Raw genomic sequence first — 144179 nt, 5'->3', positions numbered from 1 at the left:
ATTGGGAGGAGAGTATAGAAGGAAGGGGATGCAGACCAGGCTGGGAGATAGGACAGTCAAATGAATATTCAGGAGGAGATGACCAAGAAGGCCATTGGGATTTGACCGGAAAGGTTAGGGCTGGAAATACACAAATGTGGGAGTCTTCAGCATATTTACAGTGTACTGCATATCTTTGTAGCCTTCCTTATTCTCACTCCATGCCTCTCCACTCTGCTCTTTACCTTCACACAGCCTGACCTGTATGGATTAAGTCAATGGACTTCAACCCCTGGTTTCCAGCTGGAGTCAGCCAGTCCTGTGGCAGATCAGAAAAAAAGAGCAAGTGAGGTGGTATATTCCCCCAGCTCCTTTCCTGAAGATTGCTTGAGTCCCTTGATCAAAGCCACAGCTCCCGTCACACAGGCCTCCCCACAGCTGTTCCTCTCTAGGTGCAGTCACTGCTCCTGATTGAATGAAGTTGGATGAGATCATTTAGGGAGTGTGAATAGATAGAAGAGAAGAGCTTTGAGGACTGCCTCTTAGGACACTCCAATATTTAGAGGCCAGAAAGAAGAGGTGGGCTCTGCCAAGGGGGAGTCTGTGTGGCAGAAGAAAAACAGGAACACGTGGTGTCTGATGTCTAGGTAGAGGCTCAGTGAAGGTAGAGTTCTTCAAGAGACAGGTCTCCTGGCCGCACACAGTGGCTCATACCTGTAATCTCATCACTTTGGGAGGCTGAGGTGGTTGGATCACTTGAGGTCAGGAGTTTGAGACCAGCCTAGCCAACATGGGGAAACGCTGTCTCTACTAAAAATATAAAATTAGCTGGGCGTGGTGGCACACACCTGTAATCCCAGCTACTCGGGAGGCTGAGACAGGAGAATCGCTTGAACCCATGAGGCAAAGGTTGCAGTGAGCTGAGATGGCACCACTGTATTCCAGCCTGGGCAACAGAGGGAAACTGTCTCAACAAACAAACAAACAAACAAGAACAGTTCTCCTAAAGTGTCCTAAGCTACCATTTTCCTTAAACTCTCAGGACCCTTTCTTGTTCCCCCTCATCATTCTTGACCTTTTCTTTTCTCAGGGTTGTTGAACTTGCTTTGCAATTAAGCTTTAGACACTCTGGATATGCTGATATGTTGTGTCAGACCCCAAGGGAGGTGATGGTTTGAGCTCTGGTCAGAGGCTCTCAGCAGCTGTGCACATCTACAGATGCATCAGGTATGGGAAGAAGAGGGAAAAGGAAACAGGGAGAAACTACCAAGAAATATTCACAGACAATTTTTTTTTTTTTTTTTTTTTTTTTTTTTTTTTTTTTTTTTTGCAATGGAGTCTCACTCTGTCACCCAGCTGGAGTGCAGTGGCATGATCTTGGCTCACTGCAACCTCCACCTCCCGGGTTCAAGCGATTCTCCTGCCTCAGCCTCCCGAGTAGCTGGGACTACAGGTACATACCACCACGCCCAGCTAATTTTTGTATTTTTAATAGAGACGGGGTTTCACCATGTTGACCAGGCTGGTCTCGAACTTCTGACCTCAGGTGATCCACCCACCTCGACCTCCCAAAGTGCTGGGATTACAGGCATGAGCCACCGCGCCCGGTCAGACAATTATTTTTAAATATCTCTTGGGTACTACCCTGTGAATATGGTCAAAGCAGGAATTATTTCATATTCACCATCGATGTTCAGAACCTAACACCCACTTGACCATTGCAGCTCGATAAGATTTTTTACAATAAATAAACACTTTAAAAAATTGACATACCCCGTCTCTACTAAAAATACAAAAAGTTAGCCGGGCGTGGTGGCGGGCGCCTGTAGTCCCAGCTACTCAGGAGGCTGAGGCAGAAGAATGGCGTGAACCCGGGAGGTTTGCAGTGAGCCGAGATCGTGCCACTGCACTCCAGCCTGGGGGACAGAGCGAGACTGTCTCAAAAAAAAAAAATTGACATGTTGTAATATAAGTATACTATGCTTTCAGTGCTTGAAGTCACCCTTACAGACTTGACAACTAGTTCCTTAAATTGCCCTAGTATTATACATCTCTGAGTATGCTTTCAAATGTTACAAATTACTTGGGTGTGAATGCACTTTAAAAAAAAAAAAAAAAAAAAACAGAATTGTATTGAGAAGATGGTAACATAAACTGCAGAAACAAAGGCTGTGGATTTAGGTCATTTGGACTATGGGGCCATCAGATAAATATATTAGTACTGCACTAGCAGTTTTTGTTTTAAAATGTGACACTGTTATTCCCTAATATCTTGGTGCCATTCCCAGAAAGCATGCTTTGTGTAATTGGCAAGCTTTTGCAAAGACTGTTCTTTATTTGCAGGCTCCATGTTAATGTGTTTGACGGATTTCCTCAACTCTCTGGATCTTTTCCTGACTTAGTTTAACTGACAAAAATCTGTCTCTTCTACAGAATTCCTAGAAAATATATATATTGATTTATTCATTTATAAAATGAAATTTCATATTCAGCACAACACTGTTGGGTTTTGGGGGTTTTGTTTGTTTTAGGGGAAGAAGGAAGATAGGGGGCGTAACCATTCCATTCAAGTAGCTGTGGTATTCCTCATTTAACCGGTGGACCATGGATAAATATGGGTCTCAGCATCTCAGCTTTGGCTGTATTGGGTTCTGGGTGAGGGGACAAAGTGGTTGCTGAACTTCCCCGTAGACAGGAAGTGTTGTACTAAACAGGACTCTTTTGGTTGCAGATGACAGAAATAAAGCCAAAATAGAATAAGCAAAAGGGAGTTTTTGGCTCTGATAAACTGAGGAAAGGGCAGGGCACAAAGGGGCTTCCAGGGGTGCCTGGAAGCAGGAAGTCAAATGCCATTAGGATTCCCTGTCCCTGCCCCTTTCTCAGACTGCACAGTGATGGAGAGGCCTGAAGCTCCTTCCAGGCTCACCATTCCAGCTTCATCACACATGAGACAGTCCCTGATGTTTTTATTCCAATTTTTAAACTCCCGAATGAGGACTTTGAAGATCCATGCTTGGGTCACTTGCCTAGCCCTGAGATCAGTATTTGCTAGAACCAACTAGTTGGAGTAAGGACAGGAGCTGTTCTTCAGGAGGAGAGGAGGGAAGTGCTGGGCAGACAGTAGCAGGTGACCTCCACAAAGCTCAAACTCGTGACTTGGAAACAGCCAGCCTCCTTGAATTGCCCTGATTTATAAGTTGTCTTGGCTGAGAACTGACCCCTATTCTCAGTTGCTCAAAAATGCCTTCCCTACTCACAATTCTCTCAAATGGATTATTATTGGCATTTGAGGGGTTTTGAGGGATGGGAAAAGAGATGCCAAGAGAGTTTACTGAGGCATTTGCTTTTCGGTGTTGGAGTTGTTAAACTTTTCTAAAGCACCATGGGCATTTTTCAATGATTTTCATCAAAATAGAGAATGTGGACACATGACTAGAAAAGCAGAAGGAAGTCTGTAGGAAAATTATTTATAATTAAAATGCTGCTGCCAGGCTACAGAGAAAGACTCCGACTTAAGTTCAAGGCAGAGGCAGGGTAGGGGTGCTGGGGAGGGAAAAGTACCTAAACTTTCCCTTCCCGAGGAAACGTGTTTTTGGTCAAGATAAGCAGATCTATCCCAGTCCACCTCTCCTTGTCTGTTGTTTTTAGACACTGAGCAAATGCAAAACCCATACCAAAAGAGCCCCAGAAAATTTTTTTCCTGCTCCTGGGGCTCTGATGCTGTGATCTCTGCTCTTGCCTGCCTTTGTGATACTGTAGCAAAGGCCAATGCTGGGTTACAAATGGGACTGTAGGCTGCTAACCTAGTTGTCTTGGTAGGAAAGAGCTGGATGGAAGAAGGGAGGAAATGGAAAGGCTCCCTGCAGGCATGGGAAACTGGAAGAATGCGTGAGAAAGTGCTGAAGGGTGCAAACAGGATGGGTAACATGGGTTTGGGAGGTGTCATGAGTTGAGTGATATCACTCCCAAATAGATACAGTAAGGTTGTAACCCCTACTGCCTGTGTCCGTTAGGCACAGCAATATTCTTGCGCTGCAATAAAGAAATATTTGAGACTGGGTAATTTATAAGGAAAGAGGTTTAACTGGTTCACAGTTCTGTAGGCTGTCCAGGAAGCATAGCAGCATCTGCTTCTTGGGAGCCCTCAGGAAACTACCAGTCATGGCAGAAGGCAAAGGGGGAGCAGGCTTATCACAGGGTAAGAATGGGAGCAAGAGCAAGAGAATGGGTGGGCAAGGTGCCACACACTTTTAAATGACCAGATCTTGTGAGATCTTACTCACTGTCTTGAAGATAGCACCAAGCTATGAGGGATCCGCCATCATCCAAATACCTCCCATCAGGCCTCACTTCCAGCATTGGGGATTAGAATTCAACATGAGATTTGGGCGGGGACAAATATCTAAATTATATCACTGTGAATGTGTCCTTATTTGGAAATAGGGTGTTTGCAGATGTATTCGAGTTAAGATGAGGTCATTACGGTGAACCCTAATTCAATTAATTCAACATGACTGGTATCCTTATTAGAGAGCAACATTTGGACATAGAGACAGACTCTCACAGAGGGAAAGCAGTGTAGACATGGAAGAATACAGCCGTATGAGGGGCCATGTGGTGACGGGATGGAGGCAGAGAGATTGGAGTTGTGTTGTCACAAGCCAGGGAACATCTGAGGCTGCCAGAAGCTGGAAGAGGAAAGGAAAGATCTTCCTCTGAGGCTTCCGAGGGAGCATGGTCCTGCCAACACCTTGATCTTGAACTTCTAGCCTCCAGAGCTGTGAGACAATGAATTCCTCACAGTTGTTTGAAGCCACTCCCTTTGTGATATTTTGTTGTGACAGCCCTAGGAAACGGATATAGGGGGTGACGTGGGGTTTAGGGAACCAACACCAAAAAAAAAAAAAGAAAAACATTAAAAGACTTCATTGGAAAACCCAGTATGTATAATGTGATAGCATTTATTCATCTATGTAAAATTATAACATATGTATAAAGAAATTCAAATTAAAAATAAAAAATGAAGAAGAAAAATATCTTCCTCATGTTTTCAGCCAAGTAGAGATTCATTCATTTGGATTCACAGGCATCTATTTTAAAACACAAACATCCCTTGAGATTGTTAACTGGAAGAGTTCATTACATTTCATGTAAAGTTTTGTAATTAGCTAATCAAAATACTTTGCTCTTAATGCTCAGCAGAAACCAGTATAGAGGGCCTTCAAATTTTTGCGTAGGAAGAATGGAAGGAAGGAATGGAAGGACTGGTAGTATCTCAGTATGATTAACTTAACCAGGAGTTCAATATTTTTTTTAGGACTAATTCTATTTTGAAACTTTACCTCACTATTTGACTTGTTAACGTGACCTGATTTTTGTTTGAAGCATGTAAAGTTTGGAGAACTCTGGGTAGAATGAAAACCTGGCGGCCGGGCACGGTGGCTCAAGCCTGTAATCCCAGCACTTTGGGAGGCCGAGGCAGGTGGATCACGAGGTCAGGAGATCGAGACCATCCTGGCTAACATGGTGAAACCCCGTCTCTACTAAAAAATACAAAAAACTAGCCAGACGAGGTGGCGGGCGCCTGTAGTCCCAGCTACTCGGGAGGCTGAGGCAGGAGAATGGCATAAACCCGGGAGGCGGAGCTTGCAGTGAGCTGAGATCCGGTCACTGCACTCCAGCCTGGGCCACAGAGCGAGACTCCATCTCAAAAAAAAAAAAAAAAGAAAAAGAAAACCTGGCCAGGCACAGCGGCTCATGCCTGTAATCCCAGCGCTTTGGGAGAATTGCTTGAGGCCAGGAGTTCAAGACCAACCTGGGCAACATAATGAGACCCTATCTCTACCTACCCCCAATTTTTTTTAATAAGTCAGGCATGGTGACTCACACGTATAGTCCTAGCTATTTGAGAGGCTGAAGCTGGAGGATCACTTGGTCCTATACATTTCAAGTTGCAGTGAGCTATGATCATGCCACTGCATTCTACCTGGGATGACAGAGTGAGAGTCTATCTCTGAAAAGAGAAAAGAAAGGAAGAAAGAAAGAAAGAGAGAGAGAGACAGAGAGGGAGAGAGGGAGGGAGGGAGGGAGGGAAAGAGGGAGGGAGGGAGGGAAAGAAAGAGAAAACCTAAATAGTGTTCCTCAGTAAGAGTGCTTTAGACAACAAAGGGACAGGCGAAGGCCAAGTGTCATCTATGGGAGGGTGGCAGTGTTTACTGCTGTGGGAAAAGAGAAAATAAAGTGAGAGAAAAATTTTGCTGAGTTTCATCATTATGAAAACTGCTTCTTGATAACCTTTAATGTCATTTGGCTATTACCTTTTTGACTTGCCAGTATCTGTATTGCTAGTTAACAAACTGTTGCAAAAATGCAACTGCTGATGTAACGGATGCTGCATCCTAATTCTCTGACCCCAAATTTAGTTTGGTCCCATGCTTCGGTAGGTTGTACTCTCTTTTTTCGTTTATTTGACTAGTAACAATTTTGGAATCTTTACGTCAAAGCACCTTCCTTTCACTTCTCCTCAAACTAGAGATGTGCATGGATGTGTGTCCAGCATGAGGGGTGAGGCAATGGTCACTGAGGAGAAAGTTTGAAATGGCCTGCAGCAAGTAAAAAGTTTGGGTTTTTTCCAAAAATTATTTAAATCTTACATTCTACTCAGTGCTTTATCAGTGTTTAACGTTAAAATGTTTTGGCCGGGTGCGGTGGCTCACACCTGTAAGACCAGCACTTTGGGATGCTGAGGCAGGCAGATCACCTGAGGTTGGGAGTTCGAGACCAGCCTGACCAACATGGAGAAACCCCATCTCTACTAAAAATACAAAATTAGCCGGGTATGGTGGCAAATGCCTATAATCCCAGCTACTTGGGAGGCTGAGGCAGGAGAATCACTTGAACCGGGGAGGTGGAGGTTGTGGTGAGCCGAGATCGCACCATTGCACTCCAGCCTGGGCAACAGGAACAAAACTCCATCTCAAAAAAAAAAAAAAAGGGTTTCCATATTTTAACCCACACGTGGGTTAAATAATGTTTTCATTGACTTTCCTATTAGGTTAATTCCCTTTCTCCATATGCCCCCTCTTCTGTCTTTGAGCAAAAAAGAGGCTATAGAGCCTCTTACCACATCTTAACAAGATGTGCCATGTTACGTGCTGTAACACGTAAAGAGAGGACCTCCTCTCTTTGGCCACCTCCTTTATTGTATTCCAGGAGTACATACACTCCAGCTTGAGGGGCATAAAGCTGGCACTGGACACAGGAGCTCAAACCCCAGGAGTGACTTAAGGAACACAGGCAATGGGAGTGAGGAAGTCAGTACAGAGCACATTCCAGCCATCTGCTGCTGATGGTCAGCTCTCTTAAGGCCTCTTAAGGAACTCTCAGAAGTGCTGCAAGCTCATAAGGCCTGTGCTCACAGCTGAGGTCATCTTAGCTTCTAGCCTAATCAAGATGTAGGATTGGTCTTTGGCAAAACTTTGAAGGAGGCAAAGTGTAGCTTCCTCTTGTTGATTCTGCTTTTCAATTGTTGTATAAGATTGCTCTTCCCCAAAGTGCTCATTCTTCAGATATTTGTCCTTGTCTCAGTGTCTTAGTCTATTTTGTGCTGCTATAAAGGAATAGCTAAACTCAGGTAATTTATTTAAAAAAAAAAAAAAAGGTTCACGGTTTTTTGTTTGTTTGCTTGTTTGTTTGTTTGAGACAGAGTCTCGCTTATCGCCCAGGCTGGAGAGCAGTGGCGTGATCTCGGCTCACTGCAAGCTCCGTCTCCCAGGTTCACGCCATTCTCCTGCCTCAGCCTCCTGAGTAGCTGGGAATACAGGTGCCCACCACTATGCCCGGCTAATTTTTTGTATTTTTAGTAGAGATGGGGTTTCACCGTGTTAGCCAGGATGGTCTTGATCTCCTGACCTCGTGATCCGCCCACCTCGGACTCCCAAAGTGCTAGGCGTGAAGGTTCACGGTTTTTTTTTTTTATTATTATACTTTACGTTCTAGGGTACATGTGCATAGCGTGCAGGTTTGTTACATATGTATACTTGAGCCATGTTGGTGTGCTGCACCCATCAACTCGTCAGCACCCATCAATTCGTCATTTATATCAGGTATAACTCCCAATGCAATCCCTCCCCCATCCCCCATCCCCATGATAGGCCCCGATGTGTGATGTTCCCCTTCCCAAGTCTAAGTGATCTCATTGTTCAGTTCCCACCTATGAGTGAGAACATGCGGTGTTTGGTTTTCTGTTCTTGTGATAGTTTGCTAAGAATGATGGTTTCCAGCTGCATCCATGTCCCTACAAAGGACACAAACTCATCCTTTTTTATGGCTGCATAGTATTCCATGGTGTATATGTGCCACATTTTCTTAATCCAGTCTGTCACAGATGGACATTTGGGTTGATTCCAAGTCTTTGCTATTGTGAATAGTGCCGCAATAAACATACGTGTGCATGTGTCTTTATAGCAGCATGATTTATAATCCTTTGGGTATATACCCAGTAGTGGGATGGCTGGGTCATATGGTACATCTAGTTCTAGATCCTTGAGGAATTGCCATATTGTTTTCCATAATGGCTGAACTAGTTTACAATCCCACCAACAGTGTAAAAGTGTTCCTATTTCTCCACATCCTCTCCAACACCTGTTGTTTCCTGACTTTTTAATGATTGCCATTCTAACTGGTGTGAGATGGTATCTCATTGTGGTTTTGATTTGCATGCTCTCTGACGGCCAGTGATGATGAACATTTTTTCATGTGTCTGTTGGCTGTATGAATGTCTTCTTTTGAGAAATGTCTGTTCATATCCTTTGCCCACTTTTTGATGGGGTTGTTTGTTTTTTTCTTGTAAATTTGTTTGAGTTCTTTGTATATTCTGGATATTAGCCCTTTGTCGGATGAGTAGATTGCAAAAATTTTCTCCCATTCTGTAGGTTGCCTGTTCACTCTGATGGTAGTTTCTTTTGCTGTGCAGAAGCTCTTTAGTTTAATTAAATCCCATTTGTCAATTTTGGCTTTTTCTGCCATTGCTTTTGGTGTTTTAGACATGAAGTCCTTGCCCATGCCTATGTCCTGAATGGTACTACCTAGGTTTTCTTCTAGGATTTTTATGGTATTAGGTCTAACATTTAAGTCTCTAATCCATTTGAATTAATTTTCATATAAGGAGTAAGGAAAGGATCCAGTTTCAGCTTTCTACTTATGGCTAGCCAATTTTCCCAGCACCATTATTAAATAGGGAATCCTTTCCCCATTTCTTGTTTCTCTCAGGTTTGTCAAAGATCAGATGGCTGTAGATGTGTGATATTATTTCTGAGGACTCTGTTCTGTTCCATTGGTCTATATCTCTGTTTTGGTACCAGTACCATGCTGTTTTGGATACTGTAGCCTTGTAGTATAGTTTGAAGTCAGGTAGCGTTATGCCTCCAGCTTTGTTCTTTTGACTTAGGATTGTCTTGGCAATGCAGGCTCTTTTTTGGTCCCATATGAACTTTAAAGCAGTTTTTTCCAATTCTGTGAAGAAACTCATTGGTAGCTTGATGGGGATGGCATTGAATCTATAAATAACCTTGGGCAGTATGGCCATTTTCATGATATTGATTCTTCCTATCCATGAGCATGGTATGTTCTTCCATTTGTTTGTGTCCTCTTTTATTTCACTGAGCAGTGGTTTGTAGTTCTCCTTGAAGAGGTCCTTTACATCCCTTGTAAGTTGGATTCCTAGGTATTTTATTCTCTTTGAAGCAATTGTGAATGGAAGTTCCTTCATGATTTGGCTCTCTATTTGTCTATTACTGGTGTATAAGAATGCTTGTGATTTTTGCACATTAATTTTGTATCCTGAGACATTGCTGAAGTTGCTTATCAGCTTAAGGAGATTTTGGGCTGAGATAATGGGGTTTTCTAAATATACAATCATGTCATCTGCAAACAGGGACAATTTGACTTTTTCTTTTCCTAACTGAATACCCTTGATTTCTTTCTCTTGCCTGATTGCCCTAGCCAGAACTTCCAACACTATGTTGAATAGGAGTGGTGAGAGAGGGCATCCCTGTCTTGTGCCAGTTTTCAAAGGGAATTTTTCCAGGTTTTGCCCATTCAGTATGATATTGGCTATGGGTTTGTCATAAATAGCTCTTATTATTTTGAGGTGCGTTCCATCAATACCAAATTTATTGAGAGTTTAGAATGAAGGGCTGTTGAATTTTGTCAAAAGCCTTTTCTGCATCTATTGAGATAATCATGTGGTTCTTGTCTTTGGTTCTGTTTATATGCTGGATTACGTTTATTGATTTGGGAATGTTGAACCAGCCTTGCATCCCAGGGATGAAGCCCACTTGATCGTGGTGGATAAGCTTTTTGATGTGCTGCTGAATCTGGTTTGCCAGTATTTTATTGAGGATTTTTGCATCGATATTCATCAGGGATATTGGTCTAAAATTCTTTTTTTGTTGTGTCTCTGTCAGGCTTTGGTATCAGGATGATGTTGGCCTCATAAAATGAGTTAGGGAGGATTCCCTCTTTTTCTATTGATTGGAATAGTTTCAGAAGGAATGGTACCAGCTCCTCCTTGTACCTCTGGTAGAATTCAGCTGTGAATCCATCTGGTCCTGGACTTTTTTTGGTTGGTAGGCTATTAATTATTGCCTCAATTTCAGAGCCTGCTATTGGTCTATTCAGGGATTCAACTTCTTCCTGGTTTAGTCTTGGAAGAGTGTAAGTGTCCAGGAAATTATCCATTTCTTCTAGATTTTCTAGTTGATTTGCGTAGAGGTATTTATAGTATTCTCTGATGGTAGTTTGTATTTCTGTGGGGTCGGTGGTGATATCCCCTTTATCATTTTTTATTGCTTCTATTTGATTCTTCTCTCTTTTCTTCTTTATTAGTCTTGCTAGCGGTCTATCAATTTTGTTGATCTTTTCAAAAAAACAACTTCTGGATTCATTGATTTTTTGGAGGGTTTTTTGTGTCTCTATCTCCTTCAGTTCTGCTCTGATCTTAGTTATTTCTTGCCTTCTGCTAGCTTTTGAATGTGTTTGCTCTTGCCTCTCTAGTTCTTTTAATTGTGATGTTAGAGTGTCAATTTTAGATCTTTCCTGCTTTCTCTTGTGGGCATTTAGTGCTATAAATTTCCCTCTACACACTGCTTTAAATGTGTCCCAGAGATTCTGGTATGTTGTATCTTTGTTCTCATTGGTTTCAAAGAACATCTTTATTTCTGCCTTCATTTCATTATGTACCCAGTAGTCATTCAGGAGCAGGTTGTTCAGTTTCCATGTAGTTGAGCGGTTTTGATTGAGTTTCTTAGTCCTGAGTTCTAGTTTGATTGCACTGTGGTCTGAGAGACAGTTTGTTATAATTTCTGTTCTTTTACATTTGCTGAGGAGTGCTTTACTTCTAATTTGTGGTCAGTTTTGGAATACGTGCGATGTGGTGCTGAGAAGAATGTATATTCTGTTGATTTGGGGTGGAGAGTTCTATAGATGTCTATTAGGTCTGCTTGCTGCAGAGATGAGTTCAATTCCTGGATATCCTTGTTAACTTTCTGTCTCGTTGATCTGTCTAATGTTGACAGTGGAGTGTTGAAGTCTCCCATTATTATTGTATGGGAGTCTAAGTCTCTTTGTAAGTCTCTAAGGATTTGCTTTATGAATCTGGGTGCTCTTGTATTGGGTGCATATATATTTAGGATAGTTAGCTCTTCCTGTTGAATTGATCCCTTTACCATTATGTAATGGCCTTCTTTGTCTCTTTTGATCTTTGATGGTTTAAAGTCTATTTTATCAGAGACTAGGATTGCAACCCCTGCTTTTTTTTGTTCTCCATTTGCTTGGTAGATCTTCCTCCATCCCTTTATTTTGAGCCTATGTATGTCTCTGCATGTGAGATGGGTCTCCTGAATACAGCAGACTGATGAGTCTTGACTCTTTATCCAATTTGCCAGTCTGTGTCTTTTAATTGGAGCATTTAGTCCATTTACATTTAAGGTTAATATTGTTATGTGTGAACTTGATCCTGCCATTATGATATTAACTGGTTATTTTGCTCATTAGTTGATGCAGTTTCTTCCTAGCCTCGATGGTCTTTACATTTTGGCATGTTTTTGCAATGGCTGATACCGGTTGTTCCTTTCCATGTTTAGGGCTTCCTTCAGGGTCTCTTGTAAGGCAGGCCTGGTGGTGACAAAATCTCTAAGCATTTGCTTATCTGTAAAGGATTTTATTTCTCCTTCACTTATGAAACTTAGTTTGGCTGGATATGAAATTCTGGGTTTAAAATTCTTTTCTTTAAGAATGTTGAATATTGGCCCCCACTCTCTTCTGGCTTGTAGAGTTTCTGCCGAGAGATCTGCTGTTAGTCTGATGGGCTTCCCTTTGTGGGTAACCCGACCTTTCTCTCTGGCTGCCCTTAAGATTTTTTCCTTCATTTCAACTTTGGTGAATCTGGCAATTATGTGTCTTGGAGTTGCTCTTCTCGAGGAGTATCTTTGTGGCGTTCTCTGTATTTCCTGAATTTGAATGTTGGCCTGCCCTACTAGGTTGGGGAAGTTCTCCTGGATGATATCCTGAAGAGTGTTTTCCAAGTTGGTTCCATTTTCTCCCTCACTTTCAGGCACCCCAATCAGATGTAGATTTGGTCTTTTTACATAATCCCATACTTCTTGCAGGCTTTGTTCATTTCTTTTTCTTCTTTTTTCTTTTGGTTTCTCTTCTTGCTTCATTTCATTCATTTGATCCTCAATCGCTGATACTCTTTTTTCCAGTTGATCGAGTCGGTTACTGAAGCTTGTGCATTTGTCACATACTTCTCGTGTCATGGTTTTCATCTCTGTCATTTCATTTATGACCTTCTCTGCATTAATTATTCTAGCTATCAATTCTTTCACTCTTTTTTCAAGATTTTTAGTTTCTTTGCACTGGGTACGTAATTTCTCCTTTAGCTCTGAGAAGTTTGATGGACTGAAGCCTTCTTCTCTCATCTCGTCAAAGTCATTCTCTGACCAGCTTTGATCCGTTGCTGGCGATGAGCTGCGCTCCTTTGCAGGGGGAGATGCGCTCTTATTTTTTGAATTTCCAGCTTTTCTGCCCTGCTTTTTCCCCATCTTTGTGGTTTTATCTGCCTCTGGTCCTTGATGATAGTGACGTACTGATGGGGTTTTGGTATAGGTGTCCTTCCTGTTTGATAGTTTTCCTTCTAACAGTCAGGACCCTCAGCTGTAGGTCTGTTGGAAATTGCTTGAGGTCCACTCCAGACCCTGTTTGCCTGGGTATCAACAGCAGAGGTTGCAGAAGACAGAATATTGCTGAACAGCGAGTGTACCTGTCTGATTCTTACTTTGGAAGCTTCCTCTCAGGGGTGTACTCCACCCTGTGAGGTGTGGGGTGTCAGACTGCCCCTAGTGGGGGATGTCTCCCAGTTAGGCTACTCCGGGGTCAGGGACCCACTTGAGCAGGCAGTCTGTCCCTTCTCAGATCTCATCTCCGTGTTGGGAGATCCACTGCTCTCTTCAAAGCTGTCAGACAGAGTCATTTGCATCTGCAGAGGTTTCTGCTGCTTTTGTTGTTGTTGTTGTTTAGCTGTGCCCTGTCCCCAGAGGTGGAGTCTACAGAGACAGGCAGGTTTCCTTGAGCTGCTGTGAGCTCCACCCAGTTTGAGCTTCCCAGTGGCTTTGTTTACCTACTTAAGCCTCAGCAATGGTGGGCGCCCCTCCCCCAGCCTCGCTGCTGCCTTGCGGTTAGATCGCAGACTGCTGTGCTAGCAATGAGGGAGGCTCCGTGGGCGTGGGACCCTCCCGGCCAGGTGTGGGATATAATCTCCTGGTGTGCCCGTTTGCTTAAAGCGCAGTATTGGGGAGGGAGTTACCCGATTTTCCAGGTGTTGTGTGTCTCAGTTCCCCTGGCTAGGAAAAAGGATTCCCCTCCCCCTTGTGCTTCCCAGGTGAGGCGATGCCTCGCCCTGCTTCAGCTCTCGCTGGTCGGGCTGCAGCAGCTGACCAGCACTGATTGTCTGGCACTCCCAAGTAAGACGACCCCAGTACCTCAGTTGAAAATGCAGAAATCACCGGTCTTCTGTTTCGCTCGTGCTGGGAGTTGGAGACTGGAGCTGTTCCTATTCGGCCATCTTGCTCCACCTGTCAGGTTCACGGTTTCACAGGCTTACAAAAGGCATGGCACCAGCAACCGCTTGGCTTCTGGTGAGGGTATCAGGCTGTTTCCACTCATGGCAGAAGGTGAAGGAGAGTCTGTGCAGAGATCATATGGAAAGAGAGTAGGAAAGGTGTGGGGGTTGGGAGTGGGAGGTGTCAGGCTCTTTTTAACAACAATCTGCTGTGGGAACTAAGAAAGTGAGAACTCACTCACAGCCTCCCACTCCCAAGGAGGGCATTAATCTATTCATGAAGGATCTGCCACCATAACCCAACCACCTCCCATTAGGCCCCAACTGCAACATTGGGAATCCAATCTCAACATGAGGTTTGAAGGGAACAAATACCCAAACCATAGTGACTAGTTCCTAATACCACTCAACTCTTACCATAGACATTTGCCTCTCCTCTTTACCATTTCCAGGCAATGCCTGCTGAGATAGGCTTTTAAATAGTAGGATTTTAGAAGAGATTTCATTTAAGCATTATGTAGATGGATGAATGTGTTATCCTGTTTGTGTTGCTATAATGGAATACATGGCTGGGTGCGGTAGCTCACACCTGCAATTCTAGCACTTTGGGAGGCTGAGGTAGGAGGATCTCTTGAGCCCAAGAGTTTGAGACGAGCCCTGGCAACATAGCAAGACTTTGTCTCCACAAAAAAATTAAAAATTAGCTGGGTGTGGTGGTGTGCACCTGTTGTCCCAGCTACTCAGGAGGCTGAGATGGGAGGATCTCTTCAGCCTGGAAAGTTGAGGCTGCTGTGAGCCATGGTCACACCATTGCACTCCAGCCAAGGCAATAGAGTGAGATCCTGTTGAAAGAAAGAAAAGAAGGAAGGAAGGAAGGAAGGAAGGAGGAAGGAAGGAAGGAAGGAAGGAAGGAAGGAAGAGAGGGAGGGAGGAAGAGAGGGAGGGAGGGAGGGAGGAAAAGCAAAGAAAAGAAAGGAAAGGAAAAGAAAAGAAAGAGAGGAAGGAAGGAAGGAGAGAGAGGGAGGGAGGAAGGAAGGAGAAAGAGAGAAAGAAAGGAAGAAAGAAAGAAAGAAAGAAGAGAGAAGGAAAGAAAGAAAGAAAAGAAAGAAAGAAGGAAAAGAAAGAAAGGGAGAGAGAGAAAGAAAGAAAGAAAGAAAGAAAGAAAGAAAGAAAGAAAGAAAGAAAGAAAGAAAAAGAAAGAAAGAAAGGAAGGAAGGAAGGAAGGAAAGAAAGAGGGAGGAGGGGAGGGGAAGGAGGAAAAGAAAGGAAAAGGAAGGAAGGAAGGTAAGGAAGGTAAGGGAAGGTAAGGTAGGAAAGGAAGGAAGGAAGGAAGGAAGGAACCTGAGGTTGGGTAATTTATAAATAAAATATATTTAATTAGCTCACAGCTCTGCAGGCTGTAAGGAAGCATGGCATCAGCATCCCTTGTGAGGCCTTAAGAACCTTACAATTATGGAAGAAGGTAGCAGGAGCATCACATGGCAAGAGCAAGAGCAAGTAATGTGGGAGATGGCACACTCCTAAAAATAAATAAATAAATAAATAAAAACAGATCTTGCATGAACACAGAATGAGAATTCTCACCACCGAGAGGGTAGCGCTAAGCCATTCATGAGGGACCAGTCTTCATGATCCAAACACTTCCTGCCAGGCCCCACCTCCAAAATGGAATCACATTTCCATATGAGATTTGGAGGGCACAAATATCCAAATCATATTAATAAAGGATACATTTAGAGACAAGCAAGCTTTCAGAATCCTTCAAATTGTACTGGGAAAGCAGTTTATCTTCATTACCTCCCCTCTACCCTTCCCAACCTCTGGTAACCATCATCTACTCTCTACCTCCATGAGATCAACTTTTTAAGCTCCCACATATCAGTGAGAATATGTGATTTTTGTCTTTCTGTGCCTGGCTTATTGCACTCAACATAATGACCTCCAGTTCCATCTATGTTGTTATAAATGACAGAATTTCATCTTTTTTTTTTGAGACGGAGTTTTGCCCTTGTTGCCCAGGCGAGAGTGCAATGGCGCGATCTCAGCTCACTGCAACCTCTGCCTCCCAGGTTCAAGCAATTCTCCTGCCTCAGCCTTCCCGAGTAGCTGGGATTACAGGCATGTGCCACTATGCCTAGCTAATTTTGTATTTTTAGTAGAGACAGGGTTTCTCCATGTTGGTCAGGCTGGTCTCAAACTCCCGACCTCAGGTGATCTGCGCACCTCGGCCTCCCAGAGTACTAGGATTACAGGCATGAGCCACTGCACCCGGCCTAGAATTTCATCTTTTTAATATCTGAATAGTATTCCATTGTGTATATATATCACATTTTCTGTATCCATTTATCCGTTGATGGACACTTAGTTTGATTCTATAGTTTGACTCTTGTGAATAGTGCTGCAAAAGAAATGGGAGTGCAGATAAGTGTTAGATAAACTTTGTTCAGGCATGAGGTATAGTGCTGTCAGGTATGAGTTCAATGTTAATGAATCAACAATACTTATGCTATGATTATTCTGCTATGGTTTGAATGTTTGTCCCCTCCAAAACTCATGTTGAAACTTAATCCCCAATGTGATAGTATTGAGAGGTAGGACCTTAAGAGGTGAATGAGGCTGGGCGTAATGGCTCATGTCTGTAATCCCAGAACTTTGGGAGGCCAAGGCAGGAAGATTGCTTCAGGCCAGGAGTTTGAGACCAGCCTGGGCAACACAGTGAGAATCTGTCTCTACTGAAAATACAAAAATTAGCTGGGCATGGTGGCATATGTAGTCCTAGCTACTTGGGAGGCTGAGCTGGATCTCTTGAGGCCCAGAGCTTGAGGGTGCAGTGAGCCAAGATCACATCACTGTACTTGCAGTCTGGGTGATGGAGCAAGACCTTGTCTTGAAAAGCAAAAAAAAAAAAAAAAAAAAAAAAAAAAAAAAAATGACATAATTGGGACATGAAGGCTCTGTCCTTATGAATTAATCCATTTATGGATTAATGGGTTAATGGATTAATTAGTTGTCACAGAGTGGGACTGGTGGATTTAAAGGAAGAAGAAGGGAGATCTGAACTAGCCCACTCAGTCCCCTCGCCATGTGATGCCCTGTGCCACCTTGGTACTCTATAGAGAGTCCCCACCAGGAAGAAGGCCCTCACCATATGTGGCCTCTTGACCTTGGACTTGTCAGTCTCCATCAATTATAAGAAATAAACTCCTGGTGTGGTGGTTCATGCCTGTAATCCCAGCACTTTTGGAGGCCAAGGCGGGTGGATCACCTGAGGTCAGGAGTTCGAGATCAGCCTGACCAATATGGTGAAACCCTGTCTCTACTAAAAATACAAAAATTAGCTGGGCGTGGTAGTGTGCACCTGTAGTCCCAGCTACTGGGAGGCTGAGACAGGAGAATCTCTTGAACCCGGGAGATGGAGGTTGCAATGAGCTGAGACTGCGCCACTGCACTCCAGCCTGGGTGATAGAGCGAGACTCTGTCTTAAAAAAAAAAAAAAAAAAAATTTAAATAAGTTTTCCAATTTTAGAATTCTGTTATAAGCACAGAAAATGAACTAAGACAATGTCATTAAACAAAAACAAACATAAAACAATATTATGTACTGATCGGTTGATGAACATATTGTGACCAGAGGCTTACAGGAACCTAACCCTTTGTTGTCCCTAGGTTCAGTGTTGTGAACTAAACAATACTGAACAATGATTCAGTACTCACTGAGTCAGTGTTCATGGTGATTTTCTAGTTACCATGAATAATGAGAATCAACTGTGCCTCTTTTTCAAGAGCTCTGTGAAGATTCAATGTGAGCATTTAATGTGAGGATTTAGATTTTCTTTTTCTCCCACACTCCTGTGAGTCAGACACATCCATAATGATGAGAGCCTTTTGTAATGTGACTTAAGACTGGGAAGAATATAAACACTCTCTTTTAGTATTAACAAAGAGAGTATTGACTGTTAAAATATAAAGAGTCTGATTGCCTGCAGATGTGCCAACCTGTGACCAGACCGCCACAAAGACTTACTGATACTTGTCTCCTCCCCCATCTTCCTTCTAGCAGTGGAACCAGAAAGAATGCCTGGCTCCTAGGCTGGTGGATGGACAGCAGAGTAGGTGAGTGAAGAACTCAGGAGCGAAGAGATAACAGGAGCGGACATGGCCCAAATGTGGACAGCACCCTGGGAGCTACTCTTAGCCAGCCATGGAGGTGACCGTGTAATATGATCCCACTGTCCAGGATAAAAGGTCCCATGAACAGAACTAGAGATAAGTTGAAAGGACTAGAGAAGCTACTTCCAAGTTTCTGATACCTCTGCACTCATTTCTTATTTCTATGGACTCTGTGAGAGTTAGAATATAATACTTGAACTTAAGTAGAAGTCCTAAATTAGTATTTCTCAGAATTTCATGGGTGTGGTTTATAGGCTAAGAGTAAAATCATTTTGAAATGGACTTATTCCTCCACAGTAAGTGTCTTAATACTGGAGTTACATATATAGAACACAGAATAGTATACCTGGCATATAACAAGTTTTCAGAATATGAAAAAATATTGAGAAAGGTAGAGAGCAAAATGGACAAACAGAACCCTTCACTGATTATCCTCCCTGCAGGAACACCAAATTGAACAATTATCTACACAAAAAAAGCACCTTCATAAGAATCAAAAATCATGTGAGCACTCACAGTACCTGGTTTTAACTTCATATCACTGAAAGAGTTACTGAAGAGGGTAGGAAAGAGTCTTGAATTGCTGACACCATGCCTCCCTCATCCTAGCCCCTGGATAACATTTCTAGACACATGTTGGGCCAGAAGGGAACCCATTGTCTTGAAGGGAAGGACTCACTCCTGGCAGGATTTATCACCTGCAGACTAAAGAGTCTCTGGGCCCCAAATAATTAGCAGCATTAACCAGGTAGTACACACTATGGGCCTTGGGTGAGACTCTGAGATGTACTGGCTTCAGATGTGAGCCAACATATTCACAGCTATGGTGGCAACGAGGATAGACTCCTTCTGCTTGAGAAAAGAAGAAGGAAGAAAAAGGGAACTTTGTCTTGAAGCTTAGGAACCAACTTGGCCACATTGAGGAAAAGCACCAAACAGGCTCTCATGGTCCCCAGTTCTAGCCCTTGGTTTTTGGGTGGCATTTCTGTACCTACTCTGGGCCAAAGGAGAGCCCACTGTCCAGAACGGTGAGTCCCAAGCCTGGCAGCATCCACCACAAGCTAACTGAAGAGCTCTTGGGCCTTAAGTGAATATCAGCTACACCCTGGAAGTACTTACTGTGGGTCTGTGGTGGTGTTGGACATGGGGAGAAATTCCTCCACATGGGGAAAGAGGAGGGAAGAATAGGAAGGACTTTGTCTTGTGGTTTCTGTACCAGCTCAGCTGCAGTAGAAGAGAGCACCAGGTAGAGTTCTAAGATTTCTGGCTCTAGGCCCTGGCTCCTGGACAACATCTCTGGACCTGCCCAGGGCCCAGGGGAACTTGCTGCCCTTAAGGGATGGACACAAGTCTGGCTAGCTTTGCCATCTGCTGATTGCAGAGACTTAGGGCCTTGAGCAAACAGGGTAGACAGGTAGTGGTTACAGCAGGCCTTGGGTGAAGCCTGTGCTTGTCAGCTTCAGGTCTGACTCAGCATAGTCCCAGTGCTGGTGGCCACAGGTGTCCTTGTGTCACCCCTCCCCCAGCTCCAGGCAGCTCTGCACAGACAGCAGCTCCACTTGTTGGGAGAAAGTAAGGGAAGAGAACAAGTCTCTGTCTGGTAATCCAGACGATTCTTGCAGGTCTTATCAAAGATCATGAAGGCAGTACCTCTACTCTTTAAGAACCACAGCATTAATGGCCTTGAAGCCCCCGAATGCAGATATAGCTGCGGTAACCAAAAACTTAGATCACAACACCCAAGTCTCTTTGAATACCTGGAATACCTTCCCAAGAAGGAGGAATACAAACAAGCCCAGACTGCAAAGACTACCATAAATATCTAACTCTTCAATGCCCAGACACCAATGAATATCCACAAGCATTTGGACTATCCAGGAAAACATGACCTCACCAAACAAACTAAATAAGGCACCAGGGGCCAAGCTTGAAGAGACAGAGACATGTGACCTTTCAGACAGATAATTCAAAATAGCTGTTTTGAGGAAACTCAAAGAAATTCCAGATAACACATAGAAGGAATTCAGAATCCTGTCAGATAAATTTAACAGAGATTGAAATAATTAAAAAGAATCAAAGCCAGGCATGCTGGCTCACATCTGTAATCCCAGCACTTTGGGAGGCCAAGATGAGTGGATCTCGCTTGAGCTCAGGAGTTTAAGACCAGCCCGGGCAACATGGTGAAACCCCATCTTCACAAAAAATACAAAAATTAGCTGGGCATAGTGGTGCACTACAGTGACCTGTAGTCCCAGCTACTTGGGAGGCTGAGGTGGGAGGATTGCTTGAGCCCAGGAGGTCAAGGCTGCAATGAGCCATGATCATGCCACTGTACTCCAGAGTGAGATCCTGTCACACACACACACACAAAAAGAATCAAGCAGAAGATCTGGGGTTGAAAAAATGCAATTGACATACTGAAGAATGCATCAGATTCTCTTAGTAGCAGAATCAATCAAGCAGAGGAAATAATTAGTGAGCTTGAAGACAGGCTATTTGAACATATATAGTCAGAGAAGACAAAAGAAAAAAGAATAAAAAGAGTGAAGCTTGCCTACAACAGCTAGAAAATAACCTCAAAAGGGCAACTGTAAGAGTTATTGGCCTTAAAGAGAAAATATAGAGAGAGATAGGGGTAGAAAGTTTATTCAAAGGGATAATAGCAGAGGATATCCCAAACCTAGAGAAAGATATCAGTATTTAAGTACAAGAAGATTGTAGAACACCAAGAAGATTTAACACAAAGAAGACTACGTCAAGGCATTTAATAATCAAACTCCCAAAGGTCAAGGATAAAGAAAGGATCCTAAAAGCAGCAAGTGAAAAGAAACAAATAGCATACAATGGAGCTCCAATACGTCTGACTTTTCAGTGGAAACCTTATAGGCCAGGAAGAGTGACATGACATATTTAACATGCTGAAGGAAAAAAACTTTTACCCTAGAATAGTAGATCAGGTGAAAATAGCTTTCAGACATGAAAGAGAAATAAAGACTCTTTCAGACAAACAAAAGCTGAGGGATTTCATCAACACCAGACCTGTCCTATAAGAAAGGCTAAAGGGAGTTCTTCAATCTGAAAGAAAATGATGTTAATGAACAATAAGAAATCATCTGAAGATACAAAACTCATTGGTAATTGTAAGTACACAGAAAAAACACAGAATATAACACTGTAATTGTGATGTGTAAACTACTCATATCTTAAGTAGAAAGACTAGAAGGTGAAATCACCAAAAATAACTGCAACAACTTTACGAGACATAGATAGTATAATAAAATATAAACAGAAACAACAAAAAGTTAAAAAGTGGGGAGATAAAGTTAAACTACAGAGTTTTTATTAATTTTATTTTTGCTCATTAGTTAATTTGTTTATGACATCAGTGTTAAGTTGTCATGAGTTTAAAGCAATGGGTTGTAAGATACTATTTACAAGCCTAATGGTAACCTCAATGAACGTATAAAAATAAAAAGCAAAAAAAATTAAAATACGTCATCAGAGAAAATCACTTTCACTAAAAGGAAAACAGGAAGGAAAAAAAGAAGGAAGAGTAGCTACAAAACAACCAGAAAACAAATAAAAAATTATAGGAGTAAGTCCTTACTTATCAGTAATAACTGAATGTAAATGGAATAAGCTCTCCAATCAAAAGACATAGAGTGACTGAATGGATTTTTCTAAAAAAAGCAAGACCCCATGATCTGTTGCTTATATGAAACACACTTCACCTATAAAGATGCACATAGACTGGAAATAAAGGGATGGAAAAAAATATTCCATGAAAATGGAAACCAAAAGAAGAGCAAGAATCGCTGTATCAGACAAAATAGATTTCAAGACAAAAACTATAAAAAGAGACAAAGAAAGTCATCATATAATTATAAAGGAGTTAATTAAGCGAGAGGAGATAACAGATGTAAATATATATGCACCCAACAGTGGAGCACCCAGATTATGTAAAGCAAATATTATTAGAGCAAAAGAGATAGACCCCAACAGAATAATAGCTGGAGACTTCAGAACCTCTCTTGCATCATTGGACAGAGTATCCGGACAGAAAATCAACAAAGAAACATTGGACAAGAGAAAGAAATTAAAGGCATCCAAATGGGAATGAAAGAAGTCAAATTATCCTTGTTTACAGATGATATAATCTTATATTTGGAAAATCTAAAGACTCCACCAAAAAACTATGTAAACTGATAACCAAATTCAGTAAAGTTTCAGGATACAAAATCAACATATAAAAATCATAGCATTTCTATATGCCAACAGCAAATGATCTGAAAAAGAAATTAAAAAGTAATCCCATCTACAATAGCTACAAATAAAATTAAATACCTAGGAGTTAACCAAAATGAAAGATTTCTACCATGAAAACTATAAAATGTTTATGCAAGAAATTGAAGAGGACACAAAATATAGAAAGATATTCCATGTTCATGAATTGGAAGAATCAGTATTGCTGAAATTCCATTCTACCCAAAGCAATCTACAGAATCAATGCAATCCCTATCAAAATACAAACAATATTCTTCACAGACATAGAAAAGACAATCCTGGTCGGGCATGGTGGCTCATGCCTGTAATCCCAGCACTTTGGGAGGCCGAGGCAGGCAGATAACCTGAGGTCAGGAGTTCGAGACCTGCCTGACTAACATGGAGAAACCCCATCTCTACTAAACATACAAAATGAGGCAGGCATGGTGGTCCATGCCTGTAATCCCAGCTACTCAGGAGGCTGAGGCAGGAGAATTGCTTGAACCCAGGAGGCAGAGATTGCGGTGAGCCGAGATCGCGCCATTGCACTCCAGCCTGGGCAACAAGAGTGAAACTCCATCTCAAAAAAAAGAAAAAAGAGGCCAGGTGTGGTGGCTCAAGCCTGTAATCCCAGCACTTTGGGAGGCGGAGACGGGCGGATCACGAGGTCAGGAGATCGAGACCATCCTGGCTAACACGGTGAAACCCCATCTCTACTAAAAAATACAAAAAAACTAGCTGGGCGAGGTGGCAGGTGCCTGTGGTCCCAGCTACTCCAGAGGCTGAGCCAGGAGAATGGCGGGAACCCGGGAGGCGGAGCTTGCAGTGAGCTGAGATCGGGCCACTGCACTCCAGCCTGGGTGACAGAGCGAGACTCCATCTCAAAAAAAAAAAAAAAAAAAAAAAAAAAAAGAAAAAAGAAAAAAAGAAAAGAAAAGACAATCTTAAAATTTATATGAACCACAAAAGACCAAAAAGAGCCAAATCTATCCTGAGCAAAAAGAACAAAACTAGAGGAGTCACATTAGCTGGCTTTGAATTATACCTCAGAGCTTATTGTAACCCAAACAACACGGTACTGGCATAAAATAGACACATAGATCAATGGAACAGAATAGAGAATCCAGAAATAAATCCATACAGCTATGGTGAACTCATTTTCACCAAAGGTGCCAAGAACATATATTGAGGAAAAGACAGTTTCTTCAATAAATGGTGCTGGAAAAACTGGATATCCATATATAGAAAAATGAAACTAGACCCGTATCCTCGCCATATACAAAAATCAAATCCAAATAAGGCAGGGACACAGGTAGAGCCGTGGGTAGGCTGTGTGGGGAGAGCCAGGCCAGGCAGGACCCCAGGCAGGGTCCTCTAGTGTGCTAGTCAGCATGAGGAGATGGCAGGGCATGGTAGTTGATGCCTGTAATCCTAGCACTTTGGGAAGCCAAGGGAGGAGGATTGCTTGAGCCCAGGAGTTTGAGACCAACCCAGGCAATATATAGAGATCCTGTCTCTACAACAACAACAATAACAAATTAGCGGGGCGTGGTGGTGGTGGTGGTGCATGCCTATAGTTCCAGCTACTGAGGTGGGAGGATGGATTGAACCCCGGAGTCTGAGGCTGCAGTGAGCTGTGACAGCGTTCAAGGCCCCAGTGTTGCAGGGAGCTGCGATCATGCCACTGCACTCCAGTCTGGGTGAAAGAGCGAGACCCTCAGTTAAAAATAAATAAATAAATAAATAAATAAATAAAATAAAGAAGAAGAATGTGAAACAAATAAGGAGATAAAAGAATTCAACCCAGAGCCTGAGAAGATCAACTCAGTCCCAGGCAGCTGGAGCACACCAGAGTAAGGGGACCAAGTCCCAGGCAGCAGCTACCTGCCACTGTACTTTGGTTTTGAGCAGTTTTCCTGATATAGATGGAAAAAGAACAAGCAGGCCCATCCAAGGACTAGAGAAGTCAGAAGAAGATTAGGTTTTCGGAAAGAAAAAAAAACAAAAACAAAAAAACAGTTCCTATGAGTTCTGGGGTTGACTATTTTAACAAAAGTGAGCCATTCTTTTTTTTTTTTTTTTTTTTTTTTTTTTTTGAGATGGAGCCTCCCTCTGTCGCCCAGGGTGGAGTACAGAAGTTGAATTACTTGATATGTACCAGAGATTGAGGCCTGCAGCTGCAGTTACCCGCTATTTCAGGCATACAATTCATCTTGTAAACAGATGACATAAATCCATAGTGCCTATAAATACATTTACAGTACTGTAAACGTATTTTCTCTTCCTTAAGATTTTCTTAATTACATTTTCTTTTCTCTAGCTTACTTTATTGTAAGAATACAGTACAAGCATACAAAATATGTCAACCAACTATTTACATTATCCATAAATAGTCATCAGAAAGCTATTAGTAGTTAACTTAGGCTAACCCTAACCCCTGCATTGTTCGAGGGTCAACTGTAGTTCTTACAGATATTAAAAGCATCAGAGTCATTCCCATTGTGCCAATTGGGCCGTAGTAAGAAACAGAGAGTAGCAATGCTCCTGGAATTTTTTTGGTGTCTGTCTCCTGGGACATGTGAACAAAGATATTCTGAAAGATTACACGCAATAGCCCATCTGAAAGGTTCTTGAGTAACACTTGAGAGTAACATTTTGAGTGTGTTGGTTTTCCCCAAGAAGGCTTATTTTTAGAAATTTTACCTAAACTTGCTCTATTTCACATTATTACCACTATGATTATAATCACAAATTTTATCTAATTTTTTTTTTTTTTTTTTTTTTTTTTTTTTTTTTAGATGGAGTCTTGCTCTGTCACCCAGGCTGGAGTGCAATGGTGCAATCTCAGCTCACTGCAACCTCTGCCTCCCAGGTCCAAGAGATTCTCCTACCTTAGCTTCCCGAGTAGCTGGGATTACAGGCGCCCGCCACCCCGCAAGGCTGATTTTTGTATTCTTAGTAGAGACAGGGTTTCACCATGTTGGTCAGGCTGCTCTCGAACTCCTAACCTCAGGCGATCACCCACCCACCTCAGCCTCTGAAAGTGCTGGGATTACAGGCATTAGACACTGCGCCTGGCCTAATATTTTTTAAACTGTGATTTATTGCAAGCTGCTGACCCTGAGCACACAATAGGAATAAAGCAAAGAAAACTAGGAAAATATGTAAACTTTGACAAGCATAAAGTGCAGACAAGCATTGAAAAGAAAAGAGACAAAAGTGATTGTACATAACTAGTAATGTGTACATTTTAAAAATGTTTCATTTTGTGTCATAAATTTGTTTTAAGATTATTGTTTTTTAAAAAACATTTAGGCCAGGCACGGGGGCCCACGCCTGTAATCTCAGCACTTTGGGAGGCTGAGGTGAGATCACCTGAGGTCAGGAGTTCAAGACCAGCCTGGCCAACATGGTGAAATGCTGTCTCTACTAAAAATACAAAAATGAGCCAGGAATGGTGGCGGGCGCCGGTAGTCCCAGCTACTCAGAAGGCGAAGGCAGAAGAATCACTTGAACCCAGGAGGCAGAGGTTGCAGTGAGCCGGGATCACGCCACTGCACTCCAGCCTGGGTGACAGAGCGAGACTGTCTGAAAAAAAAAATTTAAACTTTTATCTAAGAAAAGCTTTCTACAATCCCAAATTGAGGTTTTAGTCACCAGGTTAACATTTTGGTGCATATTACATCAGGCTTTTTTCCTTTGCTTATATTACCTGCTTATCTATATAAAGATATAATTTTATATATAGACATATATAACTATATATTAATATATAATTACATGTAGTTACACACATAATATATAATAATTATATATAATTATGTAGTTACAGTTTTATTTATATAATTTTTATGTATAACTTTTAATAAAATAACAACATACCCTATAAATATACAATCTATTTTTTTTTTTTGAGACAGTCTCGTTCTGTCGCCCAGACTGGAGTGCAGTGGTACGATCTCAGCTCAGTGCAACCTCCACCTCACGGATTCAAGCGATTCTCCTGCCTCAGCCTCCCGAGTAGCTGGGACTACAGGTGCCCGCCACCACGCTCGGCTTATTTTTCTTGTTTTTTGTATTTTTAGTAGAGACAGGGTTTCACTATGTTGGCCAGGCTGATCTTGAACTCCTGACCTCGTGATCCACCTGCCTCGGCCTCCCAAAGTGCCGGGATTACAGGTGTGAGCCACCGCACCCACCCTACACAATCCATTTTGAAACATACATTTTTTAAAAATATAATTTGAAAAGTTTTCACATTATTTATGGATTTACCTAATTTTTTAAAAAAATGTTTAGAAGAGGGGTCAGTAAACTACAACCTGCGGGCCAGCCATCTTATTTTTGTAAAGAAAGTCTTGTTTCTTGTAATATCATGACTTTTCTCTGCTTCTTGGGAGCACTTAAAGCATGACCAGTGGCATTTCATATGAGTCCCATGGTGTTATTCAAGGTTTATGGTTTGCACTAAACAACATAAAAAATATTTAAGAACCATGAGAGATCACTTTTTACTGCAATACGCAATTTAATGGAGAGACGACCTGCTCACACGAAGACGAATAGTACCATGCCGTGTTTCAATCAAATACTTGCAACACTTGAGCTCACAGATATAGAAACAGGAGATGATCACAGAATTATTACAGTAGTGCAGTATGTACTACATTTAATTTTATGCAGCCATGTTTTAATAATGCTTTTTTTTTTGAGATGGAGTCTCGCTCTGTCATGTGCAATCTCGGTTCACTGCAACCTCCACCTCCCAGGTTCAAGCAATTCTCCTGCCTCAGCCTCCCGAGTAGCTGGGACTACAGGCACACGCCTCCACGCCAGCTAACTTTTTGTATTTTAGTAGAGATGGTTTCACCTTGTTACCCAGGCTGGTCGCCAACTCCTGAGCTCAGGCAATCTGCCCACCTCAGCCTCCCAAAGTACTGGGATTATAGGCATGAGACACTTTGCCCAGCCTAATACTGCATTTTTACATTTATTTCTCTTGACTGTGAACGGGGCTCATTTAATATCTGTGTTTATGTGTATAGTAAGTTCTTATAAATTTTAACCTTTTATAATAGATTTGTGTATTATGTTAGTGAATGATAAAATATCTGGTATCTGCTATATCTTATGCATTGATGACATGCCTTTTTCTTAACTTTTTGGATATGTCTAGACTATGCAGTTCATTCGTCAGTCTTTTGTAACTGTCACAGATCTCCAAAACATTTTCCAATATATTTATTGAAAAAAATTCATGGCCAGGTGTGGTGGCTCATGCCTGTAATCTCAGCACATTGGAAGGCGGAGGCAGGTGGATCACTTCAGGCCAGGAGTTCAAGACCAGCCTGGTCAACATAGCAAAAATCTGTCCCTACTAAAAATACAAAAAAAAAAAAAAAAAACATTAGCTGCATGTGAGGGCACAAGCCTGTAATCCCAGCTACTTGGGAGGCTGAGGTAGGAGAATCACTTGAACTCGGGAGGCAGAGGTTGTAGTGAGCGGAGACTGCGCCACTGCACTCCAGCCTAGACAACAGAGTGAGACCCTGTCTCAAAAATTAAAAAAAAAAAAAAAAAAAAATTAAAAAAAATCACGTATTTTGAACCTGCACAGTTCAAACCCATGTTGTTCAAGGGTCAAGTGTATATGGAATGATCACAGGTTCTATTTGCAAATTATTGTGCTTGCTTTTGTCATCCAGAGTCTAGAGTCCCCATGTGCTTCTGGATCTGGTGTACCACAGACAGTGCAAACAGAGGCTTTTAAATCCCTGTGGGAGTTTATCAAAGTCTGATAGTTGATAACCAAGGTGAGTGATCCTAGAGTATCATAATGTGATTCTCTAGGTTATATGAGGTAAGGGGAGGAGTGGCAAGGAGAGTGTGTACTCAACAATGCTAACCTCATAATATCAGGTAGGCACAGTAGGCTGATTATGGCCTAATTTAATGCTCAAATTCTTCAATAATTTAGTTTTTCCTTCTGGTTATGACCATTTGGGGAGCAGGTTTTATTAGAAATCAACAAACACAATGGTAAACTTAAATATAGGATTTCTTCCAAGTCAGTTTAGGTAGAGCTGGTAACTGGCAGTTACTTGAATAATTTTACAAAGACCAATGATTTTGGTAACTAATAATCCCTTCTCATTTGTATAGTGGTTAGTAAGAGGGGGAAAATAAAAATAATAATTTCCCTGCTTCTCATAGATTTTTCCTAAAAAGAAAAAAGCAAACTTTCCCACCTCCCTCCACACTCCTCCCCCTGCAAAAAAACCAAAAAACAAAAAACAGAACAAAAGAAATGCCTTTTTCCTTCATTCCAACAAAACAAAACAAACTCTATGACCAATCCCTGGTTAGAAATGTAGTACACACTACAATTAAAATGTGAATACTGGCCGGGTGCTGTGGCTCAAGCCTGTAATCCCAGCACTTTGGGAGGCCCAGACGGGCGGATCACGAGGTCAGGAGATGGGACCATCCTGGCTAACCCGGTGAAACCCTGTCTCTACTAAAAAATACAAAAAACTAGCCGGGCGAGGTGGCGGGCGCCTGTAGTCCCAGCTACTCGGGAGGCTGAGGCAGGAGAATGGCGTAAACCTGGGTGGGCAGAGCTTGCAGTGAGCTGAGATCCGGCCACTGCACTCCAGCCTGGGCAACAGAGCGAAACTCTGTCTCAAAAAAAAAAAAACAACAACAAAAAAAAGTGAATACTACATATTATGTGTGGCAAATGCCTTTTCTTTTGTTTGCAATTGTTTTAATCATGTGCCAGGGTGGAAGAGAAACAACTTTAAATGGAGGAAGGAATTGTGCAGTCACCACCCACATCTTCTCAAGCATTGGTGGAAACCTCAGCCGAAGTGGATATTTGGGATCTACTCTCCAAGTAGCAACTGGAATGTGCTATCAACCACTTTCACATTAATGGGAGAACTGTTACAGCCCTTGAGTGAAAGAATGGCTCATTTCTCCTAGTATCCCTGGGGCCAGGCTTAGAGCAGGAGTTCAAAAAGTTAGCAGATTAGAAGTTTTGCTTGTAAATTATTCCGCTTCTTTTTTCATTGAAAGTCTTAGAGCCCCCAAAATGCACTCTTGGATCTGGTGCACTGTTGTTGGTACAAACAGTAAATCACAGGCTCTACCTAAACAGCTAATGAATGAACAAAACATCTTATATAAAAGCTCCATCTTAACAGAAGTTTTAAAAAGTCCTGTGTTAGTGAGGGTTGGAGGAAAACAGTGTACTCCCAAACATATCATTGGGGAAATGTAAATTGTTTAAGTCCTGTGTAATTTGGCAATGACCATTACAATTAAAAATGTATATGCCCTGTGACCCAGCAATGTCACTTCTGCTATTTCATCCTGCACAAAAACTCTCATATATGCACACAGAAAAGAATAGTCATTACAGCATTCTTTGTAATAGTAAAATACTAGAAACAAATCTCTTCAACAGAGAACTGGTGAAATAAATTATGGCATATACATGTAATGGAATTCTGTACTGATGTTAAAAAGGAATAAGAATTATGCATGTTGACATGGACTGACCTCCAAGATAATACTGTTAAGTAAACAAAGTCAAGTACAAAATCACCTGTTCAGTATGTTACAGCTTGTGTAAATAACAATAATGGGGGGAAGGAATATAAATATATGTTTCTATTTGAAAAGACTATCTCTGGAAGGTTACATAAGAAACTGCTAGCAGTTGTTCAATTTGGGGAAAGGAACTGAGGAATTGGGAGGATTGAAAGAGAAGGAAGGGAGCTTTGTTTTTCACTGTTGTGTCATTTCAGTTTCTAGCCATGTGTAGACCATTTAAAATTATTAAAATAAAAATGTCCAAAGTAAATATTTTAAAATTGATTTCTAAAGAGAATAATGCTTTTTTTTGTTTTGTTTTGTTTTTTGTTTTTTGAGACAGCGTTTCTTTCTGTATCCCAGGCTGGAGTGCAGTAATGTAATCATGGCTTACTGCACCCTGGACCTCGGAGGTTCAAGTGATCCTCACACCTCAGCCTCCTGAATAGCTGGGACTACATGCACACACCACCAGCCTGCCTAATTTTTTTAAATTACTTTTTGTAGAGAACGGGGTCTCACTGTGCTGCCCAGGCTGGCCTTGAACTCCTGGGCTCAAGCCGTTCTTCCACCAGAGCCTTCCAAAGTGCTGGGATTACAGGTGTGAGTCATTGTGCCCAGCCAAGAATGCTTCTTAAAGATCACTAGTGTATTGTGACTTACATTTGGATCAGAAAAAATAGAGAAGGGGGAATATATCTACATAATCAGTTGTATAAGCATAGAACCACCCTAAAGGGGAGATAGCTAGGGATACAGGTAAAAGGGAAGACTTAGTTCTCTGTATCTTTTTGTACCTTTAGATTTACATACATATCTGTGTATATACATACATAATATGTGTAGATTATATTATTATATATTATATATAATTGAAATTATTGTTTTTAACATTTACTGGAAGCATGGAAGTGGAAAGAAAAAAATAATCTTGAAGTAGAAACAGCATACTTAGTAGGTTCAGACAACCCTAGTTTCAAATCCTGAATCTCAATAGCTTTGTGATGTTGGGCAAACTGGTAAATCTCTGGGCCTCTTCTGCCAAAACCCTCAGAAGGATAAGTCGATTAAATGGAAAATATTATATATAAAGCATCTTTCCTATGATAGCACATAAAGTTCAGTAATTTGTAGTCATTATTATCATATGGCCAATGAAATCCTTTCTATTCCAAAACAGTTTCAAGTGTTCCAAAGAAGCCATCCATAGCAAGAAGCCATCCATAGCAAGAACCTTGGACTCAGGAGAGTGCTGCTCCTTGAGCTGTGTAACAACAGCTTACAACATGGTGTTTCTACTGACCTACATCAATGAGAAGCCCCGATTTGCCCAAAAGTGGCCCCAAGTGACACAGTGTCACTTTACAGCACCAATTGATTAAATGTTGGCATTGCTTACGCACATTGTGATTTTCCCCAAAAGCTCTATCAAATGAACAAAGAAGAGGGGTTTTTTTTTTTTAAAGATAATAAAATAACAATACAGATTCGTAAAATTCACTGAGCATTTAGCACTTCATCTTTTTTTCTTTCCTTTCTTGTCTCTTCAGGACCATTGTTAATACTATAGCAAACCTATTAGTGTGTTATAAAGTTACCAGCTGTGACCAAACATACTTTTATTTGCTTCTTTGTATATCTAGGTTATATTATTGAAATGGATAGATCTCGTACTATTCTGATGGCAAACATGTATGAATCTGACCAATCATATTTCTATTGTTGAAAAACCCTATATATCATACCAGGTATTTATCTTTTATCTCAGTAGTGCTCGGATGAGTGTTACACATTTGGAACTTCAGTACACAAAGGATGGTGCTTACAATGACTCCTCATACACATACAAAATGTCTATATTGAAAATTGCTTTTTACTATTGCCAACTCTATACATTTTGCAGCATGAAACAAAATAATTCTAAATGTACATAAGTTTCTGTGTCATTCCTTCCCGACAGACGGATGATAATTTTCTGAATTTGTTTCCTAGCTTGCATCAACAGCAGTTGCATGTTTTTCAATGCTGAACTTAATAAAAGCTCAGACAGAGGACAAGATATGTAACATTTCATAATAACTGCTGAAATTCTATAACTTGAGTGCAGACAGGGCTGGTGAAGAAAGGAGAGAGGATCCAGCATCACAAGTCCTGGTGCAGCATTCCAAGAATGGAGGACCAGCGACCCAATGTGGCAAAGCCAATTGTTGCACCCGGGGCCACAGAGGAAATTCTGGATGCTTGGCTATTACAAAGGATTTTTGAAAGGCTCTTTATTTTTGTAAACTGGATTCAGAATCAACCACTGAGCACCTACTGTGGTCTAGATAAATTTATATACCTGTTACTTCAACATCTTTTGTTTTTAGGTTGACATATCTGATATATTGGTTCAGGGGAAAATTTGCAGCATTGATAGTTTTGATATGCTGTGCCCTTGAGAACTGAAATAACAGACAATAACCTTGAGTTGTTGTTGCTGTTTAATCTGACTAGTTATTGATAACATTAATATAGGCTGAGCCAACACTTTAAACATTTTAGACAACAGGGGAGAAATATCACTACTCTAAAAACCCCAACCTTCATATATTTTATATTTCATAAAGCAGATTTTGCTGGGTTAGTACTTTTGTCTTAATGTACTTTCAACTAGTTTTCCTAAGAATGGAAGATTGGGAGGCCGAGGCAGGCAGATCTTTTGAGGCCAGGAGTTCGAGACCAGCCTGGCCAACATGGTGAAACTCCTTCTCTACTAAAAATACAAAAATTAGCTGGGTGTGGTGGCACATGCCTGTAATCCCAACTACTGGGGAGACTGAGGCAGGAGAATCACTTGAACCTGGGAGATGGAGGTTGCAGTGAGCCGAGACCATGCCACTGCACTCTAGCCTGGGCGACAGAGCAAGACTCTGTTTCACAAAAAAAAAAAAAAAAAAAAAAAGAAGAAGAAGAATCAAAGAAAACAAACTGCTATGCTGTAAGTCAAAGGAAATAACGTCATTAATGTGGAGGATGCCCGTCCCCCGACATAGTTCTCTTAGAAGCCTGAATAGATGTTCTTTCTGAACAATCCCATCCTCCAGCAATTCAATACTTCAGGGCTAATAATCTTAGTGTCCTATTACATTTTTTATTGATTAAAATTTATTAAAGCCTTCACAAGTGTGCACTTCTATCTGTGTCAACATGTGATTTGTCCTGAAACATCAGATGTACTGTGAAGTTTATTTCCTTTGAAATTCATTTCAATGGCTTATTATTAAATGAAGCCATGGTTCCAATGGGACATCAAGAGACCAAGCCAACCTGAAATTACAAATGAACGAACACACGAATGACCTGTCTAGTATTTTTCCAAATTATCAAATGGTGCAAAACCTGACTTTAAGCAAAATCATCTAAGTGTGACTTTCATCTTCTTTGTGCTTATGATTCTCCTGCACAGTGTGGTTACTCCGCACACAGTTCAGGACAGTCTTAAATCTGGGGAGGAGACAGTCCCATCTCAGGCTTTCCAGAGGCTAGGGGGTGTGGTCCTCATCAACCCTCTTGAACTGTTTTGTTTTCTGATAAACGCTGAACAAGTGGAACACATATTTTACTCTCTCTTAGCCTATATAGGTATTTTACTTCTAGGACATATTATCTTCAAACATGAGAGATGTTGGAGATTGTATTGAAGAGAGATATCAATGTTCAGTGATATCAAAATCTAGTTAATTTGCTGTATAGAAATTACTTGGCATTTAAATGCTACATTGATTTAAATGCATAACTGTATATCATAAACTCACAAATAGCATCTCTTCAATATTTAATTATTAGAAAGCATCTCAATATTTTATAACTCTTCAGCTACTAGTCAAACACATCATAAAAACAGATTGGAAGAAGGAATATTTGGGGATTTGATATACGTCTACAGTGACAGCTATAATAATGGGGACAACGGTTAACATAGGGTACTTATGCATGCTATGCTGTTTATATCACATGTGTTAGCTCAGATTTGCAAACTTTTCTTGTAAAGGGTCCAGTAATAAATGTATTCTCCAGTTTAGTGGGACACATAGTCTCTGTCTCCCAACTACTCAACTCTACCCTTACAGAGCAAAAGTAGTCATAAATGGATAAGCATGGGCTGTGTCCTAATAAAACTTAGTTTAAGGTCACTGAAGTGTGAATTTCATATAGTTTTTTCTGTCTCTCTCTCTTTCTCTCTTTCTTGGACTTGCTTTGTCACCCAGGCTGGAGTGCATTGGGGAGATCACGGCTTCCTGCAGCTTTACACTCCCTGGGCTCAAGCCATCCTCTCACCCTAGTCTCCAGAGTAGCTAGGGGGCATATACCACCATACCCAGATAATTTTTAAATTCTTTTGTAAAGACAGAGAGGAGTGGGTGGTCTCCCTGTGCTGCCCAGGCTGGTCTTGAACTCCTAGCCTCAAGATCCTCCCGCTTGGACCTCCCAAAGTGCTGGGATTACAGGTGTGAGCCACCATGCCCAATCTGTCACATATTATTCTTTAAAATTTTTTAAAAAATAATTTAAAAACAGAAATAATCATTCTTAGCTCAAGGTCTTAAAAAAAAAAAAAAGGCAGTCTTCCCACCCGCTTCCCCTTTTCCCCACCTCCTCTCCCCACCACACACACAAAAGATGATTTGGCCCTAGTGCCTTAGTTTGCTGACATCTGTATTATCTCACTGGGTTAATAGGGCTTTTCAAAATGATCAGATATACTGTGATTATATTGTCAAGCGAATGGGAAAGAGTTTTCCCGCTAGCCTTGATCCACCCTACTGCCTCATCACTTTCTGCCACCCTGCTGCTACTGAGACTGATGGGGTTTTAGTCAATTGTTTCTAAGGTTAAAAGCAGGCTCTGCATGTCTAGACTCTAGACATACCAACTTAAGAACTGCTATCAATTACAAGGATAGGCAACAATCTTACAGGTTTGAGCACTGGAGTGTCCTGATTGGGTTTGGTCGTTTTTACAGATGAAGCTCTGTTGATCAAGAGTGGCAAAGAGACAGAGCAACAAGTTGCTGCAGTAATCCGGGGATAAAGGAAGGTGATCTGGACTAGGCTGGTAGAAACAGGGGACTAAGACAGGCTGTTTATAGGATGCATATTTAGGATTGGGTGCTTGCTTGAATGAAGATTGATTAGTTGTTTTAAAGACCTCTCACAGGATAAAATAAATTTATTTATTTTTATTTATTTATTTTTTGAGACAGAGTCTCGCTCTGTTGCCCAGGCTGGAGTGCAGCGGTGCAATCTCTGCTCACTGCAACCTCCAGCTCCTGGGTTCAAGCGATTCTCCTGCCTTAGCCTCCCAAGTAGCTGGGACTACATGCGCGTGCCACCACGCCCAGCTAATTTTTGTATTTTTAGTAGAGACGGGGTTTCACTGTGTTGACCAGGCTGGTCTCGAACTCCTGACGTCGTGATCTACCCGCCTCGGTCTCCCAAAGTGCTGGGATTACACGCGTGAGCCACCACACCCGGCCTGAAATTTTTTTTTTTTAATTGATTTTTTAAATCGTTTTTAAAGCGCTACCTAGGTTTAGCTGGGATAATGCATCATTTCATTCTTCTTTTACTTATTAATAACCATTTTAAAAATTGCAAGATCCTATCAATTTGTCTGATTTACTGAGTCCCCTATCCCAAAGTGGAGCGCAAAATTTTTATTTCTTCAACCTAAAAGTTAGTTTAAAATACTTTTTCTGAAGAAAAAAAGAAAGAAATCCGCATTCCCCACAGTCACTGGACAGGAATCTCAGCAGTGGAGACACACGTTCAATTTCCAGAGGTCTACCTTCCCCTACCCAGGTTCCCGCCGCTCCTCAGTGCCCCGCCTCACCTCCGAGGCCCGCCCCCAAGCTTCCCTCTAGCCTTCCTCCTTCTTCTCCCACTGCCTCCGCCCACTCTCTCGCCTACCCGGGAAGCTCCGCCCGCTTTAGCTCCGCAACCCAACTCCTTCTGTCGGGCTGTCGCTTTCCTCTTTCCCCGCCCCCATAGCTGCCTTCGACTGGCTAAACCTGCTGGGCCGCGGCGCGGATGCGGCGCAGCCGCATTCTGATTGGCTGAACGTAGGCCTGGACCCTTGTGATTGGCTAGTAAGAGGAGCCAGCAAGTGTAGCTGAGCTCCGGGGTGTGTGGACGCCGCTTTGTTGCCTGAGGGGGGTGGCGGTGGAAGTTAAGGGAGTCAGGGGCTATCGCTTCTCGGGACTCGCAGTCGCGGCCACTGCAGTCACTTCTCCAGTTAGCCCTTAGGGTAGGGGTCGCGCCGGCAGCAGCCATGAGCGGCGGCGTGTACGGGGGAGGTGAGTGAGTGCGGCCGGAGAAGAGAGCGCGCGTTTTCGGCGTGTGGGGTTTGTAACCGCCGCTCCCAGCCCTCCCCTCCCCGGCGTTCCCTTCCGGTCTCCCCCTCTCGGGACCCCGGCCTCCCCGCCCCGTCCCCGCCCCACTCTCTGCCCGCCCCCGGAGCCCACCAGGCTCGGCCAGCGCCTCGCGCGCCCTGGAGTGGCGGCTGTCTGTGGCCGGTTCCTGCCTCTGCCCCCGGAGAAGCAGGGTTTTGGGATGCACGCTCGTTTCTCTAGAGAGCCTCGGGGCTGGGCGGGAAGCTCAGTCCAGCCAGCCGCCGGGCCCCGGCTTGGGTTACCGCCCCAGGGTCGCATCTCCACGAGTGCCTCCTGGACTCGGCTGTGTCGGGGCGCGTGTGCGCGCGCTTAAACTTGGAAGGTCCCGGAGGTTTGTAAGCATGGACGGAGGGTTCCCAGAGCGTCTCATAGGTGGCAAAGCGAGCCTCAAGCCGTAGAACTGACTAGGGAAGCGGCGGCCACTTAGGGTACTGCCTCCTCCCTGTCTGTGCCCCATGCGCTAGCTGCCTCACCTTTCAGTAACTCCTGCCTGTTCGTTGGCTGGGGAGTCTCCAGAGTGACTCGTGGGCGGGTCTGTTTGAGATTAATTCAGGAGCACGTGTAATTTAAGGATGCCCAGAAAGTTCGCCGGGGGTCCTAGGCGTCTTGTTTTTTCACTTATCCTTGATGAGACTGTGGTGTGGCAGAAAGATTACCAGGTGCGGGGGGTTACAGACCTGGGTTGAAATATCCGCCTCACTCACTGTTGAGCGCTTTGGTCTTGGGCAATTTACATAACTTTCCAACTTCAGGCCTCATTTATGGAATAATTCCTAGCCGATGGGGGTGGGCGTGAAGGTTAAATGAAATAATGTTACATTTGCCACTTAAAGTCTAGTCCATGGACCAGCAGTGTCAGCATCACCTGCAAGCCTGTTAGAAATGCAGAATCTCACGCGTCATTCAAAATCTACTGATTTAGAGCCTCCATTTTTGCAAGATCTGCAGGTGAATCAAAACACTGATACATATAATTAATGTTTTGGGTTGTGTTTGATGAGTTAGAGACCCAGAAAACAAATCCAGACTATTGCTGTTGTTGCTGTGTCTAGTAGTGATGCTGTTTCTATAAAGGATGTAATTTTACAGGTAAGATACAACAAAAATAAGATTTTTCCTTCATGTTCCCCAAGAAAATCACATCACCACTAAACTTGGAAGGAGAAAAACATTTAAATCCTCAAAAAAGAAAAAAGGCCTTTTTAGTAGAATAGAGGTTCAATTCTTTTTTTTTTTTTTTTTTTTTTTTGAGACGGAGTCTCCCTCTGTCACCCGGGCTGGAGTGCAGTGGCCAGATCTCAGCCCACTGCAAGCTCCGCCTCCCGGGTTTATGCCATTCTCCTGCCTCAGCCTCCCGAGTAGCTGGGACTACAGGCGCCCGCCACCTCGCCCGGCTAGTTTTTTTGTATTTTTTAGTAGAGACGGGGTTTCACTGTGTTAGCCAGGATGGTCTCCATCTCTTGACCTCGTGATCCGCCCGTCTGGGCCTCCCAAAGTGCTGGGATTACAGGCTTGAGCCACCGCGCCCGGCCGAGGTTCAATTCTTGAGGATTTTTATACACTAGAAATTGCACCCTAGGTTTTAAACATCCAGAACTCTGTGGTTCTTTCTACTAAGCCCCCTGCCTCCCATTGCCACTCTCCTACTTAGGGTTCATGGGGCTTGATTTTTAATGAAGCAGGGTACAGGAATTAGATGTATCTCCCATCCTGAAAAAGGAACAGATGTAAAATTCTAAGAATTTAGAGTCTTAAATTAAACTTCCACCATATCCGGTTTACTAATTAGGACAGGAAAATGAGCTGATATGTTGGATTTTTTCTATTTCACAAAAATGTTTTTTGAGCACTATGTGGCAGGTATAGGCTCTTGTCATCAAGAAGTTCAGTCTTGTAGATGAGTCCGTTAGGTAAATAGACACCATATTTCACTGATTCTTAGTTGTACATTTTTCCCACATTTAAACAGCTGAAGTTGGAATATGTCTTTTTTTTTTTTTTTTTTTTTTTTTAATAGAGACGGGTCTTGAACTCCTGAGCTCAGGCAGTCTTCCCGCCTCAGCCTCCCAAACTGCTAGGATTACAGGTTTGAGCCACTGCCCCCAGCCAGAATATGTCTCAGTAGTGCTGGCCTGGCAGAGTTTTAATTGCCATATTATTTTCTTAGTGATGCCGGAAATAGTGGTGCATCATGTAGTTGATAGCATCTTATATTGATCAGAAATGGTAACTGTAATTCAATGAGAGCTGTTCATTGATAACAATATGTAGAAGGGGCCAGGTGCGGTGGCTCACACCTGTAATCCCAACAACTTGGGAGGCCGAGGCGGGCGGATCACTTGAGGCCAGGAGTTCAAGATCAGCCTGGCCAACGTGACAAAACCCTGTCTCTACTAGAAATACAAAAATTAGCCAGGCATGGTGGTGCATGCCTGGAGTCCCAGCTACTGGGGAGGCTGAGGCACAAGAATCACTTGAACCCGGAACTGCACTCCAGCCTGGGTGACAGAGCAGGACTGTATCCAAAAAAACAAAAACAAACATATATATATTTACATATGTTATATATATTTATATATAATTTCATATATATAATTTTTATATGTTATATATATTTATGTTATATATTATGTATTTATATATTTATGTTATATGTTATATATTTTTACATATGTTATATATATATAGTGCAAAGGTAGTTCAGAGAATAGAGTTATTGATTCCATGTGGTGGAGTCAAGGGACTTTACAATAGAGGTAATGGGATGATGGAGGAGGAGTGGAAAGGGACAGCATATGCAAAGGTTAGCTGAGTGACAGAGTATGTGGTGTGTTCAGGAGATGACATATTACCCAGTAAGTTAGTGTATGAGGCAGGAAGTGAGACTGCTACCAGATATTGCTACGCCTTGAATTTCAACTGGCTAGAGTGATTTAAATTTTATCAAATTCAGTGATGAGAAACCACGGAATGATTCACCCCCTTATTTTTGTTGAAGGATTTATGTACCAAAATAATGACAGTTACAATATTGAAAGATCACAGTGCAGCAGTTGGAAGGGTAGATTTAAGAGGCAAAGAGGTGGAGGCACAATATCTGTAGGGAATTGTAGTTTCCCTGTTGAGATAAGAGCTTGATTGAAGGCAGTGGCAATGGTATTTAAAAGGAGGGGATTTGAGAAATACTTAGCAGAAATATTTGGCAGAACTTGAAAGATGGAGGTGTTCACAACAACTCTCAGGTTTTTGCCAACGTGTACTGTGGTCAGCAATGTGTTAGGCAATGCTGAGATTAGCAGTGCTTCAGATGTGTTGAATTTGAGATACCCATGAGACATTAGATACAATTATGTTGATGTACAGTAAAAAGTTCAGGATATGGATCTAGACATTGGTTAGAGCTGAGAGAGAGAGAGAGAGAGAGAGAGAGAGAGTGTGTTTTGAGATTGGAATTACCAGTATTTAGGTAGAAGTTGAAGCTATAGGAATACAGTATATTACCCAGGAAAGGGTAAATTAGGGAAGGGGCTCCTAACATGGGGTTTGTGGCCTTCCCAAAGTTTCCATGGTAGAACTATATTTTATTATAATTGGTTTCTTTTATGAACATTTAAAAACATTCTAAGAAGGGATTCATAATTTCCTAAACTGTGTGTATTAGTTTGTAGGTTGCCATAATAAAGTACCACAGTCTGTGTGGCTTAAACAACAGAAATTAGTTTTCTCACAGTTGTGGAGGCTAGAGGTAGATCTTAGTGTCAGCAGAGTTGGTTTCTTCTGAGGTCTCTCTCTGTGCGTAGATGGCTATCTCCTCCCTCTGTCTTCACATGGCCTTCCCTCTGTACAAGTCCAAGTCTGAATTTTCTGTTTTTGTTGTTGTTGTTGTTGTTTGTTTTTTGAGATGGAGACTTGCTCTGTCACTCAGGCTGGAGTGCAGTGGCACAATTTCAGCTCATTGCAGCCTCCGCCTCCTGGGTTCAAGCAATTCTCCTGCCTCAGCCTCCCGAGTAGCTGGGACTACAGGTGCACACTGCCACGCCCGGCTAATTTTTTGTATTTTGGGTAGAGTTGGGGTTTCACCATGTTGGCTAGGATGGTCTTGATCTCCTGACCTCGTGTTCCGCCTGCCTCTGCCTCCCAAAGTGCTGGGATTACAGGTGTGAGCCACCACACCTGGCCCGAATTTTCTCTTAAAAACATCAGTTATACTGGATTAGGACCCAATCTAATGATTTCATTTTAACTTAATTACTTCTTCAGAGATTCTGGTTTCACTGGGCATGGTAGCTCACATCTATAATCCCAGCATTTTGGGAGGCCAAGGTGAGTGGATCACCTGAGGTGTGGAGTTTGAGGCCAGCCTGGCCAACATGGTGAAACCCAGTGTCTGCTAAAAATATAAAACCTAGCCAGGCTTGGTGGCCAGCAGATGTAATCCCAGCTACTCAGGAGGCTGAGGCAGAAGAATTGCTTGAACCCAGAGGGCGGAGGTTGCAGTTAGCGGAGATTGTACCATTGCACTCCAGCCTGGGCGGCAGGAACGAAACTCTCTCTCAAAACATTAAAAAAAAAAAAAAAAAACAGAATAAAGACTCTGGTTTCAAGTACAGTCACATTCTGAGGTACTAGGGGTTAGGATTTTGACATAGGAATTTTAGAGACACAATTCAGTCCACAACACTGTCACAAGGGTCCATAACACAGAACAGTTTAAGGGTTCCTAGTGCAGGGCAAAAGATAAATCCTTGAGGAACAGAAGTTGAAATTTTTGGTTAACTATACAATTAATTCATTTAATTAGGATATCTCTTTACCCGGCATTCTGGTTAATAAAAGTATTAAATGTTATCAACTCCTGTTCATTGCTATACTTACCATTTGTACTCAAGTTTAGGTGCTGTGGTGAAAACAAATACAGTGTTCTCCTTTTAAGGATCCCCTAGTTTCTGACAAAATAATTTGGACCAGAGAATTTTACAGGGTTGTGTTAATTATCTTGAGAAATGTAACAAATACATAAACTTTCTTTTACATTAGCAATTTAAATGTGTCTTTGTTTTATTTGAGTCAAAATGAAAGGCTGGGTGCGGTGGCTCACACCTATAATCCCAGCACTTTGAGAGGCCAAGGCAGGTGGATCATGAGGTCAGGAGTTTGAGACCAGCCTGGCCAATATGGTGAAACCCCATCTCTACTAAAAATACAAAGATTAGCTGGGCGTGGTGGTGCGCATCTGTAGTTCCAGCTGCTTGGGCGGCTGAGGCAGGAGAATCAGTTGAACCCGGGAGGTGGGGGTTGCAGTGAGCCGAGATCATACCACTGCACTCCAGTCTGGGTGATGATATCAAGACTGCGAGTCCAAAAAAAAAAAAATCATTCTGCAAAGATACTGTCTCTTAACTGATATTTGCAAAGTAATGGGTTTACTTTTAAAATTTTTAAGAAGTTTTTGAAATATTTTAAGCATACTAAAAATATATAAATATAAAAAATATATAAATATATGTTTGTATGTGATATTACGGTAATATTACTGTAAGTTTGTATGTAATACAATACTATATTCACCAGTGAGATTAAATAGATGTCATATTTTGCCATATTAATACCTCAGATATTTTAAGAATAAAAATGTTAATTGATACAGATTTCCTCTCTCTCACTTCTTCAGTTCAGGTAACCACTGAACTGAAGTTGGTATGTAACATTCCCAGACCCCATGCGTATTTTCTTTTCTTCTTCTTCTTTTTTTTTTTTTTTTTTTTTGAGGGGTGTGTGTGTGTGTGTATACATATATAGTTTTTTGGTAACTAGCTTTTAAAACTAAGCGTTCTTTTAGATTTATTGATGCTGACATATGTAGATCTAGAGTGTTCATTTGAACTGCTGTACAGGATTCCATTGTATGAATATACTATTGCTTATCTATTTCACTACTGAGAGACCGTTAGATTATTTCTGCCTTTTCCTATGGCAAGCAGTGTGTCAATTATAATAGCAGCTTACATTTAATGTGTGAGTTTTCTAAGACTTCATATACATGAAAACATTTAATACGTTTAATCATTAGAGCATCTTGTGAGGTAAGAGCTATTATGTATATTTTACATGTTAGGAAACTGAAGCAGAGAGGTTAATAAATTGCTTAGTTCTTGTAGCTATTGAACATTCTTGTACATGTCTCCTTGCAACCTGTATGAGAGAGTGTCTCCAGAATAAATAAGTGTAATTCTATGTGTGCACAATTTCAACTTTAGTAGATATAACTAAATTGCCCATAGTGGTTTTCCCACTTTGGATAATAAATTATAGAATCACCCTAGTTGATGGTGGAGGGAGGTTACTGGTATATTTATTAGCCTGGTTCATTCACCTCAGGGTGATCTATGGCTAACTGCATCCCCTCTGCTAAAAGTCACAGCTCCTATCAGGTAGCCCCCCCCATACAACTTTCTCTCCAGATTCTGATAACAGTTATTTCTTCTTGTTTCTTCAGTTTGAAGAATGGCAATGGATCCATTATTATTAGTTATCATTATAGTACTCGCGTACTGTACTGTTCCTTCTGGTTGTCCGTATTTCACCTTTATCTTTGCAAATAATTCCCTTTAATAAGTAAACTCAAATTACCCAGTTTTAGTGTACCATTTCTTAACTGATTGAACCTCTACTGAAATACGGTGTATGACTTGTTATATTTTAATTAAATGATTCTTTAAGGTGTATTTGAAACTAGGTTCAAGTGAGTAATAATATGAATATAATTGGGTTGAGTGCAGTGGCTCATGCCTGCAGCACTTGGGGGATGCTGAGGCAGAGGATTGCTTAAGCCCTGGAGTTTGAGTCCAGCCTGGGCAACATAGTGAGACCTTATCTCTACAAAAAATTTTTAAAAATTTGCTGGGCGTGCTGGCATGCATTTGTAGCCCCAGCTACTTGGAAGACTGAGGCAGGAGGATTGCTTGAGCCTAGGAGATTGAGGCTGCAGTGAGCTGTGATTTTCATGTGATACTTCTGCAAGCTGTTAATGCTAATTAACTTTTAATCTTTTCAGATGAAGTTGGAGCCCTTGTTTTTGACATTGGATCCTATACTGTGAGAGCTGGTTATGCTGGTGAGGACTGCCCCAAGGTAAGTGTAAAGTTAGAGTTAATTGGATATGTAGAGCTATTCATGTAAATTAAATTCATGCAGAAATTCTAATTTAAAACAAAATATAATAAAATACATTAGTTGGGGGAAAAATGCCTCCTTGATAAAAGGTGAAACTTGTATATCATATTTCTGACTCTTACAGGTGGATTTTCCTACAGCTATTGGTATGGTGGTAGAAAGAGACGACGGAAGCACATTAATGGAAATAGATGGTGATAAAGGCAAACAAGGCGGTCCCACCTACTACATAGATACTAATGCTCTGCGTGTTCCCAGGGAGAATATGGAGGCCATTTCACCTCTAAAAAATGGGATGGGTAAGATGTGTTCCTCATGGAATTGATTATGGAGTGTACATGTTACAGTTTAGATATAAAATAGTAGCTTCCTATAAGTTGAACATCAGCCATGGTTTTTTTTTTTTTTTTGTTTTGTTTTGTTTTTATTCCACAAACTGATTTCAGACACTGAGAATATAAAGATACATAAGAAATGTTCCTTTTCCTTAAAAGCTTAGTTAGGGGAAATAGATATATGTATATATACAAATAATGGTACACTGGGGTAAGTGCTACAATATAGGTATATGCAATGAGCAATGGGATTAGAGAGGAGAGGTATTTTACTGTAGTGTTGGGAGTCAGTGATGGTTTTCACAAAGGAGGTAACTTGTGATGAATCTTGATCAATGAATAAGAGTTAGTCTGGCTAAGCTGGGTAAAGTAGAGGGACCAGCATGTGTGAAGGGATGGAATTGTGAAAGAAGCTTATGTGCTTAAAAATGTAATACAATTAAGTATGGTTGCAGCATTGGGCTCATTAGGGTCAGTAGCAGGAAAGGTAGGCAGGGAGCAGTCATAAAAGGGCTTGTAAACTATCCCAGGGTTGTATTAAGCTAGTTACTAAAGGATAACCCCAAAGGAATTTAAACATGTGATATGCTCGTATTTGCCAGCTGGAAAGATTAATAGTAATATGTAGTCTAGATTGGAAGGAGACACTAGAGACAGAGATCAATAAGGGAGGTAAGAGTCCAGATGAGAAATGAAAAAGGTTTAAACTCTTACATAATGCTGGTAGAGATTCTGAAGGGACTTTCAGGGTAACCAGGAAACAAATGGTACTAAACGATCGAGGGAGTGAAAGCAAGAGAGAAGTTGAAAAAGTTTCCTAGATTTTTGGTTGGAGTAACTCTGAACAGAGAGTACCATGTATTGAGATAGGAATAGAAAGGGAAGAAGCAAGTTTTATGGTTTTAAAAGGCATAGTTGGCCATGCGCAGTGGCTTGCGTCTGTATAATCCCAGCACTTTGGGAGGCTGAGACTGCGGGTGGATTGCTTGGGTCTAGGAGTTCGAGACCAGCCTGGGCAACATGGTGAAACCCCATCTCTACTAAAAATACAAAAATTTGCCAGGTGTGGTGATGCATACCACCTGTAATCCCAGCTACTCAGGAGGCTGAGGCATGAGAATCACTTGAACCCAGGATGCAGAGGTTGCAACTGAGATCCCATGACTGCACTCCAACCTGGGTGACAGAGCGAAATTCTGTCTCAAAAAAAGAAAAAGAAAAAAGCGAGGTTATCAGGGATACTCCAAATCACTCTCAGGTTCAGTTACTCACCAGCAAGACTCCTCACAGGACTCAGCATATGGTTGTATTCACAGCTAAGATTTATTGTACTGAAGATTCAGATTCAAAACAAAATCGACAAAGGGAAAAGGGACAGGGGATGATGAAGTCCAGATGCAAGCTTCGGAGAGTTTTCTCGCAGTGGGAGTCACACAGGATGTGCTTAATCCCTCCAACAACAAGTTACAACCTGTGTTATCTTCCAGGAGAACTCTGAAACTCAGTACCCAAGGATTTTACAGAGGGCTGGTTATGTAGGTACCATCTACCTGGCATGTAACAAAATTTTAGATTCTCAGAAGGAAAGCAAGTGTTCAGAACCAACCACATTGTACAAACAGTGTAGGTATAGCGAGCTACTCTTACCATTTAGGGACAAGTTTTATATGAACATGGGGAACTGTTGGCCAATCGTGTTTCCAGACACCAGCTAAGAGTGAGCCTTACAAGCAGGCCTTTCTCAGGCTTGCAGTGTTAACTCTTTCATGTATAGTAAGTAAATGGGTTCACTGAGTTAAAAATGCTTAGAACATCCAGGTGACAATTCTGTAAACAGGGGAATAAAAGGTTATAAGAAAGATTTTAAGACATGGAGTTGCGTTTTATTACTCTGAAAAAATTTGGAATATGAGAAGAGAATTGAAGATGGAGTTCTTAGCAAAAAACTTGTATATTTTAACCAATAGAGAATAAAAGGTACCCTTGAAGGAGAATGAAAGGGAACAATTAGGAATGTAGGAAAAAATTCAGGGGAAGAGTAAGAAAAGAAAAAGTTTCTGGAAGCATAAAATTCCATTTATTCTCAGTGTTTTCCGCAGTGACATCGAAAGCTTTACACTGAGAAAGAAGTTAAAAAAATCCAGGTGGGCCTGTGGAAATATATAATTAATGACATTTTTTCTTTGGGCTGCGACAGGAAAGTTTGTAAACTCTTGTGAAGGCAATACTGTCATAATTTAGAGAAGACAGATGAGATTAAAAATGTTAAGTATCCATGAATTTGCCTAGTAGAAGGTCATTCGTGACTGGGGGCAGTGGCTCACACCTGTAATCCCAGCACTTTGGAGGCCGAGGTGGGCGGATCACCTGAGGTCAGGAGATGGAGACTAGCCTAGTCAACATGGTGAAACCCTGTCTCTACTAAAAATGCAAAAATTAGTTGGGCATGGTGGCGGGCACCTGTAATCCCAGCTACTTGGGAGCCTGAGACAGGAGAATTGCTTGACCCCAGGAAGCAGAGGTTGCAGTGAACCGAGATTGCGCCATAGTACTCCAGTCTGGGCGACAGAGTGAGACTCCATCTCAAAAAAAAGAAGGTCATTAATGACTTATGTCAGTAGTTTTAATGGAATGTTTAGGTGGAAGCCAAATTGAAGACGGATGTTCTTCTTTGAATTTTTAACATGTCTTTTAGTCTTTTTCCAAATAGATTGTAAGTTTTTTTGAGTGTTGGGTCTAGACCATACAAATCTTTGTATTTTTTTTTTTTTTTAAACCCAGCAGTAGTATCATTTAGAAGGCCATATAATTCTTCTGTTCTTCCTGTTACCATTCTGATCACATTCTAGGTCTCTAATGAGTATTTATTGATTTGAATAACATTTACTTGGTATTTTAGGTCTGTTAGATTAATTACATTTGGGACAGGTCTGGGGGCTGGAGGGACCAAAAAGAAGTTCTATATATCTAGAAGACAAAGGTAATCTTTATATATATATAAAGTACTGTGGTATGAAGTTGATCTGTAAAAATAGTAGGTTCTGTATAATAAGGTATTAATTGTTAAGTCACAGAAACAATTTCTCAAAATACGTTGTATTCATCTTCAACTATGCATTGTTTCCAAGTTACTAATCTTATATTCTAGTTGAAGACTGGGATAGTTTCCAGGCTATTTTGGATCATACCTACAAAATGCATGTCAAATCAGAAGCCAGCCTCCATCCTGTTCTCATGTCAGAGGCACCGGTGAGATAAAGATTTTCTTTTTCATGTTTCTGTAGTTGTTTTTTTTTTTTTTCTTTTTCTTTTTTCCTTTAGTTTTCTACTCATTTGATGAATATTTTTCTTTAAAGAGGCATAGAAATTCATATTTTGAATTTGAAAATTAGGGAAAGGGGTTAATTTTTTAATACTATTGTAACTTTCATTTTACTATTCTGATAAAATATGCAGAGAACAACAAAACACACTAATGAATTCTTGTGGTTATTTATGTATTTCTAGGGATTTAACATTTTATTTCCTAGGACTGCTTCCCATTTTGAATTACGAATCATTTCTTGTGCCCCAAGGGCAGCGTATATCTACTTTATTCAAGTTTCCAAGAGAGAATTGAGATGTTGAACAAGGGCTGGAAATTTCTGGACCAAAGTCTCTTGTGAAATACATTTGGTACATAGACAGAAAGGTCCCAGAAAGCAAGCATAATGGTCATAAATTATCAGTATCTTATTGTTGCTAACTTGTTTCTTTTATGAATACCATCTATAAGTGGGAGAATTTGGTGGTCTAAAATTCATACTTAGGATTTGGATGACCATATTTACTCTTTAGATTTAGTAATATGTTTATAAGAATCCTGATTTCCTCATATGTGGAAAAGTCTGTAATTTCTAGAATTTATAGAAGCAATTTTATTATTAAAGAATTTTAATTCCTATCTGATTGATTTATTAAATTTAATCTACATCTAAAGAAATACAGAGGTTTTGTTTTATTTTTGTGAGATATTATTATGAAAGATTATTTCCCATGGTATTTTTTGCTATTCTTAATGTTTTATTTCTTTGTTAAATTAATATAGTGCTTAGATTTTATCTGGAGATAAATCAACTTTTTAATTCTTAATAACTTGCATTTCTTTTTCCCCTCTTCTCAAGTGGAATACTAGAGCAAAGAGAGAGAAACTGACAGAGTTAATGTTTGAACACTACAACATCCCTGCATTCTTCCTTTGCAAAACTGCAGTTTTGACAGCGTATCCTTGAAAGAGTAATACCTTTCCTCTTGAAGTATATACCATACTACTGAATGTGATAACTCTGGCAGAGGACATAAGCCAATTATTGCTTGTTCAGAAGTTGTTTTTTTTTTTTCTTTTCTCTTGCTTTTTAGCTATTCATCTTTTGGTGTTTCTCATTAGAACTGATGATACACTAGAAAGTATGAGGGAAATAAAGTAACACTCAAATTCTGAGTGTTAAGACGCTTTTGTTTTTAAGAAGGTGCATGTGGATAGAAGGCAATATTTTAACCAGTTGGCTTAGATGAAATGAAAGATTGCCATTTTCTCCCTCCCTTCCAATATCACAGAAAACTGGAAATTGGCTATAAATTCATTCCCCTTCAAATTTAGTCAGTCATCAAGTCCCACCTATTCTTCCCTGCTATTTGCTTCTCTCTGTCCCACTGCCACAGCATTAGGTGGAAGCTATTTCCAGGATTACTGAAGCACATTCTCTTGTCTGCCCATTCTCTACACTGTTGCTCTAATAATCTTTCTATTTTTATTTATTTATTTATTTATTTAGTAGAGGTGGAGTTTCACCATGTTGCCCAGGCTGCTCTCTTAACTCCTGGACTCAAGCGATCTGCTTGCCTCGGTCTCCCAAAGTGCTGGGATTACAGGCATGAGCCACCATGCCCAGCCTCTAATAATCTTTCTAAAGTACTAGTCCGCTTTAAGCCAGAGTCGTCTTCTACATTTCTTCCTTTTACTTTCAGACCGTACTGAGGTGCTTGCAGTTCTCTGACCTCGCTGTGTTCTCTTGCCTCCTGGTCTTCCCACATGCTCCTACTCTTGCCCATATTCCCTTCCCCAGAATTTACAATTGGATATCCCAGGAATAGGTTTCTCTTTTACACCACCACCTTCCCTGGGACATCATGAGCTTTTCTTTTTACAGCTTTATTGATCATCTACTTCATTAAACAGGATAACCTTCAGGGAAAAGGCAGTTTTGGTGCACCATTATGTGTCTACTGTGTTAAAGGAATTTTAGTGCCAGGTGAGCAGCCTCCCTCTTTCCTCCCTCCCTCCTTGTTAAGCACCAGACTTAGTAGACACCTAATAGATGCTCAGTAAATATTTGATGAATGAGTGAATGCCCCTACTCCTAAACTTCAGTTTAGTATGTTCAGGTAGTATAGGCCTTCTGCAGCACAGAAGTGTAGAAAATGGGATCTGCCAATATTCACCAACTATGGAATTCACCTGGCATAGTTTTCCCGCCCATTGAGTTAGAGGAGATAGGAACTGCCATATGGCTTTGCCAAACTGCTGAAACAGCTCTTCTTCAATGCTATGTGAGAATGGTTATAGTCCCTAGCTCAGTTCTCACAACCTCCCACTGTTCTTACCAAGTTTCTGTACATTTTGTTAAATAAATGCATCTCAGTTTGTTGTAAGCGCTTTGATCAGTCTCCAGAGACTTTGAATGATTATGTTAATTTTGACCAGCTTAATAGTAGCTGTTTCTAGGATAAAGGTTTCCCTGAGTTCCTGATACCTCCATTCTGGAATTCCTGCCTCTTGCTATTTGTTCTTAAGCCATAAATATTATTTTATACCAATCCCTAGATTCACTGTAATACATTTTTAACTATGAGGTATATGTTTAAGAAATAGTTTCTGAAATGTAAGAGCCTGCCCTTTACAATAAACATTATTTTAGCGGCCTTGATACTTTCTTTTCCTTAATGTTTTAAACTAGATTTGCTAATGGTCGTTCTACTGGGCTGATTTTGGACAGTGGAGCCACTCATACCACTGCAATTCCAGTCCACGATGGCTATGTCCTTCAACAAGGTAAATGTATTTAACCAGGATACACTGAGATGATTTTAGATATTATGAGGATGCACATAATGAAATAAAATGATGAGTAGCACTTTTAAAGCATATCAGTTTCTGAATAAGATTTTTTTTAAATATGTTAAAAATCTTTAGTATATAATGTGTATTTAAAACTGATGTATTGCTTTATTTATGTGTTGAAGGATAGTTCATTTACCTGAAAAGTTATTCATATAAATACACCCGTAGGGGAAATTCGTTCTAGGAAGTTTGGACTTAACTGCTGTCTTAGCCTTGTCTCATCTGTTTCATAGGCATTGTGAAATCCCCTCTTGCTGGAGACTTTATTACTATGCAATGCAGAGAACTCTTCCAAGAAATGAATATTGAATTGGTTCCTCCATATATGATTGCATCAAAAGTAAGTATTGAATTTTCTTTCTAGAACTTACCTCTAGCTCCCCCACCCCTATGAAATCAACTCCGTTAACCTAGCATCTCTTGGTACTCTCAGGAAGCTGTTCGTGAAGGATCTCCAGCTAACTGGAAAAGAAAAGAGAAGTTGCCTCAGGTTACGAGGTCTTGGCACAATTATATGTGTAATGTAAGTAACCCTCATTCTCTTTACAAAAATGTTACAGGCTTTTTGCATGAGTATTAAAAAAAAAAGTTATATATAGGCTGTAAATCCTTGAGTAAAATATGAGCACTTTATATTTTCAAGCTCTTTTTTTTAAATTACTAAATATATTTTGAAGATTAAATAGAGCATGATCTCAGGATTACACTCTATATTTTTAATGATACTTTACTAACAAAAGAGCTTTGCTCTGAGAGGCATGCTTTTCATATTTGCCAAATATCTCTGCAAATCACTACATATTCACTTGGATTACTATGGTGAGACCTGGAAGGAATTTTGATTTTATACTATTCTGAACATTTTTGACTGAGAAAATGGTTTTAGGTTTTGGAGAGGCCTACTAGTATGTCTCAGTTATGTTCTGTTTCCCAGCATTAGTCAGCCATATAAAAAATGTGTTTTTGTTCAGAACAAGGAACCCATGAGAGATTCTCTACTAAAAACCCATCTCTGAACATATGGCTTACTGATGGGGAAGAGGTTAGTAAAACAACCTGACACCACAGATACACCTTAATTTCTTTTTGTTTTGTTTAAAAAAACTTATTTTAAGTTCAGGGGTACATGTGCAGGTTTGTGATATAGGTAAACTCGTATCACGGAAGTTTGTCGTACAGATTATTGTCCCCCAGGTACTAAGCCTAGTACCCAATAGTTATTTTTTCTGCTCCATTCCTTCGTCCCTTAGGGAGGCCCCACTGTCTGTTCCCTTCTTTGTGTCCATGTGTTCTCATCATCTAGCTCCCACTTGTGAGAACATGCTGTGTTTGGTTTTCTGCTCCTGCATTAGTTTGCTAAGGATAATGGCCTCCAGCTCCATCCCGGCCTCCAGCTCCATCCCAGTTCCTTCAAAAGACATGATCTCATTCTGTTTTTTTTTTTTTCACTGTATAATATTCCGTGGTCTGTATACCACATTTTCTTAATCCAGCCTTCCACTGATGGGCATTTAAGTTGATTCCATGTCTCTGCTATTGTGAATAGTGGTGTAGTGAACATACGCATACATGTGTCTTTATGATATAGTGATTTATATTCCTTTGGGTATATACCCAGTAATGAAATTGCCGGGTCAAATGGTAGTACTGGGCCAGGCATGGTGGCTCACGCTTGTAATTTGAGAGGCTGAGGTGGGTGGATCCCTTGAACTCAGGAGTTAGAGACCAGCCTGGGAATCATGGCAAAACCCTGTCTCTACAAAAACAGAAAAATTATCTAAGTGGGGCCAGGTGTGGTGGCTCACTCCTGTAATTCCAGCACTTTGGGAGGCCGAGGCGGGCAGATCACCTGGGGTCAGGAGTTCGAGACCAGCCTGGCCAACATGGTGAAATCTCATCTCTAAAAATATTAAAAAATTAGCTGAGTGTGGAGGTGGGCACCTGTAATCCCAGCTACTTGGGAGGCTGAGGCAGGAGAATTGCTTAAACCCAGGAGATGGATGTTGCAGTGAGCTAACATGGTGCCACTGCACTACTGCCTGGGCGACAGAGTGAGACTCCATCTCAAAAAGAAAAAGAAAAATTAGCTAAGTGTAGGGGTGTGCACCTTTAGTCCCAGCTACGTGGGAGACTGAGGTGGGAAAATCACCTGAGCCCTGGGAAGTCGAGTCTGCAGTGACCCTTGAGTGTACGAGTGCCCTCTAGCCTGCATAACAGAGTGAGAACCCACCTCAAAAAAGAAAAAAAAAAACAAATGGTAGTTCTGTTTTTAGCTCTTTGAGGAATTGCCACATGGCTTTCAACAATAGTTGAACTAATTTACATTCTCACCAAAAGTGAATAAACATTCACTTTTCTCTGCAGCCTTGTCAGCAGCATCTGTTATTTATTTATTTTTTTCGAGACAGAGTCTTGCTTTGTTGCCCAGGCTGGAGCGCAGTGGTGCAATCTCGGCTCACTGCAACCTCTGTCTCCCGGGTTCAAGTGATTCTCCTACCTCAGCCTCCCGAGTAGCTGCAACTACAGGTGCGTGCCACCACGCTCGGCTAATTTTTGTATTCTTAGTTGGCCAGGGTGGTCTCGAACCCATGACCTCATGATCCACCTGCCCCAGCCTCCCAAAGTGCTAGGATTACAGGTGTAAGCCACCGTGCCCAGCCCTATTTTTTTTACTTGTTTATAATAAATAGTAGCCATTCTGACTGGTGTGAGATGGTGTATCATTGTGGTTTTGATTTTCATTTATCTGATGGTCAGTGATAGTGATCTTTTTTTCATATGCTGTTGGCCACATGTATGTTTTCTTTTGAAGTGTCTGTTAATGTGCTTTGCCCACTTTTTAATGAGGTGGTTTTTTTTGTTTAAGTTCCTTATAGAAGCTGGATATTAGACCTTTGTTAGATACATACTTCGCAAATATTTTCTTATTCTGTAGGTTGTTTGCTTACTCTGTTGATAGAAATTAATGTGTATCCAGCAAAAGAAACTAAGAGTAAAATTATATGTCATAATTACTATGAGAAGGATCATATCTAACAGGTTTTAAAAAATTATATCATATGTATTTATATCATGTATATATCATGTATGTGTATATACATACACACACATATATAGATATATATATATTTTTTAAAGACAGGGTTGGCCGGGCACAGTGGCTCACGCCTGTAATCCCAGCACTTTGGGAGGCCGAGGTGGTGGATCACTTGAGGCAAGGAGTTCAAGACAGTTCAAGTCCTGGCCAACATGGTGAAACCCCGTCTTTACTAAAAATACAAAAATTAGCTGGGTGTGGTGCTGAGTGCCTGTAATCCCAGCTACTTGGGAGGCTGAGGCAGGAGAACTGCGTGAATACGGGAGATGGAGGTTGCATTGAGCTGAGATTGTGTCACTGCATTCCAGCCTGGACAACAGAGCAAGACTCTGTCTAAATAAAAATTAAATAAATAAATAAATACAGGGTCTCTCTGTCACCCAGGCTGGAGTGCAGTGGTGCAATTGTAATTCACTGCAGCCTCAAACACCTGGTCTCCCCCTGCCTCAGCCTCCTAAGTAGGGAGGACTACAGGTGCATGCCACCATACCCGGCTAATTTTTTATTTTGTATTTTTATAGAGACAGGGTCTCACTAGGTCTCACCAGGCTGGTCTTGAACTCCTGGCATCAAGCGATCCTCCTGTCTTGGCCTCTCAAAGTGCTGAGATTACAGGCATGAACCACTGCACCCAGCTCTGACAGTTTTTGCACCTAAAGATAAAGTATTTCGTGTGTGTGTATATGTAATATATGAGGAAAAATTAGGATTACTCATTTTTCCTAGATATTAGACAAGATTTTTCTAGAGATCGTGTTAGTTCACAGCATTTTGTTAAACTGTTTTATACTATGTACAGTCATTAAAAGTTGCGTAAAATGTGATGTATATGTACATGTGTATATGTAGGTAATGAAATCTTGCTTCTAATCTAGCTTATTTTTAAGAAGAAAGTGGTGTTCTGAAATTGGTTTTGTTATGCAGGACTGTGGTGCAGGGATTCCTGCACCTGCAGTTGTTTATCTCTCATCGTTTCATAACTGTTTTAACTTAAATGTGTGTAATTTACTGCTAATGCAAATGTTTAGAATTAGGTTTCTTGATACTCAGAATCTTTGTTAGGTAGATTAATACTGTTGAAATAATTTACACATCTAGAAACATGGTCCAATTTCATTCTGAAAAGTATTTAAAATATATTATAAAAGTATAGATTACAAAGATAAATCTCAACCTTGTTTGTTAAACTTTTTTCTTTTACTCATAGTGTGTTATCCAGGATTTTCAAGCTTCGGTACTTCAAGTGTCAGATTCAACTTATGATGAACAGTATGTTTTCTTATTTAAATTGTATACTTTATAAATGAGGACAGGACTGTTTAGAAAACATAGAAAGTACTTAATTGAATAATGTTTAAAATATTCTCACTCCCATTTTTTTACAAGTTGATAATTCCCTAGTAGTTTATAATTTTGAAGAGAATTATTTTTGTATTTTGTGTAATACTGTTTAACATGTTTTCAGAGTGGCTGCACAGATGCCAACTGTTCATTATGAATTCCCCAATGGCTACAATTGTGATTTTGGTGCTGAGCGGCTAAAAATTCCAGAAGGATTATTTGACCCTTCCAATGTAAAGGTATAAAAGCTTTTCATAATTAGCCTGGCTTTTCCTATATAGGTAAAGAGCTTTTGTGGCTAAAATGTTTTGGATATGCTTTACTGTATGAAGAGCCTCCATGTGACTACTTGTTTTCTTTTGTTGTAGGGGTTATCAGGAAACACAATGTTAGGAGTCAGTCATGTTGTCACCACAAGTGTTGGGATGTGTGATATTGATATCAGACCAGTAAGTGCCAGTCTTCTGTTACGGTTTAAAGGTACCTTTTAGGAGATTGAAATGCCCCCAAATCATTGTTAGGTTGACAGTGACCTAATGGTTGTCAATGTCATTGACTTTGAAGTTCATTTTATAACAGTATCTATAAAAAGATGAAGTACTAGAAAAAGAAAAATGTGCAACTCTAGAGCTATGGTGTCCAGTTTTGTAGCTACCCTCCACATGTGGCAATTTAAATTAAAATAAGTAAAAACATAAAACTCAATTCTTCAGTTGTAATAGCCTCATTATAAATGTGGCTAGTGGCTGCTGCATCAGATAGCGCAGATATAGAACATTTGCACCATCACAGAAAGTTCTGTAGACGATGCTGCACTAGAGATTTCCTGAAATGTGGCAAACCAAAATAGGTATTGTTGGTGATTTTCTTACAGATAGTACAACTTCTACTTTTATTTTTCAGGAAGGTGTGGTTTAAATGGTATGAGTAACTTTCACATGAAGTTTATTTTAAATGATCTTCATATTTTTTGTGCTTTGTCAGATTTTAAATACTAACTCCATATTATATACCTCACTCATTAACAGTGATAGGTTCTTGGAGACTGCAACTTTAAGTGAAACAATGTACAGTAAGTCCTTGAAGGACATTGTTTCAGGAAAAAGATTGGTTTTGTTACATGTCATTTTGTTGAAAGTCAGTTTCCAAGGTCATGTTGATAACATTGAGGACTGACTTTATCTTATTTAAACCCAATTCAGCTTCTCACCCACATACTGCCTAGATTTTGAATAAATTAATTTGCTTAAAGCATAGTGCTAATAGCTACTATGTTGTTCAAAAAAGGCTTTGAGTGGCTACGAAAATCATACTTTATTTTACCTTTATTTCACCTGGTAACCTGGTAGGCATGTGATGTTTCTAGGACAATAGTAATATAAGTTTGGGGTTTTTTTAGTGCAAATACAATTCTACCTTTGGGGGAAGGTAATTGAATTGAAGTATATTTATTGCAACAGTGATAACTTTGTTTTTAGTGAAATTTCTCCTTTTAACTAATGAGATACTTTTACATTCCATTTTCTACTTCAAAACTTAGATGATTTAGACATTTGAAAATACGTTTTAAAAATAGGAACTTATCCACTAAAACAGGTTGACATTTAACTTTTTCTGATGCATACATGCAAATTCAAAGTAAATATACTTATAAGTAGTAATTTATTTTTATTTGGGGAGGCCTTAGCATGTGTGTTTTGGAAAAGCTCCCATGTGCTTCTGATGTATACCTCTGCAAAAGAGAAAGGTATCAATCATTTTGGCCAGGAATATGTTCAGTTTATCATTGTCTGTCACAATCATAAAATAATCTGTCTAATTTTGAATATCCTAACTTCCAGATGAGCATTCTTTTTCAAAATATTTGTAATTTTAATTTTTGGCTGGCGGTTGCTATTAATATTTCCAGATGACCATTCTAAGATAAAGTCATTATAAAATGTACTTCTAATTAAATATTGGCAGCTATCTGCCAAAAAAATTATGATTTTTGAATTATTCCTTTAAGTTAGTGGTTCTTAAAACTTCATGCACATTAAAATAATCTTGGGAGTTAAAAACCATGCCTGCCAGGCACAGTGGCATGTAGTCCCAGCTGCTTGGGAGCCTGAGGCAGGAGGAATGTTTGAACCCAGGAGTTTGAGGCTGTGATACACTATGACTGTGCCTGTGAATAGCCACTGCATTCCAATATAGGCAATATAACGAGACCCTGTCTCTAAAAGTAATCTTGCCTGGATCCCATCCCCAGACATTTTTATGTAATTGCCCCTAGGAATTTGTGTTTTAAAAGCTCCTTAGATGAGTTGAATGTACAGCTAGGATGGAGAATCGATGGATTAAGCTATTAGGTCTATATAATAGTAAAACATTTCCAAAAAATGAAAGGGAAAATTGTAGTAGAGCACATTTGTAGTTGTATTTAAAACTTTTGGAAACATGTGGAACTGATTTTTCTTGTATTTTTATCCTAGGGTCTCTATGGCAGTGTAATAGTGGCAGGAGGAAACACACTAATACAGAGTTTTACTGACAGGTTGAATAGAGAGCTGTCTCAGAAAACTCCTCCAGTAAGTTCTGTTTGTTCTTTAATGGTATTCTTCAGTCATATATTTCCTCACTGATGGTGTCATTTTGTAGATAAGCATTCATTTTTCAATACATACATGATATTTTATATGTGCCTGGTATAGTATCACTAAAGTTAATACCCTTTAACCATGTTTTCCTAGTTGACATCTATTAGTTTCTCTTAAATTATTTGAATCTCATTTATTAACTTAATATTTAAATGTGGATAGTTTGCTAGGCCCTAGTCCCTGTACACCAAGGGCTCAGTCTACTAGGATGGTTAGACATGCAGAAAATGATGACTGTAGCGTGCTAAACAATTCAGTATGTCATGGACCAGGTGCTGTCGGGAACACCAAGAAGCCACTACTTAACTCGCTAGGAGTATCAGAGAATAGCCTCATGAAGAAGCTATAGTTTGAATGAATAGTTCAACTCATTACTAATTTATGAAAGGATATCTAGATGGAGGGAATAAAACCATTTACAAAAATATTAAGAGAAGATGGCTATGTTCCAGTAATTCGAAGTAGTTGGCTTCTAGTCTTTACATAAGTGGGGAAAGCAATATGGCTAGAAAGATGGATTAGTTTCCTAGAGCTGCCATAACAAAGTACATGTTGGTGGCTTAAAACAGAAATTTATTGTCTTATAGTTCTTGAGGCTAGAAGCCTCAGGGTGTCAGTGGGGCTATGCTGAATCTCTAGGGGAAAATACTTCCTTCTTCACAGGATAAAATCTAGCAGTGGACTGATGAGCTCTTATGTTTGTTTTAGAAAGATCAGTGGGTATATTGTAATAACTTTTAAGAGAATAGAAAAACTCGGTTTGAGAAGGTAATTTATATAGTACTTCAATAACAGAATGGCAGTTATAATCTTTTAACTTTAAATTTAAAATTTTTATTGGCTGGACGCGGTGGCTCATGCCTATAATCCCAGCACTTTGGGAGGCCGAGGCAGATGGATTATGAGGTCAGGAGACCAGCCTGGCCAACATGGTGAAACGCCATCTCTACTAAAAATACAAAAATTAGCTGGGCCTAGTGGCTGGTGTCTCTAATTCCAGCCACTCGGGAGGCTGAGGCAGGAGAATTGCTTGAACCCGGGAGGCAGAGGTTGCAGTGAGCTGAGATTGTGCCACTACACTCCAGCCTGGGCGACAGCACGAGACTCCATCTCAAAAAAAAAAAAATACAAAAATTAGCCGGACATGGTGGCACGTGCTTGTAATCCCAGCTACTTGGGAGGCTGAGGCAGGAGAATTGCTTGAACCTAGGAGGCCGAGGTTGCAGTGAGCCAAGATCATGCAACTGTACTCCAGTCTGGGTGACAAAGCAAGACTCTGGCTCAGGGAAAAAAAAATAAATAAATAGCAAAACTTCAAGTGGTTTTTTTGTAAGGTGTTCTGCACTAAATATTAAATTTAAAAACCCTTATTAGTGGTTACATATGCCCTAACAATGTCTATAAATCTGTATATTTAATAGTCTTTTAGCTTCCCATATAAAAGAATGTTTTACATATGCCACATTTCTATTATTAAAAGTGATATCTAAATATATAGGCACACAGTTGACATCTGCCTTGTATTTTCTAAATTCTTGGAGATCTAGAGCATACCTGAATTATAATACTAATCATTAGATTGATTGATTGTTTGATTTGAGATTTGTTATCCTATTTCAAAATTACTGTTATTTTAATCAGTGTTTGAACCACAGGGAGCCATTAAGAAGTGTGTCAAAATTGAATTTCCTGGCTGGGTGCAGTGGCTCATGCATGTAATCCCAGCACTTTGGGAGGCTGACTGAGATGGACGGATTGCTTGAGTGCAAAAGTTGGAGACCAGCCTGGACAATATGGCGAGCAAGACCCTGTCTCTATTTAAAAAAAAAAAGAAAAAAAAATTTCCTAAGTTGAGTCACAAGATTTGATTGTACTAATGCATATTCTTCTATTTCAGAGTATGCGGCTGAAATTGATTGCAAATAATACAACAGTGGAACGGAGGTTTAGCTCATGGATTGGCGGCTCCATTCTAGCCTCTTTGGTTAGTAGATGAGCTACTTTGTAAAAATGTTCTTACTGAATTATACTAAATTTAGTAAAAATACAAAAAACAATTCCAGTGCTTCATTTGTCTTTGCATTTTATAACTGTCAAATGAGCGGAGGACCTATTAATAGAATAACCAGTTTTATGTGTTCTGATATAACAAAATGCCTCTTTGCCTAATTAGTGGACATTTGTCAGCCTAATTTCAATGTCCCCTCTGAAACAGAGGTGGAAATATGTTAATGTATGCATGCCTCTTCTAATAATGCCCCCATTGGCACTGGTCAGGGCTTGTCTGGAATGCATTTAAAATCAAAACATTCCTTCTCAAGTTCTGGTCATTCCCCAGTTTACAGTGAGGTCTAGGAAGTCAGGAATTAGTTCTTGGAGCAAATGGTGAAGTCATGGTGCTGGGTGTAAGATGTTTCTTGGACTACCATCTGCCTTGAATAAGGAGAAAAAGTCCTTATACTTTTCTGCATCCTGGACTTACAGCATCCTCCCCCTTTATATACTGTATATATACACACCATATATACTGTTCTGGAATATGGTTCTGGAGGAGGACAGAAATAATCGAGTACTATTTTGGGAGGCGGGACTCTTAAATGAATTATTCAAAGTTTAGGAGTTACGAAAATAAGATATTAAAAGAAAAAAAGGCTGGTGCAGTGGCTCACACCTATAATTCCAGCACTTTGGGAGGCTGAGGCAGGAGGATCACATGTGCCCAGTAGTACAAGACCAGCCTGAGCAACATAGTGTGAGGCCCCATCTCTACAACAATTACAAATTAGGCAAGGTGGCATGCCCCTGGAGTCCCAGGCTGGATGTGGGAGGATCCCTTGAACCGAGGAGTTCGAGGTTGTTATGAGCTATGATCATGCCATTGCACTCCAGCCTGGCTGACAGAGCAAGACCCTCTCTCAAAAAAATAAACTAAGAAAAGCCATTTCTAGTAAAAAGTAAGGCATAATTATATAAATTTCTTTCCATTTTACAGGGTACCTTTCAACAGATGTGGATTTCCAAGCAAGAATATGAAGAAGGAGGGAAGCAGTGTGTAGAAAGAAAATGCCCTTGAGAAAGAGTTCCCAAGCTTCTACCTTCCTTTGTCACCTTACGTTTCATAGCTTTAGTATACTCAGGAAAAGAATGACCATCTTTTGTAGAATGTTTATACATTTTTGCATATTTCAATTTCCACTTAAATTTTTTAAAGCTTTAACTGGCTCTATAAATTAAGATAAGTTTGTGCTTTCCTTGAAATGCACTTATTCTTATTACAAGCATTTTATAATTTTGTATAAATGTCTATTTTCTCTAAATATTTTGCTTTCAGTAAAATGCTTTCCAACTCTGTTTAGTACATTAATTACCAGTGGATTGGTAGAATTGCTTTTTATTGACTAGTAAAAGTTACTGCCTATGCTTTTTACCTTAGGCTTATAGAATTAAATAAAAATTAGCCATTCCAGAAATATATTTTGGACTGTTGTGCACTGTGACTTACTACTTTAAGGACTGAATGTATTTATCATTATTTTGAATCAGAGTACTCACTGTTTATTAACAGCAGTACCCACATCCTCTTCATATCCTATTAACAACAGAGGTAAAATTATTACTCAAATTCAATTATTGCCTTTGTTGTGGCAGTTACCATCACCTTCACCCTCTAAGATAAAAGGTGACATTTAAAGCCTGCTTAAATGTCAGAATTTATAAAGTGGGAATTTAATCCGAACTTTATACCTGATTTTTAGAAGTAAATTAGCTTCTACCAAATTAGCTAATTAGCATGCCATATTCACACTTAGAACAACTGATTAAAGTCACTTGACTAAAAACAGAATTTCTTTATAAACCACTTAACATATTTACTCTTGTACACAGACTATTCAAGAAAAACAAAATGGTGAATTTAAGAGTTCAGACATCTTAGAGAAGACTTGACTTCTGGGCTTCAGCAAGATGTGGAAACTTTTTTAGAAGAATTTTTGCTTTCTTTTTCTCTAAATTTTCCTTCCGTGCTTTGATGCGGGCTCGTTTCTCACGTTCCAGTCTAGAATAAAAAAAGCATAAAGCAATTTATACAAAAATATTTCCTTGTTATTCAATACTATCAAAATATGCATAAATCAATTACATCAAAGCTTCAAACATGCCAGTCTCTGTATTTGGTGTGTTATATATATTATTAAACTTGAATAGTAATCACTGTAAACCTACACAAGTCAACAGCATCTGAAACCCTATACCAACTATCCCTATTTCTTGACTAGAAAGAATGTCCAGATCTTACGAACCTGTAACAAACTGGGACTTAATAAGCATCATCTCTTAGCAGGGTTTTACTCTGTGTATAGGGGAAATGATAAGCTAGAGTGAGTACTACTTGAAAGTAGGGAATTCCCACAAGTCTCAGGATATATCTCATGATGTCAAAAATAAATTCTTAGGCTCTGGCTAGACTTACTATTCCTTAATGAGTTTGTTCCCACACATCAGTATCCTAGGGCATGACACATGTGCTGCATAAATTACAACATAAATTACTTGATCTGTAGGGTCAACTTGGGAGTTGTAAAAATTGAAAATGAAAAAAAAATCCTTGGATACCAAACCTCCATTTAAATTGATATCTTACAGGATATTGATCAATAGAAATAAGCTTATATAAAATACAGCAATAAAGAGATGTACTGCTGAAGTTACTACAAATGAGTTTTTTGGGGAAAAAAAGGCTGAATACAATATGCCAGTGCTGTGGGAGACGTCACAGAAAATTGGGTGAAGTAAAAAATATGCACATATATAGGAAAAGTATAAAGGCTAAAGTCAAAATGAGATTACCCATTCTATTCATCAGTCTTTGCTCCAACTAAATTTTGACCATTTACAAAAACAAAGACCCATCTGAAAGAATAAAGGTTTGCTATTCTTAAGAATATTAAGATGATGATGCTACATTCTGAAGGTGAGGCTAAAAAAGGTAGTTTCAAAAACAAAATCAGAATGTGTATAAAACCTGTAAAAGTGATACTGGGATTGATACATTCTCATACATTATTTTAAAAGTTATGGCCAGGTGCAGTGGCTCATGTCTGTAATTCCAACACTTTGGGAGGCTGAGGCGAGAGAATCACGAGATCAAGAGATCGCGACCATCCTGGCCAACAGGGTGAAACCCTGTCTCTACTAAGAATACAAAAATTAGCTGGGCGTGGTGGCATGCGTCCGTAGTCCCAGCTACTCAGGAGGCTGCGGCAGGAGAATCGCTAGAACCTGGGAGGCAGAGGTTGCAGTAAGCCGAGATCACACCACTGCACTCCAGCCTGGCAACAGAGCAAGACTCCATCTCAAAAAAAAAAAAAAAAGGGATTTATAACCACCCTGTATGACTAAGGGACAAAAGGATCAAACAGCACAACAGTGGGCTTGGAGCAATCTCAGACTCAGATTTCTTCAGTTGCTTAGCATCTCAACTAGGTCTTAATGTGAATAGCAAAGATTTAAAAGCTTTCGCCACCGAAGAAGCAACAGTGGAAAATGAGCAAGGAACATTTAGGAAACAAGGCAAGAGTTCTGACTTCGATGAAGGGTAGGTAGCTAAGACTTGTAGGAATGCTGGGAGGAAAAGAGTTTAAGATTTGATCCTATAGATAAGAAGCTGCTTTATGTTTCTGAACAGCCCTAATGTGATTTAAAAAAAAAAAAAAAGGTCTTGAGGAAAATTAGCCAGGAAGCAATACTTGATTGGACTGCAGTCAAGAAGATGTGCAGTAATTCAATTTGATAAAGACAGAGACTGCACTAGGGCAAAGATAATGGGAGAAGAAAAGACAGATCCTGGAGACATTCTGCAGCAAGAATTAAATCAAGGACTGATTAAATATATAGCAATGGTGATGAAAAAGACGACTGATGGTTTAGTGCCATGCAGACTGGATGTACTACACATGAAATAAGGAGAGGTAGCTGGTTCAGTAGGGATGATTAGTAATTTTAAATGTGATTCTAAAGTACACTAAACACTTTAAAGCCAAGCTTAAAGATACATTCCATTCCTGTTTAAATTGTTTTTAAAAGTCTGTTTTGGTATGAAAATCTTTCGTGGTGGGGGGCGGGAGAGAATCAGTTTTTGAGGAACTTGCTAAAAGTAGAATGTATTATTCAAGAGAGTTGTTAAAAGCTGTGGTTCTTGTGCTGCTACGATTTCCCTTTTAATTTTCCAGCTGCCTTCCCAGCCTTGAATTCTGATTTCTAGCACCTTTAGCCAGGAGCCCTTTAGTTCCTCTGCCCTCTCTCTGGAGCCACAGCAATGGGAGTTGAGTAGCACCCTTGGCCCAGGAAACCATAAACTTGCAATACTTTTCCCTTCTAATTGCAGTTGTGGGGATTAAACTCTATCCTCTGGGTTTGTCTCCTTTTGGATATGGCCCAAGTGTTTTAAAATAGCTCTTAAAAAAAAAAATTTAAGTTTGTATAGTTATCAGCGAGTGGTTCATGGGAACACGCACTCCTCTATCATAACAGAAGCCCTATGTTTTCCCTATTCAGTGATAAACCTAATGCAGGAAAAATGTGCTAAAGGAAATATTTGGAGATCAACATTCTGCAGGACAACATGAGTTTACATATAATACAACAGACTTCTCTTCCTAGCCCCATTTCTTTTCAACAGCCTTGCAATAACATGAACTCACACTGTATGCAACTGAATTATTTGGACCTTCATTTTAACATAAGAGTAGAAATTTTTCATTTACATATAGATACAAGAATAGAAAGGCAATAAAACTTTTCAAAGGATACATACTATAATGTTAACAGTGGCTATTTCTTTTTTTTTTTTTTTTTCTGTTTTTTGAGACTGAATCTCACTCTGTCACCCGGGCTGGAGTGCAGTGGTGCAATCTCAGCTCACTGCAACCTCCACCTCCTAGGTTCGATCAATTCTCATGCCTCAGCCTCCTAAGTAGCTGAGATTACAGGCGCATGCTACCACGGCTGGCTAATTTATGTATTTTTAGTAGAGACAGACTTTCATCACGTTGGCCAGGCTGGTCTCAAACTCCTGACCTCAACTGATCCGCCTGCCTTGGCCTCCCAAAGGGCTGGGATTACAGGTGTGAGCCACCGCGCTTGGCTGACTGTGGCTATTTCTGATAGGGAGCTTATATGTGACTTCAATTTTCTTTTTTACCTGACTTTCCTATTTTTTTTTCTTTTTTTGAGACGGAGTTTCACTCTGTCACCCAGGCTGGAGTGCAGTGGCACGATCTCTGCTCACTGCAAGCTCTGCCTCCCGGGTTCACACCATTCTCCTGCCTCAGCCTCCCAAGTAGCTGGGAGTACAGGTGTCTGCCATCATGCCCGGCTAATTTTTTGTATATTTAGTAGACACGGGGTTTCACTGTGTTAGCTGGGATGGTCTCGATCGCCTGACCTCGTGATCCACCCACCTAGGCTTCCCAAAATGCTGGGATTACAGGTGTAAGCCACCACGCCTGGCCTGACTTTTCTATTTTTAAAAATACTTACGTAATAACAGAAATTAAAATTTAAAGAAAGCTTAAGCTTTCTTTATGTCATCTGGTATAAAGATAATATGTTTTATTAAGGGTACTTGTGCTCACCTGAGAAAATGGTCCACATAAGGCATGGCAAAGAATCGTTTCCTATTGTATCTTTTATTTAGGTGCCAAGGTATAACCCACTGCTTGAACTTGTGCCTGCCAATAAAGCAAAAAGTAATTTGCCTTAAAGAAAACATTTAATACATTTTCACTTTCCTAATTTACCTCAAATGGGTTAGTCCAAATAAAAATTAGTAGAAAATAAAACAGATAAACGTTTTTAGTGAGATGTTTTGGCAATTTCTCTCTTTTCTGTGTTGGACTTAAACCCCATTGAAAGAACCTACCAAATGAGTTATGAGTTAAGTGGTATAATGTCAAGAGTACAGGGAAGGTCTCTAACCAAAAGGCCTTCCCCGTTCTGCCTACATTCAAAAGTCTAATGATGCTTCATCTTGGTTGTTCAGCCCAAAGGTAAATAAACCTCCTTCTGAGAGGAAGTTTATTTACCTTTGGGTTGAAGAGCCTTCCCACTGAACGAGGTTTATTTACACCAGGTCTTCTCAGTTACTTAACACCTCAGCATGAATGCTGAATATCAGATCCTTTCCCAAACGCCGACAAGACTCTGGGATATGAATGTAGAAGAAACAAGGAGGTATAAAAAATAAACTATTTATCTCTCTCTTTTTTTTTTTAATAAACTATTTCATAACTTGTCCTAGGGTTTATCCTGATGGCAATGGGAGCAAACTGAAACTGGTTCATGTGACATTCCCTGAGACTTAAAAAAAATAGTTCCAGGTTCTCAATGGGCAAAGAGGGCAGGTGTGTGTCCTGAAGTTAGCTTCATGGATTTTTTTTTTTTTTTTTTTTTTGAGACGGAGTCTCGCTCTGTCGCCCGGGCTGGAGTGCAGTGGCCGGATCTCAGCTCACTGGCAAGCTCTGCCTCCCGGGTTTACGCCATTCTCCTGCCTCAGCCTCAGGAGTAGCTGGGACTACAGGCGCCCGCCACCTCGCCCGGCTAGTTTTTTGTATTTTTTAGTAGAGACGGGGTTTCACTGTGTTAGCCAGGATGGTCTCGATCTCCTGACCTTGTGATCCGCCCGTCTCGGCCTCCCAAAGTGCTGGGATTACAGGCTTGAGCCACCGCGCCCGGCCAGCTTCATGGATTTTATACCTTCTGAAGTGATACGTGTGCATGTACATTCTTCTGAGGAAACGATCCATAACTTTCATCAAAGTCTCAAAAGGCCTTGTGATTCATATAAGACTACGAACCACTACAATAAAGACTTATAGGTAACTGAATCATGGGAATGGGATGTCTGGGCTCGTTTTACCAGATAAAGCTACCTTCATTCATATCCCCCTTCATTAAAGTGCAAAGGAGTGTGGGGCCTCTTCTTTAATTAGACATATCACTAATATATCTCATATGGTGCAAGTTTTTTTTTTTTTTTTTTTTTTAAAGATATTGGACAGGGGAATGAGGCATGGATTTCCATTCTCATCTTAGAAGAGCCACAGTGTAACTACCTACCAGATGATTCTTCCAAAGATGTCTCTTCTCCAAGCACCAGGTCTAGCTCTTTCTTGACCAGTCTGAAGAAGCCTTAGGGCATCTTCTCTTTCCTGGACAACTTTATCTAATGCATCCATGGAATCTACTACCTGAAAAGAGAATAGAAAGATACAATTTCAACAATCACCTACTACAAAATTCCAAAAAAGAGAATGTATAAACACTGTGCTACAGAAAACTTACGATGAATATTTATGCCAAAGAATCACTCTGTTAAGTATTTCCTAAAAATCTTTTTGGCCCAAGTATGTCTACATGGGTGTCTAGATTACCACTTTCTATATATTTTTAAAAGTTTATAGTTTTATTTAACTACAAATCTATTTCCACATATTAGTTCTGTTTGGAGTGAGATACACTTATATAGATTCTTTTTGGAGACCCAATTTGATTCATGTTATTTCAAAACTCAATGAGCTAATAAGAAGTGACAACAATTTGCTATTTTTATTATATTAAAAAAGACATGTTCTGGTCTCAACTAATCACTGTGTCCCTGACATGCAGACACAGATATTGCGGCCTGCTTGGTAGCTGTTGCTACTACAAGGAAAGGAATAGCAGTCCATCCAGATAAGAATCTCCAAAGATTTATCAAGATGCAAGATGATACTATTAAACTTCTATTTATTTTTACCTCTTTAAGATTTCTATTGTTTTACACTGTATACATTGGCAGAGTTATATATATGTATTTTTTTTTTTTTTTTTTGAGACAGAGTCTTGCTCTGTCAATCAGGCTGGAGTGCAGTGGCATGATCTCGGCTCACTGCAACCTCCACCTTCCAGGTTCAAGTGATTCTCCCACCTCAGCCTCCTGAGCAGCTGGGATTACAGGCACCCGCCACCAAGCCCGGCTAATTTTTTGTATTTTTAGTAGAGACGGGGTTTCACCATATTGGCCAGGCTGGTCTAGAACTCCTGGCCCCAGGTGACCTGCCCACCTTGGCCTCCCAAAGTGCTGGGATTACAGGCATGAGCCACCATACCCGGCCTTATATTTGTTTACACATAAATATTCATATATTGGGGATTGTCATGTGAGATGGGCCAAACTTTTTCATAGTTCTAAATACATACTGAGAGCCATTTTATGTGTTATGTATGTCCCTTAAGCATCACAAGAGATATCAAATACTGCATAAGCACATTTGTTTCTCGTAAGAATCCTCAAAAAAACCACAGATTATAATCTCCCAGGTAGCTATGAGATCTGAAAAAGATGTGAAAGCCACAAATTTAGATAAATTATTTCATAATCTGTTTCATTTTTGTTTTTTGAGACAGGGTCTAGCTCTGTCACCCGGGCTGGAGTGCAGTGGCACGATCTTGGCTTACTGCAACCTCTGCCTCCCAGGCTCAAGCAATCCTCCCACCTCAGCCTCCCAAGTAGCTGGGACTATAGGCATGTACTATCGCACCCGAATGATTTTTGTATGTTTTGGTAGAGACAGGGTTTTGCCATGTAGCCCAGGCTGGTCTCAAACTCCCTGGCTCAAGTGATCTGTTTGCCTTGGCCTCCCCAAGTGCTGGGATTACAGACATGAGCCATCGCACCCGGCCTGTAACCTGCTCAGTTCACACTCAGCACTTCTGCTATCCTCAACTTCACTAAATGCCTTACAGTAGCTGAATTCACATGCCTTCCTCTTAACTATTTTATTTTCTACAAAATCCCTGAAAAAGAAAAGATGACTAAGACAAATTCTATTTTGAAGACCAGCAAACTCAGGAGAGTAAAGGGACCACACTGATAAGGGCTTTATATAAAACTCGCTAATCTTTAGAAATTTTTAGTAAATCTGGTTGTTGACTAACTACATTAAAGAGTTTGCCAAGGCCGGGCGCGGTGGCTCAAGCCTGTAATCCCAGCACTTTGGGAGGCCGAGACGGGTGGATCGCGAGGTCAGGAGATCGAGACCAACCTAGCTAACACGGCGAAACCCCGTCTCTACTAAAAAATACAAAAAACTAGCCGGGCGAGTTGGCGGGCGCCTGTAGTCCCAGCTACTTGGGAGGCTGAGGCAGGAGAATGGCGTAAACCCGGGAGGCGGAGCTTGCAGTGAGCTGAGATCCGGCCACTGCACTCCAACCCGGGTGACAGAGCGAGACTCCGTCTCAAAAACAAAACAAAAAAAAAAAAAAAAAAAAAAGAGTTTGCCTAAGCAAGGGTAAGACTTGAGGTTTCCAGCTGAAATCCAGTATTAGCTCACAAAGATAGAAAGTAAATGGCTACCAAGTCCACAGAATTAACATTTAGAAGTTCATGCCAAGAAATGTGAAGGAAAATCTACAGTATTATTTAGATATACCTTACTGTAAACAAGTCAACCTCAAAGAGCCATCTTTTCTGTAAGTTCTCAGTGCCAAAAGCGTCAGTTGAGAGAATATAAAATTAATAGGACTGTGTTCCAGGGTAAGAGTATACACTTCTCTTTACAGCCAAGAATTAATATTACAGAGTAGCCCTTGAAACACATTTTTTAAAAAGAGACAAAAATATACACTTGCAAAATTATAATCAATCTTTTATCATGTGCCTTGTTTCTTTATTTCAAACACAGGGAAGTAACATAACATCATTTATTTGTGTGATAAATAGGTACTAATACTCTGAAGAGAAGCACATATAGTGAGGGTCTTTTATCTCAGATGGATAGTTAATACTTTAGTTACAATCATAGCTATTGTGCCAGAATTATACAATTTCTCCCTTAACTTTTATATTATTCTGTAAGTAAAATTTGTCTGTAATATGCTTGAACTGGGTATCAACTCAGATCAGCCCAGTGATAAGAATTATATCCCAGTTATAATTCTTCTTTTCTGTTTTCCTTAAAACAGTTCCAAATCTTTGGTTTCTATCTTATATCGAGAAATTTTTTTACATTTTTGCTTAATAAAGTTTCCTAGTAGCATGTCACAAAACACTGGAAACACCAGATATATCTGAAGTTTGAAAAAATTACGGTCACTTTCAGCTTCTCTGGAGTAAACTTTTATTATTTTGGGTTCTACTGATTGAGAAAGTGCAGTACATATGACCTACTGGGCTGAAGATCACCTCTGAAATATATATTTAAAGCAGATAATCCACTGTTGAAGTTCAAAAGTTCTATAACAGCACCATTATAACAAAAGCTTTTTCATCAAATAATGTGTTCTTTATAAAGCATCCTTGTCAATGCACTTTCAGTTTTTTATTTATTGAGATAGGGTCTTGCTCGGTTACCGAAGCTAGAGCTTGGTGGCGCAATCGGGGCTCACTGCAGCCTCAACCTCCCAGGCCCTATACTTTTAAAAAAGTTCAATGTCAGGAAACACAACGAAAGATTAAAGGAGATAGTCTCCAGATTAGACTAAAGAGACACATGAAAATTCATGATGCAGAATTTTCTTTTGCCATAAAGGACACTTGGGATAACTGATAAACTCTGAATAAGATCTGTAGATTACAGCTAATAGAATTGTATCAATGTTAATTTCCTGATTTTGAAAATTACATAGTGGTTATATATGGAAATATCCTGGTTTTTATGAAGTTTTTATAGATAAAGGGATGTCATGTGTACAACTTACTCTCAAACATTTGAGAAAAAACAGTGTGTATGGAGGAGTGATGGATGAATAGAAGGATAAGGTAAATGCAGTAAAACAGAGGAATCGGGGTAAAGGGTATATGAGATCATTCCTTCTACTATTCTTGTAATTTTTCTGTAGTCTAATATTATGTCAAAATAAAGATAAAAGAAAAAAATGTTATATAACTCAACTTTCACTACATCAGAATAACCTTCTCCATAATTAGGGTAAATCAATGAGGTTTCATTTTTTTCCTCTTTGATTTTCTCCAGGTATTGTTGTCCTTCCATCTTAAAGGCAGTGTGGTAACAATGGCTGCGACTGGTGTGAGGAAAGGAAACTAAAGTAGCCAAGGTTAGGTAGTAGCACTAATGCTATTATAAAAACTGAGTTCTGTTCTCACTACTTACTATGCTACAGAAAAAATCAATAAAGGGTTGATCTTGAAAGCAATCGAGTAAAAACATAAATCTAAATAAAAACATAAGTCTTTGGCTGGGCACGATGGCTCATACCTGTAATCCCAGCACTTTGGGAGGCCGAGACAGGCAGATCACGAGGTTAGGAGTTCAAGACCAGCCTGGCCAACATGGTGAAACCTCGCCTCTACTAAAAATACAAAAAATCAGCTAGTCGTGGTGGTGTGTGCCTGGCGTCTCAGCTACTTGGGAGGCTGAGGCAGGAGAATCGCTTGAACATGGGAGGCGGAAGTTGCAGCGAGCCGAAATTGCGCTATTGCACTCCAGCCTGGGCAACAAGAGCGAAACTCTGTCTCAAAAAAAAAAAGTAACCAACCTTTCACAACATTGTAAATCTATTAAACACTACTGACTATTACACTTAAAAATGGTCAAGATAGTAAATTTTATGTTATGTGACTTTTACCACAGTATTTTAAAAAGCAGTAAAAAACTGATCTAGTTATTAATGAAATGGTTAAACCAGAACTAGGAATGTAACGTGGTATAGCTACTTAGAAAACAGTTTGGCAGTTTCTTAAAATGCTAAACATAGATTTACCATATAAGCCAGCAATTTTACTCCTAGGTATCTACTCAAATAAAAACAGTTGTCCACATTTATGTTAGAAGTTGCAGGTAGGTTTGGGAGGCCGAGGTGAGTAGATCACTTGAGGTCAAGAGTTTGAGACCAGCCTGGCAACATAGTGAAACCCCATTTATACCCAAAATACAAAAATTGGCTTGGCATGGTGGTACGTGCCTGTAATCCCAACAACTTGGGAGGCTGAGGCAAGAGAATCCCTTGATCCTGGGAGGTGGAGGTTGCAGTGAGCTAAGATACTACTGCACTCCAGCATGGGTGACAGAGTGAGACCCTCCTGCCCCCCGCACACCCCCCCCCCCCCCCCGCCAAAAAAAAAAAACCTTGCAGGTAGAAATGAGGAATGACTGCAGATGAGTATCAGATTTCTTTTAGGGGGGATGGAAAGATTTCCAAATGAGTTATGATGGTTGCACTACTCACATTTACTAAAACTCAAACAAATAAGAAAAAAAAATCTATTTGACAACAAATACAAGAACCACATAGCTAAACTCCTTTTAGCTGTAATCGTGTATACCAGTCTCCAGCCTCCCCCCATCCTTACCTTATCTAACCGCTCTGGACTTGGCATTGGCAATCTCTGCCGCTTGGCCTCCTGCTCTAGGGTTAAAAGCATGTTTCTTTCTTTCAGTAAGACATACCTATACAAAAGAACACAAACCTTGTGATGCTATTCTGTGGTTATGTTAATAAAGTTGTGATTTCTGACATCAAAATTAATGATCTGTACTTGAAAGTCACTTAGGGGCGAGGTGCTGTGGCTCACACCTGTAATCTCAGCACTTTGGGAAGTTGAGGTGGGAGGACTGCTTGACCTCAGGAGTTCAAGACTAGCCTGGGCAACACAGCAAGACCCCATCTCTACAAAAAATAAAAAATATACTTAGCCGGGCATGGTGGCACACACCTGTAGCCCCAGCTGTTTGGGAGACTGAGACAGGAAGATTGCTTGAGCCTGGGAATTCGAGGCTACAGTGGGCTAAGATCGCACTACTATACTCCAGCCTGAGGATAAAGTGAGATCTTGTCTCAAAAAAAAAATAAAGTCATACTAGAAATCTCAATATATAGAATATGATTACAAAGAATAATCCTATATACATAACTATCTTTGCTTATCCATTTGTTCAATAAACTTTCCATCTGCCACATGTATTAAGTGCAAAGATAGTTACAAAGAGGCATAAAATATAGTCCTTACATTCTGAGTGGAGAGTAGAGAAGGCAGATGGAAGATAAATAACATTAGTTGAGTATCTATTATATGCCAGACAATGCGTTAACCATTTTATATACACTAATTTCATCTAGTTTTCACAACCACCTTCTGAGGTTGGCATTATTTCCACTTACTAAACAAAGAAGCTAAGGCTGAGAGAAGAAAGGTATTCTGGGTCATACAGGTCATTCAAGATTCAAATCCCTGATCTCTGTGTACAAAATCCATTCTATTTTAACTCCACCATGCTGCTTCTGAAACTGTAATGTATGTGGGATAATAAGTGGGACAGGCAATAAGTACCAGAAGAATTAAGTGGGGGAGATGAGAAACATCTCTTCTAGCTAAGATGACCAGGGAAAGATTCATAGAGGAGATGTAGTTTATCATAGAAGGGAGAGCACAGCAAACATAATCAAAGGTACTGAAGCAGCAGAGCTAAAGTGAAGACAGATTTTCTGAATGCATCTATTTGAGAATAAGAGTTAGGGCCGAGTACAGCGGCTCACACCTGTAATCCCAGCACTTTCAGAGGCTGAGGTGGGTGGATCGCTTGAAGTCAGGAGTTCGAGACCAGCCTGGCCAACATGGTGAAACCCCGTGTCTACTAAAATACAAAAATTAGCTGGGTGTGGTGGTGCGCGCCTATAATCCCAGCTACTCAGGAGGCTGAGGCAGGAGAACCTGGAAGGCAGACGTTGCAGTGGGCTGAGATCACGCCACTGCACTCCAATCTGGGCGACAAAGTGAGACTTTGTCTCAAAAAAACAAAAACAAAAACAAAAAAGAGAAATGGCAAAACTTTGGTTGGTTGCAGCCACGATGAATGTTGAAATAGCCTCAACTATCCTTTCACCAATAACCCACGGTAACTAATAGTGCTTTAAAACAACTTACTTTTCTATAATGAATAAACATAGTATCAGTAGTTTTTATAAACACCTTACAATTCTTTAATTTGTCAAGAAAGATAAACAATGCTTTACACCAAGGGAAAAAACATAAATGCTGGCCAGGCACGGTGGCTCATGTCTGTATATAATCCCAGCACTTTGGGAGGCCAAGGGAGGCGGATCACTTGAGGCCAGGAATTCAAGACCAGCCTAGCCAACATGGTGAAACCCCATCTCTACTAAAAATACAAAAATTTAGCTGGGCATGGCAGCATGAGCCTGTAATCCCAGCTACTTCAGAGGCTGAGGCACGAGAATTGCTTGAACCTTGGAGGTGGAGGTTGCAGTGAGCCAAGATCACGCCACTGCACTCCAGCCTGGGTGACAGAGCGAGACTGTGTCTCAAAAAAAGAAAATAAAAAAAAGTAAATGTCTACTAGAGTCCTTAGGCAGATAACAATTATGAAGGAAGTAGACACAGTGAAAGAACTACAGGGTGCCTAAGAAGTGGTGTGTCCCTCCTCCATCTAGAAGGGGCAGTTGCTCCACAGACCAGCCAAGTTGTTGCCATGTAGGAATGCAGGGCCAGTGTTGCCAAATCACAGGTCTCATTACTCAAGAGTCGACAGAAATAATATTTTCTGTGTGAAACTTCCCAATTTAAAAAACAATTACGGTCCAAAAAAAACATATCTTTGGGCTACATATAGTACATTAAAAATGCAATCCTGTCTTAAATCCTCTCAACCCTCTCTAATTCATCAGAGCCTGCCAGAAAAATCTACCTATATTCCCAATTAAATGCACCCTCCAACATGCCCTTCCAAAGCAAATACGCTAAAGATTACAGATCATGAAAACGTAATAAAAAGGAGAGAATTCTAAATATAACCAACGGCTGGGTACAGTGGCTCATGCCTGTAATCCCAGGATGTTGGGAGGCTGAGGTGGGAAGATCACTTGAGCTCCAGTGAGACCAGCCTGGGCAACATAGGGAAACTCCCTCACCACAAAATGCAAAAAAATTAGCTGGTTGTGGTGATGCATACTTGTGCTCCCAGGTACTCAGGAGGCTGAGGTGGGGGATCGCTTGAGCCCAGGAGGTCAAGGCTGCAGTAAGCCATGACTGCAACACTGCACTCCAGCCTGGGCAACAGAGCGAGACCTTGTCTCAAATTAAAAAACAAAAGCAACCAACTGTTCCCCATTTCATTTTATTAATTGACTGAAATTGCTAGTATAAAAGTGTTAGTAGGACCAATGTAAATCACAGTAAAATTTCTGAATTCCCGACCACTTGAGAACTGTGACATTTGTCATAATCTAACCTCTGTCATATAAAATCTTTCATGATCTTAAATATCAGATTTATCATCCATAGTACTACAAAACAAATCACTTTACTCAATTTCCTATATCAGATTTAGCTTTTACCTCATTGTTACACTGTAACTGCTTCAAACGTCTAGATATTAATTTACTTACTATACTTACCAAAGTTTGTGTAAATCTTCATTACTTTTGTTCCTTAGTTGCTGACAGGTCCATGCTGCTCCTATTAAAATAATACATAATATGAAATAATATTTCTAGCCATGTGCCCTTTGGCAAATTATTTAAGCTCTCTAAACCTGTCTAAACCTGTTTCCTTATCTGTAAACTACATGATAGCTTTTTTATAGTATATAACATAATGTGTCATTAGAGATAAATTAGGTAACATATGAAAATAACATTAACATGACTGGCAATAGCATTCAAAAAATGTTAGCATTAGTACAGAATGTATTTTCACACTCTAATGACAAAATACTTTATGTCATTATAAGTTAACTTTTTGGCCGAGGGCAGTGGCTCAAACCTGTATTCCCACCACTTTGGGAGGCCAAGATGGTGGGGATCACCTGAGGTCGGGAGTTCAAGACCAGCCTAACCAAGATGGCAAAACCCCATCTCTACTAAAAATACAAAATTAGCTGGGCGTGGTGGCACATGCCTGTAATCCCAGCTACTCAGGAGGCTGAGGCAGGAGAATCACTGGAATCCGAGAGGCAGAGGCTGCAGTGAGCCGAGGTTGTGTCACTGTACCCCAGACTGGGCAACAAGAGCAAAACTCCATCTCTAAATAAATAAATAAACTTCTAATTATCATTAAAAAATAAAATCTAAAATAAGCCCTACACCTTACTTTAGTTAATCATTTCAACCTATTCCTTTTCTAACCATCTTGCCAATCTGCCAAGGAACAATTAACTCTATTATTATATGGTTCTTTTAATTTTCTCTAGTAGACAGTCCCAAAGAAAACTGAAAAAGGAAACATCTAAATAATTCCTAAACTGGATAAATAATCCTAGAATGATGGGGGGAGGTTCCATAAACATATTTAATGTTGACAAATCCAAGTATCTCACCAGATTTTACTTTTTCTTGCCCCCAGTTTTTTGGGTCATCAAAAAATTCTTCTAGTCCTTTTCTTGACAATGTGGTATGAAGTAATCTATATTGGTGAAAGGATGTCACATTTGGTGTACTCTTAGGCAACAAACCAAGAAAAAACCTGCAATTGAACACATATAAACAAGTAAAGTTTTATAATATTTGGATTTTATAAGCAGCAAACATTATCATAATAAATATAATCATTTTGTCATCTATAATGTTTTAAAAAGCTACTCAGGGTTTCTGCCCAAGAATAAATTTTTTTTTTTCTTATTTAGAGACTTGGTCTCACTATGCTGTCCAGGCTGGTCTCAAACTCCTGGACTCAAGTGATCTTCCTACCTTGGCCTCCCAAAGTGCTGGGATTACAAGCATGAGCCACCATGCTTGGTCACAATAAATTTTGAAAATGCTTTAGAAAGTATTTTTAATATTGCATTATAGAAGCTGCTACCTTATAATTTCAGAGGTAACATATTTACACAATTATCTTTTAAGGTAATATTTTTGGGTCCTTCTTACATTGCTAATGGGTGCAAGCACAGGTAAAAAGTGCAGTCAATTTTGCAACATGTGGGCTGGGCACAGTGGCTCACACCTGTTATCCCAGAAATTTGGGAGGCCGAGGTGGGAGGATCACTTTGAGTCCAGGAGCTCAAGACCAGCCTGGGCAAGATGGCAAAACCTCGTCTTTTAATAAAAATACAAAAATTAGCCAGGAGTGGTGGCACGTGTCTTATAGTTACAACTACTCGGGAGGTTGAGGTGGGAGGACGGTTTGAGCCTGGGAGACAGAGGTTTCAGTGAGCTGAGATCACACCATTGCACTCCAGCCTGGGCGACAGAGTCAGTCCCTGTCTCAAAAAACAAAAACAAAAAACCCCACAATTCTGCAACATGTATCAGGAGCCTCAAATATTTCGTCCTTTAACTCAGTAATTCTACATCTAGAAATTTCAACTGAAGAAATTATCATAGATGGGAATTTGTAAATTAAGATGTTTATTAAAGCACTATATAGGATATCAAGTTTTTAATTATGTAAATGTGCAGCTGAGAATGGTTCAAAAATTATTGTGCATCTGGATAAATTATTATGCAGTAATTCAAAATTCCTGTTTTTAAAAAATAGTTAATGACCTGAGATGATCTGAAACTAAATAATGAAGTTTATCACAAGTGTTGTATCCCTACCAAAAATATTTAGCCTAAATCTAATCATGAGGAAACAATCAGAAAAATCCAAAAGAAGACAGATTCTTAAAAAGCTAATCTCATCAAAATGTCAACAACATTAAGACAGAGAAAAAAAGACATTGTTCCGGATTAGAGACTAAAGAGTCAGGGCAACCAATGTAATAAATGATCCTTCACTGGATCCAGAACCAAAAAAAAAAAAAAAAAATTAAAGAAGTTACTAAGTTACCGGTTACTTTCATTGTAACACATTCTGTAAATACAAACACCTCTTCTTTTTTAATCCATCCAAACTTGACAGACTTGAGTATCATAACAAAAACATCTTAGGTAAAGTTTTTCCCACCTCACCCAGCCCAACAGGATGCTTCTGTACTTATAGGTTTATTTACTTGAACAAATTCTGGACATCTACAAACCCCATATACTGTCTTGTCCGCAGCGGGCAGCAACAAAATGAGGAAGAAATAGAAATGTCGGAGGTGGGCGACTTCTCCAAGGTCATTCACTCCTCACCAAAGTGGGCTCCGGCTCTGCCATCCAGGCGGCCTTTCCATTCTTGAACTGTTCTCGGCATCTCGGCAACCAAAGAAGATCCAAAGTTGGAGGGGTGGGCAAACCTACTTTACACATCACTTACCCTGTGCAGGCAGGGACCTGAGGAGTTATTAACGACCTGGAAGCTTTCAGGGCAGCTGAGACTCTCCTACAAAGAAGGGCCAAACCTGCCGCAGCCATGTTTTCGCATAACTAGGGAAACCGCGTTTCCGCCAACGATGGCGTCACTTCCGGCGTCTCAAGCCGGCCGTGAAGGTAATAGAAACTTGCCCTCACTTAAGATGGCCACTTCCTGCCTTTGTCCTCATTGGTAAATTGGTTCTCACAGCTTCCGTAACCCGTCCCCATTTTTCCTGTTGCTCGTAGTAGCCATGGCGGGCATGAGTTTGTTGCGACGGGTTTCGGTTACTGCGGTGGCAGCGCTTTCTGGCCGCCCCCTTGGCACTCGACTCGGATTTGGGGGCTTCCTCACTCGTGGCTTTCCGAAGGCTGTTGGTGGGTGCTGGCCTTGGGAGAACGGGCGTGAAGTGGGTGCACGGCGAGAAAAGAGAGGACGCTTCCAGGGTGACCTTGGTGGGATCTGGAGGGAGCCGGGACAAATTGTGGGCTTGGGGCTTGAGAGGAGAGACGGAGCGCGAGCTATATGAGGGGTTTTCCTGAAGTAGTCAGACTGATTGCGTTTACATTATTAGTATTTCTAAAACGTTGTTATTCACCATCTCAATGCTAATTTGCGGGATAGCTGAGACCTGTATCTCTAGGTCACAAGCTTATTGTTGCGTTCCACCTGCCCAAAGGCTGGGTTCTAGTCCCACATATGGAAAGTCATGTTGCTGAGAAGCCCACCTATCCTAAGGAATATGAAGACAGGTAATAAATATGTAGACAGGTAAAGAGGCTCAGGGCCAACTTATTCTTTAGGCACAGTAAGTACGGTGCCGCCCAATAATGAGCTGCAGATGAACTGGGGAGGAAGAGAGGTTTTTTTTGTTTTCTTTGTTTTTTGGGAGAGTCTCACTCTGTCACCCAGGCTGGAGTGCAGTGGCGCGATCTTGGCTCACTGCAACCTCCGCCTCCTAGGTTCAAGCGATTCGCCTGCCTGAATCCATGATAGTTTTAGGGGTCCACGAAAGTGTTTTAATTTAAATTTCTTTTTTAAAAAGACCATAATGTTTATGAATATGATAACGAATCTAGCCTGTATTATATTCGTTTTATACCAATGCAGTCATAAAATACGATTTTTGATAACTTAGAGGAAGGGGCCCTTGAAGGCAAAAGTGGCTAGGTCTCAGGAAAGTCATAATACAGTCTTGTTTTTTTTTTCTTTTGATACAGTCTCACTCTGTCACGCAGGCTGGAGTGCAGTGGCACCATCTTGGCTCACTGCAATCTCCACCCACCGGGTTCAAGCCATTCTCCTGCCTCAGCCTCCCAGTAGCTGAGACTACAGGTGCACAACACCATGCCTGGCTAATTTTTGTATACTTAGTAGAAATGGGGTGTCATCATGTTGGCCAGGCTGGTCTCGAACTCCTGACCTCAAATGATCCGCCTGCCTCAGCCTCCCAAAGTGCTGGGATTATAGGCGTGAGCCATTGCACCTGACCAATACAGTCTTAATAGGGTTATTTGGACCTAGTGAGTTGCATTATGGCGGTGTGAATAATCATAGCAAAGCATCAAATGCTTGGTATTCGGTGCATTTTATTATCTCAAAGACTGTGCAAAGAAATTACAATGTTATTTTCATTTTACAGATGAGGAAACTGACTCAATTATTAAATAATGTGTCACTGTACTAAATGATAATGACAGCCAACATTTACTGAGCACCTGTTATGTGTCAAGCATCATTTTCCTTTTTTTTCAAGACGGAGTCTTGCTGTGTTGCCCAGGCTGGAGTACAATGGTGTGATCTTGGCTCATTGTGACCTCTGCCTCCTGGGTTCAGGCGATTCTTCTGCCTCAGCCTCCTGAGTAACTGGGATTACAGGTGCATGCCTCCGTGCCGGGCTAGTTTTTTGTATTTTTAGTAGAGATGGGGTTTCACCATGTTAGCCAGTCTGGTCTCAAACTCCTGACCTCGTGATCCACCCACTTCGGCCTCCCAAAGTGCTGAGATTACAGGCATGAGCCACCGCACCTGACCTCAAGCATCATTTTAAGGGTTTAAAGTATTAATTTATTTAATCCTCCTCATTAAATATATACTGTGAGCTATTTGCCCTGTGCAATAGAAACAGGTAAAGAGGGAGTGAAACTTTAAAGTCAAAAAGTTGTCTCCAGCCTCAAAATATCTTGTTCTGTTTTACCCTTATTCTCCCAATTTAATTTGAATTATGCCACTCCACAGGATGAGGCAATATACATAGGGATTTGCTCGAAACATGATGCAAAGAACCAGTGGTATTTAACAGATTTCCAGCAGGAATTTGAACTTGTTACAAAATTACGTATGCCAACATTCCTTGATGAAAATCCCTTTTAAGCCTTTTCTGATTACAGATATCCTCATATAGCCAAATACAAATACTTCAAATACTCGCCCTGGTAGTATTCAATCAAATCTAGCTGGAGATAAACTGCAGCAAAATTTCACCCCCTGTTTCTCTTTCTACATTATTGCCCTTTCTTGGGGTTCTCAAAGAATCATTACCGTGTTCTGCACCCTTTCCAATCAGAGCAGGGAAGGATCTAATAGCTATCTTTACTAAAGGTTACTGTGTTTTCTGCTGTGTACCTGCTTTCAAAGGTATTTTGCATCTGTCACTGTGATATGAAAGGTTTTAATGTCTTATATGGTTGTTTGTATCTGTCCCTACAAGAATGTAAGCTCTAGTGTAGTAGAGAACCTGTCTTGTCTTGTTTTCTCTGGAGTTAGACTGCCTATCTTCAAATTCTGGCTCTAGAATTTAGAAGCCATGTCTGTGATCATCACATCTTGGAAGCTAAAGTGGAAGACACCTAATTGCTCATAACCTGCATTTCCTCCTCTTTAAAAAAGATGAGAATTTTAACCTGCCTCAAAAGGTAGTTGTGAAGAGTGAGGGGAAAAAATCAACAGTGCCTGGCAGCAGTAACCTTTAAGAAAATTGTGGTAAAGTACACATAACATTTACCATTTTAACCATTTTTAAGTGCACCGTTCAGTGGTATTAAATACATTCCTAATGCTATGCAACCATCACCATCATCCAACTCCATAACTTTTTTCATATGGTAAAACTAAAACTCCATATCCGTTAAACAGTAACTCTCCATTCCCCTTCCACGTAGACCCTGGTAACCACCATTCTGCTGTCTTTATGATTTTGACTACTCTATTTCTCATGTAAGTAGAATCATATAATATTTGTCTGTCTCTTAGCATAATATCCCAAGGCGTATTTATGTTGTAGTATATGTCAGAATTTCCTTCCTTTTTAAAGCTGAATTGTCCGTTGTCCATTGTATGTATTTACCCCATTTTGCTTATCCATCATCTGTCAATTGGGTTGCTTCCAGGTTTTTTTTTTTTTTGAGACAGAGTCTTGCTTTATCTTCTAGGCTAGAGTGCAGTGGCACGATCTTGGCTCACCGCAACCCCTGGCTTCCAGTGTTCTCGTATCAAACTGAGGGTCAGGCTGCTATTTCTTGCTGCCCAATAATGAGATGCAGATGAACTGGGAAGGAAGAGAGGGGTTTTTTGTTTTTTTTGGTTCTTTTTTTGAGACAGAGTCTCATTCTGTTGCCCAGGCTGGAGCGCAGTGGCGCGATCTTGGCTCACTACAACCTTCGCCTCCTGGGTTCCAGGAATTCTCCTGCCTCAGCCTCCCAAATAGCTGGGATTACAGGTGCATGCCACACCACGCCTGGCTGATTTTTTTATTTTTAGTAGAGATGGGGTTTCACCATGTTGGCCAGGCTGGTCTTGAACTCCTGACCTCAGGTGATCCGCCCTCCTTGGCCTCCCAAAGTGCTGGGATTATAGACATGAGCCACCATGCCCGGCCAGAGAGAGTTTTTATTCCTGTAACCGGTTACAGGGAGAAGTCCTGGAAATTATCTCCAGACCAACTTAAAATTACGGTTTTCCAGAGCTCGTAGACCTTTTAAGCTGTATGTCTACATGTAAGTGTGCACTCATCTAAAGACATAAGTGAATAACTTTTTAAAATCTATAATTAAGGTCTGAGTCCTGAAGACCTTCCTCTGGAGCCTTAGTAAATTTACTTAATTTAAATGGGTCCAGGTGCTGGGATGATTACCCTTATCTTCTCTCCTGCTAAATCATGGAGGTTTGGGAAGTTCCTTCAGACCTCCAGTAAACTTGTTTGTGGAGGCCTGGGGAGTTTCTTCATACCCACAATAAAACGTGTTTAATCCTAAATGGGTTCTGTTAAGAATTCCTTCGAACTCCTGTCCTCAAGTGATCCACCTGCCTTGGCCTCTTAAAAGTGTTGGGATTACAGCTGTGAACCTACACCCAAGCACTTGCAGATTTGAATAACTGTAAAGCTTCACTTAACATCATTGGCTTTTGAAACTGCGACCCTCAGAACCTATAATAAAGATGGAAATGATATTGTTTAACGAACTGCTGTATGTGGTTTCACTTAAAGTCACAGTTTCCAAGAACTTATCAGTGACATTGAGTATGACTTGTTTTGTGAATCATGTTTCTGTGAACATGGATGTACAAATATCTCTTCTGAGACCCTGCTTTCAATTCTTGTGAGTGTATCTGCAGAAGTATAATTGCTGGGTCATATGTGTCATGGGTGTCACTGGCTGGGACTGGCATTGTGGGTGGTAAAAGAATTTACCAAGACAGTTATAGGTAAAGAGGACAGATTTGTTAGAGAAAAAACAAAGATAAAGTTGCAAGAGAACAGTGGGCAGCACAGCAGAGAAGGGGCTATCTGCAGAATCAGGGGCTAGAGGGAAGTTTGATAGGGTCATACTGAAGGGGCTATGAGCAGAGAAGGTGAGCAGAGAAGGTCACTCTGCTGGGGCTATATGTTGAACGAGGTCTTTGGGAACAGGATGTTGTGCCCGTGGGTTGCCTGTGATTAGCCGTGTCTCAGCAGAATTGCTTTCCTCCTCCTGGGGCCCCTTACTTGTTGCTTATGTATCTTACTAGGATTCCACAATATGGTAATTCTGTTTTTAATTTTTTGAGGAACCCTCATGCTATTTTCCATAGCAGCAATACCATTTTACATTCCTTTGTTTACCAATAGTGTACAAAGATTCCAATTCCTCCATATTCTGACACTTGTTATTTTCTGGTTTTTTGAAAGTAGGCATTCTGATGGGTATGTGATGATATCATTGTAGTTTTGATTTGCATTTCCCTAATTAGTTTGCTTCTTGGCCATTTGTATATATATCTTCTTTAGAGAAATGTGTATTCAAATCCTTTGCTTATTATTTATTTTATTATTTTTTATCTTGAGTATGAGGTCTCCCTAATGTTGCCCATGCCGAACTTGAACTCCTGGACTCAAGCAATCCTGCTTCAGCCTCTCAAGTAGCTGGGACTACAGGTACATGCCACTCTGCCAAGCTATTTGCCTGTTTTATTTGTTTATTTTTGGCAGGATCTTGCTCTGTCACCCCGGCTGAAGTGCAGTGGCGCAGTCATAGCTCACTGTAGCCTCAACTTCCTAGACTCAGGTGATCTTCCTGCCTCAGCCTCCTGAGTAGCTGGGATGACAGGTACACAGCACCACACCCGGCTAATTTTTTAAGGTTTTTGTAGAGATGAGATCTGGCTATGTTGACCAGGCTAGTTTCAAACTCCTGGGCTCAAGAAATTCCCCACCTCAGCCTCCCAAAGTGCTGGGATTACAGGCATGAGCCACCATGCCCAGCCTATTTTTAAATTGGATTATTTGTTTTTTTATTGTTGTTGAGTTTTCTATGTGTTCTGATATCAATCCCTTATCAGATATATGATTTGCATATATTTTCTCCCATTCTGTGGGTTGCCTTTTTACTCTGCTGATAGCGTCCTTTCAGACACAAAATTTTTAAATTTTCATGAAGTCTAGTTTGTCTGGTTTTTCTTTTTTTGCCTGTGCCTTTGAAGTCCTGGCATTAGCCTTCTACAGATTCCTATAGCCTCATCTTTCCTAAAAGTCTAGTGCTGTCATGTTCTTCATCACCCTCTGTAAACCTTTCTCAGAAAATTAGCAGATAAAGCTATTCTATTTAATTAAATTATTTATTAAACATCAGAGATTGTGCAATTCCAGAAATGAGCTAATTTCTCCCCTCAGCTGCAGGTAAATTTAATTTATAATTGAAGACTGATATGCACAAATGATGGTTTTTAAAAATGTGAAGAATATTAATATGAATATATAAACAGAGTACTATAGAGTTAATCCAGACATGGAATAGATGGGGCATTTTAACCGAATTATAGGGATAGTTTTAATAGGTGGAACTGGCAGAAAAGTAAAGGTTAAGTTTTTTTTATTGGATATATGACTCTTGGGGTAGGTAGGTGTTGGGAGAAAAGGCAAGTAAAGGAAAGTTGGGGGAGGGGAGGGACTGACTACAAAGCCAAAGTATCTTCATTTGATTTTGTAGGCCACAGAGTGTTATAGCAGGAGAACAATATCAGGAATGTGTTTTAGGAAGATGCTTCTGAATATTGGATGGCTTATAGGGTATGTTGATTACCTAGGCCAGTAAGGTAAAGAAGGCATGGAATGAAATGGAGAGTTTAAATCTTAGAATCAAGAGGCCTTGGCAAATGATGAATGAAGGATAGATGCAAGGAAGATGATTGAGATTTTTATACAAGGTAATTGAGATAGTGGTGCCCTTTACTGGGAATGACGGAAAGAAAATGACCAATTTTCAGTTGTCATCTTTTTATTTTTTTATTTTTTTGAGACAGAGTCTCAATCTGTCACCCAGGCTGGAGCGTAGTGGCACGATCTTGGTTCACCACAACCTCCACTTCCCAGGTTCAAGCGATTCTCTTGCCTCAGCCTCCCAAGTAGCTGGGATTACAGGCCTGGCTAATTTTTTGTATTTTTAGTAGAGACAGGGTTTCACCATGTTGGCCAGGCTGGTCTCGAACTCCTGACCTCAAGTGATCTGCCCACCTCAGCCCCCCAAAGTGCTGAGATTACAGGTGTGAGCCACTGCGCCCAGCCCAATTGTTGTCTTTGACACACAAAAAGTTCCTACATTATCTTATTCAATTCTTATAAAAATCGCAATCGTTAAAGGCTTAATAACTTTTCTGAGGCTATTTGCATTTTTAAAAATTAGTTATTGAAGCCTTGGTCCTATGAAATTAATGAATACTTAATGGAGAAATTTCAGGCTTTAGAGAGCAGTGAAAGATGCCTATTTTTGGTGTCAGGAAGATCAGGGTTCCAGAAATCCTGGTAGTCACTTCATTGTAAGCAATGTTCACCCTATAATTTAATTTTTTTTGAGGGGGAAGGGTCTAGCTATGTTGCTCAGGCTGGCCTCAAACTCCTGGGCTCAAGTGATCCTCCCGCCTCAGCCTCTTGAGTAGCTGGGATTACAAGCACGCACCACCGTTCCTGGTTACACACTAATATTTTTAGATTTAAGCAGATGGCCCTACTACATCAAAAATCATGACGGCTCAAAACATTTAAAAAGAGTTAAGTGCAAGTCAGTTGTGGTGGTGCGTGATGTAATCCCAGCTACTCCACAGGCTGAGGTGGGAGGATCTCTTGAACCCAGGAGTTTGAGACCGGCTTGAGTAACATAGTGAAAAACCTTGTCTCTGGAAAAAAAAAAAAAAAAGAGTTACATGCTATGAAATATACTTTGAAACAATATTAATAAGTTATCTAGGACTTTTAGTGACATGACTAATTGTTTAATAATTGGGTAATATGTGTAAATAAAGAGCAAGCTGTTCACATTACTAAATGCATTAAACCTTGTTTTTTTTTTTTTCTTTGAAGACGGAGTCTCGCTCTGTCGCCCAGGCTGGAGTGCAGTGGCACAACCTAGGCTCACTCCTGGGTTTACTTACACCATTCTCCTGCCTCAGCCTCCTGAGTAGCTGGAACTACAGGCGCCCGCCACCACACCTGGCTATGTTTTTTTGTATTTTTAGTAGAGACGGGGTTTCACCGTGTTAGCCAGGTTGGACTCCATCTCCTGACCTCGTGACCTCCCAAAGTGCTGGATTACAGGCGTGAGCCACCGCACCCGGCCAAAAACCACAATTACTTTCAATTGCAAAAACTGCAATTACTTTTGCACCAACCTAATATTAAGCTGAAAATAGATTGTCCCTCTAAAAGAGTATGCTTTTGAATGAACATATTTCTGCAGGTGTAGTCAGGGGATAAGGGACAGGGAAGATCATCCTGTTTTGACCCTGTACTTCTAGTGTATCAGATTAATATTGAATTGGCCTTCTGCTTTTTTGTGAGCAACTAAATTTCTGGGAGTTCCAGGTGGAAACCCACTTACCTTATTATATTGAATCCTTTTGGATTCAGCCTTTTGTAATGTGTGTAAAGACTCTTTTTGGGACCCTATTTCATCATCAGTGTCTTAGCCACTGATGATGTAGCAGTAGCTTTGTGTTTCTAAGTAGCTGTGTTTCTAAGTAGTTCTTTGTGTTGTAGCAGTAGCTTTGTGTTTCTAAGACTTGACAAGTCAGGAATGCTGTATCCACCTCATCTAAGCCATTCATAAAAACCTTGGTGCTGCAGGACTTTTGAGAGATCCCTTTGCCAGGTTACTGCAATAATTCATCAGTACCTTTTGGTTACAGTCAATCAAGTACCCATTACAAATATCTCTAACTTGCTCTTTCTCTCAGCTTATAATGTCTCCTCTTCCTAACCCCCACATCTTGTCCAAATAGGAACTTTTCTTCTGGGCCACTGTATCCTATTTCCCTTGTTACCGTTACATATTTGTAATTATTTGTGTAGTGTGTATTTCTCCCAGCAAGATCTATATCTCTCTTAGACCGTATATAGGTCTGGCATAGGATCTGCACATAGTATGCAATTAAATATGTGTTGAATTAATGAGTACTTTGTACTGTCATCCAACCCTTTTTCTTCATCTAGTCCACAAAAAAATTCTGTTATGTATCTTTCAGATGATTTGCTGAAGTCCATACTTACTTTGTCAAATTCTCTTAATCTTATTATTTAAAAAGCTTTAGTAGTATGAATTATATGTAGTAAATTCATGCCAGTTTCTAATTCTCTTGTGAGTCAACCTCCCAAACTCACTGCAAGCTGCTTTCAGGTGTTAACCAAAGTTAAGAAGATAGTTCCTGCTTTCAAGATATTTATACTTAAAAATGGAGCAGTGAACACAAATATACACATCACAGTAATGTACAGTAATTCAAAAGTAGGAAAGATCTCGTATGGTTGGGAAGAATGTTGGCATCTTGGAAGATAAGATGTTATCTGGGCCTAATACAGATTTCAGAAGAGGGGACACCTTTCTAGACATTAAACATGAACAAAAGATTCAGATCTTTCTGACATCTATTATGACTGAAATTCCTTCAATGGGAAATTAAAGTTTTTTATTCCACAGTGACTCACATGCAAAATATCCTTGAGAGTAGTTACACAGTGAAAACATAGGAACCTTCAGTTTCTAAGTAACAGCTAGATCCTTTCCTGTTCCCAGTGGAAAGGGCTTGGAATGCCTGTAGTGATCCTTCCAGACCTTCAAGAGGAAGAATGTAAAAAAAGGATCCAGAAGTGAAATTTTGCCTCAGTTTACTTCCAGCAAGGCTTGATTAAATTCTGTCAGGGGGGAGACTTGAAGAGGATATTCTTCATCAGCAATGGTTTACCATGTGATTTCATTAAGATATTTTAGAGTGTGTAGTTTGATAACAAGTTCTAATTCCTGCTGGTGATTTGTTGAATAAATACTGCTGGTCCTTTCCATCTATTTTGCAGCATAATAATACATATAATACAGATAATGTGTCATGTGAAATGGCATAATGGAATAATTTAAATGTATTTCTTTTGCAGCATTAGCAAATATTTGTTGCAGAGGAGACACAGATGAGCAGCTCATTAAGTAGCTAACCTCTCTGCCTGCTATTGAAACAAATTAAAATGATTATTTAGATACTTCTTTAACTTTGAATTAAAATGAGGAAAGTTATGCTTTAGAATTGTAGATCCATCTTTGTTTAAAGATATCCTATCTGACCTGGCCTTGTTATTCAAATAAGACATTTTAAAATCTTATACTACACATCTAAGAATGTATATTTTCTTTTTGTTTCATGTCAGATGGGTAATGTGCCTACCTCATAACAAGGTTTGAGGGAGGCATATCTCACACATGAATGTGAAAACCCAGTCACCCTGCTTATGATCTGCAAAAGGATCCTTGTATTTTTTTTTATACTCTGATTTTAACTCAGAATATAACAGTATACCCATATCAACCTTGTATAAAACAGGGTAATTCAATATTTCCAGCTCCTGTTCGACACAGTGGAGGCCATGGGAAAAGACTATTTGTCATCAAACCTTCTGGATTCTATGACAGCCGTTTTTTGAAGTTATTGGTAAGTTTAAATTTTCTGTTGAATTGGAGTCTCTGCATGTAATGGAAAGAATTTTTGCCTCTTTAGAAAACATCTTTCATTTTATTAAATATTTTATTTTGTAAATTTTTATTTCTGTAGAAGAGACTGAGATTGTAAAGTCTGATTTGTTACTGAATTTCTCTTTAAATTAGTGAAGCTTTCCTTCTTCACAAAAGGATTTACACTAAATGGGAGTAAAACGTGAACCATTCCTTTCTTCTGAAGATTATGGCGTTTCGAAATAGAATCTGTGTTCCTATAACTAAAATATTCTTTAAATTACCGAAGAACTTGTTGAAAGACTTTTTAAAATAATTTTAAATAAAGGAGCTACATTATTTTGGGATATGGTTTTATATTTATGTGTTGTTCAAGAACATTGATTTCAGAGAGTAACAGGGATCTATAGAGCCATCTTAATTTAGCAATAATATAATTACATTGCTTATTTAGAATGCTGACTGTATTTCTGTCTCAAGGCTCAATAGGAACAAAGTAGAGGCTTAGAAAATGGGAGATTGTCTGAACCATCTGCCACTGTAGATAAAGTTCTGAGTCATCATTTGAGTACTGACCTTAAAACTTTCTCTTGCCCTTCCATTGTGTTTAATGACCTTTTTCATCTCCTTGGTTGAGCCCTTACTTTTCTTGTTATGACCAGTTCAAATCCTGTTGAGTGGTAGAAATCACCCTGATGTTTTTACACTTTTGTTCTTAACGTATTGTTTTCTTTCGTGACATTGCTTTACCAAAAAGTAAAATCACAGAAATTAATAATTTGGTACTGTATGCCCAATTTGGCAAGTTTACTTTATAAGAAATATGAGGAAATCATATCATGAGGATAATTTGTGTGTGGGGAGAGTTACGAAATGGTCATGAGAAACACTTTTTTATTTTTTGTCTTAGAGATTCTACATTGCATTGACTGGGATTCCAGTAGTAATTATCATAACTCTGGTGAATGTATTCATTGGTAAGTCACTTCCATCCCCTGCCAGCACCACCCGATTGGAAAAATTTTTAAACATATTTACATTAATATAAAAAAGAAATTATGGATATTGTAATGAAAAGCTCTTTAAATAAGCATAAGCATGGCAGTTTATCTTAAAATAACCAAATCTCAACCTGAACTAAGAATTTTTTAATCCAACTTAGAACATATAAAACTGTAATCCTTGGCCGGGCGCAGTGCCTCATGCCTGTAAACCCAGCACTTTGGGAGGCCGAGGCAGGCGGATCATGAGGTTAGGGGTTCGAGACCAGCCTGGCCAACATAGTGAAACCCCCGTCTCTACTAAAAATACAAAAAATGAGCCGGGCGTGGTGGTGGGCGCCTGTAATGCCAGCTACTCGGGAGGCTGAGGCAGGAGGATGACTTGAACCCAGGAGGTGGAGGTTGCAGTGAACTGAGATCGTGCTATTGCACTCCAACCTGGGTGACAGAACGAGACTCCATCCCAAAAAAAAAAAAAACAACAAAACTATAATCCTCTAACAAAGAATGAAAATGTCAGTGACAATAAATGTTAGATTTTCATGGGAAATTTTGTTCAAAGTACTTCTAACACCTTGAATCCTAAAATGTTTTGTATCATAGGTATAGGGAAGACCAGAAGGAATAATATGTCTTTTATTATATCTTGTTACAGTATATAAAAACAAAATGAGAAACTCATGGAATACCTATAAATAATGCCTTACACAGAGAGATGTCTAAAAATGTCTAACAAATGAATTGATTTTCAACCAGATTAAAGTGAATTAAAGATATTAGATCTCTTCATTGGTACAAAGTTTTTAAAGGATCCTTTAAAACCACAAGAAGTTGGTTTTATTACTTTAATGGTGAAGAACTAATTTTTTAAACTCCTCATGCTGAAGTTGAACATAACCATTTTTTCTTATTAGGTGAAGCTGAACTAGCAGAAATTCCAGAAGGCTATATCCCAGAACACTGGGAATATTATAAGGTTTGTATAGGACATTGACAATTACATACTGTTACATGCCTTGTCAATGCACTAGTTAATATCTTAATTCAGCAATTATATAGTCAGGTTTTTTGTTTTGTTTTGTTTTGCTTTGTTTTGTTGAGACAGCATCTCTCTCTGTCGCCCAGGCTGGAATGCAGTGGCATGATTTCGGCTCACTGCAATCTCTGCCTCCCACGTTCAAGCAGTTCTCATCCCTCAGCCTCCCATGTCGCTGAGATCACAGGTGTCTGCTGTGTGATCCTGGCTAATTTTGGTATTTTTAGTAGAGACAGGATTTCACCATGTTGGCCAGGCTTTTCTTGAACTCCTGGCCTCAAGTGATCCGCCCACCTCAGCCTCCCAAAGTACTGGGATTAAAGGTGTGAGCCACTGTGCCCAGCCATGATAGAGTTTTATATTTCATTTTTTATATCAAGTAGATACATTTTTTGCATACTTTTTATAAACAACTAGTTTTGATACTTCATTTTTTAAAAATCATTTTAAGCTTTACAATTTTTTAAAGAATGATTGCAGTGTGTTCTCAGCCTAACAGACTAACATAATTTATCCTAAGTTCAATGCCTTAGGAAAGATTTCACCAATGTTAATGCTAGCTGTCATTTATTGAGCACCTACTGTGTAACGGGTACTGTGCTGAGTGTTTTACAAATATTTATTATTTCATCCCATGTAAAATGTACTATTATTATTCCCTCTTTGGAGATGAAGAAACTGAGGCTAAAAAAGTTCAGTGACCTGTCTAGATAGGGTCACTATTTCAACCCAGGCAACTTTGACTCCAGAGCCTGCACTGTTGGTCATTACACCATACTGCCACTGCTACCAAAACCCAAAATTAATTTTGTTATTCGTGTTTACAAGTGTTATCATGAGCCTTGAATAGAGTATGTCCCATCATGTTTTATTATCTGAATGAATTATATTTTAAGTATAAATCTTAAACCATTAAATCTTAAGGCAGGCCTTAGAATTAGTTCGTTTATGCTAACTGGTGCAAAGAGCTCCATTTTTGAATTACCAAAACCTGGGTTTGGCTTCTGAATCTGCCACCTAAGATACTCAGCATAGTATGATGGAAAAGAGCACACAGCTTTGGAGTCAGATAGACCTGGTTTGAGTCCAGGTGCTGCCATTTATTAGCTATGTAACTTTGTGCAATTCACTTATCTTTAAAATGTGGACAAAAATAGTATCCACCTAATCTGTTAAAATTATTTTATATATATATAAAAATCATACTAGATATAAATCAAATAACATCATACTAGATGTTATTGGTTTATCTAACTGAAATGAATACTTTAAAGAATAGTCAACTAGAAAAGCAAAATATTATTCAGAAATGGACTAATATTAAACAGATTTTCTCTTGTAGCATCCCATATCGAGATGGATTGCCCGTAATTTCTATGACAGCCCTGAAAAGATTTATGAAAGATCAATGGCCGTCCTTCAGATTGAAGCTGAAAAGGCTGAATTACGGTAGGAAAAAAGAGGGGGTAGGTGGGAAAGAAAATCTTCCTAGGGTTGCAAACCACCAGAAAAAAAAATTAATAAAACTATTACTATTTCAGCACTATAGAATGTTTTATGTAAAAGGATAAATTTATATCCAGATGCAGTGGCTCACACCTATAATCCCAGCACTATGGGAGGCTACAGAAATTAGCTGGGCGTGGTGGTATGTGCCTGTAATCCCAGGTACTCAGAAAGCTGAGGCAGAAGAATCACTTCAACCCGGGAGGTGGAGGTTGCAGTGAGCCAAGACCACGCCAGTGTACTGCAGCCTGGGTGACAGTGCAAGACTCTGTCAAAAAAAAAAAAAAAAAGGTGGGGGGTAAAGATAGAATTCGCTTGTTTGGAGTGAAAATTATAAACTGGTGACAAGGAGACTATTAGGAGATATGCGTCAGATTAAAAGGAGTTCTTTTTAAAATTTTTAAATTTTTTTTTAGAGTTGAAGTCTTGCTCTGTTGCCCCAGCTGGGCAGCAAATGGATGGATATATCCATCCAGTGAAATGTATAATGTGGCCATTAAAAAGAAAGGGATATATGCTGTTATGGAAAGCTATGTGGATTTTCTTTCTTAGATATTTTATATACATATTAAAAAACTAGACATATATATTTTTTCCCTTCTCTTATGCTGCTGAGTGCCTGTATATTTTAACCAGTCCCCTATTGCTGATACTTGGGTTCTTTCCAAGTTTTTTGCTATTATACATACCTCTGTGTTGAATTTTCTCCCATATTGTTTGCATATTTATGTAACATATCTGGAAAATAAATTTCTGGAAGTGGCATTGATAAGCCAAATAGCACATGCTTTTAAACTTTGGGTAGATATTGCCAAACTCTTCTCCAAAAGTTGTAACAGTCTTCATCAGTTTCCATAGTTCAGTTTTCCATGTTTCTCTGTAATGGAATTTATCAAAGTGAAACATTTTGCAGATACGGTAATTGAAAAATGTTGCCTCATCATTTCAATTTTATGTTTCTTTGTAAAGTTGAGTATTTTTTTCATATATCTGTTAGTTGTATGTATTTCTTTTCTTTCTTTTTTTTTTTTTTTTCCTGAGACAAAGTCTTGCTCTGTTGGCCAGGCTGGAGTACAGTGGCATGATCTTGACTCACTGCAGCCTTGGTCTCCTAGGTACAAGCCATCCTCCCACCCAAGCCTCCCTAGTAGCCAAGATTACAGGTGTATGACACCATGACCAGTTAATTTTTGTATTTTTTGTAGAGACATGATTTCACCATGTTGCCCAGGCTGGTCTCAAACACCTGGGCTCAAGCAATCCACCCTCCGGGGCCTCCCGAAATGCTGAGATTACAGGCATGAGCTACTGCACCTGGCCGTGTGTATTTCTTTCTCTATATGTTGTCTTTTGGCAGTGTAGAAATTTTTGCAACACAGAAGTGTTTTTACATTTTCAAACAAATTTGTAATAGTAACTAATAGCATTTTCTTTTTTTCTTTTTCTTTTTTTTTTTTTTTTGAGACAGTTTTGCTCTGTCTCCCAGGCTGGAGTGCAATGGCGTGGTGTCGGCTCACTGCAACCTCTGCCTCCCGGGTTCAAGCGATTCTTCTGCTTCAGCCTCCCAAGTAGTTGGAATTACAGGCGCCCAAGCCCACACCCAGCTAATTTTTGTATTTTTAGTAGAGACAGGGTTCTGCCATGTTGGCCAGGCTGGTCTTGAACTCCTGGCCTCAAGTGATCTGCCTGCCTCAGCCTTCCAAAGTGCTGGGATTACAGACGTGAGCCACTGTACCTGGCCGCTAATATATATTTTAGTACATTTTGTATCAGTGTTTTAATTACTTTCTATGTATTTACTCATTTAATTATTGTCAGGTTTGCTAGTCTTTAGCTTTTGGGATTTTGTGTTATACAGAGATCTCTGATGATAATTAAATCAGTAAATATATAAATCCAAAATTATTTTTTTTAATATTCACTTGTGTTTTCCTTTTGTTTTTTTGAGACAGGATCTCGTTCTGTTGCCTGGGCTGGAGTGCAGTGTTGCAGTCATGGCTCACTGCAGCACCGACCTCTTGGGTTTAAGCAAGCCTCCCGCCTCAGCCTCCTGAATAGCTGGGACCACAGTTGCTGACCACCATGCCCAACTAATTGTTTGGGGGTTTTGTTTGTTTGTTTGTTTTGGTAGAGATGGGATCTTGCTCTGTTGCCCAGGTTGATCTGAACTCCTGGGCTCAAGCAATCTTCCTGCCTTGGCCTCCCAAAGTGCTGGGATTACAGGCATGAGTCAACTTGCCCAGCCTGTTTTTGGCTTTTGTTTTTTTTTGACATGGGGACTTGTTGTGTTTGCCCAGGATGGACTCGAGCTCCTGAGCTCAAGCGACCCTCCCACCTCAGCCTCCCGAGCAGCTAGGACTACAGACATGTGCCACTGCTCCCAGCTTACTATTTTTTAATGAAATAGGAAAGTGCTACACATGCTTATTTTATACCTTGCTTTTTAAAAACATAACAGTATATATAGTATCTCCTCCCATGTTACTACATACAGATTCTCCTTATTCTTTTTAGCAGGTACATAGTAGTTCATTATGTGGATGAATCATAATTTAACCAGTTAGTCTCATGTTGACAAATATTTTAATTACTCACGGTTTGGATAGTTATACTCTAAAGAGTAGACAAGAAAGAGGATGTTATTTAATCCTTCAAAAAATGATACCTGCTAAATACACCATCACAAAGGCATATAATCTCCCATAGGGTTAGTGAGCTGGTTGAGGTTAATAAAGTGACTTACTTAACTGTGATAAATTTTTAGTCCTATGAAAAAGTATGTATTCTGTAAAAACAGAAAGTACAAGGTTTGATGGAGAAGGCACTGCTTCAGGAATGTGTGATTGTCTGTGCAAAGACCTAGATATGGAAGAGGGAAAGCACCTGTATAAAATAAGAGATTATTCAGTTTGTGAAGAACAAGAACAAGTAAGTAGATGTTAGAGTTGGAGAATGTTTTTCTTGATCTTGATTTTTCTTGCTTTCTATTTATGTTTGTATAAATATTGACTGAGTGTCTGATGTTGACCGGGCATGGTATAATGCTGGCAAATAAAAAACCAGTTCTACTCTCAAAAAGCTTTCTGTCCTACTGGCGATGGGCAGACACAAGATGTGAAACTCCAAGAAAGTTTATTCATGTGTTAATTCCTAGCACAGCATGTGGCCATAATAGTAGATATTCTGTAAATGACTCTCCTAGCATCTAAAAGGTGAGAAGATAGGAAAAGCACTGTAACAATTCAGATGAAAGTGATCTTTGCAGGCACAGTGAAGGAGAGAATTCGTTATCAATTCGAGTAATGTTTTGGTGTTAAAAACTGTTTGGTGGACCGGGTGCGGTGGCTCACGCCTGTAATCCCAGCACTCTGGGAGGCCAAGGCAGGCAGGTCACAAGGTCAAGAGTTAGAGACCAGGCCGGGCGCGGTGGCTCAAGCCTGTAATCCCAGCACTTTGGGAGGCCGAGACGGGCGGATCACAAGGTCAGGAGATCGAGACCATCCTGGCGAACACAGTGAAACCCCGTCTCTACTAAAAATACAAAAAACTAGCCGGGCGAGGTGGCGGGCGCCTGTAGTCCCAGCTACTTGGGAGGCTGAGGCAGGGGAATGGCGTGAACCCGGGAGGCGGAGCTTGCAGTGAGCTGAGATCCGGCCACTGCACTCCAGCCTGGGCGACAGAGCAAGACTCCGCCTCAAAAAAAAAAAAAAAAAAAAAAAAAAAAAAAGAGTTAGAGACCAGCCTGGCCAACATGGTGAAACCCTGTCTCTACTAAAAATACAAAAATTAGCTGGGCGTGGTGGCGGGCCCTTGTAGTCCCAGCTACTCGGGAGGCTGAGACAGGAGGATCACTTGAACCTAGGAGGTAGAATTTGCAATGAGCTGAGACTGCGCCATAGCACTCTGGCCTGGGCAACTGAGCAAGACTCTGTCTCAAAAAAAACCAAAAACAAACAAAAAAACTGTTTGATAGCTACCTATATAAGCAACATAATAAAAGTCAAAAATTTAAGTCCCAAATTTTGCTTATAGATGTATACCAGATGTATGCCTACATAAAGGTCTGTGGAGGGGCATTATACTTTACATAAAAGCAGACTCTAGTGATTGTCCTTTATGGAAATGGCTCATTAAATTTATAATTGGAAGTGCCGGAATCTCAATATTGCTGTTCCATTTGTTACAGGTTAAAGGAGCTGGAAGTACGAAGATTGATGCGTATGAGAGGAGATGGACCCTGGTATTACTATGAGACAATTGATAAGGAACTTATTGATCATTCTCCAAAAGCAACTCCTGACAATTAAGCATTTTTTTTCTCCAAATACAAAATATGTTCTCTTTGTTGGAAAATAAATTAGTAAATATATTCTGTATTTTTGCTCTCTGTGAAAAACAAAAGAGCTTCTGACATTACTGTCTCTCAGTGTTGGTTCAGATTGAGGCTTTCGTTTAGGGCGTTTGGCTTCCAGTCCACAAAGAAGGTTTAAAATGTGCTAATAAAAACTGGAGAAATAGGAATTTGTGAACTCCTAAAAGTTGTAGCAACTTTGAAAGGTTAGTGTTTTATTTACCTGACAAATGGAAGTTATAGAAAAGAAGTTTAATTATGTTAAGCATGAGTAATTATAGTATTTTGTACAAATGCCTGTGCTGTAGATGTCTGTATTATGGAGGTACAACTCAGGATTTTAAGTTCCATAAAGTATTGAACCAACTCTGTAATGTTAACTCCTTAATAAACAGATTTTCAATAAGCAAATTTTAAAGTTTATAATACTTTCATGTTTCTTTTTTTTTTTTGCTATATATTGTTCTTTTTTTAAACTACACACATACACACAGACATGTACACACACACACACACATGCACACACATTCTTTTCCTAGATGCAATCTCTGGGATCCCTTAGAGTCCTTTTTTGTAAACACTGGGGAAGTAGTTGTACTAGGTAATATGATTCCTGCAGAGATTATAAAATGTGAGTAAAAGATAAAAATAACTGTCATTTATTAAGTATTTATTGTCTGCTAGGCACTATATTAAATAACTGCAATTTTTTTTTGGGCGGAGTCTTGCACTGTCATCCAGGCTAGAGTGCAATGCTGCGATCTTGGCTTGCTGCAACCTCCGCCTCCTGGGTTCAAGCAGTTCTTGTCTCAGCCTCCCGAGTAGCTGGGATTACAGGCACCCAGCACCACACCTGGCTAATTTTTGTATCTTTCACTAAAGACTTTCGCTGTGTTGGCCAGGCTGGTCTTGAACTCCTGATCTCAGGTGATTGGCCTATCTCTGCCTCCCAAAGTGCTGGGATTACAGGCCTGAGCCATGGCGCCCAGCCAACATTATTTTCAAAATGACTTACGAGGTAGTATTACTCTCGAGTTTTACACATTAGAAACCTGAGGCTCAGATGTTAAACACAAACACAAAATGTTTTATTTTAAATAAACATTTAAAATATTTACACTTCAGCTTCCAAAATGGCTTTGTAGCTTAAGCACTCAGGATTTTCAAACCTGTAACAGCTTATCAATGCATCTCATCTTAGAAGTATGTTTTGCATTCTTCATAAAAGTAAAAATGAATCCAGGTTTCCTAAGATTCAGGCCAGTGAGTCTCCACTTAAAACCAAATGGAGAAATAATTTTTTGCTGCCTAAACACACAAGTGAATTGAAAAGCCACAGGCCATTGATTCAACAAATACCTTTATTATTTTTATTGATAATGTACATGTAATATGCTATTTTGATACATGTATGCAATGTATAATGGTCAAATCAGGGTATTTAGGATATCCATCACCTCAAACGTCTATCTTCCTTATGTTAGGAACATTTATTTTGAAATATGAGTTATATAACTTATAATAACTATATTTCAAAATATAATTATATTTCAAAATAAGATAACATATAAGTATATGTTATTGTTAACTATAATTTACCTACTGTACTATCAAATACTAGAACTTATTCCTTGTATCTAACTGTATTCTTGTAGCCATTAACCACCTTTTCTAAGTTTCCTACTCTCCCCTTCCCAGCCTCGTAACCGCCTTTCAACTGTTTGCTTCCACGCAATCCTTTTTTATTATCTCCCACATATGAGTGAGAACATTCACTATTTGTCTTTCTAGGCTTGGCTTATTTCACTTAACATAATGACCTCCACTTCTATCCATGTGGCTACAAATGACAGAATCCCATTCTTTTTCATAATATTGTCCATACATACCACATTTTCTATGTCCATTTATCTTCTGTTGATGGACACAGGCTGCAAAGGGATTGCTGGATTATATGATAGTTCTATGTGTAGTTTTTTGAGGAACCTTCATGGTGAGGAACCTTCATAGTGGTTGTACTAGTGTACATTCCTACCAACAGTGGATGAGCATTCTTTTCTGAACATCCTCACCAGCATGTTTTTTTTTTCCTTTTTTTAAAAATGCCCATTTTAACTGGGGTGAGATGATACCTTAATGTGGTTTTGATTTACGTTTCCCTAATTATGGTTGAGCATTTTTTCACATATCTAGTGGCCATATGTCTTTTGAGAAATTGTACAGATCTTTTGCCCTTTTTGTAACTTTTTTTTTTTTTTTTTTTTTTTAATTTTTTGAGATGGGGTCTCACTCTATCACCCAGGCTGGAGGTGATCTGGGCTCATTGCAGCTTCTGCATCCTGGGCTCAAGTGATCATTCCACCGCAGGATGACCCAAGTAGCTAAGACCAAAGGCGAGTGCCACCACACTTGGCTCATTTTTTTGTATCTTTTATAGTGACTGGGTTTCACCATGTTGCCCAGGCTGGTCTTGAACTCCTGTGCTCAAGTGATCGCTCACCTCAGCCTCCCAAAGTGCAGGGAATTTAGGCTTGCCTGGCCTTTTTGTCCATTTTATTTTTTTATTTTTTGAGATGGAGTCTCGCTCTGTCACCCAGGCTGGAGTGCGGTGGTGTTATCTCGACTCACTGCAACCTCTGCCTCCCAGTTTCAAGCAGTTCTCCTGCCTCAGCCTCCTGAGGAGCTGGGATTACAGGTGTGCACCACCACACCCAGCTAACTTTTATTGTATTTTTAGTAGAGAGAGGGTTTCACAATGTTGGCCAATGTGGTCTTGAACTCCTGACTTCATGATCCACCCACCTTGGCTTCCCAAAGTACTATGATTACAGGTGTGAGCCACCGCACCCGGCCTGTCCATTTTTTAATGAGGTTATTTGGTTTTTTGCTATTGAATTGTTTGAGTTCCTTATATATTCTGGTTATGAATCCCTTGTTAGATGGTGTGTTAGGCCATTCTTGTGTTGCTATAAAGAAAATCCTGAGTCTGGGTATTTTATAAAGAAAAGAGGTTTAATTGGCTCATAATTCTGCAGACTGTACAGGAAGCATGGCACCAGCATCTGCTCGGCTTCTGGGGAGGCCTCAAGGAACTTTCACTCACAGCAGAAAGCAAAGCAGGAGCAGTCACATCACGTGGCAAGAAAGCAAGAGAGAGAGGTGGAGGAGGTGCCACACACTGTTTTAAAGAACCAGATCTCTCAAGAACTCACTCTTGTTGGAACAGGCATTAAAAGAGATTAAAGAGTGTGTAAGCAGAAACTCAGTTGTATGTAAGAAAACTCAATTCCCCCTGAGAAAGATAAAGAGCTGGAGCCCTTTAAAAATTAACTGCCTGTTTTTCTGTGGCTAGTGAGCCTTATCTCTCCTCCCTTCCCAGGCATTGTGAAGACCATGTTTCCCTAGCTGTGCAGCTGCAAGGTCACTAGACAGATAAACCCAAGTTGTAAAACATGTTTTTCCTTGAAAAGTAAGAAATTATGTAATGCGTATCTCAATTGAATAACTGTCTTTGTTTCTTGCTTCTGTATTATGCTTCCCCTGCATAGATCTCCCCCAACTCCACAAAATGCTTAAAAGGTAGCTTAACTCTTTGTTCAGGGCTCAGTCCTTTGGACGTTATTCTGACTGGACCAGTGCACCTAAATAATAAATATCCTCATGAACCCCATCAGTCTCTCTGATTCCTTAAAAATCCTGCAACATTTCTGGGGGCTCATCTGGGATTGGAGACAACAGATTTATCGTCTCCTTTGCCTGTGGGACTAGAGCCCCGGGGCTGGAGGAGACCCAGCATCCAAGGCATGCCATGGGGGAGCCTCACCCGGGCGGAAACCAGCTCCCACGTCCCAGCAGCCTGCCCGGCAGGGCAACAGGACCAGGGACGGGGTTGCAGAATGATACCAGCACTTCAGGAACCATGGTAAGGAGCAAGGGCCCAAGGCAGGGAAGCCTGTCCCATAGGGATGAAGGGAAACTTGATCACCTCCCAGGGAACAATGACTAATCCAACCCAGAGTGGCTGGGGGCGGCAGGAGTGGCTTGTCAATTTGGATGAACCTCGTATCCCCACTAACAATGTGAAAGTGGTTCACTGGATCTGGAGACAGGAAATGGGAGTGTGTGGGTGTGTGTGAACCCACCTGGGACATGAGAGAGGATCATTTTGCTCAATGAGGAGTCCTGGGGCAGGGGAGGTGTGTGAAAGTACGTGAAACAGACAGTCTCGGGAGAAGCCAATGCAGGGAGTGACGTGGGGAGGCATGGATCCCTTAGCATGGGCTGTGTGCTCTGAAGCGACTGCGGGGGAACTCAGACCTAGGATGCTGTATATGGCTGATAGGACCAGCGTCACAGCCACAGCAGGCTGTGACAGGGGAAGGCACGTTCCTGGCTAAGCAACATCTGAAACTCCAGTAATAGGACCAGTCTGGTGGACCTGAGAGTGAAAGTGAAAGTGCACCGCAAGGGAGGAAATGGGAGGGAAAGCGTCAAAACCAACTCCTTTGGAGTGCATGGTAAAGAATTTTACAAAAGGATTTAGAGGTGATTATGGGATGATACTGGATGCTCAAAAGTTAAGGGCAAACTGTGAGATAGGTTGGCCTGCTTTCAGTGTGGGGTGACCCTCTGAAGGTACAATAGACAGAGAATTAATTGGCCATGTGTTTAAGGTGGTCACTGGAGTTGGAGAACAACCAGGATACCCAGACCATTTTCCCTGTATAGACTCTTGGCTCGATGTGGCACAAACTCGCCCCAAGTGACTACAGCTCTGCCTAGAAGGATATTACAAGGCATTAGTGACTCGGGCAGCCCAACCAAAGAAAGAAAGAAAAACCAGAAACAGAAACAAAGACACAGCTCAATTTATAGCTGCTGCCCTAGCAGAAAGTAACCCTGGATTTGATAGAGGGTGTAGCTGAGGCAGCGGCCGAAGAAGGGGCCAGACAACACCGGGAGAGGAAAGCTGGTCCCAGGTGGACAGGAACCAATGTACAAGGTGCAGGCAAATGGGCCACTGGAAAGATGAGTGCCCTGAAAAGGAAAAGGATTGAAATGATGGTCAATGGTCTAACACCCAAGCGCAGCATTTGGTAGCTAGTCATGGTGCCTCAAAGGCAGATCCTGGTCTTATCAGCTTAGTGGGGGCCAAGAATTTTGAGGACTGAAACAGACTGAGCTCCATCTTTTTAGACCCTAGGGAGCCTACGGTCTCTATGGAAGTAGGGGTCCAGATAACAGATTTTACTCAATACTGGCGCTGATTTCTCTGTGGAAATTCACCCAATTAGCTCCCCAATGAAGAACTGTGCTACTATAGTAGGGGCTATTGGGGCCAAAGAAAAGAAATCTTTTTGCAGGTAAAGGAGATGTGTTATTGGCGGACAAGAAGTGCATCATAAGTTTCTTATTTATCTTTTATTTTATTTTATTTTATTTTATTTTTTTGAGACAGAGTCTCACTCTTTCTCCCAGGCTGGAGAGCAGTGGCACAATCTCGGCCCACTGCAAGCTCCACCTACCGGGTTCACGCCATTCTCCTGCCTCAGCCTCCCAAGTAGCTGGGACTACAGATGCCCGCCACCATGCCTGGCTAATTTTTTGTATTTTTAGTAGAGATGGGGTTTCACCGTGTTAGCTAGGATGGTCTCGATCTCCTGACTTCGTGATTTGCCCTCCTCGGACTCCCAACGTGCTGGGATTACAGGCGTGAGCCACCACACCTGGTTGAGATGAGTTTCTATATATGCCAAATTGTCCAGTGCCCTTGTTGGGGAGAGACTTACTCCAGAAACTGCAGGCACAAATTTCCTTTACACCTAAAGGGAATATGACACCAACGTTTGGAAAGTCTAAGGCAATGATATTGATTCTAACTGTCCCAAGGACTGAGGAATGGTGGCTCTAGGAACTGTGTGCCAGAAGGCCACCGGAGGGACCTACACAATATGTGGGGGATGCTTTTGAAGGTACTGGGTGTATGGGCTGAGGATAAGTCCCCTGGACTTGCTGCAAACAGACCCCGGATGGTAGTAGAGCTTAACCCTCATGCTGCCCCAGTACAAGTCTGTCAGTATCCACTACCCAGAGACACAACTGATGGAATAACAAAGCATCTAAATCAGGTTTATACACATGGAATTATAGTAAAATGCAAGTCTTCACGGAATACTCCTCTGCTTCCAGTGCGCAAACTAAGTGGAGAATACAGGCCAGTGCAGGATCTCCGGGAAGTAAACAAGGCCACTGTCACTATCTATGCCATACCCAACGCATACGCAATGCTGGGACAGATTCCTGCTGATACCGCTTAGTTCACATGTCTGGACTTAAAGGATGCCTTTTTTTTTTTCTTCTTCTTCTTTTTTTTTATTATTATACTTTAAGTTCTAGGGCACATGTGCACAACGTGCAGGTTTGTTACATATGTATACATGTGCCACATTGGTGTGCTGCACCCATAAGATGCCTTCTTTTGTTTGAGGCTTGCTCCCCAAAGTCAGCCTGTATTTGCCTTCCAGTGGGGGCAATGGTAGTATACCTGGACAAGGATGCTGCAAGGGTTTGAGAATTCTACCATTTTTGAGGCGGCCTTGGCTACAGATATTGAGGCTTTTTCGCCACCTAGTGCCAATTGTGTGCTATTACAATGTATTTATGATTTGTTATTCGCTGCCCCCATGAGGCAGGAATGCCGCCAAGGAACGGAGAGGGTTCTTCACCTGCTGTGTGAAGTAGGTTATAAAGTGTCCAAGAAGAAGGCAAAAGCCTGTTTTCGGGAGGTTGGATATCTAGGATTCATGGTATCCCAAAGCCAGCTCAGGCTTGGAAGTGCACACAAGGAGGCTGTATGTGCATTGCCCACCCCAGTTACAAGGCGGCAGGTCAGGGAATTTCTAGGCGTGGCAGAATTCTGCCGAATCTGGATTCCAAACTTCTCCGTTATAGCAAGGCCCTTATATGAGGCCACCAAAGGTAAGGAAAGAGAGCCCCTCCTATGGGAAAAGGAACAGGAAAAGGCCTTCAAGGATATAAAGGAAGCTCTCATCCAGGCCCTGGCACTAGGATTGCCAGATGTAAAAAAGCTCCTCTTTTTGTATGTGAATGAACAAAAGGGAATGGCAGTCGGAGTCTTAACTCAGTTGTTGGGCTCTTGGCATCGGCCTGTAACATACTTATCCAAAATACTGTAGTTGGTGGCCTTAGGTTGGCCCCACTGCCTCAGGGCATTGGCAGCTACCACAATCCTTATAGAAGATGCCAACAAGCTAGCCCTAGGTTGGCAATTAATAGTTCAGGTGCCTTAGGTGTAGTCACCTTAATGGAGCAAAGAGGACATCATTGGCTGTCCAACTTTAGAATGCTAAAGTATCAAGGACTTCTGTGTAAAAATCCCCAGATAACACTAGAGACTGTAAATACCTTGGTCCAGCTACCCTGCTGCCTGTGGAGGAACCCTATTGGAAGGACAGTGGGTTACCTCACTGATGGCAGGACCTTCCTCACTGTTGCATAAATATGGTGGACAAAGTGTTCTCGAACTGGGAAGACCTCAAATATACCCCCTTGGAGAGCCCAGATGTTGAATACTTCACTGATGGTAGCAGTTTCATAACAGATGGGGTGCGATATGCAGGGTATGCAGTAGTGACCCAACACTCGGTGGTCGAGACTCAAGCAATACCTTCTGGGACTTCTGCTCAGAAGGCTGAATTAATAGCATTAACCAGAGCACTGTTGTTGGCCAAGGGGAAGAAAGTAAAGATATATACTGACTCCAAATATGCTTTTGCAACTCTGCACACCTGCGGGTGATATAGAAAGAGAGAGGACTTTTGACTACTGAAGGAAAATAAATAAAAACTAAAGAGGCAAGATGGCCAAATAGGAATAGTTCTGGTTTGCAGCTCCCAGCATGATCTACACAGAAGATGGGTGATTTCTGCATTTCCAACTGAAGTACCTGGTTCATCTCATTGGGACTGGTTGGAAAGTGGGTGCAGCCCACAATGGGTAAGCCAAAGCAGGGCAGGGCATCGCCTCACCCGGGAAGTGCAAGGGATCAGGGGATTTCCCTTTCCTAGCCAAGGGAAGCCATGACAGACTGTACCTGGAAAAATGGGACACTCCCGCCCAAATATTGTGCTTTTCCCAAGGTCTTAGCAACAGGCAGACAAGGTGATTCTCTCTCGTGCCTGGCTGGGTGGGTCCCACACCCTCACAGCCTTGCTCACTGCTAGGACAGCAGTCTGAGATTGATCTGCAAAGCAGCAGACTGGCTGGGGGAGGGGCATCTGCTATTGCTGAAGCTTGAATAGGTAAACAAAGCAGCCAGGAGACTAGAGCTAGGTGGAGCCCACAGCAGCACAACAAGGCTTACTGCCTCTAGACTCCACCTCTGTGGACAGGGCATAACTAAACAAAAGGCAGCAGACAACTTCTGCAGAGTTAAATGTGCCTGTCTGATGGCTCTGGAGAGAGCAGTGGTTCTTCCAGCATGGCGTTTGAGCTCTGAGACAGACTGCCTCCTCAAGTGGGTCCCTGACCCCCGTGTAGCCTAACTGGGAGACACCTCCCAGTGGGGACTGACAGACACTTCACATAGGCAGCTGCCTCTCTAGGACGACGCTTCCAGAGGAAGGATGAGACAGCAATATTTGCTGTTCTGCAATATTTGCAGTTTTGCAGCCTATGCTGGTGATACCCAGGCAAACAGGGTCTGGAGTAGAACTCCAACAGACCTGCAGCTGAGGGACCTGACTGTTAGAAGGAAAACTAACAAACAGAAATGAATAGCATCAACGTCAACAAAAAGGTTATCTACACCAAAACCCCATCTGTAATTCACCAACATCAAAGACCAAAGGTAGGTAAAACCACAAAGATGGGGAGAAACGAGAGCAGACAAGCTGAAAATTCTAAAAATCAGAGTACCTCTTCTCTTCCAAAGGAACGCAACTCCTCGCCAGCAACGGAACAAAGCTGGACGGAGAATGACTTTGATGAGTTGACAGAAGTAGGCCTCAGAAGGTCGATAATAATAAACTTCTCCGAGCTAAAGGAGGATGTTTGAACCCATCAATAAGAAGCTAAAAACCTTAAAAAAAGATTAGACGAATGGCTAACTGGAATAAACAGTGTAGAGAAGACCTTAAATGACCTGATGGAACTGAAAACCATGGCATGAGAACTTCGTGATGCATGCACAAGCTTCAGTAGCTGATTTGATCAAGTGGAAAAAAGGGTATCAGTGATTGAAGATCAAGTTAATGAAATAAAGCCAGAAGACAAGGTTAGAGAAAAAAGAGTAAGAAGAAATGAACAAAGCCTCCAAGAAATATGGGACTATGTGAAAAGAACAAATATATGTTTGATTGGTGTACCTGAAAGTGATGGGGAGAATGGAACCAAGCTGGAAAACACTCTTCAGCATACTCTTCAGCTAGGAGAACTTCCCCAACCTAGCAAAGAAGGCCAACATTCAAATTCAGGAAATACGGAGAACATCATAAAGACACTCCTCGAGAAGAGCAAACCCAAGACATGTAATTGTTAGATTCACGAAGGTTAAAATGAAGGAAAAAATGTTAAGGGCAGTCAGAGAGAAAGGTCGGGTTACCCAAAAAGGGAAACCCATCAGACTAACAGCGGATCTCTTGGCAGAAACCCTACAAGCCAGAAGAGAGTGGGGGCCAACATTCAACATTCTTAAAGTAAATAATTTTCAACCCAGAATTTCATATCCAGCCAAACTAAGCTTCATACGTGAAGGAGAAATGAAATCCTTTACAGACAAGCAAATGCTAAGAGATTTTGTTACCACTAGGCCTGCCTTATAAGAGCTCCTGAAGGAAGCACTAAACATGGAAAGGAACAACAGGTACCAGCCACTGCAAAAACATACCAAATTGTAAAGACCATCAATGCTATGAAGAAACTTCATTAATTAATGGGCAAGACAACCAGCAAACATCATAATGACAGGATCAAATTCACACATAACCACGTTAACCTTAAATCTAACTGGGCTAAATGCCCCAATTAAAAGACACAGACTGGCAAATTGGATAAAGAGTCAAGACCCATCAGTGTGTTCTATTCAGGAGACCCAGCATGTGGGCTCAAAATAAAGGAATAGAGGAAGATCTACCAAGCAAATGAAAAGAAAAAAAAAAAAAAAAAAAGCAGAGCTTGCAATCCTACTCTCTGATAAAACAGACTTTAAACCATCAAAGATCAAAAGAGACAAAGAAGGCCATTACATAATGGTAAAGGGATCAATTCAACAAGAAGAGCTAACTGTCCTAAATATATATGCACCCAATACAGGAGCACCCAGATTCATAAAACAAGTCCCTAGGGACCTACAAAGAGACTTAGACTCCCACACAATAACAATGGGAGACTTTAACACCCTACTGTCAATATTAAACAAATCAATGGGACAGAAGGTTGACAAGGATATCCAGGACTGAACTCGGCTCTGCAACAAGCAGACCTAACAGACATCTACAGAACTCTCCAACTCAAATCAACAGAATATACATTCTTATCAGCACTACATCGCACTTATTCTAAAATTGTCCACATAATTGGAAGTAAAGCACTGAAAGAACAGAAATCACAGCAAACTGTCTCTCAGACCACCATGCAATCAAATTAAAACTCAGGATTAAGAAACTCACTCCAAACCACACAACTATATGGAAACTGAACAACTTACTCCTCAATGACTACTAGTAAATAATGGAATGAAGGCAGAAATAAAGATGTTCTTTGAAACAAATGAGAACAAAGACACAATGTACCAGAATATCTGGGACACATTTAAAGCAGTGTGTATCACTCATAGGTGGGAACTGAACAATGAGATCACTTGGACTCGGGAAGGGAAACATCACACACCGGGGCCTATTATGGGGAGGGGGGAGGGGAGAGGGATTGCACTGGGAGTTACACCTGATGTAAATGACTGGTTGATGTGTGCTGACGAGTTGATGGGTGAAGCACACCAACATGGCACAAGTCTACATACGTAACAAACCTGCACGTTATACACATGTACCCTAGAACTTAAAGTGTAATAATAATAATAATAAAGCAGTGAGTAGAGGGAAATTTATAGCACTTTATAAATGCCCACAAAAGAAAGCAGGAAAGATCTAAAATCAACACCCTAACATTACAATGAAAAGAACTAGAGAAGCAAGAGCAAACAAATTCAAAAGCTAGCAGAAAGCAAGAAATAACTAAGATCAGAGCAGAACTGAAAGTAATGGAGACACAAAAAAACCCTCCAAAAAATCAATAAATCCAGGAGCTGATTTTTTGAAAGGATCAACAAAATTGATAGACTGCTAGCAAGACTAATAAAGAAGAAAAGAGAGAAGAATCAAACAGATGCAATGAAAAATGAAAAAGGGGATATCGCCACTGACCCCACAGAAATACAAGCTACCATCAGAGAATAGTATAAAGACCGCTAAGCAAATAAACTAGAAAATCTAGGAAAAATGGATATATTCCTGGACACCTACACCCTCCCAAGACTAAACCAGGAAGAAGTTGAATCTCTGGAAAGACCAATAACAGGCTCTGAAATTGAAGCAACAATTAATAGCCTACCAACCAAATAAAGTCCAGGACCAGACAGATTCACAGTCAAATACCACCAGAGGTACAAAGAGGAGCAGGTAGCATTCCTTCTGAAACTATTCCAATCAGTAGAAAAAGAGGGAATCCTCGCTAACTCATTTTATGAGGCCAACATCTTCCTGATACTAAAGCCTGGCAGAGACACAACAAAAAAAAGATAATTTTAGACCAATATCCCTGATGAACATCGATGCAAAAATCCTCAATAAAATACTGGCAAACCAAATCCAGCAGCACAGCAAAAAGATTATCCACCACAAGCAACTCAGCTTCATCCCTGGGATGCAAGGCTGGTTCAACATATGCAAATCAATAAACGTAATCCATCACATAAACAGAACCAATGACAAAAACACATGATTATCTCAATAAATGCAGAAAAGGCCCTTAACAAAATTCAACAGCCCTTCATGCTAAAAAGTCTAAATAAACTAGATATTGATGGAATGTATCTCAAAATAATAAGAGCTACTTATGACAAACCCACAGCCAATATCATACTGAATGTACAAAAACTGGAAGCATTCCCTTTGAAAACCAGCACAAGACAAGGATGCCCTCTCTCACCATTCCTATTAAACATAGTGTTGGAAGTTCTGGGCAGGGCAATCAGGCAAGATAAAGAAATAAAGGGTATTCAATCAGGAAAAGAGGAAGGTAAAGTGTCACTATTTGCAGATGACATGATTGTATATTTCGAAAACCCTGGGGGCACACATAAGATGGCCGAATAGGAACTGCTCCAGCCTCCAGCTCCCAGTGCGAGCAGCACAGAAGACGGGTGATTTCTGCATTTTCAACTAGGTACCGGGTTCATCTCACTGGGGTGTGTCAGACAGTTGACGCTGGTCCGCAGGTGCAGCCTGACCAGTGAGAGCTGAAGCAGGGCGAGGCATCGCCTCACCTGGGAAGCGCAACGGGAAGGGAATTCCTTTTCCTAGCCAAAGGAAATTGAGACACACAACACCTGGAAAATCAGGTAACTCACACCCTAATACTGCACTTTACCAAGGGTCTTAGCAAATGGCATACCAGGAGATTATATCCCACACCTGGCCCGGAGGGTCTCATGCCCACGGAGCCTCCCTCATTGCTAGCACTGCAGTGTGAGATCTAACTGCAATGCAGCAGCGAGACTGGGGAAGGGGCGCCCACCATTGCTGAGGCTTAAGTAGGTAAACAAAGCCGCCGGGAAGCTCGAATTGGGTGGAGCCCACCAAAGCTCAAGGAGGCTGGCCTGCCTCTGTAGACTCCTCCTCTGGGGACAGGGCATAGCTAAACAAAAAGCAGCAGAAACCTTGGCAAAGATAAATGTCCCTCTCTGACAGTTTTGAAGAGAGCAGTGGATCTCCCAGCATGGAGGCTGAGATCTGAGAATGGACAGACTGCCTGCTCAAGTGGGTCCCTGACCCCTGAGTAGCCTAACTGGGAGACATCCCCCACTAGGTGCAGATCGACCCTTCACACCTCACATGGTGGGGTACGTCCCTGAGATGAACCTTCCAGAGCAAGAATCAGACAGCAACACTCACTGTTCAGCAATATTCTATCTTCTGCAGTCTCCGCTGCTGATACCCAGGCAAACAGGATCTGGAGTGGGCCTCAGGCAAACTCCAACAGACCTACAGCTGAGGGTCCTAACTGTTAGAAGGAAAACTAACAAACAGAAAGGACATCCACACCAAAATCCCATCAGTACATCACCATCACCAAAGACCAAAGGCAGATAAAACCACAAAGATGAGGAAAAAGCAGTACAGAACAGCTGGAAATTCAAAAAATCAGAGCGAATCTCCCCCTCCAAAGGAACACAGCTCATTGCCAGCAAGGGAACAAAGCTGGACGGAGAATGACTTTGACGAGTTGAGAGAAGAAAGCTTCAGTCAATCAAACTTCTCAGAGCTAAAGGAGGAAATACGTAACCAGTGCAAAGCAACTAAAAACCTTGAAAAAAGAATGGGTGAATGGATAACTAGAATAACCAATGCAGAGAAGACCTTAAAAGAACTGACAGAGATGAAAACCATGACACGAGAACTATGTGACAAATGCACAAGTTTCAGTAACCAACTCAATCAACTGGAAGAAAGAGTATCAGTGATTGAAGATCAAATGAATGAAATGAACCAATAAGAGAAGTGTAGAGAAAACAGAGTAAAAAGAAATGAACAAAGCCTCCAAGAAATATGGGATTATGTGAAAAGACCAAATCTACATCTGATTGGTGCGCCTGAAAGTGACGGGGAAAATGGAACCAAGTTGGAAAACACTCTGCAGAATATCATCCAGGAGAACTTCCTGAACCTAGTAAGGCAGGCCAACATTCAAATTCAGGAAATACAGAGAATGCTACAAAGATACTCCTCAAGAAGAGCAACTCCAAGACACATAATTGTCAGATTCACCAAAGTTGAAATGAAGGAAAAAATGTTAAGGGCAGCCAGAGAGAAGGGTCGGGTTACACACAAAGGGAAGCCCATCAGACTAACAGTGGATCTCTTGGCAGAAACTCTCCAAGCCAGAAGAGAGTGGGGGCCAATATTCAACATTCTTGAAGAAAAGAATTTTAAACCCAGAATTTCATATCCAGCCAAACTAAGTTTCATAAGTGAAGGAGAAATAAAATCCTTTACAGACAAGCAAATGCTTAGAGATTTTGTCACCACCAGGCCTGCCCTACAAGAGCTCCTGAAGGAAGCACTAAACATGGAAAGGAACAACCGGTACCAGCCATTGCAAAAACATGTCAAAATGTAAAGTCCATCGATGCTAGGAAGAAACTACATCAACTAACGAGCAAAATAACCAGCTAATATCATAATGACAGGATCAAGTTCACACATAACAATATTAACCTTAAATGTAAATGGACTAAATGCTCCAATTAAAAGACACAGACTGGCAAATTGGATAAAGAGTCAAGACCCATCAGTCTGCTGTATTCAGGAGACCCATCTCACATGCAGAGACACACATAGGCTCAAAACAAAGGGATGGAGGAAGATCTACCAAGCAAATGGAAAACAAAAAAAAGCAGGGGTTGCAATCCTAGTCTCTGATAAAATAGACTTTAAACCATCAAAGATCAAAAGAGACAAAGAAGGCCATTACATAATGGTAAAGGGATCAATTCAACAGGAAGAGCTAACTATCCTAAACATATATGCACCCAATACAGAAGCACCCAGATTCATAAAGCAAGTCCTTAGAGACTTACAAAGAGACTTAGACTCCCATACAATAATAATGGGAGATTTTAACACCCCACTGTCAACATTAGACAGATCAACGAGACAGAAAGTTAACAAGGATATCCAGGACTTGAACTCAACTCTGCACCAAGTGGACCTAATAGACATCTACAGAAGTCTCCAACACAAATCAACAGAATATACATTCTTCTCAGCAGCACATTGCACTTATTCCAAAATTGACCACATAATTGGAAGTAAAGCACTCCTCAGCAAATGTAAAAGAACAGAAATTATAACAAACTGTCTCTCAGACCACAGTGCAATCAAACTAGAACTCAGGACTAAGAAACTCAATCAAAACCGCTCAACTACATGGAAACTGAACAACCTGCTCCTGAATGACTACTGGGTACATAAAAAAAATGAAGGCAGAAATAAAGATGTTGTTTGAAACCAATGAGAACAAAGACACAACTTACCGGAATCTCTGGGACACATTTAAAGCAGTATGTAGAGGGAAATTTATAGCACTAAATGCCCACAAGAGAAAGCAGGAAAGATCTAAAATGGACACCCTAACATCACAATTAAAAGAACTAGAGAAGCAAGAGCAAACATATTCAAAAGCTAGCAGAAGTCCAGAAATAACTAAGATCAGAGCAGAACTGAAGGAGATAGAGACACAAAAAACCCTCCCAAAAAATCAATGAATCCAGGAGCTGGTTTTTTGAAAAGATCAACAAAATTGATAGACCACTAGCAAGACTAATAAAGAAGAAAAGAGAGAAGAATCAAATAGATGCAATAAAAAATGATAAAGGGGATATCACCACTGACCCCACAGAAATATAAACTACCATCAGAGAATACTATAAACACCTCTATGCAAATAAACTAGAAAACCTAGAAGAAATGGATAATTTCCTGGACACTTACACCCTCCCAAGACTAAACCAGGAAGAGGTTGAATCCTTGAATAGACCAATAGCAGGCTCTGAAATTGAGGCAATAATTAACGCCTTAGCAACCAAAAAAAGTCCAGGACCAGACAGATTCACAGCCGAATTCTACCAGAGATACAAGGAGAATTTGGTACCATTCCTTTTGAAACTATTCCAATCAGTAGGAAAAGAGGGAATCCTCCCTAACTCAATTTATGAGGCCAACATCATCCTGATACCAAAGCCTGACAAAGATACAACAAAAAAAGAGAATTTTAAAGCAATATCCCTGATGAACATCGATGCAAAAATCCTCAATAAAATACTGGCAAACTGAATCCAGCAGCACATCAAAAAGCTTATCCACCATGATCAAGTGGGCTTCATCCCTGGAATGCAAGGCTGGTTCAATATATGCAAATCAATAAACGTAATCCAGTCTATAAACAGAACCAAAGACAAAAACCACATTATTATCTCAATAGATGCAGAAAAGGCCTTTGACAAAATTCAACAGTCCTTCATGCTAAACACTCTCAATAAATTCGGTGTTGATGGAACGTATATCAAAATAATAAGAGCTGTTTATGACAAACCCACAGCCAATATCATACTGAATAGGCAAAAACTGGAAGCATTCTCTTTGAAAACTGGCACAAGACAGGGATGCCGTCTCTCACCACTCCTATTCAACATAGTGTTGGAAGTTCTGGCTAGGGCAATCAGGCAAGAGAAAGAAATAAAGGGTATTCAGTTAGGAAAAGAAGAAGTCAAATTGTCCCTGTTTGCAGATGACATGATTGTGTATTTAGAAAACCCCATCGTCTCAGCCCCAAATCTCCTTAAGTTGATAAGCAACTTCAGCAAAGTCTCAGGATACAAAATCAATGTGCAAAAATCACAAGCATTCTTATACACCAGTAACAGACAAACAGAGAGCCAAATCATGAATGAACTCCCGTTCACAATAGCTTCAAAGAGAATAAAATACCTAGGAATCCAACTTACAAGGGATGTAAGACCTCTTCAAGGAGAACTACAAACCACTTCTCAGTGAAATAAAAGAGGACACAAACAAATGGAAGAACATACCATGCTCATGGATAGGAAGAATCAATATTGTGAAAATGGCCATACTGCCCAAGGGAATTTATAGATTCAATGCCATCCCCATTAAGCTACCAATGACTTTCTTCACAGAATTGGAAAAAACTACTTTAAAGTTCATATGGAACCAAAAAAGACCCCGCATTTCCAAGACAATCCTAAGCCAAAAGACCACAGCTGGAGGCATCATACTACCTGACTTCAAACTATACTACAAGGCTACAGTAACCAAAAGAGCATGGCACTGGTACCAAAACAGAGATCTAGACAAATGGAACAGAACAGAGGCCTCAGAAATAATACCAAACATCTACAGCCATCTGATCTTTGACAAACCTGACAAAAACAAGAAATGGGGAAAGGATTCCCTATTTAATAAATGGTGCTGGGAAAATTGGCTAACCATAAGTAGAAAGCTGAAACTGGATCCTTTCCTTACACCTTATACAAAAATTAATTCAAGATGGATTAGAGACTTAAATGTTAGACTAAAACCATAAAAACTGTAGAAGAAAACCTAGGTAATATCATTCAGGACATAGGCATGGGCAAGGACTTCATGTCTAAAACACCAAAAGCAATGGCCACAAAAGCCAAAATTGATAAATGGGATCTAATTAAACTAAAGAGCTTCTGCACAGCAAAAGAAACTACCATCAGAGTGAACAGGCAACCTACAGAATGGGAGAAAATTTTTGCAATCTACTCATCTGACAAAGGGCTAATATCCAGAACCTATAAAGAACTCAATCAAATTTACAAGAAAAAAACGAACAACCCCATCAAAAAGTGGGCAAAGGATATGAACAAACACTTCTCAAAAGAAGACATACATACAGCCAACAGACGCATGAAAAAATGCTCATCATCACTGGCCATCAGGGAAATGCAAATCAAAACCACAATGAGATACCATCTCACACCAGTTAGAACGGCAATCATTAAAAAATCAGGAAACAACAGGTGCTGGAGAGGATGTGGAGAAATAGGAACACTTTTACACTGTTGGTAGGACTGTAAACTAGTTCAATCACTGTGGAAAACAGTGTGGCGATTTCTCAAGGATCTAGAACTAGAAATACCAGTTGACCCAGTCATCCCATTACTGGCCATATACCCAAAGGATTATAAGTCATGCTGCTATAAAGACACATGCATGCATATGTTTATTGCGGCACTATTCACAATAGCAATGACTTGGAATCAACCCAAATGTCCATCAGTGACAGACTGGATTAAGAAAATGTGGCACATATACACCATGGAATACTATGCAGCCATAAAAAAGAATGAGTTCATGTCCTTTGTAGGGACATGGATGCAGCTGGAAGCTGTCATTCTGAGCAAACTATCGCAAGAACAGAAAACCAAATACCACATGTTCTCACTCATAGGTAGGAATTGAACAGTGAGATCACTTGGACACAGGAAGGGGAACATCACACACCGGGTCCTATTGTGGGGGGAAGTGAGGGATAGCATTAGGAGATATACCTAATGTAAATGACGAGTTTAATGGGTGCAGCACACCAACATAGCACATGTATACATATGTAACAAACCTGCACGTTGTGCACATGTACCCTAGAACTTAAAGTATAATAATAATAAAAAAAAGAAAACCCCATCGTCTCGGCCCAAATTCTCCTTAAGCTGACAAGCAACTTCAGCAAAGTCTCAGGACACAAAATCAAAGTGCAAAAATCACAAACATTCTTATACATCATTAATAGGCAAACAGAGAGCCAAATCATGAGTGAACTCCCATTCACAATTGCTACAAAGGGAATAAAATACCTAGGAATCCACCCTTACAAGGGATGTGAGATGTGAAGGACCTCTTCAAGGAAAACTACAAACCACTGCTCAACGAAATAAAAGAGGACACAAACAAATGGAAGAATATTCCATGCTCATGGATAGGAAGAATCAATATCAAAGGCATGAAAATGGCCATACTGCCCAAGGTAATTTATAGGTTCAGTGCCATCCCCATCAAGCTACCAATGACTTTCACAGAATTGGAAAAAAACTACTTTAAAATTCATATGGAACCAAATAAGAGCCTACATTGCCAAGACAATCCTAAGCATAAAGAACATAGTTGGAGGCATCACACTACCTGACTTCAAACTATACTACAAGGCTACAGTAATCAAAACAGCATATTACTGGTACCAAAACAGATATATAGACCAATGGAACAGAACAGAGGCCTCAGAAATAACACCACACATCTATAACCATCTGATCTTTGACAAACCTGACACAAACAAGAAATGGGGAAAGGATTCCCTATTTAATAAATGGTGCTGGGAAAACTGGCTGGCCATATGTAGAAAGCTGAAACAGGATCCCTTCCTTACACCTTATACAAAAAGTAATTCAAGATAGATTAAAGACTTAAACGATAGACCTAAAACCATAAAAACCCTAGAAGAAAACCTAGGTAATACCGTTCAAATCATAGACATGGGCAAGGACTTCATGACTAAAACACCAAAAGCAATGGCAACAAAAGCCAAAATTGACAAATGGGGTCTAATTTAACTAAACAACTTCTGCATGGCAAAAGAAACTGCTATCAGAGTGAACAGGCAACCTACAGAATGGGAGAAAATTTTTGCAATCTACCCATCTGACAAAGGGCTAATATCCAGAATCTACAAAGAACTCAAACAAATTTATAAGAAAAAAACAAACAACCCCATCAAAAAGTGGGCAAAGGATATGAACAGATATTTCTCAAAAGAAGACATCTATGCAGCCAACAGACACATGAAAAAATGCTCATCATCACTGGTCATCAGAGAAATGCAAATCAAAACCACAATGAGATACCATCTCACTCCAGTTAGAATGGCAATCATTAAAAATTCAGGAAGCAACAGATGCTGGAGAGGATGTAGAGAAATAGGAATCCTTTTACACTGTTGGTGGGAGTGTAAATTAGTTCAACCATTGTGGAAGACAGTGTGGCAATTCCTCAAGGATCTAGAACTAGAAATACCATTTGATACAACAATCCCATTACTGGCCATATACCCAGAGGATTATAAATCATGCTACTATAAAGACACACGCACACGTATGTTTATTGTGGCACTATTCACAATAGCGAAGACATGGAACCAACCCAAATGTCCATCATTGATAGACTGGATTAAGAAAATGTGGCACATATACACCATGGAATACTATGCAGCCATAAAAAAGGATGAGTTCACGTCCTTTGCAGGGACATGGATGAAGCTGGAAACCATCATTCTGAGCAAACTATCGCAAGAACAGAAAACCAAACACCGCATGTTCTCACTCATAGGTAGGAGTTGAACAATGAGATCACTTGGACACAGTGTGGGGAACATCACACACCAGGGCCTGTCGGGGGCTGTGGGGCTGTGGGAGAGATCGCATTAGGAGAAATATCTAATGTTAATGATGAGTTGATGGGTTCAGCAAACCATCATGGTACATGTATACCTATGTATCAAACCTGCACGTTGTGTACATGTACCCTAGAACTTAAAGTATAATAAATAAAAAAATAGAGTGTGGGTGGAGGTAATATTCCATCCCCTTTTTTTGTACTTGTCAAAAAGGCACGAGTAATTTCTGCATGTATGGATTCTGCTGCATATATATTTTGACTAATAAACCCCTGAAAAAAAAAAGCAAAAAAATAAAGAGGAAATTTTACAATTATTAGATGGCATATGGGTTCCGGAAAAGGTGGCTGTCATTCATTGAAAAGGTCACCAAATTGGGAAAAGCTATCAGGCACAGGGCAATAGAAAGGCAGGTCTAGAGGCTCGGCGCGCAGCAATGAGCAAGGCTTTACCTGAAGAAAGAACTCTAGCAATGCCTCCCTTTATGGAGCTCCCTTTGCCAGAGTTACCCAATTACTCTTCAAGTGAAAAAGCTTGGTTTGGTCAGGAAACAGGGAAATACATTAAAGGTGGATGGTGGCTGTTCTCTGACGGAAGGCTAGCCATCCCAGAGACAATAGCCCCAAGGTTTGTGAAGCAGATCCATCCAGGAATACACATTGGAAGGACAGCCCTAGAGACATTTATAGGTCGGACACTTCTATGTGCCACGGCTTTATGCCATCACCTGTGCTGTTTGCAAACAATGTCTGTCCTGTGCCTGGAATAATCCAAAACAAGGATCTACCCGACCCCCAGGAATTCAGGAAATAGGAGCTGTGCCTTGTGAGAACCTCCTTGTAGACTTTACCGAGTTGTCTCAAGCAGGAGGTTACCGGTATATGCTAGTGTTTGTTCGCACCTTCTCAGGGTGGGTGGAGGCCTTTCCCACCAGGACTGAAAAGGCATGAGAGGTGACAAAGGTGCTACTAAAAGACATCATACCAAGGTTTGGATTGCCTTTAATCCTAGGATCAGACAAGGGTCCTGTATTTGTGGCAGAAGTAGTACAACTGCTGACTCTACATTTATTTATTTATTTATTTATTTATTTATTTATTTTATTTATTTTTTTTTGAGACAGAGTCTCACTCTGTTGCCCAGGCTGGAGTGCAGGGGCACCATCTCGGCTCACCTCAAGCTCTGCTTCCCGGTTCACGCCATTCTCCTGCTTCAACCACCCGAGTGGCTGGGACTACAGGCGCCCGCCACCACGCCCGGCTAATTTTTTGTGGTTTTTTTGCAGAGACAGGGTTTCACACCATGTCAGCCAGGATGGTCTTGATCTCCTGACCTCGTGATCTGCCCGCCCCAGCCTCCCAAAGTGCTAGGATTACACGTGTGAGCCACCGTGCCCGGCCTCAACTTTTAAAGATCAAATGGAAACTGCACACAGCCTGCCAACCAGAGTTCAGGGAAGGTGGGTGGGATCAGGTCTTGCCCATGGTCCTCCTCCAGGTCAGGTGTACATCTACAAAACAAACTGGGTATTCGCCCTATGAAATATTGTTCGGGAGACCACCCCAATCATTAATCAAATTAGAGGGAATTTAGAGGAGTTAGGAGAGCTAACCCTTATAAAATAGATGCAGGTTTTGGGAGTGGCAATGCAGGAGGTGCAAGGCTGGGTAAGGGAAAGGATACCTACAAGTCTAACAGACCCAGTGTATCCACATAAGCCAGGGGACTCTATCTGGGTTAAAAGGTAGAATCCAACAACCCTGGGGCCCTTATGGGATGGGCCCCATATTGTGATCATGTCTACTGTTAAAGTTGCAGGTGTCACACCTTAGATTCACCATAGCTGGCTGAAACCAGTGGCAACAGTGACTCCTGACGACGACCAGTGGATTAGCCAACGAGATCCAGATCGTCCCACCTGAATAGTCCTACAGTGAAACCCAACAAGCAGTAAGAAGGACAAATGCCCTGCTCTGACCACACAGGAAGTTGATCAGTCTATGCATGGCTGAAGCTTGAGGATCCTGCAAGCTCTGCTCTAGTCACATCCTGGAAGCTGACTAGTCTACGCACAGCCGAAGCTAAGAGGACCATCTCTGGATAAGTAAATGTGGACACAATTCATAAGTCTAGTTAAAATTCTGTCCATACGGATTGTTCTGTTGTTACATTATTACTGCAAAAGCTGCAAATGTCCATGCCCAGAGGAAGGTTTGCTGTGCCCATGTGTAGTGTAAGCATGTTTCTATTACATACACTAATGTTCTTACCATTTCTGCCTATACTAAAAGGGGAGAAATCTCTAGAAGTATGCCCATAGTGTGTACACACTACCTGGGTAAGGAATACCACAGTTAAAACTCTACTGTACTATTCCTACTATGAATGTACAGGAACCAAGTTAGGAACCCGCTCATACAACCAGACCACCTATTCAGTCTGTGACCCAGATAATAATCAGCTATATGTATGTTATCACCCTAAGCTCTTACCCTATGAATTCTGGGTTGAAATACATATTAAATCAGAGGGAAAAAAAGGAGAGCTTATAGCTCGAACCAAAGAAGCCCCTCCCACCTATAAAGGGCCTATTTCCTTGTACTTTGATGCCTGCCATGCCGCGTATGTTCATAATCCTAAAAAACTAGAAGCAGTCTGCAATGGTTTGACACAAGAGAGGCTTAGCAGCAACAGTCCTAAACATCCATACGGAGAACCACAAATTGGATGCCCAGACTGTAACATCCAGTGGTCTAAGCTAACACAGCTTGAACACTTATATTCAGGAAGGACTGCTCTGCTAAGTAGTATGTCAACCAAACCAAATTCTAAGACAAGGACATGCGATCCTTTAAATTTTACTATCTTAAAGCCAGAGCTACATTTTTGGTCTACAGGACAGACAGCACTATTACGAGTTGATAGACAAGGGGCAGGACTTGGAGTTCCACTACTAATTGTCAAAAAGACTAGAAGGACTCAAATGCATCCAACCCCGCAATTCCGGGTCCATAAGTCATTCTATAAGCATTTTGATCAGCCAGTGCCTGAGCTTTCCCCATCAATCAAAAACTGATTTGCTCAAGTAGCTGAAAACATAGCTGGCAGCTTAGGAATTTCCTCATGCTGTGTATGTGGAAGAACTAATATGGGGGGACCAGTGGCCATGGGAGGCAAGGGAATTAATGCCACAAGATAACTTTACTTTTCCTAACCCTGCCATTGAACCAACAGCCTCAGCCAGTGCTTGGTTGTTATAAACTGGTTGTTATAAACCTCCATAATTGGAAAGTACTGTATTGCCTGATGGGGAAAGGCTTTCACAGAGGCAGCAGGAGAAGCAGCTTGCCTAGGGCAACAGAATTATGATGAGACTAAAAACAAAACTCAACAGAGAAACGCTCAGAACGACTCCTACTTACAGATCCAAACCCTTTTTCTCAATTCTCTACTCTAAGCCACACTTAGGCATCAGCTAGAGGCTCCAAATGCTTGGAAGGCACCCTCTGGCCTATATTGGATCTGTGGAGCATGGGCATATTGGCAACTGCTGGCTAAATGGACGAGGCACGTGTGTTAGGAACAATCAAACCATCCTGCTTTCTAATTCCTCTAAAGCAAGGGGAACTCTTAGGATATCAAGTTTATGATGAAAATAAAAGAAGAACTAGAAGAAGTATAATCACAAAAATAGACACAAATATCAAAAAGGATGTGGACATAGTGTGTCCGGAATTGGTTCCTTCTGGTGGGCTCCTGGTGTTGCTGACTTCAAGAATGAAGCTGAGGACCCTCATGGTGAGTGTTACAGTTTTTTTTTTTTTTTTTTTTTTTTTGAGACAGATTCTCGCTCTGTTGCCCAGGCTGGAGTGAGTGCAGTGGTGCAATCTCGGCTCACTGCCAGCTCCACCTCCCAGATTCATGTCATTCTCCCGCCTCAGACTCCGGATTAGCTGGGACTACAAGTGCCTGCCACCATGCCTGGCTAATTTTTTGTATTTTTAGTGGAGACGAGGTTTCACCATGTTAGCCAGGATGGTCTCAATCTCCTGACCTCGTGATCCGCCTGCCTCGGCCTCCCAGAGTGCTGGGATTACAGGCGTGAGCCACCACGCCCAGCCTACAGTTCTTAAAGATGGTGTGTCTGGAGTTTGTTCCTTCAAATGTTCAGATGTGTCCAGAGTTTCTTCCTTCTGGTGGGTTCGTGGTCTCACTGACTTCAGGAGTGAAGCCACAGACCTTCCCGGTGAGTGTTACAGCTCATAAAGGTGGCACATCTGGAGCTGTTAGTTCCTCTTGGTGGGTTCATGGTCTCGCTGGCTTCAGGAGTGAAGCTGCAGACCTTCATGGTGAGTGTTACAGTTCATAAAGGTAGTGCAGACCCAAAGAGTGAGCAGCAGTAAGATTTATTGCAAAGAGCAAAAGAACAAAACTTCCACAGCATGTAAAGGGACCAGAGTGGGTTGCCTCTGCTGGCTTGGGTGAGCAGCCATTTTTCCCTTATTTGGCCCCGTCCACATCCTGCTGATTGGTCCATTTTACAGAGCGTTGATTGGTCCATTTTAAAGAGTGCTGATTGGTCTGTTTTACAGGGTACTGATTGGTCTGTTTTTACAGAGTGCTGATTGGTGCATTTACAAACCTTTAGCTAGACACACAGAACTGATTGGTGCATTTACAATCCTTTAGCTAGACAGAAAAGTTCTCCAAGTCCCCTATCTGACTAGCTAGACGTAGAGTGCTGATTGGTGCATTTACAAACCTTTAGCTAGGCAGAAATGTTATCCAAGTCCCTACTCGACCCAGGAAGTCCAGCTGGCTTCGCCTCTCAATAGGAGCCTGGAAAGATAATCAATGGCCTCCTGAAAGAATCATTACATACTCTGGGCCAGCTACTGATTGCAGATGGGTCATGGGGGTACCACACCCCAACCTATATGCTCAACCGCATCATAAGGTTGCAGGCAGTCCTGGAATTTATAACCAGTGAAACATCAAGGGCACTAGATTTATTGGCAATACAAGCAACACAAATAAGAAATGCTATATATCAAAATAGATTGGCTTTAGATTACCTCTTAGCCTCAGAAAGAAGAGTATGTAGAAAATTTAACCAACTGTTGCCGAGAAATGATAATGGCTGAGCTGTCATGGAAATCACACTAGAATGCGCAAGTTGGCCCATGTTCCAGTTCAGACTTGGTCCAGGTGGTCCCCAGATTCCTTGTTTGGAGGAAGGTTCTCAACCTTTGGAGGATTCAAAACCGTCATTTGTGGGTTCTTGCTTATTCTTGGCATCTGCCTCATCCTCCCTTGCCTTTTACCCCTGTTTATTAGAAGTATTCAGTCAACTATAAAGGCAATAGTAACCCAACACACTACTGCGTAGTTGATGGCATTAACCAAATAGCCACTGCCAGTAGAAGCAGAAGCTCAGTTCCATGAGGAGGTGGATATAGTGGTGCTTTCTATTCACACTTTAATTTTAAAAAGCACCAAAGAGGGGAATGGAACAGGAATTAAAAGAAATTAAAGAGTGTATAAGCAGAAACTCAGTTGTATGTAAGAAAACCCAATTCCCCCTGAGAAAGATAAAGACCTGGAATCCTTTCAAAATTAACTGCCTGTTTCTGTGGCTAGTGAGCCTTATCTCTCCTCCCTTCCCAGGCATTGTGAAGACCCTGTTTCCCTAGCTGTGCAGCTGCAAGGTCACTAGACAGACTCAAGTCACAAAACATGTTTTCCCTTGAAAAGTAAGGAATGATGTAATGCATGTCTGCATGTCTCAATTGAATAACTGTCTTTTTTTCTTGCTTCTGTAATATGCTTCCCCTTGCACAGATCTCCCCCAACCCACGAAATGCTTAAAAGGTAACTTAACTCTTTGTTCAGGGCTCAGTCCTTTGGATGTTAATCTGACTGGGCTGGTGCACCTAAATAATAAATATCCTCCTGAACCCCATCAGTCTCTCTGATTCCTTAAAAATCCCGCAACAGTGTGAGGACAGCACCAACGGGATGGTGCTAAACGATTCGTGAGAAATTTGCCATCATGATCCAGTCACCTCCCACCAGGCCCAACCTCCAACACTGGGAATCACATTTCAACCTGAGATCTCAGGGGACAAACATCCAAACTCTGTCGTATGGATAGTTTGCAGATATTTTCTCCCATTCTGTAGGTTGTCTCTTCACTTTTTTAATTGCTTCCTTTGCTCTACAGAAGCTTTTTTAGCTCAACATAATCCCATTTGCCTTTCTATGCTTTTGTTGCCTATGCTTTTGAGATCTTACCCAAAAATTCTTTGCCCAGACCAATGTCCTCTATCATTTCCCCAACGTTTTCTTTTAATAGTTTTATAATTTCAGGTCTTACATTTAATCTTTAATCCATTTCAAGTTGATTTTTATATACAGTGAAAGATGGGGATCTAGTTTCATTCTTCTGCATATGGATATCCAGTTTTCCCAGCACAATTTGTTGAAGAGACTAGCAGCTATGTGGGATCTTTTGTAGTTCCATGTACATGTTAGAATTTTTTTTTTCTATTTCTGTGAAGAATGTCATTGGTATTTTGATAAGGATTGCATTGAATCTGTAGATTCCTTTGGGTATTATAGACATTTTAACAATGTTGATTATTCCAATCCACGAGTATGGGAGATCTACCTTTCCATTTTTTGGTGTCCTCTTCGATTTCTTTCATTAGTATTGTATAGTGTTCCCCTTTGGAGCTCTTTCACTTCTTTGGATAAATTCATTCCTAGGTTTATGTTGTTGTTAGTTTGTTTTGTGTTTTAGATTTCCCTATGCAATCTAATTACCACCTCATAATTCTGCCAAAGGATTTGGGAGAAGGACATATTATCTCTAAAGCCCCTGCTTAAGCAAACCAGTTTGTAAAAGAGGGATAAGGAGATTGAAGCAGATGGGTCTCGTACATGGTGATAGTAAATGATCCTAGATTTATATACGTTGATATATTCACCTTAAAAAATAGCCTGCAGGATGTTTTTTGACAGTTGTAGGTTTTACTTTACTTTCTCTTTTCTGCTATTATAAATGCAAGAAAAGCTTAGAATAAAAAATATGGAAAGTATACAATAAATACTGATAATCCTAACGTTCATAAAGACGTTTCAGAAATTTCCTCCAGGCTTTGTTTAACACAGCTGGGATCATGTATAAAAAATGGGATTGGCATTTTTGGCGGAGCACGTGGCTCACCCCTGTAATCTCAGCACTTTGGAAGGATGAGGCAGGTGGATTGCTTGAGGTGAGGAGTTCAAGGCCAGCCTGACCAACATGGTGAAACCCTGTCTCTACTAAAAATACAAAAAATTAGCCGAGCCTAGTAGCATATGCCTGTAATTCCGGCTACTCAGGAGGCTGAGGCAAAAGAGTCGCTTGAACCTGGGAGGCAGAAGTTGCAGTAAGCCGAGATAATGCCATTGAACTGCAGCCTGAGTGACAGAGCGAGACTAAGACAAAAAAAAAAAAAAAAAAGTAAAATAAAATGGGACTGACTTTTTTTCCGTTTTTAAGTTGTAAAGTGTTTCTTGGGGGAAAATAGTGTTAATTAAAGCTAATATATGTGTTTATATTGATTCTTATGCTAGCTTTTTAAAAGTTCAATATTTAAACTTGTTCAACATTGATTGAGGGAAAGAAGAAGGCACTTGTAGTAATCTATGGGATCCCAAGGTAGCCCAAGCGTTACTGGAATGACTGTGAGCTGTAACCCGAGGATGCATGGAGGGAAGGGAAGAATACTATATTCCAAGTAGAGAAAATAAGAGGCAAGAGAAAACTGAAGTGAAAGCCGGTTAGAGAAGCCTGAAATATAGGGCATGAGTGGGGTGAGAGTGCGGATGAGATTATTTTCAGTATTGTAGCTCTCGGTGAAGATTTGGATCTCATCCTAAGGACCATGGGATGTCACTGAAGTGTTTTAAATGAGGAAATGACATGATTGGATTTGCTTTTTAAAGATCACGCTGGCTACACGGCAGAGAACAAATTAAAGATAGTGAGTGTAAATTATTCATTCTCAATGAAATCAATATTATACTTGAAGGGGAGAAAAATTAGTTCTTGGGGGATAAAAAGACCTTACTCTCTTATAAACAAAGGATAGATATACATACATGAGCAGATATATGGTACATTTGTGGTATTAAAATTTTATGGTGGGGGGAGGAACAATTTGGGGAAAAAAATCTAACATGCTCCATAGGGGACGATAGCAGAAAAAAATGGTTGAGAAAAACAGACATAAATGCAGGGAAAACCAGTTAGAAGTTGTTCCCATCATCCAAGTGAGAGACGGTGATCACACGGCTAGGCCAGTAGCAATGGGGATGATCACACGGCTAGGCCAGTAGCAATGGGGATGGATGAAAAAAACTGGACGATATTGAGGTGACAGAATTAACAAGACTTGGTGAATCAACTGAATGTTTTGGGAAATGGAGAGAAGGAGTGAAGCATAAATCCTATTTCTGGATTAACCAATGGGGTATTGCTGCTGTTTGCTGAAATGGGGAGGACTGATTTGATACAGAAGACGAGTTCAACTTTGGACTTGATTTCAAGGTGCCTTCTGGGACAGAAGCCAGTTCAGGCTGAGGAAGATGGGAAGTGATGGAAGGGAGGCAACTTCAAGAAATTTGGCAGTGGACAGGGGAAAAGAGGTAGGTAGATTTAACAGCACATGGAGGAGCTAGTCAATGGACAGTTTGTGGGGAAAGGCTTCCATATATTAAATGCTGAGCAGAAGGGACAGTAGAGAGGGAGAGGTTGAAGATAGAGATCAAAAAAGGAGTACTTGATGGGCTGAGATATCTGGTAAGGCAGGAGGAAAGGAGATCCTAGGGAGGTGAAAGGAAAGATTAGGCAGTAGGTTTGGTGGTAGGAGGCTGGCATAGTTCTTACCTGATAATTTCTCTTTTTTTTCTGGTGCAAGAGGAAAGGTCATCTGCTGAGAGTGTAAGGGGAAGTGGGACTTTGAGAAAACTGAGAAAAGAAAGCAGTTGCACAGAAGAGGAGAGTGAGCTAACATGGGGAAGGTGGTCTTTTGACTGAGCATCATCGAGAGCCCATTTGAGATTGGCGACCATTTATTCATCTTGGCACTACCTGTGAAGTTGGTGGCCTCTTTCGGCAGCACTTAGTAGCCTGAGTGCATGTGCAGGGAAGGTAGATGTTGGAGGATGAAAGTTGCTTGGACAGGAGCAATAGAAAGACCATGGGGAAAGGAAATTTATGGCATTAATGAGAGTGTCTGGCACAATGAAACAGGAAATAATCTGCTTGGGGGAGGAAGTGAAGTGTGAAGGTGTGATGTTTAGATTGAAGAACTGGTGTATTATGCAAAACTGAGCATGGAAGCTGGAAGGATTTGAAGTGGTCTTCAGAGTGGATTCTCATTCCATTCTGCTTCTAATTAGCTCTTTATATCCTCGCTCATCTGGTATGGATCCTTGGTACTCAACTAAATTATATCGGCATCCTTCCTTCCAGTTTCCCCTTACTGTAAATCTTTCCCCACACTTACCCAAAGTGATCTTTCTAATTTTTAAATGTAATCACACCTCTGATCTTTAATAGCCTTCAGGTAGTGGCCTGAAACACTGTCTAATTTTTTTTTTTTTTTTTGAGATGGGGGGGTCTCATTCTGTTACTCAGGCAGATTGCAGTGGCGTGAGCCCGGCTCACCGTAACCTCCGCCTTCTGGGTTCAAGCGATTCTCCTGCCTCAGTCTCCTGAGTAGTTGGGACTACAGGTGCCTGCCACCATGCCTAGCTAATTTTTATATGTTTAGTAGAAATGAGGTTTCGTCATGTTGGCCAGGCTGGTCTTGAACTCTTAACCTCCAGTGATCCACCTGCCTCAGCCTCCCAAAGTGCTGGGATTACAAGTGTGAGCCACCGCGCCCAGCCGAACACTGTCTAATCTTACCCCCTACAACTTCTTACATCACTCTGGCCCATAAACTTACTAAGCAACTTGCTCTTCCCAGAATAAGCCACATTGTCACCTCTGCATCTCATCTGCCATTTGAATGACTGATCATATTCTCATTCTTCACATATCAGCTCAGAAGCTACCTCCTTTATGAAGGCAAAGGTGAATGCATGCCATCCTGAATTCTTCCATAGGATGGCATTTAAAAAAATTGTTATGACATTTTCTATTGTATTAGAGCTGTATATAAATCATCAGGTCTTACTGACCTGAGAGCTCCTTTAGAAAAGGCACCATGCTTGTTCCTCTTATTATCCCCAGCTCATTTCATACCTTCTGGAACACAGTAGACACTGAGCAAAGATCTGTTGAGTGGATGATACATGGATTTAACACAGTTTGGAGTTATCTTTACTCTTTTATATTTTTATTTTTTAGACAGAGTCTCTGTCACCCAGGCTGGAGTGCAGTGGCAAGATCTTGGCTTACTGCAACCTCCACCTCCAACTTCAAGTGATCCTCCTGCCTCAGCTTCTGGAGTAGCTGGGATTACAGGCGTGCACCACTAGGCCCATTTAATTTTCATATTTTTAGTAGAGACGGAGTTTTCCCATGTTGGCCAGACTGGTCTCCAACTCCTGACCTCAGGTGATCCGCCCACCTTGGCCTTCCAAAGTGCTGGGATTACAGGCATGAGCTACTGTGCGCGGCCAGGTTTTGGGTTATCGTTAAATAATATTTTTTCTTTTCTGCAATTCTACAGGAGCCCAGCATTCTAAAAAGACATGGCGTAGGTTGAACAGACTTCAGACTAAATCCAATCACAAAGAAACATTGAACAAACAAAAAAACTAATAAACACTATTTCAAAAACATTGAGTGGACTGTGTTCATTAAAAACGTGAATATAGGCCGGGTGCGGGCTCATGCCTATAATCCTAGCACTTTGGGAGATCGAGGTGGGCGGATCACCTAAGGTAGGGAGTTGGAGACCAGCCTGACCAACATGGAGAAACCCTGTCTCTACTAAAAGGTGTGGTGGAGCATGACTGTAATTCCAGCTACTCGGGAGGCTGAGGCAGGACACTCGCTTGAACCCAGGAGGCAGAGGTTGCAGTGAGCTGAGATTGCACCATTGCACTCCAGCATGGGCAACAAAAGCAAAACTCCGTGTCAAAAATAAAAAATATAAAAAAATGAATATAGTCCAGGTGTGGTGGCTCATGCCTGTAATCCCAGCACAGCAGTTTGGAGGCAAAGGTGGAAGGATTTCTTGAGGCCAGGAGTTCAAGACAAGCCTCGGTAACACAGTGAGCAAGACCCCATCCCTACAAAAAGAGTTTTAAAAATTATCACCTGTGGTCCTAGTGAAGTGGTGTTGTTCGTCTGGGATAATATCTGAGGTTGGTTGCCTCACACCAAGGAAATCAAGGATGCAAACGCACAAGGAATGAGGTTAAGAGTGGAGGTTTAATAGGTGAAAGAGAAAATCTCCCTCCTGCAGAGAGAGGGGCTCCCGAGGGCACGTCTTCTAGGTCTGTGGTGAAATGGACAGGGTTTTACAGACTAGCTTGAGGAGGTGGTGTCTGATTTACATAGGGCCCAAAAGATTGCTCAAATCAGGTGTGCCATTTACATAGCGCAAAGACGCTGGCCACCCCATCATAATCTTGTATTATGCATATGGGTTCTCTACCTGGCCGGCGCCATGCCGAGTGTACTTTACTGTACATGACTTTACTGTACATGTGGTGACAAAGAAAAGAGAAGATGGAGCTTCCATGTTGAACATACCTGACTTTCAGGTAGCCCTTTTCTATTGGCACAGCTACTGGCATTCACCCGTGCAAACTTCCAACTTGCTTATCCATATCTGCAGCTCAATTTTACAGGCTGTTCTTTGTTAGAAAAGAAATGATTTGGGGGCTGCTTTTTGTTAAAAGAGAAGCCGTGCTGAGAACTCGCTTACCTTCACTATCTGCCTAAATAATTCCTTTTTAGCTTCTGTATCACTAGCTACTCCAGAGGCTGAACAGGAGGATCACTTGAGTTCAGGAGTTTGAGGCTCCAATGAGCTATGATCATGCCGCTGCACTCCTGCCTGGGCAACAGAACAAGACCCTGTCTCTTAAAAAAAAAGTGAAGGCTGGGTGCAGTGGCTCACACCTGTAATCCCAGCACTTTGGGAGGCTGTGGCGGGCAGATCACAAGGTCAGGAGTTTGAGACCAGCCTGTCCAATATGGTGAAACTCCGTCTCTACTAAAAACACAAAAATTAGCCTAGCATGGTGGTGAGCACTTGTAGTCCCAGGTATTTGGGAGGCTGAGGTAGGAGAATCGCTTAAACCCAGGAGTCGGAAGTTGCAGTGAGCTGAGATCGTGCCACTGCACTCCAGCCTAGGTGACAGAGTGAGACTCCATCTCAAAAAAAAAAAAAAAAAAAAAAAAAAGTGATTATCATGAAAGACAAAGAAAGGCTGTGGAAATCTTCCATATAAAAAGAAGATAAAAAGACTTGCAAGTAAATGCAGTACCTGACACTACACTGAATCCTGTGGTAGAGTGAGAGATATGTTATACAGGATATTGTTAGATCAAATAACAAAAACTGGAGTATGGAAGGTGGATTAGATAAAAGTATTATATCAGAGTGAATGTAGGAGTTGATAATGTACTGTGGTTATATAAGAGAATATCGTGACCAGGCACGGTGGCTCATACCTATAATCCCAGCACTTTGGGAGGCTGAGACAGGGGGATCACCTGAGGTCAGGAGTTCGAGACCAGCCTGACCAACATGGTGAAACCTTACCTCTACTAAAAATACAAAAAATAGCCAAGCGTGGTGGCACATACCTGTAATCTTAGCTACTCGGGAGGCTGAGGCAGGAGAGTTGCTTGAGCCTGGAAGGCAGAGGTTGCAGTGAGTCGAGATCAAGCCATTGCACTCCAGCCTGGGCAACAAGAGCAAAACTGCATCTCAAAACAAAAAAAAGAAAAAGAAGAAAGGAAAAAGAGCATATCCTTATTCTCAGAAAATAGACACTGAAATATTTAGCACTAAAAGGTCATGATGTATGTGACACCCTTAAAATGGTTTAGAAAAATATTATATACATTTATATGGGTGTGTTAATGCATATATATGTATATATAAATATACACACATACATACATATGTATAAATGTGTTATGGGCTGAATCGTGTCCCACTGAAAAATCATATGTTGAAGTTCTAACCCCTAGTACCTTAGAATGTGACTGTATTTGGAGACAGAGTCTTTAAAGAGTTAATTAGGTTAAAATGACATCATTAGGGTGGTCTTAATCCAACCCACTATGACCGGTCCCCTTTTATGAAGAGGTAACAGACACACAAATAGAACAGACCCTGTGAAGACAGAAGAGGACAGCCATTTACAAGCCAAGGAAAGAGGCCTCAGAAGAAACCAACCCTTTTGACACCTTGGTCGTAGACTCCTAGCCTCCAGAATTGGGAGAAAATAAATTTTGCTGTTTAAGCTGTTCAGTCTGTGGTACTTTGTTAGGGCAGCCCTGGTGGACCAGTATGACACACACACACACACACACACACACACACACACACAGTGTATATACAATATACAATCACTTGTTAGGGCAGCCCTAGTGGACCAATATGACACACACACACACACACACACACACACACACACACACACACAGTGTATATACAATATACAATCACTTGTTAGGGCAGCCCTAGTGGACCAATGTGACACACACACACACACACACACACACACACAGTGTATATACAATATACAATCACACATATATACACACACACACATGCACACACACATACACCCAGAATGCAAGTAAAAGCAGATAAAGTGAAAGGTTTATAGATAGGCCAGGAATGGTGGCTCACACCTGTAATCCCAGCACTTTGGGAGGCCAAGGCAGGTGGATCACCTGAGGTCAGGAGTTTGAGACCAGCCTGGTCAACATGGCGAAACTCCAGCTCTACTAAAAATACAAAAGTTAGCCAGGTATGGTGGCAAGTGCCTGTAATCCCAGCTACTTGGGAGGCTGAGGCAGGAGAATCACTTGAACCTGGAAGGTGGTGGTTGCAGTGAGCCGAGATTGTGCCACTGCACTGTAGCCTGGGTGATAGAGCGAGACTCTGCCTCAAAAAAAAAAAGTTTATAGATAATCTGGGTAAAGGACATGGGATTGCTCCTTGAACTATTCTCATTTTGCAACTTTTTGTAATTTTGAAATTACATTCATATTTAACATTAAAAATATGTAAATATTTAAAAATAAATATATGTATACCATAATTGCAAACATGACAAAAACCTACAAGTGAAACAAAAAGATAAAATGGTTGCCTGAGGGGGAGGAATTCTTTTTTCCTCAAACGTCCAACATCCTGTGATGCTATGTTATTGCTTTTTAAAATTTTATTTATTATTATTATTTTTTTGAGACTGGGTCTCACTCTGTCACAAGGCTGGAGTACAGTGGCAGGATCTCGGCTCACTGCAACCTCCCCCTCCCAGGTTCAAGCATTTCTCCTGCCTCAGCCTACTGAGTAGCTGGGACTACAGGCACGTGCCACCATGCCTAGCTAATTTTTGTATATTTAGTAGAGACAGGGTTTCACCATATTGACCAGGATGGTCTCAATCTCTTGACCTCATGATCTGCCCGCCTTGTCCTCCCAAAGTGCTGGGATTACAGGCCTGTGCCACCATGCCCGGCCTACATTGCTTTTTAAATAAATTAAAGCTAGCTATCAGGCCGGGTGTGGTGGCTCGTGCCTGTAATCCCAGTACTTTGGGAGGCTGAGGTGGGTGAATTGCTTGAGCCCAGGTCTTCGAGACCAGTCTGGGCAATATGGCAAAACCAGGTTTCTCCAAAAAACACAAAACAAAAAAATTAGCCTGGGGTCATGGCTCGCACCTGTAGTTCCAGCTACTTTGAGAGGCTGAGGTGGGAGGACCCCTTGGGTCCAGGAGGTTAAGGTTGCAGTGAGCCATAATCTTGTCTAAAAAAACAAAAATAAAAACTAGCTATTATTTATTGAGTCCAATATGTAGCAAACATGAACTAAACACGTTGGGTATTTTATCTTCTTTCTTTCTTTTTCGTTGTTATTTTTTTGAGACAGAGTCCCACTCTGTTGCCAGGCTGGAGTACAGTGGTGTGATCTCGGCTCACTGCAACCTCTGACTCCCTGGTTCAAGTGATTCTCCTGCCTCAGCCTCCCGAGTAGCTGGGATTACAGGCACGCACTGCCACACCCAGCTAATTTTTGTATTTTTAGTAGAGATGGGTTTTCACATGTTGGCCAGGATGGTCTCAATCTCCTGACCTCGTGATCAGCCCACCTCAGACTCCCAAAGTGTAGGGATTACAGGTGTGAGCCACCGTGCCCAGCTATTTATTTCTTACAATAAGGCTTCAGTGTAGATATCACTATCCTCACTTAAATAAGAAAAATTGATGCTCAGAAAGTTTAAATAAAGTAAGTACCCTAAAGTTACATCTAATAAAAGTTATACCATATTTTTATTATTTATTTATTTATTTATTTAGACAGAGTTTTTGCTCTGTTGCCCAGGCTGGAGTGCAGTGGTGCGATCTCGGCTCACTGCAACCTCTGCCTCCTGGGTTCAAGCGATTCTCCTGCCTTAGCCTCTCGAGTAGCTGGTGAGCTACTCGAATTCCACCATGTCTTGCTAATTTTTTGTATTTTTAGTGGAGACAGGGTTTCACCATGTTGGCCAGGCTGGTCTTGAACTCCTGGCCTAAAGTGATCCACCAGCCTTGGCTTCCCAAAGTGTTGGGATTACAGGTGTGAGCCACTGTGCCCAGCCCATATTTTTAAAATGAATAGAAAATAAATAAAAAGTCCACTAGTCTTGGGAAAGAAGTGACAGAATTAGGTCTTGGTATGTAAAGTTACTCTCACTTGGAACCTCTGTCCCCTAAGTGCCCAGCACTCTCCTCCTTTCTCTTGGAAGTACATGATTTCTTTAACAATCACCCCATAATCACCCCCACTTTTCTGACATTTATTTTATTTCTAATCTCATAGCTACATATTTGTATGCATCGGTATTGGTTCCTCAGTATAAATTGCTAGAAGAAAAACATTTAGTCAAAGAGTGTTTTTAGGCTGTTGATACATGTTTCAAGGTTGCCCTCCTGGAATATTGTAACAATTCACACTCCCATTGGACAGCATGGGAGGGCATCAATTTTCTCAGGCCCTAAAGTCGTGTTTTTGTTTGTTTGTTTGTTTTTTGGTTTTTTTTTGAGACAGAGTTTCACTCTTGTTGCCCAGGCTGGAGTGCAATGGCACCATCTCAGCTCACTGCAACCTCTGCCTCCCAGGTTCAAGCAATTCTCCTGCCTCAGCCTCCCAAGTAGCTGGGATTACAGGCATGGCGCCAACATGCTTGGTTGATTTTTTGTATTTTTAGTAGAGATGGGGTTTCATCATGCTGGCCAGGCTGGTCTCAAACGCCTGACCTCAGGTGATCCACCCGCCTCAGCCCTCCAAAGTGCTGGGATTACAAGCGTGAGCCACTGCGCCTGGCCATCCTAAAGTCTTAAAGACTTCGTGTCTTGTCAGACTGATGGTAGGATTTTATGACAGTTTCTTTCAACACCCTCAAAGTCTTTTGAGCAATGCCATTCTCAAAAAACATTTCCCATTCAGCACAGACCTTATACCTTTGCTCAGTATTCCAGATCTTGGCAATTTGACTCTGTTTATGAAATTGCTTGATGTACTAATTAAATTGTAATAAAATATAATTAATGCCAACAAAATGAAATTATTTGGAAAGTAACCTTCAGTTCCTTTTTTTTTTTTTTTTTTTTTCTGGGCTCTATCGCCCAGACTGGGGTGCAATGGTGTGATGTTGGTTCAGTACAAACTCTGCCTCCCAGGTTCAAGTGATTCTCCTACCTCAGCCTCCTGATTAGCTGGAATTATAGGTGTGGACCACTACACCCAGCTAATTTTTGTATTTTTGTAGAGATGGGGTTTCACCATGTTGGCCAGGCTGGTCTCGAACTCCCGGCCTCAAGTGATCTGCCTGCTTTGGCCTCCCAAAGTGCTAGGATTACAGGCATGAGTCACTGAGCCCAGCCCCTTTTGGGTATTTTGAAGTTTGCCTTTGATTTCTTTAAACACGATAATCATAGCATCATGGATTCCCTACAGCAAGCAAGAATGTCGAGGTGGCAGGATCTCTTGAGCCCAGGAGTTTGAGACCAGCCTGGGCAACATTTCGAGACCTCAACCCCCCCCCCCAAAAAAAAAAAAAATGAGCCAGACATGGTAGCTGCTACCATGTTGCAATGGCAACAAAAGCCAAAATTGACAAATGGGATCTAATTAAACTAAAGAGCTTCTGTACAGCAAAAGAAACTACTATCAGAGTGAACAGGCAACCTACAGAATGGGAGAAAATTTTTGCAATCTACCCATCTGACAAAGGGCTAATATCCAGAATCTACAAAGAACTTAAACAAATTTACAAGAAAAAAACAAACAACCCCACCAAAAAGTGGGTGAAGGATATGAACAGATACTTATCAAAAGAAGACATTTATGTAGCCAACAGATACATGAAAAAATACTCATCATCACTGGCCATCAGAGAAATGCAAATCAAAACCACAATGAGATACCATCTCACACCAGTTAGAATGGCAATCATTAAAAAGTCAGGAAACAACAGGTGCTGGAGAAGATGTGGAGAAATAGGAATAGTTTTACACTGTTGGTGGGATTGTAAACTAGTTCAACCATTGTGGAAGACAGTGTGGTGATTCCTCAAGGATCTAGAACTGGAAATACCATTTGACCCAGCCATCCTATTGCTGGGTATATACCCAAAGGATTATAAATCATGCTGCTATGAAGACACATGCACACGTATGTTTATTGTGGCACTATTCACAATAGTAAAGACTTGGAACCAACCCAAATGCCCATCAGTGATAGACTGGATTAAGAAAATGTGGCACATATACACCATGGAATACTATGCAGCCATAAAAAAACGATGAGTTCATGTCCTTTGCAGGGACATGGATGAAGCTGGAAACCATCATTCTCAGCAAACTATTACAAGGGCAGAAAACCAAACACCACATGTTCTCACTCATAGGTGGGAATTGAACAATGAGAACACTTGGACACAGGAAGGGGAACATCACACACTGGGGCTTATCATGGGGTGAGGGGAAGGGGGAGGGATAGCATTAGGAGATATACCTAGTGTAAATGAAGAGTTAATGGGTGCAGCACACCAACATGGCACCTGTATACATATGTAACAAACCTGCACGTTGTGCACATGTACCCTAGAACTTAAAGTATAATAATAAAAATAAATAAATAAATAAAGCACTCTGCAGTTGGAGACACTGCCTTTATCAAACACCTTCTAGGTGATGGAACTGAAGGAGAAGATAGAGACATCAGTCAACATGTTCAGCAGTATGGGTTTGCTGTATTCCACATTGTCTCCAATTTTAAACAAGCCCACGCGCCTCAGGCTTTCTTTCTTCTTTTTTGAGATGGAGTGTCACTCTGTCACCCAGGCTGGAGTGCAGTGGTGCAATCTTGGCTCACTGCAACCTCCACCTCATGGGTTCAAGCGATTCTCCTGCCTCAGCCTCCTGAGTAGCTGGGACTACAGGCACGTGCCAACATGCCCGGCTAAGTTTTTGTATTTTAGTAGAGACAGGGTTTCACCATGTTAGCCAGGATGGTCTCGATCTCATGACCTCGTGATTTGCCCGCCTCGGCTTCCCAGAGTGCTGGGATTACAGGTGTGAGCCACTGCACCCAGCCAGAAATATTGAAACAATAGACACTAAGACATGTCTTGGTTAAATGATTGCATTTTAGAGCTTAAAAATGGGGATGAGGGGGAAAATTTCTAAGCAGAAAGATCACATCATTTATAAAGTATAACAATCAATCTGGCTTCAGATATTGCAGGCTTCCATTTCTTTTTAGCCATTCAACCATCCATCCACCTTTCTATCAACAGATACAAATAGAGAGACACTGTATCTGGAATCAAGTTCATGTAGTATTCACTTTTATTTTTTATTTTTATTTTTAGAGATGGGGTCTCGATATGTTGCTCAGGCTGGAGTGTAGCATGTTATGGTCCCGTCGTGTGACCATAGCACACTGCAGCCAAGAACTACTGGACTCAAGAGATCCTCCCACCTCAGCCTCCCAAGCAGCTGGGACTACAGAGGCATACAACCATACCTGGCTGTTTATGGAGTATTAACAGTGATAATTCTGAATACAAAAATCTTGGATGATTTGTATGATTTATTCTTTGTAACTTTGTTACGACTTGATTTCTTGACTTTTTCACATTGTTTCTGTTTTTTTTTTTTTTTTTTTTTTTTTTTTTTTTTTTTTTTAATGAGACGGAGTCTCACTCTGTTGCCCAGGCTGGAGTACAGTGGCACAATCTCGACTCACTGCAACCTCTGCCGCCTGGATTCAAGTGATTCTCCTGCCTCAGGCTCCCGAGTAGCTGGGATTACAGGCACCTGCCACTGTGCCTGGCTAATTTTTGTAGTTTTAGTAGAGATGGGGTTTCACATATTGGCCAGGCTGGTCTTGAACTACTGACCTTGTGATCCACCTGCACTGGCCTCCCGAAAGGCTGGGATTACAGTCATCACCACTGCACCCAGCTTTATTGTTTCTGTTTTTAAAACTACTGTGGTGGAACATTTTGAGAGTCATTTAGTTATATTTGAGTGAGCTAATGTTCAGTTTACAGAAACTTTTTTGTTCATATTCTTCAAAAATAGAAAAAGAACAGGGACAGTCTAAAAATAGTTTAAAAGACATTGCTTTTTGTCAGGGAAATAACAGAAAAAGGAATAAAGTTTAGCAGAAAACCTGAATGCCATTTTAGTCTGGATTACTCAGCTTCTGCTGTGGTAACAAACAAATCCCAGCATCTCAGTGGCTTCAATAATGAACAATTATTTCTTGGTCTTAAGTGCTGACAGTTAGCTTTGGATCGCCTGGGCCCTGCTGGTATCACGTGTCTTCCATTCCCAAGAATCCAGATTGGAAGAGTAACCTTTGATGATACCGATGTGGATAAAATACTTGGCCCATAGGTAAGCCTGAGAAGGGACAGGCAGAAATAAGTAAGTTTGAATAAACACTGTAATATACCACATGGGCCTGGATTCCATACTGTCTTATCTTATTTATTCATTTATGTCACTAATATAGTTTGGATGTGTGTCACCACCCAAATCTCATATTGATATGTAATCCTCAGTGTTGGAGGTGGGGCTTGGTGGGAAGTGATTGGATCTGGGGGTTGGGGGAGGCACAGATTTCTCATGAATGGTTTAGCACCATCCCCCTTGGTACTGTCCTCATGATCTTAGGATAGTGAATTCGTTTTTGTGAGATCTGTACATTCAAAACTATGTAGCACCTCTTTCCTTGCCTAGGCTTGCCTTGCCTTGCCTTCCCCTTCCCCTTTCCCCTTCCCTTCCCTTCCTTTCCTTTCCTTTCCCTTCCTTTCTTTTTCTTTTCTTTTCTTTTCTTTCTTTCTTTTTTTTTTTTGAGATGGAGTTTTCACTCTTGTTGCCCAAGCTGGAGTGCAGTGGTGCAATCTTGGCTCACTGCAACCTCCGCCTCCTGGGTTCAAGCGATTCTCCTGGCTCAGCCCCTCAAGTACCTGGGATTACAGGTATGCGCCACCACGCCCGGCTAATTTTGCATTTTTAGTAGAGATGGAGTTTAACTATGTTGGCCAGGCTGGTCTCGAACTCCTGATCTCAGGTGATCCACCCACCTCGACCTCCCAATGTGCTGGGATTACAGAGGTGAGCCACCACACCCAGCCCCACCTTGTTTTCTTGCTCCCACTTTTGCTTGTAAGGTGCCTGCTCCCACTTTGCCTTCTGCCATGAGTAAAAGCTCCCTGAGGCCTTTCCAGAAGCAGATGCAGCCATGCTTTCTGTACAGCCTGTAAAACTGTGAGCCAATTAAATCCCTCTTCTTATAAATTGCCCAGTCTCAGATATTTATTTATAGCAATGTGAGAATGGACTAATACAGTCACGTATTAAACTTTGCCCTTCTATAAAACTATAAACTTCTTGAGGGCAGGCATTAGAGTTTTGGATTTCAGCTCTTTCATTTCCTATCTGCTTAATGATGACAAAAGGCTAGACATTCCTTGGCATAACATAGGGGAAGGGACTCAAAAGACAGAAATGCTGAATTTGCTCTATAAGAGATATTTTCATTGGGCCTAGAATCTTTTTTTTTTTCTTTTCTTTTCTTTTTTCTTTGTCGTGATGGTGTCTTGCTCTATAGCCCAGGCTGGAGTTCAGTGGCACAACGTTGGCTCACTGCAACCTCTGCCTCCCAGGTTAAAGCTATTGTCGTGCTTCAGCCTCACAAGTAGCTGGGAGTACAGGCACCTGCCACCATGCATGGCTAATTTGTGTGTGTGTGTGTGTGTGTGTGTGTGTGTGTGTGTGTGTTTTGAGATGAAGTCTCGCTCTGTCTCCCAGGCTGGAGTTCAGTGGCGTGATCTTGGCTCACTGCAACCTCCACCTCACGGGTTCAAGCGATTCTCCTGCCTCAGCCTCCGAGTATATGGGACTACAGGTACGTGCCACCATGCCTGGCTAATTTTTAGTATTTTTAGTAGAGACGGGGTTTCACCGTGTTAACCAGGCTGGTCTTGAAGTCCTGACCTCCCGTGATCCACCCGCCTCGGCCTCCCAAAGTGTTGGGATTACAGGTGTGAGCCACCACGCCCGGCCTGTGTGTGTGTATTTTTAGTAGAGATGCAGTTTCACCATTTTGGCCAGGTGGGTCTTGAACTCCTGACCTCAAGTGATCTGCCTGCCTCAGCCTCCCAAAGTGCTGGGATTACAGGCATAAGCCACTGTGCCCAGCCTAGAATCTTTCAAAGGCAAGTTACTAACGATTCCAGCTAGTCCAGAATGCTGGTGACAAGATTTACCCATGTGGGCTTTCTGATCCCTGTGTGGATGGGGGGAAGTCCTGGGTGGACATTGTAGCTGGTAGTGATTTACTACCAGGAGGAAAGCCGGGGTGGTTATGATATTAGGCAGTGGTCTAAATGTGATTAACAAATCTCAGGGAATGACTCATTCACAGATAACTCTGGCTGTGGTTCATTATGGGGGTCCCAGGAATGTAAGCAGTGGGCATACCACTAAGATCTCATATCTCACCATTCCCCAAGCTCAGCAAGCAGGGGTCTGAATCGAGCCACCATGCTAGATAGTCATGATCACAGCCAGGAGTTAGTTGGCACACCCAGAGTTCCTTGACTGAAAGAGAGGCAGTGTTCCTTGAGGAAAGATGCTGCAGAACTATCAAATATGGACAGTGCATAGCTGGGTGTAGTGGTGTGTGCCAATAGTCCCAGCTACGTGGGAGGCTGAGATAGGAGGGTCACTTGGGTCCAGGAGTTGGAGGCTGTGAATAGCCACTGCACTTCAGCCTGGGCAACATAGCGAGACTCCCATCTACAAAAATATATATGAGCAGTGTGAAACTTCCTTCTGCCCTTCTCTGCAGCCACTCCCCTAGTGACTGTGCTTTCCAATTATTTTACAGCAAAACTGGCTCGGAGCAAACCTGGAGCCAGTTGGAACGCCATTCCCATCTGCCAGCATGGAGGCGTATTGGGGGCTGAGTATATATGGGGTTCTGACCCTAGTTCATTTCATGGTAGGCCCACTGGGTCCCTAAGCTCATCCTGTGACTGTACCACAGTTCCTGAAAGTATTGTTGGAATTCATAGCTGCAACAAACTCTAGAATCTTCACATTGGCTCCCTGACCTGTGAAGTAATTGCTACAGTAAGAAGGACCAAGAGGATGAACTGGAGTTCCCCTTCACTAACAAAACAGAAATATGAAACAACACTGTAATCCTAGTGGAACTGCAGGAATTTACGCCATTACCAAAGATCCGGAAGAAACAGACTTCATGATTCTATTATATTGCCACCCTATATTTTGACTTTAAATAGAACAGAGAATGATGATGGGTTATGGTAAAGTTAACAAGGTGGTGATTTCAATTTGGTTAATATCCTAGGGATGGTCTCCTCACTGAAGCAAATTAATATATCTCCTGGCAGGCCTTCAGTTTGCCACTGCTCATCTGGTGAAAGCATTTTCCGCATTAGGAGAAGCAGGTTTGCCATTACCTGAGGGTATGCTGCACAACTTTACTGTCTTACTCAAGGTCAAGTTCATCATCTTCAGTGCTTTACCACTAAGAATGAGGAACTCAGCCAGGCACAGTGGCTCATGCCTGTAATCCCAGCACTTTGGGAGGCGGAGGTAGGAGGATCACTTGAGGTCAGAGGTTCAAGACTAGCATGGCCAACATGTTGAAACTCCGTCTCTACTAAAAACACAAAAATTAGTTGGGCATGGTGGTGGGTGCCTGTAATCCCAGCTCCTTGGGAGGCTGAGGCAGGAGAATCACTTGAACCCGGGAGGTAGAGTTTGCAGTGAGCGGAGATCGCGCCATTGCAGTCCAACCTGGGTGACAGAGCAAGGCTCCGTCTCACAAACAAAAACAAAACAGAAAAGAATGAGGAACTCTTTGGTGAGCTTCTTTGGATTTTGGAGGCAATATGTATCATATTTAAATAGCTTGCTTTGACCCATTTACTGGGAAATCTGAAAAGCATGAAACCAGAAAATGTGAACAGACATCTCACATTTCCTCTTAAGCTGAATATGAGCTTACCTCAACCTGGTGTTAAGAGCTGCTCAAGGAGTTTGTTCATTCCTGTGAACCTAGGTGTAGCTAGGTGGCTCACTTATAAACCTAATAGCAGAAACCTGCTTACTTTTAAATAAACAGTGAAAGGGGGAAGCAGATAAGAAAGATGGCAGATGAAAATGAAAATTGATGTAATCAGTGGCAGTATATAAAGTTAACATTTCCCTCTTATTCACAAAAAGAGGTGGATACTCAGCTGGGTGTGACTGGCTCACACCTGTAATCCCAGCACTTTGGGAGGCCAAGGAGGGCAGATCACTTGAGCTCAGGAGTTCAAGACCAGCCTAGACAATATGGTGAAACCCAGTCTCTACTGAAAATATAAAAATTAGCCAGGCATGGTGGTGAGTGCCTGTAGTCCCAGCTACTTGGGGGACTGAGGTGGGAGGATTGCTTGAGCCCAGGAAGTCAAAGCTGTAGTAAGCTAAGATTACGCCATGGTGCTCCACCCAGGGTGACAGAGTGAGATCCTGTCTCAGAAAAAGAAAAAAGAAAACAAACAAACAAAAAAGACTGGGCGCGGTGGCTCACGCCTGTAATCCCAGCACTTTGGGAGGCTGAGGTGGGCAAGTCACTTGAGGTCAGGAGTTCGAAACCAGCCTGGTCAACATGGTTAAACCCCGTCTCTACTAAAAGTATAAAAAAATTAGCCTTGCGTGGTCGGGTGTGCCTGTAATCTCAACTACTTGGGAGGCTGAGGCAGGAAAATTGCTTGAACCTGGGAGGCGGAGGCTGCAGGGAGCCGAGATCGTGCCACTGTACTCCAGCCTGGGCGACAGAGCAAGACTCTGTCTCAACAACAACAACAAAAAAAGTGGATACTTAACGCAAAAGACTAAGTTGACAAATAAAAGCACAAAGAAAAAACCAACAACAAAAATAATTTTATCACCTGGAGATAACCACTGCTAGCACACAGCCTATTCCAATCTAGTCTTTTTTCTGTGCTATAAATATGACATGTTTATGTATTTAAGCAGATAATAGTGTATATGTTTATTTATAGTCTGTTTTTGAAGTTTTTATCATGGTTATCATCTTTCCATATCAATGTTTTTTTTTTTTTTTTTTTTTTTTTGACAGAATCTTGCTCTGTTGTCCAGGCTGGAGTGCAGTGGTGTGATATCTGCCTTCTGGGTTTAAGCGATTTTCTTGCCTCAGCCTTCTGAGTAGCTGGGAATACAGGCGTGTGCCACCACACCTGGTCAATTTTTAAAAATATTTTTAGTAGAAATGGGGTTTCACTGTGTTGGCCAGGCTGGTCTTGAACTCTTGACCTCAGGTGATCCACCCGCCTCAGTCTCCCAAAGTGCTGGATTACAGGTGTGAGCCACCGCGTGGCCGTCAATAAATATTCTCATGCCACATGATTTTTATGGCTACTCAGAATTCTCTCAAACAGAAAATGGCATACATTTCTTAACCAGTGCCTTAGTGTTCTACACTTAGTAACCAGTGCTTCTTGCACTGGTTATCATAGAAAATTTTATGGGTATGCCTCCATAGTAAGTCTCATCACATATGGCTTCATAGGATCCCTGCATGTTATTGGAAGACATCTGAGATCAAGAGTTATTGTATGTATCAAAATAATTAAGATTTTGTTCTCTGTAGATTTTCTCAATTCCCCTTTTTGACATTAGTCATAGTAACTAATATTTACATCACATTTTAATGTAACCTCTGTCAGTTCTTGGAATAACATTTGTGCAACAATTAATTTTCCTAAAAGACACAATGCAGACTGCAAAACAATTTTATTACAATGTCACTGATGTGAGTCATTCATTTGGGAGATACTTATTGAGTGCCTGAAATAAAACTGTCTAGGCTGGCAACATTCTACAAACACTGAGCTTCCATAATGTACAAGGATATAGGCTGGTAATATTCTACAAACACTGAGCTGGCAATATTCTACAAACACGGAGCTTCCATAATGTACAAGGATACTAAGAAATATAACTTCTTTTAAAGGACTTGCTTTCTACATACAGATATAAGAAACAGAACCAAGACTAATTAAATAACAGTACAACAGAGGTCATAAGGCAGTTTCCAATGATGAATACAACAGGCAATGGGGGCTGTAATTGTTTTAAGATTGATCCCTACGGATGGGAACAGTTAGAAAAGGCTTCACGGAGAAAACACTTGATCTCTTTCTTTTTTTTTTTTTTTTTTTGAGATGAGTCTCGCTCTGTTGCCCAGACTGGAGGGCAGTGGTGTGATCTCGGCTCACTGCAACATCTACCTCCTGGGTTCAAGCAATTCTCCTGCCTCAAACTCCCGAGTAGCTGGGATTATAGGTGCGCACCACCATGTCCGGCTAATTTTTTGTATTTTTAGTAGAAACGGGGTTTCACCATGCTGGCCAGGCTGGTCTCAAACTCCTGACCTCATGATCTGCCTGCCTCGGCCTCTCATAGTGCTGGGATTACAGGAGTGAGCCACCGTGCCTGGCCAGAAAACACTAAATCTTAAAAGGATTGAAAAGATAGAAATAAAAGGGGAGAGCTTTCATAAAGGCTACGGAAGAGTAAGCTAAGCTCACAAGATGTGTAAGAGTGGGAGGTACAGTCTGAAAGATGGATCATTGCTGGGTGTAAGAGGCGCTTGAATGCCTCCGTCTATCTTTCAGTCTATTGTAGCCTGGGCTCCACCCTGGATCGTGAGAGGAGAGTTTGGAGCAGTAGAGTGACTTGGGGGCCTGACACCCTGATGTGGCAAAAGTCAGTTCATAGTCTTCATGTCTCCTAAAACCTCTGTAGTAAGACTTTGAATTTATGTTGGAAAATTGTTTACCCATCATCTTCTTTCCTCTTGCTCATTGACTGGGATTCACATGCAGAAACTAGCCTAGTAGTAAAATAGTTATAAATTCATATTAGGCTGGGCACAGTGGCTCACACCTGCAATTCCAGCAGTTTGTGAGACAAAGGTGAGAGGATCACATGAGCCCAGGAATTCAGAACCAGCCTGGACAACACAGCAAGACTCTGGTTCTAAAAAAAGAAAAAAATTAGCCTGGCACAGTGGTGTGTGCCTGTAGTCCCAGTTGCTGAGGAGGTCGAGGCAAGAAGATCACTGGAACCTGGAAGCCCAGGAGTTTGAGGCTGCAGTGAGGTCTGATTGTGCCACTGTGATATATAGCCTGGGCAACAGAGTGAGATCCTATCTCTTAAAAAAAAATTCATATGTAGAATCTGCAAAATTAAGCTTAAATATTCCAGTAATTGAACCAGATGTTTTCCTAAAACGTCATGATTAAGACAGTTGTCACACTGCAGTGAAACTTCTTTTACTAACATTTTTGTCTTGATAACTTTTTTTTTTTTTTTGAGTTGAAGTCTCGCTCCATCACCCAGGCTGGAATGCAGTGGCACGATCATGGCTCACTGCAACTTCTGCCTCCCGGGTTCAAGCAATTCTTCTGTCTCAGTCTCCTGAGTAGCTGGGACTACACTACCAGCACCTGCCACCATGCCTGGCTAATTTTTGTATTTTTAGTAGAGATGGGTTTTCACCTTGTTGATCAGCCTGGTCTCGAACTCCTGACCTCAGGTGATCCGCACATCTTGGCCTCCCAAAGTGCTGGATTACAGGCGTGAGCCACCGTGCCCAACTAATAACTTTTTATATTACAAAACAAATGCGATATCATTGGAAACATTTTGAAAATAGAAACAAAATCTTATAACCTAATCCCAAACATATTTAAATTTTCCAGTCTTGTGAAAATGGATATTTATTTTTACCCAGTTGCAATAAAGTTATATAAGCATAGCAAGCATGTTAAGCAGCATTCTATAAACACATTAAATCAATCATTTTCATAATTATCATTTTAAGTTTGTATAAGCATCTTTGAGTAGATGTGTCTACTTTAATAATTTCTCTATGTTTAGATGTTTTCTATTTTTCCCTGGTTTGAGTAGAACTTTCCATCTGGTGTGCCATTGGCATTCTGGTACACAGAGACGGGATTCAGGTGTGGTGTCTCCTCAGTGCTCTGAGAGGCCATGGATGGGACCTACGGTGATCAGAATCTTCAGATTAGTAGGTTCTGGCTGCAAGATGCATCCTTGACTGATCGTTTCAGTGGGTTGTACAAATATCATTTTCAATGTGTGCCATTATATGAAAAAAGTTGGAATGCACTGCAAC

General features: G+C 41.0%; 3 protein-coding genes and 1 non-coding gene across 9 annotated transcripts; 2 read left to right on the top strand and 2 right to left on the bottom strand.

Moving 5' to 3' along the window:
* Positions 1–36228: 36228 nt before the first annotated feature.
* ACTL6A (actin like 6A) lies at positions 36229–60779 on the top strand. 3 transcript variants are annotated; one of them, XM_030931800.1, is made up of 15 exons: positions 36632–36891; positions 37394–37508; positions 43615–43691; positions 43858–44032; positions 47217–47317; positions 48232–48329; positions 50065–50159; positions 50462–50568; positions 50662–50751; positions 54533–54594; positions 54791–54905; positions 55035–55115; positions 57141–57236; positions 59203–59289; positions 60298–60779. In XM_030931800.1, exons 4-15 carry the CDS (start codon positions 43882–43884, stop codon positions 60376–60378), a joined length of 1164 nt encoding a protein of 387 aa, XP_030787660.1. In that variant the 5' UTR covers positions 36632–36891; positions 37394–37508; positions 43615–43691; positions 43858–43881; the 3' UTR covers positions 60379–60779. The 3 variants fall into 3 exon arrangements, with proteins under 3 accessions (XP_010372176.1, XP_030787660.1, XP_030787661.1); XM_010373874.2 differs by lacking the exons at positions 36632–36891; positions 37394–37508 and adding an exon at positions 36229–36464; XM_030931801.1 differs by lacking the exon at positions 37394–37508.
* Positions 60780–60837: 58 nt separating this feature from the next.
* Positions 60838–77639, bottom strand: MRPL47 (mitochondrial ribosomal protein L47). Of its 2 annotated transcripts, none has more exons than XM_010373847.2 (7): positions 77500–77639; positions 75635–75780; positions 74715–74775; positions 71653–71749; positions 66420–66550; positions 64937–65032; positions 60838–61359 (listed from the first exon to the last, which is right to left on the bottom strand). In XM_010373847.2, the coding sequence occupies exons 1-7, from the start codon at positions 77595–77597 to the stop codon at positions 61236–61238; spliced, it is 753 nt and encodes a 250-aa protein (XP_010372149.1). In that variant the 5' UTR covers positions 77598–77639; the 3' UTR covers positions 60838–61235. The 2 variants fall into 2 exon arrangements, with proteins under 2 accessions (XP_010372149.1, XP_010372166.2); XM_010373864.2 differs by lacking the exon at positions 77500–77639 and adding an exon at positions 77279–77491.
* Positions 77640–77753: 114 nt separating this feature from the next.
* NDUFB5 (NADH:ubiquinone oxidoreductase subunit B5) lies at positions 77754–96315 on the top strand. 3 transcript variants are annotated; one of them, XM_030931803.1, is made up of 6 exons: positions 77756–77912; positions 87890–87978; positions 88909–88975; positions 89914–89975; positions 91364–91484; positions 95728–96315. In XM_030931803.1, exons 1-6 carry the CDS (start codon positions 77789–77791, stop codon positions 95730–95732), a joined length of 468 nt encoding a protein of 155 aa, XP_030787663.1. In that variant the 5' UTR covers positions 77756–77788; the 3' UTR covers positions 95733–96315. The 3 variants fall into 3 exon arrangements, with proteins under 3 accessions (XP_010372141.1, XP_030787663.1, XP_010372138.1); XM_010373836.2 differs by having other exon boundaries at positions 77757–77912; positions 91378–91484; XM_010373839.2 differs by lacking the exon at positions 91364–91484 and having other exon boundaries at positions 77754–77912; positions 95728–95793.
* Positions 87692–87795, bottom strand: LOC115892231. The gene has a single exon (XR_004052121.1). It is a non-coding gene; the product is annotated as a small nucleolar RNA U13 (small nucleolar RNA).
* Positions 96316–144179: the final 47864 nt, after the last annotated feature.

The sequence above is a fragment of the Rhinopithecus roxellana genome, chromosome 1, assembly GCF_007565055.1.
Source record: "Rhinopithecus roxellana isolate Shanxi Qingling chromosome 1, ASM756505v1, whole genome shotgun sequence".
NCBI classification, from domain to species: Eukaryota; Metazoa; Chordata; class Mammalia; order Primates; family Cercopithecidae; genus Rhinopithecus; species Rhinopithecus roxellana.
This window is presented reverse-complemented; position numbering and strand designations above follow the sequence as displayed.

Coding starts and splice junctions, on each gene's coding strand:
- ACTL6A (XM_010373874.2), top strand. CDS start 36,440: ATGAGCGGCGGCGTGTACGGGGGAG. Junction 36,465..43,614: donor CGGCGGCGTGTACGGGGGAG/GTGAGTGAGTGC, acceptor TAATCTTTTCAG/ATGAAGTTGGAGCCCTTGTT. Junction 50,752..54,532: donor GGCACAATTATATGTGTAAT/GTAAGTAACCCT, acceptor TTTTACTCATAG/TGTGTTATCCAGGATTTTCA.
- MRPL47 (XM_010373847.2), bottom strand. CDS start 77,597: ATGGCTGCGGCAGGTTTGGCCCTTCTTTGTAGGAGAGTCTCAGCTGCC. Junction 75,781..77,499: donor CAGGTCCCTGCCTGCACAGG/GTAAGTGATGTG, acceptor GTTCAATTGCAG/GTTTTTTCTTGGTTTGTTGC. Junction 65,033..66,419: donor ATCTTTGGAAGAATCATCTG/GTAGGTAGTTAC, acceptor CTTTATTGGCAG/GCACAAGTTCAAGCAGTGGG.
- NDUFB5 (XM_010373836.2), top strand. CDS start 77,789: ATGGCGGGCATGAGTTTGTTGCGACGGGTTTCGGTTACTGCGGTGGCA. Junction 77,913..87,889: donor TGGCTTTCCGAAGGCTGTTG/GTGGGTGCTGGC, acceptor CAATATTTCCAG/CTCCTGTTCGACACAGTGGA. Junction 91,485..95,727: donor GCTGAAAAGGCTGAATTACG/GTAGGAAAAAAG, acceptor CATTTGTTACAG/GTTAAAGGAGCTGGAAGTAC.